This window comes from Schistocerca cancellata, chromosome 5 (genome assembly GCF_023864275.1).
Source record: "Schistocerca cancellata isolate TAMUIC-IGC-003103 chromosome 5, iqSchCanc2.1, whole genome shotgun sequence".
Classification (NCBI taxonomy): Eukaryota; Metazoa; Arthropoda; class Insecta; order Orthoptera; family Acrididae; genus Schistocerca; species Schistocerca cancellata.
In genome coordinates this window covers 679748160-679892338 of record NC_064630.1, presented here as the reverse complement: position 1 = coordinate 679892338, position 144179 = coordinate 679748160, and the positions used below count along the sequence as shown (strand labels likewise).

The 144179-nt window shown below is 41.5% G+C and overlaps 1 protein-coding gene and 1 non-coding gene across 2 annotated transcripts; both read left to right on the top strand.

Annotated features, from left to right (window-relative positions):
* The first annotated feature begins 41535 nt into the window (after nucleotides 1–41535).
* On the top strand, nucleotides 41536–143391 carry LOC126187577 (neural cell adhesion molecule 1-like). Its single transcript, XM_049928744.1, has 9 exons — nucleotides 41536–41640; nucleotides 41823–41944; nucleotides 51631–51788; nucleotides 67332–67467; nucleotides 70230–70360; nucleotides 77072–77231; nucleotides 87484–87807; nucleotides 112550–112827; nucleotides 143010–143391. The coding sequence occupies exons 2-9, from the start codon at nucleotides 41860–41862 to the stop codon at nucleotides 143010–143012; spliced, it is 1275 nt and encodes a 424-aa protein (XP_049784701.1). The 5' UTR covers nucleotides 41536–41640; nucleotides 41823–41859; the 3' UTR covers nucleotides 143013–143391.
* Nucleotides 63903–63977, top strand: Trnap-cgg (transfer RNA proline (anticodon CGG)). Its single transcript has one exon. It is a non-coding gene; the product is annotated as a tRNA-Pro (tRNA).
* Nucleotides 143392–144179: the final 788 nt, after the last annotated feature.

Below are 144179 nucleotides of genomic sequence, written 5' to 3'. Positions count from 1 at the left end.
ATCTTTTCACTTTGTCAATGTCAATGAGATTCACCAACTTAGGTGTAACTTCAAATGTTTTATTTTATTTTATTTTGAAGGCTACCAGTTTCTGCATTTCACTGTGCCACCTTCAGGCCCATGCGCAGTAATAGAGTAAACATACTCGCAATTCTGAATATTTTTCCTGTATTAATTTTATTTTAATATATGCGTAGTCGACATATTACGTATATTCAGAATGCAGGCCAAAGTGTTGTCATTTTTTCCTTTCATTCTCAGCGAAAATACGTCTAATATTTGTTCAGCATAGTGACTTCGTTCATTATTTACTTTGTAGCGTCTTTCTCAATAGTAACAACAATAACGAAAATTCATTTTTCTGTAGTACATGTGAAACCAATAACTCTCCTTCATCTCAGCTCTGTTCGTCATTACTTATTTAATTAATGTGCTTTGAGTTTTTGTGTGCTCATGGCATTTATTCTGTTCTGCCAGTTAGTTCTGCCCGAAAACTGAAACGTCGTCGTACTGAACCCCAATCAAATCACAGAAATTTTCAGTCTCCTTGTAATCTAAAACTCACCTCTCAACGATATGAGATGTCGCCACGAACAATAAGTGATTCAGATTCCACGTTAAGCTGCACGTCCTCTTTCACAGATTGGCTTACTGGGTTAGGTTAGGGGCTTACAAGTCGCCGCAGTGCTCCTCTGTCGAAAGACATGCACCAGGACTTTCAGCCATTTTAGGCATCTATTTCCTAATTATATAAGTTTTCTTACGTTGTACACACACATACACACACACACACACACACACACACACACACACACACGCACACTCACACTCACACTCACTCACAGACAGCAGCGGTCGATGAGTAAGGAAAACATGTTTATTATTTAAAACGTTTTTATTTTCTAAAAATATGTACAATTTATTAATTCTCAATTTGACACTCCCATATCTGCCCCAGGAGAAATGCAGCCCATTCACTGACATCCTCAAACGCTGAAGGCGGCCCTCTGATTCAGTATTACTCATAACACTGTTGACATACATCTCATTTGTGTGATACTGCTGTTTTACGCTCATTTTCGTAGGGCTGTCCTCGATATTTATAGTACAGTGTGCAAACATATTGAAATAATACCTAGAAAGAATACCTAAATAGTGTATACATATGACAAAAAATATAAAAAAGCAATAGGCCCTACATACATGTGTAAACATCAGTTTCATGTTGTAAAATCTCCTCATTCCATAATGACATTTTATCTCTAATATACATGAATTCTATCATTACATAACGAATGAACACATACACACATACACACACACACACACACACAATATAAGGAAAGAAAGGCAATGTTTGCTCACCCTAATGTATAACTTTAATGGGAGGGAGAAGATTAGTTTGATTATCATCCACCTCATCATCATCAATATTATAGCTCTAAGATAACGAAGAGGTTGGTCGAACAATCAACATTTGAAACGAGAGATTTGGTGCTTACACACAATGGAGCTTTCATTGTTTTCTGATTAAGATGCTTCCAGTGGTACAATACTTGTAAATGCTTCTGCAAATGATGGCCAATAAAACTAGTCACTGCCAATAGACAAATCAACTGCAATGTACAAGAAAAGGAATTAATAGGCATTTAACAAAAAAAATTGGCATGCACATATAATGTGTTGTATACATCTTTTTTGGCTGCACTGGCTCAGAAGCAAATTTTTTACCCACATATGCAAGGGAGTGCAGTTGTTAGTATCTGACATAAAATTTAAGTTTATATCAATATACATTTCCGGAAAAAGGGTCTTACAAAAAATGTCAATACAGTGATATTGTAATGGAGTTAAGTATTTTGTATTATCAAAGATATTTTCTTTGAAGTTGCTAACATTATCTGTATGGTTGTAGGTGGTGGCGACCTTTGTGATGGGTCTGATGACAGTCCACTTGTGGGGCAGTGGGTGGAATAATTGTTAATTTTACTATTATTTATTTAATGCTGTTGTTTGCCATTCTCAACACTGGCTCTCTAACTACAAGATTGGCAACCAGAAAGTGATTAGCAAAACGTGAAGCCTGTAATTAGAATTCCTAGTGCCCACTTCATCAGAGAAATACATTTATAGCTACAGCCTATAGCTCTGAGGAATTAGGAGATTGTCTGGGATTCATAATCAAAAACCATTCTCTCTAAAATGTTCACTATATTCTGAAAGTCACAGACCAAAAAGAATCCACAGAATCCAACTATCAGAGCAGTACAGAGTCTAATGCGCTGATGCAACTATAACTGTTCAAATTAAGTGTTTAAGTGAATGCTCGCCATAGTTTGATGATAAACGCCACGCTAATAATGGTAGAATGTCTGTCCTGCGATGGCACGTGAAAATACGACATACGCAAACTAAAGATAGATCATTAACGTCATCCTAAAATTAACACTTCACTCGAAAACGATTTCATGGTTACGCGTATCCCGAGTAACATATTGCTGCATCCGAGGCTGCTTATATCAACGATACCGACGCGACGCGACTCCCGGCACAGGTGGTGCGCTAATCAGCGTGTGGAGAGAACTGGAGCTTTCCTTTTCTCGCGCCGCGATCTTACATATAAAGCCGCGGTAAGGACGGTTAAGGGAACGCCTGATCAAATCTGCTCTCCCGACTAGCCGCTAGGCTAGTAATGCACCACTTTAAGTTATCGAATAAATCATTGCTTCCTTTGCTGATGGCTGATGAAGCTTTCAATTTAATTGTGCAATCAGCACACAAGTAAGTAATCCTAATAAAAGTCTGACGTGGCTAAGTCAAATATTTTGGGCGAGAGAATTAATTTAATTACACTACATGTAGTAGACGAGCTCTGAACTTGCTCTTTGGAGATACGTTATAGCTGTAGTTTTATAGTTATTCTGTTGAAACTTCTTACATTTTTATGATTATAGCGGATCCCCCTTCTACTTAAATTTAAACATCCTAGCTTTATTTATTCGCCTACTTAATCTATCTTGCTTCCTTAATTTCTAAGACAAAAACCAGAAAATCACGAATTTCAACTAAAATTTTAATTTGTGAGATCCAGAATACTGTTTCTACTAAATTATTATGCAAAAGGAATCTAAATATAAATTTTTAAGTTTCTAGCTCTTTTCTGTTGCGCCAATGATTTTTACAGAAAAACGTCCAAATTTCGAAAATGGTTCAAGTTATTGAACTGATATTCAACACATATTGATTTAGTATTACTCCTGACATGCTAGAAACGTCTCAGGTTCTTCACTTGATTTTTAAAGTATTGCGCAATATTGATGACGTCAGAGCTAGTTACAGCGGACTAGGCTGGCACACAATGGAAAGACTGATGTGAATTTTATAAGGCGTGAGTAGGCTGCTTCCCTACACGCTTCTAATGTCATGGTTTTGACAAAAGCAAACGATTTTGTAGGATTTACTACCATTTTATTATATACATGAACTTAGGTCTACTCTTAGTACGATAACTATGTTTACTCTATGATTTTACCACTTCCTTTGAAATGTTTAACATGTGTGAGCTCTAACTGTAAGGATGTATAACAAATTTTATTTTTCTGCTCACTGGCTTCAGAGTAATTCAGGTAATCGTTAGCCATTTTATAACATGCCCTGTTACAAATAAGTCAGAAGCACGTATATCTTCCTTTACTAAAAAAAACATATTTGTAAGCTGTGATATATAACTGTGGAATGGGATGTTAAAGTCTAACCCTGTGGAGGGGTGCCTAAACATATGTTTTTTGTTATATTACATTATATTATACCTTCAAATAGATATTAACGGATTAAGAGTAAGCAACCAGTGTGTACGATACAGTTGTACCACTCCCTATTACAGATGTCTACAATCACTGTGTATGATAGAGTTAAACTACTCTCTATTAACGATTTCTAGCATGAAAACATATGTAGCGAATTCACATGTAGCACTACTGCTGTAACTGTTCTAAAGGAGTACAGAAACAGTACATATTTGCACCACAGGGGTAGAGAGTGACAGTATGCAAACTATGACAAGTTCAGTGCTTGCACTTAATCTTTAACAGATTTATTATAATTTATTCTGTTTCAGTTGTACTGTGACAGATGGCAGTATACACTAGCTTATATCGTACATAAGACTTTGGAGAGATTTGGAGGTTAGATAGTCATCTCATAAAATAGAAACATATCCTGAGACACATGCTCCTGAGTAAAGAGTACAGTATGAAGCTCTGTTACACCACATCTGTTGCCAGGAAAAGATAATACTAATAAAATAATAACAATTGTGATGGAACTGAACACATATTGCTAATTAAGAACAATATCGATTCATTATATTTTTTACTTTCATCTCATGTGTTACACACACAGACACACACACATACACACACAGACATACAACCACACACACACACACACATACACACACACACACAGAATACCTGACATAGCTTATTACAGTTTAAAATACGGTCATTCTGCTTCACTTCACGTCAAGCCTGAATCATGTAAACCACATATGTTCACAACACTTGAGAATGTAGAAATACACTTTGCAGTGACTTTTGTGCTGTTTATTTCAAAGCAGTACTAACAAACACATCACTGGTGATACAATGACACTGCTGTTGCCATACATGTGTGTGTTGAAAGGGAATCTGCTGTACCTGGATTTCATCTGACCTTCGATATATGCCAGACTGCTGCACTCTGTTTGAATGTGCCTCACTTTGGTACACTGCAAGGTGGAGCAATTAAATTGGAGTAAATATGTACAAAATTCGATATCGAACATGAATCACTTGCCTTCGTAAGAAAGAGGTATCATACACATTGCATGCGTGTTCCATAAACCATAATTTTCGAAGACCTAAGTTGGGGTCATCTTTATTGGGACGAACGGTTGTGACAGAGACAGTGACTCTGTGAGAAATATGGCCAGGGTCTCAGTGTGCTTGTGCACATACTTTCTGCCGTCTCCAGTCATTCAGACAGAAGACTTGTTAAAAATTAGTTACTTATGTTTAAATTTACAAAAAATATCCAGCGAGTTTTGTGTGCCTGAAGAAGAACAAGAATTCTGAGAAAATCTACGTACTACTCTCACAATTTTTAGTACTAGTGTGTTGCGATAAAATAAACACTTAGAAATGTAAGAAATTTTTGTCATTACGTTTCTATATATGTTGTACTAATGAAGGAGTAAGTTCATATTAAGAAATAATAATGTTTATAAATTTATCATTACACAGAAAGGAGAAATGTTAAGTTACAGTCTCAGATTCAATGATAAGAAGAAGTCTAGTGTCACTGGAGAATTTATTCGTTATTCACCTCACATGATTCACTAACATTACGTTTTCCATCGTTAAAATAGACAACCGATGATGAAAAAGAAGATGGTGTACCACTTGAACAACTGTTGGATATTGTGGTCTAGCGGCAAATCTCGAGCTTCGAAAGAGAGAGGTAGCGGGACCGCCTTTTAATCTAGCATCACATCTCCGAAATTTAGCAGAAGCGATACATAATTCGGATTCCACATTAAACTGTAGGTCTCATTTTGGCGGGTGAATGAATTCGCTTGTGTAGGGACATGTAAGTTTCCGAAGTGGCATCCAATTGAAAGATTTTTACCAGGTCACTGAACCGTGCGAAATCATGATTAGTGCCAAACTTTTCAGTCATGTGTATTACTGCGGGTGTTCCTTCATGTCCATCCGGAAAATTTAAGGAGTGTTGTGTGAATAAGGTTTGGACATGAATACACTGGATATGACATTCAATGCGAGAAGTCGCCTCTACTATCGAAACTTCAGCTTCTTGGTTAACCTTACACAAAAATTTTAAACATTTATCGAATCTGGAGGAGACTTCATTAAAAACAATAAATATTTTTTAAAGTTTCTAGATATAACTTACCTGACTGGTTAGCAACATTCCCAAAAGATGGGCATAAAGTACGCCTGCACCTGGTACTGCAGTGGTTACTCGGTTATTTGTTGTGTCACGGAGTATTGTAAGGTGCGCCTTCTGAACACGTTATTGGGGTAAAGAAATGTAAACATGACGTCAGATGCCAATTGCGCCTGACGAGCAGGATGGCTAACTAATCGCTAACCCCCCGCAGCAACGGCAGCAGCTACAAGTACTGAGCTGCGCAGAGTCAGGTGCCTGGCGGTAACCTCGTTAAGGTTTCACAGTGCGGCCGGAACTCGTTTCGCGGGCCCCACACGCCTGCAACACTGCTATACGCCTGGTAGCCAATGCGCGTCTGGTTCTGTACCCCAACACACCGTTCAATACTGGTACGTGCACACAGCCTGAAGCGGCTGGAGAACCACTGGGAGGAAGTTGCTATGATCCTTCCAAGTCTGCGAGCACCTAACATTATGGTTTACCTTTTCGTGGTTTCTCGACTCTGACTCATAAGGGTCAGGCTTATGGAATACATTTGTATGAATGAGTGGTGTCTGAAATCTTGTTTCGCAGGAGAGAGCGGATAAGGTTGTGGAAAGGGGCCAAGATCAGTTACTGTTAGTTACACAAGAACACAGAACTTAATTCCTCGAAAACACAATGCACAGTTTTCTCTTTAAAACAACAAGGATCAATTCACAGCTAGGGCCCAAGTAACGTCTCAATAATAAATTTTAAATAATTCCTTTTAAAGCACAAGGATTTACGGAAGTGGCTGAGGGTCTTACTTAAATAAAATTAAAATATATTCTCAGACAAAAGGCCCAAATAATATTTCAGATAAGCAAAGGAAATTCTTAAAAGTCAAGCATTTACAAATTCACGTTAAAAGCCATATTAAGGCAAATTTAAATTCATTCCTCGGCTGAAAGAGCTATAATATTTCAACATAATAAAAGGGAACCTTTAAAGACAAGCATTTACACAGTATAACAGAAAAACATCTTAAGAAAATTTGAAATATCTTGACGGCTGAAGGCCCAAACAATTATTCAAAATAATTAAAGACAAACCTTAAGATAAGCATTTATACAGTACGGCTGAAAGCCATTTTTAGATTTCAAGATAATTAAAGAGAAACCTTCCAGACAGCAATTTTCACATTACGGGCTGAAAGCCACAGATTTTAAAACAAATGCGGCTGAAGGTCTAAATACAGAACAAATAAGAATATTAAATAAAACACGGCTGAAAGCCTAATCTTAAAATACTTCACATAAGGTTTGGCTCAATCTCAATCACAAACAGCAGAACAGTGGTGCACGTAAGTGTTCCTAGGGTCGGCCTGGGGAGGACTCTCTAACAACAGTTTAGGTGAGACAGGCAGCCAAGCGTAACACTAAATAATAGGGAGGCAGCGCGACCTAGGGATGGCTGAAGAACCAACCAACAACCCAATCAGTTCCCTCCCACCTGACCAACAGGACGACAACCAAAAATATCAGCGAGGATCGCAGCAGGACTATGTCTTAATAATTGGCGTCTAAACACAGCCAAGGCACAATAACCACTCAAAGAAAAAGGAACAACAACATCAAGCTGTCGAACTACACGCTGTGCTGGACAGCATCAACATGGCGAGGAAAACACACTGCCAGAAAACTACACTAATGACCAGGAAAGGTAACCAGAACATTCACGGCCACAAGGCAGAAGATACCGCTGGTGCCCTTCACTAATAAATTATAATCATTTCAAAAGTTACACACTATACAGGAAGACAGCTGCAAAATTTTGCCGACTCCAGCACACCATCACGTTGCTGCTTGCAGTAACAGCTCAGGAAGCAACAACCAGTAATCAATGAAGAGATGTCACAGCAGTTGCAGTTTCATAAGAGGTTCACTGATCGCTCAACCCCAGTATGGAGGTTCTGTGGGCGGCGAACTTTACAGCTCTCGCAGCTAGTGCCACACTACTCTGACTACGCGTGCATGCCGCCAGTGGCCTGCTCTCATGCTGTGGAGATTTCCTTGCTGCTCCGTCGCAACCGACCAACGGCCTACTCCAGTACACGAACAGCATTCATCTAATCAGCGGAAATCACAGAAACAGCACACAGTTCCACGTAGCCGGCCGGTGTGGCCGTGCGGTTCTAGGTGCTTCAGTCTGGGACCGCGTGACCGCTACGGTGGCAGGTTCGAATTCTGCCTCGGGCATGGATGTGGGTGATGTACTTAGGTTAGTTAGGTTTAATTAGTTCTAAGTTCTAGGCGACTGATGACCTCAGAAGTTAGGTCGCATAGTGCTCAGAGCCATTTGAACCACTTTTGAACAGTTCCACGTAAACACTTGCACCAAGGCCTATGACAATTCCAAAACCAATCAGCATGGAACAACAAGCAGAAATGACAAGTCACACACACACAGTGTTTCCATAAGCGGTCCGCGAGCAAATACACGTTTTCCAATGAGACGCCCGACCGAACGACCAACCAAGGTCGTCCCCACTAAGGTTATGAACGTCGGCAAAGGTCAGACGAGTCTTGGCTGTCCAGAGATCACTGTAGCTCCAACCCGACTCAACTCCATGTCCGTTCAGAACTTGGAGACACGGCGACCCGGGCACACTGGCGCGGACCCAGCCATGTAAAGGTAACTCTTGCCCATCGGGGACACCATCTCTGCACGAGGAAGGAACCGATCCACGTCCGGCAAGATCACCAACTCATGAAGCCCAGAAAAGGTCAGATGACTAAATACACGTCGCCCAATGGAGACGACCGACCGAACGACCAACCAAGGATTGTTCCCGCTCCAGTCTCCTTCCGTCGGACAGTTCACGTGTGCGGCCAGCGGTCAGCAAGTACTGGCGGTCCGCGCCTCAGTGGCGCTCCGTCCCCGACTGAACTCCAGTCGCAAGACGACACGGAAATACTAGCTGTCGCTCCAGAGATAGTAAGACAGTGGACTTGTCGATAAGCTGTGATGCTGCCACTCACGGGCAAGCAACCCAGCAACCTAGTGACGCCAGTAAATGAAACTAAGAGACAAACGTGACGACAGAACCGCAAAACAAGATGACGGGCAATAAACGGCATGACCTCGAGGCGAGCTCAGCTCGGTGTCTGCTCTTTCTGAGATGTCCGAAGAACAGATACCATACATTCATATGACTGATACGCCTAGATCGGAAATCGATCCGCCCTCTTCAGAGTGGATGCACAAGTACGTCCGACCTCCTGCGGTTATCTCCGAGTAGCGAGCACGGAGGAAATGGGCAGGGACTGAAGATAGGTGGCTCTCAGTGGGAGTCTGGGTCCGCCGTTAGGCTAGCAGAGGTATTCCGCACAGTTGTGATAATCACTGTATCCCGGATGGCGCAGTGATTAACGCATCTTCCAAGTGAGCAGGAGATCCCAGGTTCGAATCCCGGGCCAGTACACATTTCCACTCATCGCCGCTCTTTCCACAAAATTTCGAAAATCGGTTCATGGACAGTGTACCACACAAGCGGCTTGCAGTGAAATTCCGTGCTTATGGAATATCGTCTCAGATATGTGACTGGATTTGTGAGTGAGGTCACAGTTCGTAGTAATTGACGGAAAGTTATATAGTAAAACAGAAGTGACTTCTGGCGTTCCCCAAGGTAATGTTGTAGGCCATTTGCTGTTCGTTATCAATATAAACGATTTGGGAGACAATCTGAGCAGCCGTCTGAGGTTGTTTGCAGAGGACGCTGTCGTTTATCGACTTATAAAGCCAAAAACGTAATAAAGATCAAAATAATAAAGATCAAAACAAATTGCCAAACTATATAGATATGATATCAGAATGGTGCGAAAAATGTCAGTTTACCGCCGGCCGGAGTGGCCGAGCGGTTAAAGGCGCTACAGTCTGGAACCGCACGACAGCTACGGTCGCAGGTTCGAATCCTGCCTCGGGCATGGATGTGTGTGCTGTCCTTAGGTTAGTTAGGTTGAAGCAGTTCTAAGTTCTAGGGGACTTATGACCACAGCAGTTGAGTCCCATAGTGTTCAGAGCCATTTGAACCATTTGGCAGTTTACCCTAAATAACGAAAAGTGTGAGGTCAGCCAATTGAGTGCTAAAAGGAATTCATTAAACGTCTGTTATACGATAAATCAGTGTAATCTAAAAGCCGTATAATCAACTAAATACCTAGGTATTACAATTAGGAACAAACTAAACTCGAAGGAACACGTGGAAAATGTTGTGGGAAAGGCTAACCAAAGACTGCGTTTTATTGGCCGGACACTTAGAAGAAAATGTAACAAATCTACTAAGGAGACTGCCTACACCACGCTTGTCAGTCCTCTTTTAGAATACTGCTACACGGTGTGGGATCCTTACCAGATAGAAATGACGTAGTACATTAAAAATGTTCAAAGAAGGGCAGCACGTTTTTTATTATGGCGAAATTGGGTGGGAGAGAGTGTTACAGAAATCATACAGGATGTGGGCTGGGAATCATTAAAAGAAAGGCGTTGTTCGTTGCGACGGAATCTTCTCACGAAATTCCAATCACCACCTTTCTCCTCAGAATGCGAAAATATTTTATCGACACCGATCTACCTAGGGCGAAACGATCAGCGCCATAAAATAAGGGAAATCAAAGCTCATACGGAAAGATATGTTCGTTCTTTCCGCGCGCTATACGAGATTGGAATAACGGAGAATTTTGAAGGTGGTTTGATGAACTCTCTGCCAGGCATTTAAATGTCACTGCAGAATATCCATGTAGATGTAGATGTAGATGGAATGAATAAAGAAATATTTCAAAAAAGTGACTGACTGCTGTTTTATATAGGCCGTACCTACATTGAATAAACAGTCACGGGTTCTTAAACATTCGTAATTTATAAGCTTAATTTATCTGTTGTGTACCCAACGCTCAATTTAGTCATAAGGTCCAGAAATTTACACGGAACGGCGCATAGATTAATGGAATTTTCCATGAAAAGCTATCGGGTTTCGAACGGGGGGGGGGGGGGGGGGAGAGGGGAAGCAGCGTGACGTTTGGAAGACTGTCTGACTTCACCAGAAGGCAGTGAGTAGGACTTCAGCCATGTGGCTCGCCACTGAGTGTGTCGAGTCGGCTTCGTGGTATCTCTCCGTTGCGCACATTGGTGGGTCTGCAGCGCCGTCTGCCAGCCAAAAGGCCAAGATGTGGTCGGGAGTCGGCGAGTTGATTTGGAAACTGACGCCTGTGATGAGCAGACCTCTCTTTCTTGAGAGTGCAGCTTGGTGTTTTCCTTCCCTGCTGTTCTGCGATGGAAGGGCTGTAGTGCGAGCAGCTCTTCTGCGTTTCTTCAGTGGGCCGAGCCGCTCAAGTAGCAGGCGTGCCGCGTCCCAGAGTTCTCAGTGGAGTGCTTACAAGGGAACCTCCCCATCGCGCCCCCCTCAGATTTAGTTATAAGTTGGCACAGTGGATACGCCTTGAAAAACTGAACACAGATCAATTGAGAAAACAGGAAGAAGTTGTGTGTAACTATGAAAAAAAAAGCAAAATACACAAACCTCCCCATCGCACCCACCTCAGACTTAGTTATAAGTTGGCACAGTGGATAGGCCATGAAAAACTGAACACAGATCAATCGAGAAAACAGGAAGAAGTTGTGTGGAACTATGAAAAAAATAAGCAAAATATACAAACTGAGTCGTCCATGTGCAACATAGGCAACATCAAGGACAAATGTGAGCACAGGAGCGCTTTTGGTCCCGTTGTTAGCGTGAGCAGCTGCGGAGTGAAGGGTCCTGAGTTCAAGTCTTCCCTCGAGTGAAAGTTTAATTTTTTATTTTCAGACAATTATCAAAGTTCAGGCACTCACACATAATCAACTTCGCTCTCCAAAATTCCACGACATGTTCAGATTTGCTTGGACATATGCAGGATTTGACAGTCTACACAAGGAAAAATTTGAAAACGTTAAAAATCGTGAAAAACATGTTTTGACAGAGCACAGGGAAAACTGTGCGACTGTGAAACTGTTGCATTCATTTGTTGCAGTTTATGTGACACAATCTTATGTTTTCATCACTTTTTTGGGAGTGATTATCACATCCACAAGAAAACCTAAATCGGGGGAAGGTAAAACCCATTCGCCAAGTGTACAAGTTAGGTGGGTCGACAACTTATTCCTGTTATGTGACGCACATGCCGTCACCAGTGTCGTGTAGAATATATCAGACGTGTTTTCCTGTGGAGGAATCGGTCGATCTATGACCTTGCGATCAAATGTTTTAGATTCCCACTGGAGAGGCACGTCCTTTCGTCTACTAATCGCACGGTTTTGCGGTGCCGTCGCAAAACACAGACACTAAACTTATTACAGTGAACAGAAACGTCAATGAACGAACGAACAGATCATAACTTTGCGAAAATAAACTTTTCACTCGAGGGAAGACTTGAACCAAGGACTTCTCGTTCCGCAGCTGCTCACGTTAACCACGGGATCACGGCGCTCCTGAGCTCACAGTGTCCTTGATGTTGCCTATGTTGCACATGGACTACTCAGTTTGTATATTTTGCTTATTTTTTTCATAGTTCCACACAACTTCTTCCTGTTTTCTCGATTGATCTGTGTTCAGTTTTTCATGGCCTATCCACTGTGCAAACTTATAACTAAGTCTGAGGGGGGTGCGATGGGGAGGTTTTCTTGTTAGAGTGATCCGCTGGAAGGAGAGAGTTCCGGTTCCCCCGGTATTGCGGGATGTTGGATCTGTCAACTGAGTGCGGTTAAGAAAGTTATACTGCAACCGATCGAGGTTTCTTAAGTGCAGCAAAGTGAATTTTCTGCGGTGGCGGAAGTATTCTGGCCGTAGAATTGAGAGCCGTTGTATGAATATCTGTTGTCTTGTAGGCCGTTCCTTTTGATCCTAAATTGATTATGTCTTTCTCTGACAGTGCCTTGTACGTAAAGTACGATTACGTGGTGCCGTAAGAACGAGGTTTAGAAGTCCATTGATTCCTTAAAAGACCCTGGTAACAGTAAATAGCAGTAAATATCTAGCTGGCCTGTGTCGGTTTGGAACGTTTACCTCTGATCGATTCAATCATGCCAAGCAAGGGAAAATTACAATGGCTTATGTAATCTCTTTAAATCAGTTGTCATAGTATTTTCCTGTTATTTAATATTGTTTGAATGGGTTATTTCTACTTGACCCTCTTTAAATTTGGACAGGACTGTTTTCAAAATACTCTTAGATTCCTAGCCGCTATGCCGTTTAGGCGGGCCTCTCTGTTTGCAACTAACGAGGATCGGTCTGTCTAAGGGTCGCACCAGCTGTGTTGTGGTTCCGAGTCACGCCGCCACCGTAACTAACACTTGCGTGCAATTCATTCCCGGGCTTTTTGATTCCTATTTCGTATCTTAAAACTGCTCATGTGATAACTTGTTCTTGCACGGAATTGTATCGGTGTAATTAGCTACGGTATCCTGGCTATTATTGGTCGTTAATGCAAAATCTTGGCGTGTTGTAAATGTAGTCCTCATCTGTTTGGCGTTTCTGACAGTGGGGAAGCGATATCACATCGTCATGCTGTCAAAGTGTTTCGCTGCATCTTAAGGGTGGACGTCCGTCCAGTTGCCTGGTTTCTTTCTCCTTTTTAAAACTCTTGTTTGCTGAATGCCAAAAATTTTACATGATTAACTAGTACTGTTTAAAGGATGATTTTCTCGTCTTACTATTATCTTCCTCTGGGCTTAATATTTTGTAGCTCTTAACGTTGATTATTTTGGAATTGAAATCTGATTTTTAATACTGCGCGGTCTACCCGATGGAAGGCCCTAGTCACACGACAATTACATTTATTTAATACTGAAGATATTTTATTTTGGTGTTACTATGCTTTATTATTTACTGATTTATATGAGAGTTTCTTGCCTTAGCCAATTTTCGTAACTGAAGTTGATTTAAAATTTTCGCTGAATTAAATTCTTAGTCTGATTGAAAATTTCTTATCATTACTATGAACGCCACTTCGGGAAAATTGTTAATCATTTTGGTATTTAAATGTGACGGTATTTTTATGTTTCATTATTTACTGCTTCAATTGAGATTTTCTTGTCTTAGTTTCTTAACTTGAGTTACTTTCAAATTTTTAGTCATTTAACTTTTATGATTTGTTACCTTAAAAGAGATTTTCTTGCCTTGGTCAATTTTTAACCGAAGTTGGTTTCAAATTTTCAGTCATTCAAATTCTTAGTATGATTGGCAATTGTCACTACTATTAACGCCGCTTTGGGCGCAAGGTGTTAATTATTTTTGAAATGAAATTTCTTTTCTAATAATGGAGTTACGCTTTTTGCTTCTGTATTTTATCATTTACTGCTTTAAATGAGGTTTTCTTATAATCCTACGAACCCCATTTGGGCACATACACACTATTAGTATCAGACTCAGTCTTTGGAAATGTAATTCCCTGGCTGTGATTATTGTTGTCATTCTGGGCGAACGGGACGAACTTAAGTGATAATGTGATTTTGTACCACAACTTACTCATTCGTTGGAATTTGTATTCTGGTGGAAATGATATTTAGTTTGGACACTAAAGAACTGTGTGTGAGAGACTGTGAATGCTGCTGCCCTTGTAGTCTTACTTCGCTCAGCCCTCCATTCCACAGCCGCGTGTGCTGCTCCTTGCGTCACTCCTTTCTGTTATTTAAGCTCACGTGTGCCTCTTCACTTACCGAAACGCCGCGGTATTTTAAAGCTGCCTCCCGGCAGGAAACCCGAGAGCTATTCATATATAGCATAAGCCAGGGAAATTTACATTCATAGTGGAATAACTCCTTTCAAAAAGAAAATAGCTTTGCAATAAAAACCAAACGAATTAAACAGGTCATGGTGCCACATGTGCCATCCAGGACAAACGATTACTCCGAATTTCATCACCAGCGGGTATGGAGACGTATGTAAAAACGCAATCAACATTAGTGTACGAGATATTTAAGAAGTTTTGAATCATCTGTTACAGACTGTAAAAGAATCTCACCATTGATAAGCCAGGCCTGTAAGGATGTAAATGTCAGTATATATGGTGTAACAAAAATGTACAGCACACACTGCAGGATACATTCCTGACACTTAGACAGAGAAATTATGTTATAAGAACATGGGTCTGAAAACGCTTTGTTTCCACGTTATAGCTCATTTTCCCCAACTAACTCATCCTGGGAAATACACACAAACAGAACGCACCAGCATATCACACGTAACTCTTTCTCACACAAGAAGTTCAACATGCCCTCCGCGTGCACTGATATATACACCAACCCATCATCGAAGCGAATCTCGGATGCGCTGATGTATCCCTGGAATTTTGCGTATTATTTCGCTGCCTTCCATCATATTGGCACCGAGACTCTGAACATCCTGTACTTGGGATCCATACACAAGAGCTCTCAAATGCCCCACCAATAAGAGACCAGTTGGTTTAGATCCGGAGAGCGTGAAGGCGAGGCAATTGGTCCACCTCGACTCATCCCTCTGTTATTTGCCGACGGACATTAGCTCTAACACGATGAGGTACCCCACCGTGCACGAAGTACATGTTTTGTCGCACAGCTAAAGGCAAAACTGCTGACGTATCAGCTAGGATATTCTCTACGAAATTATGATAGCTTTGTGCGTTGAACACCAGTGGAAGAAAGTGAGGCCCTGCCAAACAGTAACCAAAAATGCCAGCCCAAAAATGGACAGGCAATCTTTGTTGATGACTTGCTTCAACAACTGTCTGAAACTGACGTCTGCCCATACACGTCGGTTGTGAAAATTTACAATCTTAACTCGTTGAAACGACGCTTCATCTGTAAATAACAGCGTTACACTAAAATTAGGGTTTACCCTTTGTTGAATAAACCATTCGTAGAAGACTACCCGTGCAGGAAAATCAGCTGCTTATAGTGACTGCAAACGCTGCAAATGGTATGGATACATCTGGTCCTCGTGTAGCACTCGCAGACAGTTACGTGGTCAACATGAAGTTTTGTAGATAAATGTCTTCTACTGACATTAGGGTCGTCAACAGCACGAAGAACTGCCGCCTTCCTTTGCGATGTCTTCGTCCTTTAGACCTCCCACGGTTGGCAGTATTAGGCTTAAAAGTTCTATGATCCCCAAGACGACGATCAATCGCTTCAAACTTTTTCTGCCGGGGCACCTTCGTCCTGGAAATCTCTCCCAGTAGAAACACTGAGCGCGAACGCTATTGCCCCCAGTAATCGATACATCAAATGGGCATGTGCAATCTCCACATTTGTGTACACTGCCATTGCACGAACCAAGCTTATGATCAACTCTAGGTAGTAACCAGTGGTCTTGCATCAGTCGCATTGATCGCTGGAACAGTTAAAGTTACGCGTAAACAAGCAATGACGTACGTCGTATGGCAACAGGAACATGTAAAACAAATCACTTGCGGTGCACAACGTAACGAGACGTCACCAACAGTGCATGTTCCTCATGGTTCTAGGGTTCTGTTTTTCTGTGTTTCCCTTGATTAATGAGTTTTGAAAACAGTGGTAACAGTGGTAACACCGAAACAAAGCGTTACCAGAAACATGTTCACACAACACAATTTCTCCGTCTACACGTGAGGGATGTGTCCTGAAATTTATACCGCACATTTTTGATATACTTTCTATTTGAATTATTTTTTTTTCATAATTTGAAGTTCCTCGACATGTTCAGAGTCCTTGTAACGGTGATCTAGGTATGAATCAAACGAATACTACTACTGTTATTATTACCATCACTACTACTACTACTACTTTGACCATAAACGATCACGTGGACATTATACTGTTGCGTCGTGGAGTGGAGATGAAGCGTCAGACAGCGATGTGCGATCCTGCGATAGAGTGCGTCCACACCTAAATGGTAACAATATTTACATAATCGTGTGTGTGTTTGTGTTTGTGTCGTTTCAGATTTAGAGCAACTGAATGTGAGTGGGTGGTCACGGAGTGAAATGTTCGAATTGGCCGAAATCAGCTGGAACATTTTGGTAAGCCAAGTTGAGGTCTCGGGTGTAAGCTTCCGATGTGCGTAAAACTGAATGTTTACAATCATTGTGTATTACTAACAAAAATAAGTATTGGTTTAATACATGGGAGATCAGTTCCATAGAAATGGTGAGAGACTAATGATATGCACTGGTATGCACATGCACAAGCCCATTAGAGATTAAAGGATGGTGTAATTCCGTACGCTCAAACGAAAACCTACCAAACAATAATAATGCCACAACTATCATAATGTACGTCAGTGTGAGTAAACTTCTTTCTGTATGACAGCAAAACCATGGACATATTACAGAAAACACCAAAAGCATAAGGAAATAAGAAGGAAGCAGGAGTAGATGAAGTAAATGTGGAGTTAATCAAGTATCCAGGAATTTGGTTTCATCTCAGATTCCCACGATTCATCAACGTATGCTGGCAAAAGTATGACATTACGAAGCCACGGTACAAAAGGAAAGAAGAAGCGAATAAGAAAACGTGGTGTAGGAGTAGCGTCTTTGATTGCTAAACAAAATATTCTGCGTCCAAGATTCGAACCCGCCCACTACTTACATTCCGAGTAAAAGCTATCAGAAATGTCCTTGGCAAAGAGGGCAGAAGAGCGACAGGCATTCTTGCCCTCTGGACAGGAAAATGAACCTAAAATATGAAAGAATCAACTATGATATACAACTTGCGAGTGCAGCAGGTAATGGGGCCACACCATTAAGGGCACGTGTCGTGAATTCATAGGACAGGTGGCCTGTACTTGAAAAAGGGTCATGATGGTATATCTCCATTGCTGAAAGGTTATCTTCCAAGGCGGAGACTACCAAGAGGAAAACATTAACCGTCGGAAAGACTCAGCCACAGTGGAGGTCGGTGAAATGAAGGCAACAACATTTGGAAGATGAATATAGTGTAACTTCGACAGCAGCAGATATTTGAGTAACGTAAGGAGGATTCACTTAGAATAACAAGTATAGCAAACAGTTAGCTAAAGTGATCAATTTAGAGGTAATACTGAGGCTGTCTGTGGTGCATGCAGTGTGACCGTCTGTCCCTGTTGTCCGACACGCTGGTTACGCACCAGAGCTGACAAGTGATTCTTACCAAAAACTTTACATTGGTCACTGAGAAGTGGAGTGTGGAGATATGACAGGCAGCGTTTTTATCACAATATACAACTTATACTGAGGGAGATACAACGCAGCACGAAGGCCACAAGCGTTGACAGTGAAAACTGAAACAGTGCAGTTCGAAACAGTAAGAAGTCAGCTGGAAACTATCCCTCTATCTTTTCCATAGAAGAAATAGCAGAAAGCATTCGACCACGTTGGCAAATACAACAGGTGGGGTACTGTGATGTGTTCAGGAATTTACAGCAACCGTAATGCTAAACTGCTCAGGATCCTGCGATTGTAGTTATTTATCTACTCCGCGATCGACTATCTCAATATTTTCCATTTCGAAATTCCTACGATAGTTGAAATCTTCCGCCGTGAAACAATTTCGGAAGATCGATTACAGTATTTCGGCCTTCTCTCTGTTATCCTACGTTTCGGTACCAAAATTGTCATGGAGTGAATGGATAGAGGACTTCGAACACCTTGCTAACTTTACATAAAACCGAAACGCGTTGGGGCATAAACTCGGATCGAATAACAAAATTTTAGTTTAAAAGCAACTGAAAACTTCTTTCACTATTCTCTTTACGACCGGTTTCGTTTTCTTCAGGTTTTGTTTGGTCATCTCGGTTTTGGCTTCTGAATCTGTGGTAAAACTCTCTTAGTTTACGTAGCAGTTTTCTAACACGGCTATTAAAAAATCTTAGGTCTTTCACATCCCTTAAGACCTTACCAGGAATGCAATTGTCTAAAGCACGCTGAATGATGCTTTTCGATTTTTCCCATTTTAAAAGACGGTACCTTCACCCTTTATTTCTCTATGTGCTCGAAGTAATTTTCGGGCTAGACATTCAGGATAATGTCACAGTCATTGGCATGGCTCTCCCAATCTATACCTGGCAAACTCCCCCCCCCCCCCCCACCATCACAACAAAATTTTCAGAAAAAGTATTAATGATGTTTAGCACTACTACAGCTCCTGACCCAGGCGGTCTGTGAAAGCATCCCTATACCATTTTTGATCGACCTTTGATGTTTAACATTACCCAGGTGAATTTACGATAGGAATCCGTTGTAAAGGTACTAGAAATTATTCAGGTGTTTAATGTACCAAATGGTCTGCTACCATTGGCGACTAACTAATCGTTGTGATAAATATTCCAGTCTGAAGTTACGATTTCGTTGCTATTCACTTCCAGTTTCAGCCAACATTCTGTTCCTAAAACTGTCTAAGGATTATTTTTCTTTTGAGGCACCAGTGTTCTGACTGGTTTGATGGGGCCAGCCACGAATTCCTCTCCATGCCAACTTCTTTATCTTACAGTATCTCTTGCAGCCTACGTCCTCAAGTATTTGCTGGATGTGATGCAATCACTATCTTCCTCTACAAATTTTACCCTCTGTAGTTCCCTCAAACAATAGAAGTTATTCCGAGATGTCTTCTGTCATTTTTTTATACATTCTTTTCATTGCCGTTTATACGGAGAACCTCCTCGTTCTTTATCTTAACGGTCTACCTAATTTTCAACTTTCGTCTGTAGCACGTCTCAAATTCTTCGATTCTCTTCTGCCCCGGTTTTCCCACAGCCTACGTTTCACTATCGTAAAATGCTGTGCTACAATCTTACTTTCTCAGAAATGTCTTCCTCAAATGAAGGTCTGTGTTTGATACCAGTAGACTTCTTATGCACAGGAGTGCCCTTTTAGCCAGTTTTAGTCTGCTTTTTATATCCTCCTTACTCCGCGCGTCATTGGTTATTTTGCTGCCTAGGTAGCAAAGTTCCGTAACTTCATCTAATTCGTGATCATCAATCCTGATGTTAAAGTTTCACGCTGTTCTCACCTCTGCTACTTCTCATAACTTTCGTCTTTCTTCGATTTACTCTCATTCTATATTCTGTACTCATTAGACTGTTGAATCCGTTCAGCAGATCCCGTAGTTCTTCACTTTCACCGAGGATAGCTATGCCAACAGCGAATCACTGACATCCTTCCACGTTGAATTTTGTTTCTACATTTGAACCTTTCTTTTTTTCTGACATTGCTTCTTCAACGTCTAGGTTGAACAGTAAGGGTAAAAGGCTTTATACCTGTCTTACACCCTTCTTAAACGGTGCACATCCTTCTTGGTCTTCCAGTCTTATTACTCCATTGTAATTCTTATAAATATCGTATGTTAATCGTTTTTCCCTAAATCTTATCCCCGTCTTTCTCAGAATTCCAAACATCTGACAACATTTGACAGAAAGGAACACCTTTTCCACGTTGAGAAATCCAATGAACATGTCTTGATTTACTTTAATATTGCTTCGATCATCAACTGCAATGTGCCTTTATCCGCACTTTGCTCTGCATTTGACACATGAATTTCCATTTCAGCCTTAATTTGGCCACCATTACATTTAATTTCACCCAAAGTTGTGTTGATATTTCTATATGATGTGTCAGTCCTTCTGACCACCATTTCTTTTTCGAGTTCATATTTTTCAGGTAGCCATTTAGCCTAACCTTCTCTGCACTTCACTTCTTTCCAAAGTAACTTTTATTTCAGTATTCCTGAACTTCCCTGAATATTACTGTGCTGCCTACTTTCATCGAGCAATTGAAGTTTTCCTTCTGTTATCAATGGATTGTTTGCGGATAGCTCCCTTGTACCTATGTTTCCCTTTCCAGCTTCTATGGTTGCCCTTTTTAGAGATGTTCATCCCTTTTCAACTGAACTGCTTACCGAGCTATTCATTATCGCAGTATGTATAGCCTTAGAGAACTGAAGTGTATCTTTTCATTCCTTCGTATTTCCTTATCCAACTTCTTAGCTTATTGAGTATCCCTGACCAGTCAGCTAAACTTCCGCTCAATCTTCATCACTACTTCATTGTGAGCTCAGTCTATATCTCCTATGTACGTCTTACAGTTCAGTAACTGATTTCGGAATCTCTGTCTGACCATGATGCAATTTAACTGAAATCTTCCTACAGCCGACCTTTTCCAAGTACACCTCCTCCTTTTATAGTTTTTTAATATAGTGTTCGCTATGAAATTTATTGCAGAATTCAGTTAGTGTTTCTCCTCTCTCATTCTTAGAGCAAGCCCCTACTTTCCCGTAACCTTTTCATCTCCTCCTTCGTCTACAATCCTCAATGACCATTAGATTTTCATTTTCCTTTACATACTTAACTATTCGCTCAGTATCGTCATGTGCATCCTCTGTTTCGTCATCTCCTGCTTGCGACGCCGGCATCTATACCCGAACTATCGTCGTCGATGATGATTTGCTACCGATTCTGATGAGAACAACCCTGTTATTGACCTCTTTACAGTAACTCATCTTCTGCCCTACGTTCCTTATCACAACGAATCCTACTCCAGTTACAACGCTTTCTGCTGCTGTTGGTACTGCTGTATACGCATCTGACCGAAATCCTTGTCTTCTTTCCTTCACACTTCACTGACCCCGACTATATTTAGACTGACCCTTATCATTTCTATTTTCAGGTTTTCTAGCTTTCAAACTTCCGACGTTCCACGCCGCGGCTCGCGGGGAGATCACTTGGTGCAGCTGGCGGCAAATAGCGACAGATGTCGGCACGAAGGATTCCTACTACTTGGGTTCTCAGGCTGTCTTCGATTGCCTTCGGCTGATGGCTGATTCAAAGACGGCAACTAGCATCGTAAGCGGAGTGATGGTTAAGCCGTCTCTTTGTAGGTTCTTTCCCAGGGTCGATTGCGGTCTTGTGGATACGCATTATACGAGGGTTGGAACTTATGTTGGGGCATCTATTTATTCACAACAGATAAGAAAGAGTTACATGTTTGCACCTGTTACTGTCCTTCAAAGTAGTCACCAGCGTTGTGCAGAGCCCGTTGCCATCGATGTGGAAGGGGTAGTATACCGTTAGCCTGTTCTGTTGAGGGTCTACTGCCTGTCGAATCTCTGGAAGTTATAAAGCGAATGCCATGAAGTGGTTCCTTCATCTTCGGAACCAAATCAAAGTCACAAGAACTTAAATCCGAGGAGTATGCTGGATGGTACACTACTTGCCAGTCCCATCGACCGAACAGAACAGCCACAGATGGTGCTATATGTTCCCGCGCATTCTCGTGAAAAATGATGGGTGGATTGCGCAGAAAGTGTCGCCGCTTCTTTCGCTGGTCGCAGGTTATGGTCCGAAAACGAAAAGTAATACTGTGAATTCACGGTCTGCCGTGGAGGAACGTAATGCGTTAAGATAACACCATCACAGTCTACTCGAGAATCACCGTAACATTCACCATACTGGGGCTCTGGCGCTCTTTTGGCTCGCACGATGTGTTACGATACGGCGTTTAAGAAGCTTCTACTTCGCGCTCATAGCGTACCAACTGCGTCTGAGCAGCGTCGTAACGCGTCCATATCTGCATTTCCGTCATATCATGCGGAACCCATCGTGATGCAATTTCCAGCTTGCCTACCACATCGATCAGGATGCGAAGCACAGTCGTATGCGCTAATCAACTTTCCTGGACGAGCTCATGAATCGTATGGCGTCGAGCACTGTCCAATAACTCGGCAACAGCAATGCACTTCTTCTTCAGAGACGCTAGGACGACCTGCCCGATGCATGTCTGTCACAGTTTTCCGACTTCGTTGAAGGCTTTTACCCAACGAGCCACTGTTCTGTACGGCAATGCCGATGCCCCGCACGCCTCTTGAAGACCTTGATGACACTGTCGTGCTGTACGACCTCTGGCACATTCACCTTCATCCATCTCCGTTGTTCCTGTTTCGAAAACATAGTGACACTGTTAAGTGCTCATTAGTGACTGTGTTTCCCCCGACTGCGCACGCCGGTGACGTGGGACGGGCGAGTCCATTTGCTAGGAGGTGAGGTAGGTATGTCAACAATGTGTGCTGTCAGCGACAATAGTATATTACATTGTATGGTGTCTCCGCACCAGTGTTACCACTATTTAAGTTGCTATCTACGTATGTCTTTAATGCAGTGGTTTCCGTTCCCTTCCGCTGTTTCCACCCCAAGGGCAAGAGAGTGCGCCGAAACTCTGTCTTCTCGTTTGCCCTCTTTCACAACGTCGTAGGTTGAATGACGGTGATTTCTTATGCCGGAAGTCTGGGCATTAGAACCATCAATATGCGGTACTAATTCTGAGATCTTTCCTTGGATGCTCTTGCAGTTTGCTTGGATCATATTAACCTTTCCTATATCCGATCTGCGAGAAAGTTCATTGTGTGGGAAGGTTTTGGCGGTTGTAACTCCGATTTTGGCTGTGAGTTCGTCTCTTATCCTAACAGGGTTTTCTCTAATGTGAAAAACAACTGCGTTCACGCCGTACGTATTTCTCTACCTTAGTAGCTGCTTCCTACGTGTAGGGCACACCTGTTCTACTAAGGGGAACCCTGCTGTTCTCCGCCTGACAGCAGAGGGTGAGATATTTAGATTCGATACCGTCGCAGAGTCGTCTTAGCCCCTGATTAGCACTCTTCTCTAAACCAGAGAATCGCTATCAAACATGGGTATGATGCTACACAGAGTCGGCTTCGGCTTCACTTCGCATTCGAAGCTAGTTGATTTCTTCGAATCAGTCATCAGCCGAAAGGAACCGAAGATAGGCTCGGAACCAAAGTGGGCGGCATCATTTGTGGCGTCATTCGTGCTACTATTCGCAGTCAGCTGCTCCAGTGCGGTCGACATCCGTCAGCTTAGCCTCCTCCACGTCATCAACGAGACCTGCAAACACCTGCAGACACTCCGAGCCCACAAAGGAATTCTTCACAAGCAGTATGCTATTATCTGAAGGGCACCGTTACCAGTCTAACGTAGGAGCTCAGAATGTCTAACATACCAGTCCTCAGCACTTGTCTAGATTGGGTAGGAAAATCGGCTGCTGGACCATAGGCTTTAAGCACTATGGGACTTAATATCTGAGGTTATCAGTCCCCTACACTTAGAAGTACTTAAACCTAACAAACCTAAAGCCCCACACACATCCATGCCCGAGGCCGGTTTCGAACCTGCGACCGTAGCAACAGTGCGGAGCCGGACTGAAGCGCCTAGAACCTCTCTGCCACAACGGCCGGAGCTGCTGGACCACCAGGAGAGGCATCCTATGCTGTCTCAGAAGTATTATCAGCACTGGGTAGCACTTCGTGCCATTCGCTAAGGCGTAAGAACCCAGGTGTGCAGCATGTTCCCTCTTTCGCCTTTCGTCCAGTGGCATGCGAACCCAACACTGTCCTTCACTGAATCTCGAGTGAGGATGGAACGGTAAATGTTGCGTATCGGAAGACGCAGTGACATTCAGGTCACGAACGGATTCTGACGCCACCAGATGTGTCGCAGGCCTTGTCACCAGCACCCCACTTTCGCTATTATTGGCCTCCACTACACTTTGACTATGCACCTATGGATTGATACCACCACATTGTAATATGAGGCCCACAGTTCAGTCGTCACCCCAATGTACAGTAACTAGGAAGTGCAGGAAGACTAAGACAAAACGGCTGCAAGAATTATCTGAAGAAATCGAAAAATAAATGATTGTCAGAAGGGCTGACTCAGCATATAGAAAAGGCAAAACAACCTTCGGGGAAATTAAAAACAGCTCGGTAATATTAAAAGTGCAGTGGGAATTCAACTGTTAAATGCAGAGGAGAGACCAGACAAGTGGATAGAGTACATTGAGAACTCTACGAAGGGGTCGCCTTATTTGATGACGTGATAGAAGGAGAAACAGAGGATTCGATATAGAAGAGATAGTGCATCCAGTATAGGATCAGAACTGAAAAGAGCTATGGACGACTTAGGATCAAATAAGGTAGATAGGATAGATAATGTGCCATCGGCATTTCTAAAATAATTGGGGGAAGTGATAACAAATATTATTCGCGTTGTGAGTCGAATTATGACATTTGCGGTACTCCATTACACTTTCGGATAAACATCATCCACACAATTCCCAAAACAAAAAGAGCCAACAAGTGAGATAAAACCAACTTAACACGTCATGCATTCAAGTTGCTGACAAGAATAATGTACAGACGAATGGAAAAGAAAACCGAGGATTTATAAGCTGACTATCAGATTGGCTTTAGGAAAGGTAAAGGCACCAGAGAGGCACTTCTGACGTTGCAACTGATAATGGAAGCAATATTGAAGAAAAATCAGGACACATTCATGGGATTTTCCTACCTGGAATAAGCGTTCCATCATATACGAGTAATAAGATGCAAGATGTTCGAATTCCTGAGAAAATGTTGGGGTATGCTACAGGAAAAGATATTGTAACGTACAATATGTACAACAACCACAAGGGAACAATAAGACTGGAAGATCAAGAACGAAGTGCTCTTATTAAGTATGGTGTAAGGTAGAAATGTAGTCCTTCGCCCCCGCCGTTCAATCTATACATCGAATGAGCAATGAGGGACATAAAAGAAAGGTTCAACTGTGGGATTAAAGTTCAGGGTGAAGGACTATCAATATTAAGATTCGCTGATGAGGTTACTGTCCTCAATGAAAGTAAAGAAGATCTGAATGACGTCTTGAATGGAATGAACAGTACAGTGAGTTCAGAACAGGGACTGAAAGTGGAAGAAAAACCAAAGTAATGAGAAGTAGCAGAAATAAGAACAGCGAGACACTTAACACCAGAATTGGGGATAGATAAAGTTAAGGAATTCCAATGATTCTGCTACCTAGGCAGCAAAATAGCCAGTGAGGGAAGGGCGTTATCAAGATATAAAAAGGGGTTTAGCTTTGGTAAGTGAGTATTCCTGGCCAAGAGAAGTATCTAGCGTAGGTATTTGTTTGAGCAAGAAATTTCTGAGAATGTCCATTTGGAGAGCAGCATTGTATGGCAGTGATGCATGGACGGTAGGAAAAAAATCGGAACAGAAGATAAACCTAGAAATTGAGACGAGTTGCTACATAATAACACTGAAAATTAGGTGGACTAACAGCATAAGGAGGTTCTCCGCAGAATCAGCGAGGAAAACAACATATATAAAACATTGTCAAGAAGAAGGGTGATTAGACGTCTGTTAAGATATCGGAGAATAGCTTCCATAGTTCTAGAGGGAGCTGTAGAGTGTAGAAACTGTTGAGAAAGACAGAGATTGGAATACATCCAGCAAATAACTGAAGACGTAGTTGATAAATCTCGACTCTGAGATAAAAAAATTGGTACAGAAGAGCAATTCGTGGGGGGCCACATCAAACCTGTCAGAAGACCGATGAATCAAAAATACAAAAACTAGTGTCATCGTAAAGGAGACAGCAACGAAGCCATAATTTAAGACAATGACACACTTTGATAGGCCACTTTGCGCTTCAGATGTGAAGAGCTGGAACTTGCAAGAAAATTCTGTAAGGTGATGTGGCCGTTTGGACGAACTTGTGAAGAGGTTGAAAGAAGATACTAAAAAGTATAAGAGACTGTTCACGTAATTATGGCAGACAAAAATTTGATTATGGTTGTGGACTGAAGATGTGATGGGATACTGAAATTCGATAGTAGGAAAAGGAAGACAAGGAAAACCAGTAGCACTATCGCTGGGAGATAGGAATGAAACTGAAAGCTGTCCGGCAGAACTCTGCACATACTATAATTTATCTTTGTTAGATGCTCAATTATATAATGGTTAAACAGAGATTTCGAAACTCGATTTTCATGTGCAAGACATTTCCGTGTCAGTGGTAAGTCGTACCATAATTTATTGATTATGAACATCTAATACCGAAAATATAGCAGAAAAATAGGAGCTTGTGGCGTTGGGACCTGCATCAATTTACAGAATTCAAGGTTTTGAGATGTTGGAAGCAAACATTAGGCAAGGGGGTAGAGACATCTAAAAACAATAACCGACAGAAAATGTAAAGTCTCCGTAGAGAAGTAATACAAGGCCAAAGAAACAGAAATAACTATGAGAAAAATGGATTTTACACATAAGAAATTTAAATAGACTTTGCAAGGAATGAGAAACATATGTATGAATATTGAGCGCTCATGTGGCGTACCAGTACCAAGGAAAAAAGAGAAAGCTGAAAGGCCGAACAAGCTGTTAGATGGGTTGTACAAGGGAAATAAGCTTAAAGGAAATATAACTTAAAGAGTAAAGTAAGTGGGTCGCGGTGAGTTGGGAGATATGACATTTCGAGAAGGTTTTCACGCAGCGCTGGAAGACGACATTCGAAACAACACAAATTAACTGATGCAGCTGCTGACAGTTGGGAATGTTCCTGAACCGTCACTTTACTGTGTCACGGCTTGCCAAATTCTGACATGAATTATTTAACTCAGCCATTCTGCTGCGTCTTTATGACCCGAAATAGTTATAGATTTCGTTTTTCCCATTATATACATATCACGAAAGCCTTATGAAACTTGAGGAATTTGCCTAGAAGTGCATGAGCAATATGTGTATAAAATATTTGAAAATACTTTAATTAGTTTGGTCATAAGTTTTAACAGTCAATATGTAACATTCAGATCATAATAACCTGACACAGATATTATTACTCTAATGTGAAACACTTTATTTGGTTTTCTGTCATACTTTTTAGTAATAGTGATTTCTATCATTCATACTTATTCTAAACAATCAACAAAGCCTCTGCATTTGCAACAACGTTCTTGTGTGCCAAAAACTGTTTAATATTTCTCAGCTATTTGCATCTTTATTATTTATGGCAAGTTTGAACAGAATTTTGACATGGTGGCAGTTAGACCCTTTAGTGATATTGAGTTTAAAGAATCACTCAATTCCTCAACACATTAAGGAACATTTCCCCAGTTTGAAGATCACGCAAGTAATGTATCTGAAAGCAAGTGTTCTGATGACATTACGATAGTCCACATCCTGTACAGAGTAGTGTACAGCATTTTTCTTTCTAAAAACGGGAATACAGATTGGCAGTGAAACATACCAGCATAACATGGTCACCTGTCAGCTTCGAATACCATCAAAAGTACTCCAGCAGTTTCAAGGTGTGTAAGTAGCAAATAAATGATGTGAAAAGTTCATTAGGAGTAGTAATTTATACAGTGCCTCAGAATGAAATAACAGAGCTTTCAAAGATTGAGAGGCAGAATATTCTTGGAGAAATTTGGAAAGTCACTGTTAGAGAGTACGTTGCATCAAGGAAACATTTACCAAGAACAGAAGCTTCTCTGAGAATGGTCAGAAGAATCCAAAACCCTAAAGCATGTCTGGACCCATGAAAACAAGGAAAGCTACTAAAAGTGCATGTAATAAGCTTTGACCAGACGACGATGACAACAAAAAAGCAATATATGGAAAATAAAATAAACATGTTTCCAAAACACAGGACAGCTACTTGTGTGAAAACTGCAATGAGTAAAATAACGTTAGAAATAAGAAGAAAGAATGATTGAATTTGTTCCAAATTTATCCTGTGTGAATATTAAAATAAGAAATTTCGTAATGAAACTTTTTTATTGTATTAATAATAATAATAAGAACACACACACACACACACGTTTGTACGTATTTTTTTTAAATACACGAACGTTTTAATTACATATTATGAGTACTGTTTTACTATTTTCTGAAACATTTTGTTATATAACATGTGTGAAAAATGTCGTTTAGCAGAAGTTTTTTGCAGTATTTCGATGTTGGGTGACTTCACCTAAACAGTACATTTAATAGTAAAAGTTAGTATCATCTTCCACAGATCATTTTGTACGATAAAACGTAGTGATAATTAACAACTCATATTACGTTCATGTCCCAAATTAATTTGTAAACATGTAAACATGTTACACAGTTATAAGATTTTTTAAATATACAGATGTGTGTAGGAATTACTGCACACCACGTTGTGCATTATAACAGAAATTATCCTATGGAATAGAAGGAGCAGTCAACTAGAAACTTTTTAGTTGGTTTTCAGTTTTTAATTTAGTGCCTTTAAGGATGAGTTGTGCACCCTTTTTTGTGCTGAAGACAACCTTAATGTAGAGTATCGAAGGCCAGTTTTCTTTCTGACATTGTAATTATGTACATCATGGTTCCTTTTGACCTTTACAGTATTATTTACAACAAATTTCAAGAGGGAATAAATATTTTACTGTGAAGCAGTAATCAGAATGCTTAACTCCTTAAACAGATGTCTACAAGATGAACAAAGGTGAGTGACACATAGTAGACTTACAGCACGATTTGGACCAAAGAAGCCTTTCTTTCTTAATAATGAGCTACCCCAGATCATTATTTCATATTACATTATTGAATGAAAATGTAATAAATAAGTCATCTGATTGATCTGTCTCTACCCAAGATTAGCCATGACTCTAAGTGCAAATGTGGCTGAATTAAGTGGTTTTAGGAGTTCAAATATGAGCTTTATCTAGTTTAGTATGCACACCTAAGCATTTAGAACTTTCCAGTCAATTTATTATTTTCTCACCATGTGTTACATTTGTCGCTGATGTAGCACACCTAGATATGCAGAACTGATTATGTTGTATATTTTTGAAGTTGAATGTGGAACTATTCACAGAAATCCAGTCAATTATACTTTTAAAAACATTATTTTCGATTTCTTATATTTCTGCATGTATGCTTGAATAGATTATATTAGTAGTGTAATCTGCCAAACTTCTGCATGATACATATTACATGGAAGATCTTTTATGTTGATAATGAACAATACTGGATGTAACAGTCTTGGAGAACCCTGTACTGGACTTCTCACCAGCCAAAATTACGTCCCTGGACTGTATTGGTTGAATTTTTAAATACAAATTTCCATAATTTTTTCGTCAGATATGATTTCATCCATTGGTCCGCTACACCAACAGTCCCATAAGATTTCAATTTATCTCAGATAATACTGTGATTCAAGTAGTCAAATGCCTTAGATAGGTCGCAGAAAATACCAACTGGTGCTAGTTTATCATTTAATGCTTGTAAAATACAGTGAGTGAACATGTAAATGTTCTGAAATGCGAACTGTGATTTCCTGAGGATGTTATTGTTACTAATGTGAGATAGTATTCTAGAACACATAACCTTCTCAAAGATTGTGGAAAACGATTTCGACAGTGAAACAGGTTGGTATTTACTAATACCTCTCTTATTTCTTTTCTTAGAAGACTGCAACAATGGCATGCTTCAGTTTTTTTGGAAAAATACTTTGAGTGAATGATGCATTAGATATTTCAAATAAGATGAGGCCTGTTATATGGGAACAAATATTTAGTATTCTGTTGAAAATATTATGAAAACTAGGCATTATTTTATGTTTAAGTGAATGTATAGTTTCTTAGTTTCAGAAGGTGAAGTTGGTTGTACATTCATATGACTCAATTTACGAGAGCTCCTTTTTCAAATTTACTACTGTGTTTTTATCTTGATCTATTTGTCCCATACTTCCTACTATATTTATGAAATTATTACAATCTATCTTTGCTACCTGTCACTTGTGACTCATCATTTGTAGCCCTTCCTTCAGCTTAATAGTAGTGTTATCCTCTTCTGTAGCTGGTTGACCTGTCTCTCATTTTACTACATTCTGTACAGTCTTATGCCTGCTGTAGGAATCACTGATTTCTGACTTTACATGCATGTCCCTGGACATTTTAATGACGTTTCTTAGTAATTTCGAGTAGCTTTTGTGGTGTGACAGTACCACAAGATCTCTACTTGTTCTAGCCAACAAACAGTTTTACCTTTTCCTTTTACAAGGTACATTAATCTCCACTGTAGTCCATTATATTTTACATGGCTGTTTAATGCCCTTTCTGATTAGGTTATGTGAAAAGATATTTTCAAACAATTACATGCATATGTCACAGGACACATTGAATTTAGTGTTATCATATGGTTCATTATAATTTACAGCCTGCGTAATCTGCCGTAAACTATTCTAGAAACATTTCTTCTGGAGTCATTACTTATTCTAACTCATTTCCCCTGAGGAGTATCCATACTATATGGCTCTCTGTTGTTGATCATAACTAACTGTACATCATGATGAGGGAGAGCATTTGTTACTGGGTAGAAACTTATTTTCTAGTTTTGAGCTTCACCTAAGAAAAGATTATAAATTATGTTTCAACTCTTTTATCCACCTGTGTTGGGAAGTGAATTACTGAGATCAAGTTGTAGGAACCAAATAAGGTCTCCAGGCAATTTTTTACTATCAGAATCCTTTAGAAAATCCACACTTAAGTCATCACAGACTATTAACTGCTTGCTGCTGTCTAACTGACCGCACAATAGGAAATCTATTTCTTATAAAGAATTCTAAATCTCCTATTGGGGATCTATATACAGGTACGATTAAATGTGAGCTATTTTCAGTATTAGTTCAGAAGCACACACTTCTGTGTGCTGATTATTACAAAATTTACTTGTCTCAATATTTATGAACTTGTGTTCTTAATATATGTAACAACTCTTTCGTTTCACATATTAGTTCTGCTACAGTAACATGCCAGAGTGTAATCTTTAATATGTAACTTGTGTAATTCACTCGTTATGTGGTGATCAGATAGGCAAAGGAGTTCTGTCTTTTCAGAGTTCTCTAATTTTTCCAGACGAAAAGCTCTTCTACCCCTTATTACTCAGTTCTTTACTATTTTTGATTTAACAAGCTAATCTCACTTTCATGTGCATTCTTATGCATTTTGCGGTGCTCTTCGATAGTTTTGACTTCTTTCAAAACAATGTACTTGAATCTGACCTAAGAAGGTGCCTCTCTGACGCCAGAAACCAAAGGGGTACGTGCTTTATGTGATGGTGCCACACCCTCAATATATTATCTATAAGATGATCAGCCAACCTATCTTTCCTGCTGAGGTGTAGGCCATGGCTACACAATACATGTGATCTGGTACCCTGCTCCTAATTTGTCCTGCACCATCTGGTGTACACCCTTCCCATGGCTACTACCTAGCAGCAAGACTCGTAGCTTCCTACTCTCTTTTATTACCGACCTATACTGAGTTTCTCTGCTGGAAGTCTGCTGCACCCTTCTGTGACTTACAGCTGGATGAGGTTCTTCCCCTTCTACTATAGGTAACAAGTAAAATCTATTCGATACTGTAATAGTAATTTGAAGAGCAGAACAGCGGGGTACCTATACAGAAAGAGTGGTAGAAGCCGACATTGGGTACGATGAGGTACAGGTCCTGTAGAAATGGAGGAAGATGCGAGGCAATAATGACCCTGTGAGAATGTTAGGAGATAGGTTGAAGAAACTCAACCCTACATTCACAGCATTTCCACTGCAGGAAAGACTTTTGCAATGTTGTCTGGAGTTCACGTATAAAACTCTGATGGTAGCAGAGATAAACTACAAATAGTTATCTACAGCTTTTACAAATATCAGCATGCAGTTCTAAGAGCTGACACACTTGAAAGGGAACAGTAACTATGAACAGAGTAACACTAGGTTGCAGCCTGTCTCTGATGGTATTCAGTCTGCACGTTACGCATCCAGGAAAGGAAACCTTGGAGACATTTCTATAGAAAATTGAAGTTGAGGGAGCAGAAAGAAAAATTTTGAGGTTTGTAGATAATTTTGCATTTCTTCCAGAGACGAGGAAAGGCCTTGGAAGACCTCTTGAACGAAGTGACAGAGTCTAAAGGAGATTTCAAAACAAATGGAAAATTGTGGTAAGGACTTATGGGACAAAACTGCAGAGGTCATCGGTCCCTAAGCTTGCACACTATTTAATCTGACTTAAACTAACTTACGCTAAGGATAACACACACACCTATGCCCGAGGGAGGACTCGAACCTCCGACGGGGGAAGTCGATCGGACCGTGCCAAGACCGCGCGGCTACCCTTCGCTACACCGAGGTTTCAAGAAGAATATCTGAAAAGTACAACAATTTTATTGGAATTTTTTCCAATTAAACCCTGAAGAAATTACATCAAGAAATGAGACACTACAAGTAAGAGATTAGTTTAGCTACTATGGGAGCAAAATAATTGATGATGGCCGAAGTGAGGAGGACAAAAAATAGAGCAAGAACAGAAAGACTAACATTTCTCACAAATAGGTAATGTTAAACATTCCTCTCAACAGCGAGTAGTTCGCCTTCCGTAATGTTCACACATGCATTGACAATGAGCTGTCGTTACTGTATTTGTGTTCTATTAGGGCCTGGGGGGGAGTATCCTTCCCCTTGGGGTTTTATCTGCTCCGCGCCTTAATGTCTCGCCTGTTTTTGGAATGGGGGACTGATGACCTTAGCTGTTTAGTCCCCCTTAAACATCCTAACAACCACCACCACCACCACCACCACCACAATGAGCTGACGCATGTTGTCAGGCGTTGTCGGTGGATCACGATAGCAAGTATCTTTCAAGTTTCCCCACAGAAAGAAATGCGGTGACGTCAGATCCCGTGAACATGCGGGCCATGGTATGGTGCTCCGACGACCAATCCTCCTGTCAAGAAATATGCTATTCAGTACCGCTTCAACCACACGCGAGCTATGTGCCGGAAATCCATCATGTTGGAAGTACATCGTCATTCTGTCATGTAGTGAAACATCTTGTAGTAACATTGGTAGAACATTACGTACGAAATCAATATACATTGCACCACTTATATTGCCATCGATATAATGGGGGCCAATTATCCTTCCTCCCATAATGCCACAGCATACATTAAAACGCCAAGGCCGCTGATGTTCCACTTGTCGCAGCCATCGTGGATTTTCTGTTGCCCAATAGTGCATATTATGCCGGTTTACGTTACCGCTGTTGGTGAATGACGCTTCGTCGCTAAACAGAACGCGTGCAAAAAATCTGTCATCGTCGCGTAATTTCTCTTGCGTCCAGTGGCAGAACTGTACACGACGTTCAAAGTCGTTACCGTGCAATTCCTGGTGCATAGAAATATGGTACGGATGCAATCGATGTTGATGTAGGTAGCATTCTCGACACCGACGTTTTTGAGATTCCCGATTTTCGCGCAATTTGTCTGCTACTGATGAGCGAATTAGCCGCGACAGCAGGTAAAACACCTACTTTGGCATCATCATTTGTTGCACGTCGTGGCTGACGTTTCATATGTGGCTGAACACTTCCTGTTTCCTTAAATAATGTAACTATCCGGCGACCGGCCGGAAACTAGGATGATGTCGTCCAGGATACCGAGCAGCAAACATAGCACACGCCTGTTGGGCATTTTGATCACAACAGCCATACATCAACACGATATCGACCTTTTCCGCAATTGGTAAACGGGCCATTTTAAACGGGTAATGTATCACGAAGCAAATACCGTCCTCACTGGCGGAATGCTACGTGATATCACTTACTTATGCCTTTGTGACTATTACAGCGCCATCTATAGCAAAGCAAAAAAAAGTGTTCCAACTATTTCTTTACGTACCACACGAATATGAATAAAAAAAATGCGGTTCCTACTTAACTAAAGGCAGTTGATATCCGTTTGACCTATGGCAGCGCCATGTAGCTGGCCAACCACAGCGCCATCGGGTTTCCCCCTCAAGCTAGACAAGTTTCGTTTTTGTAGTTTTTTCGTTTGACACTTATTTCGTGAGATATTTGTCCCGGTCACGATCAATGGACCACCCTGTATATTACTGTTATCTTTAGTTGAAAACATATATTACATTAAATATAGAATGTTAAATGCAGAGAAATAAACTGGATTTAGTGAATTACAGCATTACAAATTTGTTTTACTAAGTGACACTGAAATTAACATAAACAAGACAGTATGCTGTATTATTCTCATGCAATTTTGAAGAGTGCTAAAGACGGTGTATTAAAATTTCTTCATATCTATTGCTGTGAACCTTGCTGACTGGGTCACTTTATTCATGTGGGGTACCACTGCTCTGCCGTTCTTGGAGGACATTGTAATTGTTCCGCCTCAGCTGTGATTCACATGCCCTAACATCGTTAAATTTCGCTCGGTTTGCCTACATCCAGGTAAAGATCATTCTGAAGTACTGTAGGTGACAACACGTTGTAGTAACTACGATTATTTAGTAGCGGATATGGCAACTCTGAAAGCGAACACGTACACGTGCAAGTGTCAAAGTGAAAATAAATGATTTACAGAATACAGTAAGGGTGATTGTGGCGACTATTATCACATTCATAGACATTGTTTGGGATCTCTTTAGTAGTTAAAAACCAGTAGTCAAATAATACATTCGGGTTTGTCTTCTGTGGGAGAGGGAATTGTTCTGGAATGGATGTTACATGAATTGCTATTCTGTGAATTAGTGGCTTTTGTTTTAATTTTGTTCTCGAGTTTGTCCATTAACACGGGTCCATACGCAATTTATATGTAACCGTTTTTAATTACATTCATTTGATTCCCTTAATCTGTGGTACTCATGGGAACTGTTTACATTCAGTGTAACATGGTTCAGAAATATCCCTTTTTGTGTTGGCTGGAATGACATGATGAGTTGTCAGTGCTGACATCTGGGGGGGGGGGGGGGTAAGCTTTACGAAGACATTGAACTCATGGTTGTGACTACCTTTATAATTTTTAACTCTAACACCACTGATGCTCTTTTTCTTTTCATTTCAAATCTGAATTTAATATTGTTATGTAGTTTGCTTCCAATGCATTAATTTCACTGTTTTCATCCTGGAAATACGTATTTGTACCATCACAAATAAGATATTCTATTTGTGATTTGTTGAATAGTTGATAAGTATTTTTGTTCTACATGGTGTATGTAAATATCAGTCAATATCTTAGACGAGCTGCATCCCAATGCCAATCTACTTCCTAGTATCCCTTTTTGTGTTGGCTGGAATGACATGATGAGTTGTCAGTGCTGACATCTGGGGGGGGGGGTAAGCTTTACGAAGACATTGAACTCATGGTTGTGACTACCTTTATAATTTTTAACTCTAACACCACTAATGCTCTTATTCTTTTCATTTCAAATCTGAATTTAATATTGTTATGTAGTTTGTTTCCAATGCATTAATTTCACTGTTTTCATCCTGGAAATACATATTTGTACCATCACAAATAAGATATTCTATTTGTGATTTGTTGAATAGTTGATAAGTATTTTTGTTCTACATGGTGTATGTAAATATCAGTCAATATCTTAGACAAGCTGCATCCCAATGCCAATTTACTTCCTAATGCCAAGCCGTTGTGTTGTTGGTAGAGCTTACTGCTGAAACTAAATTAATTAAGCTCCAGAACAAGTGTGAGTGCTTTGAATTTACAGGTACCTGTTGTACTAATTTCCTTACAATTAAGCAAACTCTTTTTATAGTGTTACTAGTATCTTCAAAAGACATGTAATAAAACGTATGCTATATCCAGTGGCTATATCCTTGTTGGTGGAGTGTTGACGTCTCCAACGACATATATGGAAATAGCTTTTGAAAATAGTTTACGAACTTAGTTAGTCTACGAACCTACTTTTATTAAAAATAATACACATGACCTCTTAGGTTTTACTGACGACATGTATGCATATTTGAGTGTGGAGAAGACAAATGCCACATAAAGTAATTTCAAATAAACCTTTTGGGCAAAGGAAATCAGCTGTACGCATATCAAGTGCTCAGATCATAACGTCATAGTAATCAAGATAATGAGGGGGAAGAAATTTATAGAAGTGTGGCACAAAAGATATAAATTTGAAGACTGTATTACGGAAGCAGAAGAGGAAGGAGATAAATTTGAGAAAAGAGAAGCCGACATCAGGGAAGGTCAGTTTGGGTTTTAAAGTACTACTGGCAAAACTAACCCTGTGAGTGATTTTCGAAAGTAGACAGAAGAACGTCGTAATTTCGATTGTAGCGTTTGTAGTTTTAAAGCAAGCTTTCGACAGTGTGACTGAAAAACATTACTTGAAATTATGAAGATGGAATGGATACAGAAGAGTGAGGAAAGGTTATCTACAACATGTAGAAAAAGCAGTCAAAGAACTTGAATGGAAAAGTATTTTTGAGGAGGGACTGAGATAGAGCTATAGTTTATCGTGTATCGTATTCCCCACTGTACATTAAACAAGCAACAAAGGAAGGCAAGTAGTATTTTAAAAGGTAATTAAGAAAAGAGAAGATCAACAGTTTTAAAGGTATATGTCTCCTGTTAAGCGTTGTACAAAGTGAAACGTGGGCTATAATCAGTTAGACTGGAAGAGAACATAAACTTTTTTTTTGTTTTGGTCATCAGTCTACTGACTGGTTTGATGCGGCCCGCCACGAATTCCTTTCCTGTGCTAACCTCTTCATCTCAGAGTAGCACTTGGAACCTATGTCCTCAATTATTTGCTTGACGTATTCCAATCTCTGTCTTCCTCTACAGTTTTTGCCCTCTACAGCTCCCTCTAGTACCATGGAAGTCATTCCCTCATGTCCTAGCAGATGTCCTATCATCCTATCCCCTCTCCTTATCAGTGTTTTCCACATATTCCTTTCCTCTCCGATTCTGCGTAGAACCTCCTCATTCCTTACCTTATCAGTCCACCTAATTTTCGACATTCGTCTATAGCACCACATCTCAAATGCTTCGATTCTCTTCTGTTCCGGTTTTCCCACAGTCCATGTTTCACTACCATACAATGCTGTACTCCAGACGTACATCCTCAGAAATTTCTTCCTCAAATTAAGGCCGGTATTTGATATTAGTAGACTTCTCTTGGCCAGAAATGCCTTTTTTGCCATAGCGAGTCTGCTTATGATGTCCTCCTTGCTCCGTCCGTCATTGGTTATTTTACCGCCTAGGTAGCAGAATTCCTTAACTTCATTGACTTCGTGACCATCCATCCTGATGTTAAGTTTCTCGCTGTTCTCATTTCTACTACTTCTCACTACCTTCGTCTTTCTCCGATTTACTCTCAAACCATACTGTGTACTCATTAGACTGTTCATTCTGTTCAGCAGATCATTTAATTCTTCTTCACTTTCATTCAGGATAGCAATGTCATCAGCGAATCGTATCACTGATATCCTTTCACCTTGTATTTTAATTCCACTCCTGAACCTTTCTTTTATTTCCATCATTGCTTCCTCGATGTACAGATTGAAGAGTAGGGGCGAAAGGCTACAACCTTGTCTTACACCCTTCTTAATACGAGCACTTCGTCCTTGATCGTCCACTCTTATTATTCCTTCTTGGTTGTTGTACATATTGTATATGACCCGTCTCTCCCTATTGCTTACCCCTACTTTTTTCAGAATCTCGAACAGCTTGCACCATTTTATATTGTCGAACGCTTTTTCCAGGTCGACAAATCCTATGAAAGTGTCTTGATTTTTCTTTAGCCTTGCTTCCATTACTAGCCGTAACGTCAGAATTGCCTCTCTCGTCCCGTTACTTTTCCTAAAGCCAAACTGATCGTCACCTAGCGCATTCTCAATTTTCTTCTGTATATTATTCTTGTAACCAGCTTCGATGCATGAACTGTTAAGCTGATTGTGCGATAATTCTCGCACTTGTCAGTTCTTGCCGTCTTCGGAATTGTGTGGATGATGCTTTTCCGAAAGTCAGATGGTATATCGCCTGCCTCATATATTCTACACACCAACGTGAATAGTCGTTTTGTTGCCACTTCCCCCAATGATTTTAGAAATTGTGATGGAATGTTATCTATCCCTTCTGCCTTATTTGACCGTAAGTCCTCCAAAGCTCTTTTAAATTCCGATTCTAATACTGGATCCCCTATTTCTTCTAAATCGACTCCTGTTTCTTCTTCTATCACATCAGACAAATCTTCACCCTCATAGAGGCTTTCAATATATTCTTTCCACCTATCTGCTCTCTCCTCTGCATTTAACAGTGGAATTCCCGTTGCACTCTTTATGTTACCACCGTTGCTTTTAATGTCACCAAAGGTTGTTTTGACTTTCCTGTATGCTGAGTCTGTCCTTCCGACAATCATATCTTTTTCGATGTCTTCACATTGTTCCTGCAGCCATTGCGTCCTAGCTTCCCTGCACTTCCTATTTATTTCATTCCTCATGGACTTGTATTTCTGTATTCCAGATTTCGCGGAACACGTTTGCACTTCCTCCTTTCATCAATCAACTGAAGTATTTCTTCTGTTACCCATGGTTTCTTCGCAGCTACCTTTTTTGTACCTATGTTTTCCTTACCAACTTTTGTGATGGCCCTTTTTAGGTATCTAGAGCGTTAGAGAACTTCAAACGTATCTCGTCATTCCTTAGTACTTCCGTATCCCACTTCTTTGCGTATTGATTCTTCCTCACTAATGTCTTGAACTTCAGCCTACTCTTCATCACTACTATATTGTGATCTGAGTCTATATCTGGTCCTGGGTACGCCTTACAATCCAGTATCTGATTTCGGAATCTCTGTGTGACCATGATGTAATCTAATTGAAATCTTCCCGTATCTCCCGACGTTTTCCAAGTATACCACCTCCTCTTGTGATTCTTGAACAAGGTATTCGCTATTACTAGCTGTAACTTGTTACAGAACTCAATTAGTCTTTCTCCTCTTTCATTACTTGTCCCAAGCCCATATTCTCCTGTAACCTTTTCTACTACTCCTTCCCCTACAACTGCAGTCCAGTCGCCCATGACTATTACATTTTCGTCCCCCTGTACATACTCTATTACCCTTCCAATATCCTCATACACTTTCTCTATCTGTTCATCTCCAGCTTGCGACGTCAGCATGTATACGTGAACTATCGTTGTCGGTGTTGGTCTGCTGTCGATTCTGATTAGAACAACCCGGTCACTGAACTGTTCACAGCAACACACCCTCTGCCCTACCTTCCTATTCATAACGAATCCTACACCTGTTATATCATTTTCTGCTGCTGTTGATATTACCCGATACTCATCTGACCAGAAATCCTTGTCTTCCTTCCACTTCACTTCACTGACCCCTACTATATCTAGATTGAGCCTTTGCATTTCCCTTTTCAGATTTTGTAGTTTCCCTACCACGTTCAAGCTTCTGACATTCCACGCCCCGACTCGTAGAACGTTATCCTTTCGTTGATTATTCAATCTTTTTCTCATGGTAACCTCCCCCTTGGGAGTCCCCGCCCGGAGATTCGAATGGGGGACTATTCCGGAATCTTTTGCGAATGGAGAGATCATCATGACACTTCTTCAATTACAGGCCACATGTCCTGTGGATACACGTTACGTGTCTTTAATACAGTGGTTTTGATTGCCTTCTGCATCCTCATGTCGTTGATCATTGCTGATTCTTCCGCCTTTAGGGGCAATTTCCCACCCCTAAGACAAGAGAGTGCCCTGAACCTCTATCCGCTCCTCCGCCCTCTTTGACAAGGCCGTTGGCAGAATGAGGGTGACTTCTTATGCCTGAAGTCTTCGGCCGCCAATGCTGATTATTTATCAAAATTTAGGCAGTGGCGGGGATCGCACCCGGGATCGAAGACGTTTTGATTATGAATCAAAGACGCTACGCCTACACCACGCGTGCATCTGTGAACTTAATTTACGGAAATACAATTCTACAGAATAATGCTAATGATTAGATGGGTAGATCGAATAGTTAATGACGAGATACTGAATAGAACTGAGTTGAATAGTAATTTATGGCACAGCTTGGATAAACCATGGGATTCATTGTGCACATGGTGCGGGGACCCTTCACTTTGCCAATGGAGAAAAATGCATGGAGTAAACGATGTGGAGGGAACGCAAGGTTGGACTATTGTAGGATACACTCGTATATTCTTCGTGTTATATACAGATGAAGACGGCTGTACAGGATAGACTAGCGTGGACACTGCATCAATCATATCCTCGAACTGAGCACCAAAATAATTATATATTGAAAGACAAGTACACAGACATGAAGCGGAAAGATGAGAATAATTGTAAACGTAAGGTACTGTGCTGTTTCATTGATGGTTAACTAATGTATCGGTTCCGGATCGTCACTGCACAACATTGTTTGTACCTTTCACTCGGGATATGCTGACGCGATTTGTCTAATTACTCTGTTACTATTTAGAGAAACAGCCGCGCTCCAAATCAGACATAATTTGCTATTTTATTCATATCACACGACATGTTATGAAATGTTTGCAGGCTTTGGCAGTGAGCCAGAATAAAAGTATATCATGCATCTTCCCAAAAGTGACGTCAGTCAACAAATTGGTTTACTTAATCAAAGAATAAAATTTTTACCCCGTAGCGATCTCACCTGATCATAATAGAGTGAATATGCGTTAACGTCTGTGTTATTCTTAATAAGGCTACGTCGTTTTCCACGGAAATTCCACGTATAATATCCGTTGTATCTCTCTTATTAAAAGCATACATGCGTTGGTACTTCGGTATATAGGAAGAAATACGTCATCTACACAACGACCCTTGTCAAAACAGCACTGATGCGCCACTCTTCACGTAAGTGATAGCTTAACGCATGCGCAGTTGGTATGATTGCTGACAATTGCCCTAATCGGCCAGCCTGGCGAGCTCTGCCGCCGAGCGGACCAGTCTCACTCAGGAAGGGCACAGCGACAGGTCGCTGGGAATGAGCTCCGTCTAATATTGAGAAATTTTGCGATTAGCTGTTTCACCCGACGTAAGAACTACATAATTCACACATTTCTCCTCTAACTACACAGTTTAATACGACGTGTTCGTCAAATTTTCTCCCAATTACGTACTTCTTCACTGTCGAGACTGCTGACATATGTATCGATGTTTATATTTGAAAGTTTTAAGATAAATAACAACCAACAAAACATTTTTCGTCCTTTGCAGGTTGCAGCCTGAAATAGTGGTAGTGTACCATAATACAATGGTACTGCGGGCAGGAGCAACCGCTCGGCCCATTACGGTCATCCTGATGGTAATGATATCTCTACAAAGTGCCGCTGCAGAGGGTGAGCTCATGCTTAAAGTTTTCACAAACTAATGTATGTCAGTATATTGTCAAATACAGAAGCCACCATCAGCGGCTACTGACGTAAAGTTAGATACAAAGTGTTCCAGATGCAACTGTCATTTCTTGTGCGTAATATCTACTTTAGCTAAAATTTCATTGTGTGAATATGCTTGCATTTCAAATACTTCAGCTGCATCCGGTAGGAGCTTTCCAGGAAAAGCACTTCCACATTGGAGAACAGTGACAGTACTTTATATTTTTATTAGTTATGTTCATAAATTTGTGACACTTCTTATATACAAGTGCGTGACTTTGCGGTGAATGTTAAGAACAACAGAAGTAGGATCAGTACGTTTAAAGTGAGAGGCCTTCCTGTTGCAGCTAATGAGTTTATTAAAACAGGAACTATGTAATGTTAACGTTTTGAAATGGTACTGGTGGACATACTACTACGTTGAATTCCAAATGAAGTATCACAATCCTTGGCTACGTCCCTCCATCCTTATTTAGCCTACGAGAGACCTGCACTACGTGCTTAATGCGAGCAACCAAAGCGTAAATGAAAACTTGGTCGATAGAGAGATACAAAGGGAATTTATAATAGGCAGAACCTACCATTTGACGACAGAAAGACTAAAATCCGTTACATATTTATAATCAATAGGAGATTCACAAGAAGTATATCTTCAAAAAGAAAGTGGAAAACACTGGAAACCTTTAATGACTAGAAGATACGCGCTCTGATCTTCCAATAAAAAAGAAAATAGATTCTGCGAAGAATCAGTTAATGTCTTAGTTTTGTCATTTAAGTTGCTTGTTATCGAGCTGGAAAAATGTGTTGATTCGCCGTTTGAACTAGGTTTGAACTTCTTATAATCTTTTTTTTTTTTACGGAAAGAGAAAAGAACGCAAATACACATGTGAATCCACGCATCAGTGGTGCATTACTGTCTTCCCCAAATATTGTTAATATTAGCCAACAGTCAATTTGTTTGGAAGGAAATCATTGGCGATATTAATCCAATAGAAGCAAGACGTCGTACGCAACATTTTCTGATGCTTCCTTATGAGACCAGTAAGGACATTTATTGGGTACAGGATAGATAATATTGTGGCCCATTGTTTTTTATGCAAGTGTTTAGTGTATCGGTGTACTTTTCTCTAGGGACCAGAATGATTTTCTCATTCTAGAAATGGAATAAGGAGATGATAACAAGTAATTCTGACTTAGCGTAACAACTCTTCACTATAGTGGAGGAAGCACGCTTTTATCCTGACACCCGTTATATCCTTGGGGAAGTGTTCGTGATACTTTCATTACTTTTATGCGTGTAATTTTGAACTGCAGCTCAATGATAAGAAGTGAAAGATCAGGCTACAGTGTGGTTTCCGTTCCTCAGTTTTAAATTATCTCAGCAAGAGATATTGAACATGAAACGCCACCAGTTGTGAAATGTATAATAGTATTTTATTTTTACTACAATTTGTTTCGCGACTGCGCCGCCCTGTTATCAAGTGCTATGAAAATCTATGCAGCACTTGATAACGGACTAACGTAATCGCGTAACATGTTCTGCTAAAAACAAAATCACACATTTCATTACTGATGTTGTAACACTCTCAGTACCGATTTATGAGACAGTTGCATGATGACTTCGTAACAGATAATATGACCATCTGAAGTTTAGTGTTTTATCTTTTTTTACAAATAGTAAATTATTGGAGAGAGCGTTATCTAAATGGGCATTTATGACACGTCTGTCTTGTATTATACAATAGCTGAACCACTGGAAATCATAATTTCATCCGTATGGTATAGGTTCTTGTGGTACGATAACCTACTTTTTGTATGTGTGTCGTCTCATCATCCATCGAAACAGGCATTACACATGTGATGCGATCTAGTCGTCTGTTTAAACTCGGAGCTTATAATACATCTACAAACAACCTTACGGTGCGTGGCGGAGGGTATGTCTTGTATGACTACGCTCTGTTACGTTCTATGTTTAAATCACGATTGATGGAAGAGAAGGACGACTGCACGAGCTACAGTTTCTTTGACTTTCCCGTCGAGGTCATTTCGTGAGACATGTACGGAACTAGTATATTGCCACGCTCGCTTCCTGAATTTCAATCATATATCTCTACGTAATATACAAAGCCACAGAAACGATGAGTTCTGTATGCAAGGAAGCCCTGGATGCTCTCGTGAATTTTTCTGATTTCATTACACCACAGAGCGGAAAACAATTACCACTGGGAATCATTGAGATCATCAGTAACGATCTCGCACCTACTGAACGATCACGTGACGAAATTCGATACTCTTCATTGGATTTTTCCCCTCGCTTGTGTTAATCCAACCCTGTAGGGAACCTAGACTGATGGGCAATTTCAAGAAACGTACGAACGAATGTTTTGCAAGCTACTTCCTTCGGGGATGAACAATTCCTTAAAATTCTCTCGATAAATCTATAAGCTACATGTATTATTTCATTATTCCATTTTTGGTCCGCTGAGATACCTGCAGGTATTTTACAGTAGTCATTTCATCCAGTGATGTGCCGCAGATATTTTACCGCACTAAAGTGCATCTCTTCGCCTCGTTATGTGCATTGATTTACATTTACACTGAGTGTAATTGCCAGTCCCTACACCACATCCAGATCCTCTACAGGACATTCTACACTTCGCGAGATTCTTCTGGCGACGCATTCTTCCCTTATTCGACAGCGTTTCTGTGAATATCCTCACAGAACCTCCAGCGTTATCCACTAAATAATTGAAATGTATCGTAAACAGTAACGGCCCTATCAATAAAATTCTTCTGGGCTGTTGACAGCATTTTCAATATGTACTAGGTCAGCAGAAAGCCCTGGGGAAAGCCGTTTGCAATAGTGGCTGAAATGTCGGACAGTTTTATGTATTGACAATGCGGTTCAACAACCCAGAAGAGTTTTATTGACAGTGACAACGGCTGAGGAAGCCTACGCTTACAAGTAACGACCCGATCACACTCTTTTGTTCTTCTCCTGAAATTGCCTGCACACCTGTCGATCTTGTTCCTCTGAGAAGGACGTCTTAACACATATCTGCCAGGAAGTCTTAAAACTGCAGTCACAGATTTCTCCGATACTAGATAAGCTCGTTCTGAAGTGCTTTAAAAGACAGTGAAGAGCTGCATCGAATGCTTTTCGGAAGTCTGGGAATAAAACATGAAGTTACGCCCCATTGTCTACTGAGCTTTGACGTTCAGGGAAGAACACAGTGAGATGAGTTTCGTAAAACTCAGTTTACGAAATCCACGTTTGTTATTTACTAATTTATTAGTCTTGTCTGCCTTATATTCAAAACATGTTCTCTATCTACGTAGGATTCACATAGTAACAGTGCATTTAAATATCAGACACATGTCCAATGCGTGATTCTAACTTTACTTTTTAAAGACGCTTTGCTGCACCGGGACAGAAGAGTCCAGAATAGGAGTTTTCTAGGGAAACAATACTGTCTTTGATAACGTTCAGAAAGCTTTAAAACTCAACTTATTTTGATATATCTACAGAACCACACGGATTCTCTCGGAATAGAACACGTTCCAATAATGGTTGTCGTCACAATGGCCGTTGTTTAATATTGAAAATACAGCGAAATTAAGTAATTTTTGCTGATGCAGTTGTCTAAGGGTTTTGATGTAATATCTGTCGGTAATACAGAGAAATTTCTTTTTGCTAATTCATTTCCATTTCCTTTGGGACTTGGTCCTGCTTCAACGGGGGGTGGCCTTGTTATTTTAGATTTGGCAGTGTTAGAGTCAGAGGGTGGCGGGATGCCCTTCCTGTCGCCACCCCGTCCTCTCCCCCCGCTCCCCCCCCCTCCCCTGGATGGAAATAGTGTACCCCAGCTTTCTGCGTCTAGTGTAAGCCATGGAAGAGAGCAGTCGTGTAACTGAGGCGCAACGTGGGGACCAGCCCGTTATTCACCTAGCGAGATGTGGAAAACCGCCTAAAAACCACATCCAGGCTGGCATACATACCGGCCTGCGTAGTTAATCCGTCAGGCGGATTCGATCCGGGGCCGGGGCTCGTACCCGAGTCCAGGAAGCAACGCATTAACGCTCTAGGCTACCATGGCGGGTAAATTGTCTCTTCTTTTTGTTAATTCTTTCGACCTAAATTGGCACTTAGCACTATGGCGATCATAGAAAGACATAGATTTGTGGTGCTAAATAAACAGATAAATAGATACATTCACATACCTTTCTTTGTACGGATCCGCTATCTTTAAGCCGAAAATTAGGTATACGTGAAAAATTTACCTTAAACAGGCAGTAGTTAAACCAAATTTCCGTACTATTCGCCAGTGAATCAGTTTAATATGATCTCGTTTACAGTAAAACTCAGTAATGTGAATTAGAAAATGAACGTGCATCAATAACGTTAAGGTTCGCTAACAATATATAGCCTGTAGCGCATATATGGTATTAAATATTCAAGAGTGATCTATAATATATCAAAATGCGATGTGTAAATACCCACTGAATACACACTACAAAAAATAGAAATAAAAAATAAAAACAGACACATTACGAAGGAATTATCTGTAGAGGAGGAAAATCAATGAATGTGAGAGAAAGAGCAAGACAGTAACGCTCCAGTCCACCTCTGGCTCTTATGCAAGCACTTATTCAGCTTATTCAACTTTGGATCGTCAAAAATCCACAGCTCGTTAGAGGGCTTTGCTCACAATGCACCAAACGTTCTCAATTAGAGAAATCCGGTGACATTGATGGCCAAGGCAGGGTTTGGCAAGCACGCTGAAAACCAGAAAAAACTCTCTCTATATGCGGGCGGGCATTATATTGCTGAAATGTAAGCCCAGGATTGCTTGCCATGAAACGGGGCGTAGGATATCGTCGACGTATCGCTGTGCCGTAATGCAGCCGCGGAGGGCAAACAAAGGGGTTCAGCTGTGAAAAGAAAAGACGCCATAGACCACCACTCCTGGCTGTCGGTCATATGGCTAGCGAAACTCAGGCTGGTAACCTAACGCCATGTGGGGCGCCTCGAGACATGTTTTCGCTGCTCATTGGGGTTCAATTCGAAGCGGGACTCACCACTGAAGACTTTTTTTGTGTTGGTGTGTATTATAGTCGCCAATAACGTATGTTTACTTTCTATGATAGGTTTATCTACTAGCGCTGAATATCAGTCAACTGTTGAGACCAGATGGTATTCTTACGAGTATTTAATATTATATTTCTTCCGCTGTGGAAATTCTGTATCTTCTAGTTCATATTTATCGAGAACGCTTTGTGCAGGGAATCGTCCAAGCGACTACAGGCTAGCACATTTCTGCCCTCCCAATAATTAGGGTGAATACATAATTACAGACGGTTTATCAATGAAATCCGTGGTTTGCAGTAACTTAGAGCATATTCTACGCTCGAATATTGTAACGTTTTTAGGGAGAAGGAAGCTTCGATCAAAGCATCAGCATGCTCCACAGGAAATCAGTCGGATGGGAAAAGACATGTTGTATATAATTGGACGCACGTGAAAAGAACAAATGCCGCTGTCCTAAATTTTGGAAATGTGTTCGAAATTGCACAGCACTATCGTTTAAGAAGCGCTATATGAACATACGAGGTATCTTCACATATAACCGACTGTCTTGAACAGTCAATAGAAGCCATCGCAGTTTAAAATACGGCGAAACTTTGCTAGGATGGAGAAAAAGTCTTAATAATAAACAAATGGTTTCACAGATAGTCAAATGTACTATTAGGTTGTATGCTGATATATGCCTTTGTCTACAACAAATAATTGTTATTGGTGATCGTAAGGAAATTCAGAAAGGCCATGGTAAAATTCACGCTTAGCATAATCAGTGCCAGTTCTCCTTAAAATTAATAATGTTCTCATCAACGACAAAAAAAGACCAGTAGTGTCCTATTATACGTTTAGGTTGTAACTTCGTCTAGAAATTTAGGGGGTGACACTAAGAAGCGGTATTAAAGACGTAGAATGTATAAAGTCAGTAATAGAAATGATGACAGAGATATTTAGATTTTTACGAGGCATTCTTGGAAAACATAGTGAATCGATCAGAGAAGACTCACACAAGACGTTACTGCGATGAATTCTCCATTGTTGCTCTCAGGCCTGAAGTATTTATCAAGTAGATATGGGGGAACACGTCGAAAATATTTAGAGATTCGCTTTAAGGGCTGCAACTATTCATCGAAGTGTAACAGATTCTCAGGGATAGCAAACAATAGGCATCTGAAGAAAGGTAAAGTTGTTCTCACGATAACTTGACGTTTGAACTTTACCTTCATGTGGAACCATGGAGGTGTTTTAGATACCAATGGAACTGCAAAACTCTGCCATTTCCTCTGTAGGTCATTCTGTTGTTGGCGGTTCAACTTAGCTTGTTGGCAGTTGGTAACCGACCTTCAGACACACTAGAAGCATTGTCATCGACTTTCTTAGTGGAAAACTGTGAAGTTTGGGTGATTCCATAAGTGATCGTAAGTGTTTCTGTTTATTCAACGGTCAAAATTTACTTATCAACTAAAAATAATTTCGTATTAAGGTTTCATTATTGTTTTCAATTATTATCATTTTTGCTATGGCTTCGAGTTCTCATTCTCGCGTATCAGTGCTGATCCAAATCTTTTCAGGCTTTGTGAGGAAAATGTTAGAAGACGTTGAAGGAACCGACGAAAATGATCTCTAAGCTGAAAGTGAAGCCTTCTTACGGTAGCGAACATGAAACTGCCTCGTGTTGCCGAGACAGCGACAGAAAGACCAACTAGTATTGTACCTCCTGCAGTCGTCCAGTTTGTCGAACCTGACGGTCACTGATGTGGGGTGAAGAACTTGGATGAATATTGAACATTTGAAAAAAAAAAAAAAAACTGTGTACCAGTACATTTGCGAAGTTGGTTATACACTGACGTGGGAAAAAGTCATGGGATATCTCGTGTTATCATGTAGGACCTCCATTTGCCCGACAAAGTGAAGCTCCTCGGCGTGACATGGACTCAAAAAGACGTTGGAAGTCCGCTGCAGAAACACTGAGCCGTGCTGCCTCTATTGACGTCGATAATTGCGGAACTGGTGCCGGCGCAGGATTTTGTGCACCAATTGACCCCGCGGTTACGTCCCTAAATGTTCCATGGAATTCATGTCTGGCGCTTTGGGTGGCCGAATCATCCGCTCGAATTGTCCAGAATGTTCTTCAAACCAGTCGCGAATAATTGTGCCCGGTGATACGACGCTTTGTCATTCACTACGTGAAGTTCATGTAGCGGCAAATGGTCTCCAAGTAGCCGAAAATAATCATTTGTAATTAATGATCGGTTCATTTGGACCAGGGGATCCATTCCATTACATGTAGAAGCAGGCCACACTGTTATGAAGACGCTACCAGCTTGCACAGTTGCCTCCGTTGATTCGTGTGATATGCGCCACATCCTAACCCTACCATCAACTCTTACCAACAGTAATCGGGACTCAGACGACCACGCTACGGCTTTCCAGTAGGCTAGGGTCACGGCCATTTTGTTGTCCGTGCTGAGAGGTAATGTCGAAATTTTGTATGCTCGGTGCACTCTTGACGATGTCGATCCCGGAATATAGAATTCCTCAGTAATATCCACAATGGAATGTCCCATGCATGTTAATTCCCGCTTGCGGCCATAATCACATCTGACACTTTTGCACGTGGATTCCTTGAGTACAAACGACTGCTCCACCGATGCACTGACCTTCTACAGGGTGAAAAGTATTTAAACCGACAAATTCTGGGAGGTTGTAGGGGGCATCAAGACAAATATTTTTCCCTAATGTCATTTTTTCCTATGAGAAGTATATAAACGGGTAGAGGATGATATCTCTGGCGGCAAATTAATGAAACCAACAAACACTTTTCCATTTTTTTATGAACAAGAAACAACACATTAACACAACCCAATTTCAATTCCAGTAGATCTTCAAAAATGCCTCCACTGACACATAAACAAAGATTACACCGTCGGATCATGTTGTGTCTGACATGGGCAAAAGCACGCAGAAGTATCCTCAATTGTTCCTGCTGCTCCTACTACTATCCAGGCAATCAGATCCTCTTCTGATGCAACAGGAGTAGCGTTAACAAGGTTGGGCATCTCTCCCCACCCAAAGTCCAGAGAGGACATGTCTGTGGCCATGGTACAGGACCACCTCCGCCAATCCACGTTTCTGGGAACCGTCGGTTCAGGAATCGACGCATACGACGATTGAAATGTGCTTGGCACCACATGCGTTGTCTCGTAGGGAGCGGGACGTCTTCCAGAAATTCTGGCAATGCTCTGGCGAGAAAATTGTAGTAGTGCCTGCCATTTAATAGCCTAGGTAGCAGATACGGGCAACTTAAACAGCCCCCAACAACCATCGACTCACACGCTAACGAAGAACCGCAATTGATGAGGGCTAGTAACTGTGGCATGTGGGTTATCCTCACTCCAAACGTGCTAATTGTGCATGTTGAAGACTCCGTCACTCCCGAATGTTGCCTCATCGGTAAACAACACAGAGGATGGAAATGTAGGATGCATTTCACACTGTTCCAGGTACCACTGTGAAAACTGTGCTCTGGGTGAATAATTAACTGGTTCCAGGTTATGGACACGCTGTAAGTGAAATGGACGTAACAGTTGCTGTCGAAGAACTGTTCTTACATTCGTCTGATTCGTCCCCATGTTACGTGCAATTGTACGGGTGCTGATTGAAGGATCCCGCTCCACATCCTGCAAGACTGCTTCCTCAAATTTCAGCGTTCTTACCGTGCGACGGCATCTATGTCCAGGTATTCTGCTAAATGACCCGGTCTCACGCAGACGTTGGTACACAGCAGCAAGGGTCGTATGATGCGGGATACGGCGATTAGTATATTGTTGTTGATAAACCCGCTGTGCAGTTCGTCCGTTGTGGTGCGCTACGTAGTACGCACCAACCATCTCAGTGTACTCGCTCCAGGTGTATCGCTCCATTAGCAAACAGAGACAATGCACTGGTGGACAGCAGTTGCCTACAACTGAAGAGCGTAATACGGCCTCCACTGGTTTAAATAATCCTCATAGGAAAAAATGACATTAGAGAAAAATATTTGTTTAGATGTCCCCTAAAACCTCCCAAAGTTTGTCGGTTCAAATACTTTTCACCCTGTATACCTCGTGTACACTATTGTACCGCCATCAGCATATGTGCTTATCGCTATCCCAAGGCTTTCGTATCGCAGTGTATACAGCTAATTTATCACATACCAAGTCCACCCTACATCAGTGTAGTACTGTTTCATGTTATTTGTAACACATTAAATTTCACTTTTACCCAGGGTTACACAAACGTATTTTCTTTTGAGATTTATTTTGAATTCTTCCGCAATATTGATGTTCCGTATTCTGATATACGCAAATATGAAACGTATGAAAGAATGTTTGCGCTAAACGTAATTTACTCCTAGTTAAAAATGTTAAGCTGTAGCCTTTTGGATCTCGGGGCACCTTTTATAATACAGAGATGTTACCGCGGCATTTTGTGAGTCAATTGGAGAACGGTACCGTAGATAATAAGATAATAGAGAGCAGGATATTCCTCGAGGAATATTGCCTGTCAGATTCAATCTTATGTGGTGTCGCAGAAAGGTCGCCGTCCAGCATCCTGATTAACGTCGAACTGCCACTGACTGCGGGCCGCAACTGCGAGATCACGTGCCGCATTGTGGGGTGGGAGACGTCGCCGAACGTCTCCTGGTGGTTGGGCGATCAGCGGTTGATGGACACTATGGAGGAGAAACTGGTACGTGCTACTTCTTTCTACGTATGAACGCTTACCGTGACTCCTATTCAATAATTTGTCAAGCTGTATGTTCAGAAAAACGTAATCATAAGTGTTACTGCAATATTGTCACTAAATATACGGAAGGTAACATCTAACGCAAGTAACTTCTTACCGCTAGAGATAATAAGAATTTTTCGTAACACGCAAATATGTTCCGCTGATACCTTAAGGGGGGTAGGACGTCAAACGGGCCGACTTGGAGCAGGAGAGGCACCACAGGACGTTTTAATTTCCACTGTCTACACTTTTACAAATAAATTCCTAAAACTTCATCAGCATGACCAGGAAGGATTCGGGATTCACACTCATAGGAGTGGAAGTTGAAAAACATAACAAAATAAAATTTTTTACACGTGAAACTTCATAATTGTTTCGCTTACTATTGGCTGCATTTGTTGCTATAGGTACATTTTTCTTCACAAGTAAGAGAGATTCTTTGATGAATTTTGCACAGCATGCAAACCATACTTACAGGTGTATGGTACTCTATAATTTTCCAAATCTATTAAAACTGTGGTAAAAAAATAACATAATTAACTACAAAATAAGTTTTTTTCTAAACGTAAAGTTTAAAACGTAACAGCTCATTCATTTTTTCATAAATTAAATAGATTCTTGAGTTTTAGACACCTGTAAGTATGGTTTTTATGCTGTGCAAAATTCATCGGACAGTCTCTTTTACTTATGAAGAAAAGTGTATCTATAGCAACAAATGCAGCCATTAGTAAGTGAAAAAAATGATGAAATTTCACATGTAAAGAAATTATTTTGTTATGTTTTTGAACTTCCACTGCTACGAGTGTGAATCCTATTTCACATGTAAAGAAATTATTTTGTTATGTTTTTGAACTTCCACTGTTACGAGTGTGAATCCTGAATCTTTCCTGGTCATGATGACAACGTTTTATGAATTTACTTGTAAAAGTATAGACAGTGGAAATTAAAACGTCCTGAGGTGCCTCTCCTGCTCCAAGTCGGCCCGTTTGGCGTCCTAACCCCCTTAACGGTGAACACATTCAGCGGAATCATTACAAGGTACACCGTCATACGAGTATGCTGGGTGCCATGCAACAAATTCAAAAATTCAGGTATGAATCTTCAACCGGCAGAAGGATTTATCCGAGACACATAAGGTTTCTTTAAACTTCATGACTGCCTTATTCAATGTTGCCTGAGTGTTCAATGTTGTATACTGGTTCAGAGTCCTTGATAAGCCGCACGACCACTTAACGACGAGCCAGGTTATTCAGTTCAAAAGTCGTTGGAAGACATGGATATCTCACAACAAACAGGTTCTGCAATTTAAAACAGGCTTAAAGCCAACTTCATCTTGAAGACCAATTTACTACACTTTTGAAATTGCTTTTATGAGTTTAAGTAATCATAATATTACATGAATGGTTGTAATAGATTTGTAATCAGACCACATTTCCTGAGGCCTAGCAAAAACATTCGTTTGTGTTACATGAGCCGTGATTGGTACGAAACTCATTGTAAATGCCGGCCGGTGAGGCCGAGCGGCTCTAGCCGGTACAGTCTGGAACCACGCGACCGCTACGGTCGCAGGTTCGAGTCTTGCCTCGGGCATGGATATGTGTGATGTCCTTACGTTAGTTAGGTGTAAGTAGTTCTAAGTTCTAGGGGACTGATGACCTCAGAAGTTAAGTCCCATAGTGCTCAGAGCCATTTTTTTTTCACTGTAGATCTGCGTAAACATTCAGAAATAGCGGTGGTGGTGGTTAGTGTTTAACGTCCCGTCGACAACGAGGTCATTAGAGACGGAGCGCAAGCTCGGGTTAGGGAAGGATTGGGAAGGAAATCGGCCTTGCCCTTTCAAAGGAACCATCCCGGCATTTGCCTGAAACGATTTAGGGAAATCACGGAAAACCTAAATCAGGATGGCCGGAGACGGGACTGAACCGTCGTCCTCCCGAATGCGAGTCCAGTGTGCTAACCACTGCGCCACCTCGCTCGGTCAGAAATAGCGCAAAATGGCTCTGAGCACTATGGGACTTAACTTCTAAGGTCATCAGTCCCCTATAAATTAGAACTACTTAAACCTGAGTAACCTAAGGACATCACAGACATCCATGCCCGAGGCAGGATTCGAACCTGCGACTGTAGCGGCCACGCAGTTCCAGACTGTAGCGCCTTTAACCGCTTGGCCACAACGGCCGGCAGAAATAGCGCAGTTTACATCACTACTGTCTGGATATTTGGTTGCTGTAGTTTAATAATACAGTGTTGGGTGATTTCGTTAACACAGTATTTTTAATTTACATTTGCAAAACAGATCTAAGGAGCCTTACTGCAGCCGTTGGTGTCATCTCAAAGATGTTAGAGTGCCTTCGAGAACGAATGTTTCAACACTGTAAATAAATGACGCTTACACATGTTTTTCTTTTCTTTTATGTTTTTTTTTCTTCATCATATAATTTTGGTATTACCGCTATAACGGTTTCCCACCAAAAATTTCAGTGTCCCTTTTCCAACTTCTACAGCTCGTAAGCACAACCATATTAACCTTAAGCTGAACAGTTTACTAACTGGGCATAACTTTTTGTTGAACAGTTCAGAGGTTTCTTTACGTTTCGTCGTGAGCTTTTTACCTTCTGCAGTCACTGCCATCGATAGTTTATCTATTTTTGAATTCCTTCCACGTCGCGCATTCCGTCTTAGACATAGCGGTACATAATAGCTAGCAGCTACAGATCGATCTTTCACGGTTTTACAATAATAAGTGCATTTTCGTTTGTCTGGTTAACTAATCCCACTTGGTTCATGGAGTTACTGTTGGTAAATGATGTGTCTCGGTACAACATTCTCCATGTTCCCAGGGTTTCGTAAAGCTGATTCCATCTTTATTTGTTGAAGTACTATTTGAAGATTTATAAAAGTCTCAGAGGTTCCACATTGTTTTTTTCTATTTTTACCACCATTTTGAAGTGATATTATTATACGAATCAGAACTGATCTCCAGCTTTCGTCCAAAAATACGATAAAAGATTTTTTCCCAACTTCGCAACATCTCCCTACCACTCAGCAACAATTTAGGATTAATAGTTTTCCTCACATTTATTTTTAATTAGTGATTTATCTGGGAATATAGATGTACTTAACGTGGCCATTACGATATATATGTCTTTCTCCAGGTGTTCATACTTTAGCCCATTTAAACGAACCGACGATGTACACAGTTATTTTCGATTAGCCTTTTGCTGTCTTCTAGAATCATCTTCTGTTCACAGAGAACACTTGAAAAAGCAGTTCATTCCAGATTTTTGTTCCGTATTTTCTTGTTGCTGGGGTTTTCAATTGGAAGACGTTTTGGATGTAACTTTCCATGCTGTTATATGCCGTACAAGTCTATCAATCTCTGTAAAATATATTACCTATACAAGTTATGTAGTAAATAAGCCAGTTTCCAAAATCTGAACAAAATGAACGTTCCTTTTATCGATGTCCCTGGAGCAGAAAAAGAGTATTCGGCCGGTGGACTAAGCGCAGTGCAATGTGTCCCAATATGGGGGTTATGGTTCTCGTAGCGCCATGGAAAAATACAATAGCCCATGCGCTGTAAGACTGTCAGTTGAATTGCCGTCTACGTATCACGTCCGTGCCCTCAACTTGAAACCTTTATTATGAGTTAAGGATGAATATGCGTAGAATTTAAGGTATTAATCACCAGCAATGGGTAATTTATTGGTCTTTCAGTTCTTGAACACAAATAACTCATTAATCAACATTGGTGTAGTTCTTCACTCGCTTTCTTCTAACAGATTTTCCCACACTTCTAGGTACGACTTAGTACAGAAATCAATATTTTTTTCATACAGAACTGAAAGGGCCAGGGTTCCATTCCCGGTAGGGTCGGAGATTTTCTCCGCTGAGGGAATGGGTGTTGTGTTGTCCTAATCATCATCATTTCAACCCCATCGACGCACAAGTCGCCGAGGTGGCGTCAAATCGTAAGACTTCTGCCCGGCGAACGATCTACCCGACGGGAGGCACTAGTCACACGACATTTACAATTATACAGAACTGAATTCAAACATACATCCATTAGAAACAAAATCAATCTGGTATTCATATGTGGAGAGTTTATCTCAGAATAATAGCAAAAATTAAATATCACAACGAGTGTGTATACCAACTTCATTATACAGGATGAGTCGCGTAAGTCGTGTAAGTAGGCTGTTTATATTTTCTTATTGGCAACGTTACGTAGCGCTCTGTATGAAAATCACTGGCTGTGCTGTGTGCAGTCTGTGGCTAGTTAGCATTGTTGTCTGCCATTGTAGTTTTGGGCAGCGGCAGCTGGATGTGAACAGCGCGTAGTGTTGCGCAGTTGGAGGTGAGCCGCCAGCAGTGGTGGATGTGAGGAGAGAGATGGCGGAGTTTTGAAATTTGCAATACTGGATATCATGAACTGCTATATACATGATGACTTTTGAACACTATTGAGGTAAATACATTGTTCTCTATTAAAATCTTTCATTTGCTAACTATGCCTATCAGTAGTTAGTGCCTTCCGTAGTTTGAATCTTTTATTTAGCTGGCAGTAGTGGCGCTCGCTGTATTGCAGTAGTTCGAGTAACGAAGATTTTTGGTGAGGTAAGTGATTTGTGAAACGTATAGGTTAATGTTAGTCAGGGCCATTATTTTGTAGGGATTTTTGAAAGTCAGATTGCGTTGAGCTAAAAATATTGTGTGTCACTTTAGTGAATGTTTGAGTACGTTCAGTTTTGCCCAGCTGTTTGAAAAGCAAATAGTGTAACAGGTTAATCAGCACAGTAATTCAGAAATTGTTCTAAGGGGACGTTTCAGTCGTAACACCCCCTTTATTCCGGGGGCGATTGCACGTATCGGCGTGCGGTTTTCTTCGAATCATGAACTATGGGACACATACGTTGGTACATGCACAATAATCACGTTTATATTGACCGAGATAATGAGGCAAGTACATGTTTTTTAAATGTGACGCTATACTTTTTTTACCATCATTCGAACACTCTGCAAAAGACGCGTATAATGATGTAACGCATGTTGCTATTGTGATTCAAACTTTTCTTAATAGAGGGCGGATGAGGATTTACCTACGTAGCGTAGACCGTACATGCTGCATAGAACACGGCAACTAGGCCTGCTGGTCGCGCGAGGCGTGTTTACAGTCTGCAGCCGCTTCCGACCGCCTCGACCTTCATTCGTGCAGTATTTCCCAGCGTCTTTTAAGCAAAGTTTGAATCACAATAGCAACAAGCGTTACATCACTATACGCGTCTTGTCCAGAGCGTTCGAATGATGGTAAAAAAAGTAGAGCGTCCCATGTAAAAATCATGTACTTGCCTCATTATCTCGGTCAATATAAACGTTGTGATTATTGTGCATGTACCAAAGTATGTGCCCCGTAGTCGGCTATGATTCGCCAAACACCGCTTTTCGATACGTACAATCTCCAGCGGAATAATGGGGGTGTTACGTCTTACGCGACTCACCCTGTATACCTGCTGAGCAAATACCTTAACATTAGCACTTAATTACTATGAATGTTCTTTTTATATGAATCTTTATAACAGTAGAGCTTGGTCACAAATGGAGATAAGGGAGTCACAACACGAATAGGGAGTTCTGCGACATAAAAGAAATTTGGCAGTTGCGTTTCTATGAAATATGATGTCTATCCCAAACGGTGAGGATAAAAAATTAGGTTTGTTTTAAGGACACGTTGTAACGGTAGTGAGCGATAGTTGGCGTTGAGACAGAACGTAGTGAGTTGATGTGCCTTTAAGATGACAAAGACGACATTATTAACACCTCACTGAGTTTGAGCGAGGCCACGTGAAGCCGGGTGCTCCTTCCGCGATATTGTAGAAAGACTTGACAAGATCGTAGCCACCGTTCATGACTGCTGGAAAAGGTTGTTACGGCAACGCAGGACCGCAAGAAGATCGGTTTCTGGATGATCACGTGGCACCACCAAACGGAAAGAACATCGTGGTCGATGTTTGGCTCTGGTGCATCGTACTGCATCTGCAGTAGCAATTTGAGCAGCGGTTGGCACCATAGTGCCGTAAAGAACTGTTACAAATAGGTTACTTCAACGACAGCTTCGTGCCAGTCGCTCTGTTGCGAGCATTCGAATGACCTCAAACCACCGACATCTGCGCCGTCTGTGACGTCTAGCGAGAGCTCATTGTAGGGAAGGGTGGACGTCTGTTGTGTTTCCTGATGAAGTTAGTTCTGCCTCGGTGCCACTGATGGTCGTATGTTGGTTACAAAGAGACCAATTGAGGGCCTGTAAGTAACCTGTCTTCGTGCTAGACGCACTGGAGCTATAATCTGGCACCTGAACAACAGAATGCACACCGGCGGTTACGCCGGTTACTAATGTACGAGGATTTTACATTTGCATTGGCTCATCTCGCATTTACATTAACCTGCAATCTTGCAATGTGAATTACTTAGATACTAAAGTGCGCATCATTGACGATGGCGGCCGAGTTTAGGTTCATTCTGCGTATCTGACGTCACAAAACACAGTCAGCCAATGAACAGAGAACGACATTGCCAGAGCACGACTGCAGTGCAGAGCACGGACGAGTGTCTTCGGTTTTAGAAACGTTCAGTCATAAATAAAGAAGCTGAACAAAATCAATGTCTTGATAGCAGACTTTCTTTTATAGAAAGTTTGGAAAAAGCATTCTTTATACCAATTGTTTCATATTCTATTAATTAATTAAACCAAACAAGCAATAAGCCTCCTAATTGAGGCGATAGCAAGGAAAGGTGTTTGTATCATTCTCACTAACCGCTTTTTCGCAATAAAGAACAGCGGTAGTTGTTTATTTCCTATTGTACTTCGACGAAACGTGAATAATTCATAGTCATATCAACAGTGTTTGTCGGTATTTTGCGTGATATTTTGAAGTCCTCCGGAAGATCTATTGAAAAAATGGTTAAAATGGCTCTGAGCACTATGGGACTCAACATCTTAGGTCATAAGTCCCCTAGGACTTAGAACTACTTAAACCTAACTAACCTAAGGACATCACACACACCCATGCCCGAGGCAGGATTCGAACCTGCGACCGTAGTAGTCCCGCGGTTCCGGACTGCAGCGCCAGAACCGCACGGCCACCGCGGCCGGCAGATCTATTGAAGACGAGCTGTTTAGCGTAATGGTTAAAGTGTATGGCTGCTAAGCGAAAGGTTCTGAGCTCAAACCTTCTTTGGTGTTTAATATTTTCTTTATTTAAAAACAATACCAAAGTGTCTTAGATCATGTTCGTTTGAATGTAATTTTCTGAAATTTCTAGTGGCATCTAAAATCGACCATACGGAAAGTATACACTATGGACTTTTACCTCTGCAAGCTCTTCAAAATGTCGTGCAATTGTTTACTACATCTAATGCTGCACAATAACTGCCTTGAACACCGAAACAAAATTAAGTCACTTGGTTGGATGGTTGGTTTGGGGAAAGAGACCAGACAGCGTGGTCATCGGTCTCATCGGATTAGGGAAGGATTGGGAAGGAAGTCGGCCGTCCCCTTTCAGAGGAACCATCCCGACATTTGCCTGGAGTGATTTAGGGAAATCACGGAAAACCTAAATCAGGATGTCCGGACGCGGGATTGAACCGTCGTCCCCCCGAATGCGAGTCCAGTGTCTAACCACTGCGCCACCCCGCTCGGTTTTAAGTCATTTATGGGGGGGGGGGGAAGGTATCAGCCAAGAAGATATGTAAAAATCAAATTTTTGGGCCAAATAGTTTTTGTGAAATCGAATGATAAAGTGTGTCAAAGCAGTCGAAACACCATGTGTCTGCACAGGCGAGCAGTGCAGTGATGACAAAATCGCGCACAGCGCGGAATGCGGGGAGCACGTCTCTGTAGCAGCGAAAGGGTTAATGCGGCCGTGGTGGCTTTTCCTCATAAACTGCGCGCTCCCCCCTAAACGTAAGTTTGCGAACTATACTGTGGCGCAGCTTGTCTTGTCCCGTACAACTGGCAACGCAGCAATCTCCCGCGTCTGGGCGGGCATTCGCGAACCGCCAAGATAAAAGAATTGAACTATAATGTATATTACCTAAACATATCTGTAAGCGAAACATAAATTACTGTACATTAATTATTTTTTGGCGCTCCAACTTTTCCCCCATCGGTTGATATCTGTGAAACCAGTGCCACGTGCATCGATGTGATTCTGATTGCTGTTGTTAATCATCGGTCTCTCTCTTCAAGTTTCATCTCCCACATTTCCACGCACTACACGGTTAATTATTCCTTGACGCCTCTGGCTGTCTCCTATTACCCTATGCCTTCTTTTAGTAAAATTGTCCTATAAATCCTTTTTATCGCCAGTTATGTGCAGTACCTCTATATTAACTGTTCGATCTACCCATTAACCGTTAGCATATTTCTGTAGAATCACATTTGAAAAGCTAATATTATTTTCTAGTATTTCCCATTGACCAGTTCCCTGATATGTTGTACTCAAGTTACCTTCAGACAACAATTTCTGACAACAATGGTTAAATTAAATATAAGTTCTCTTATTACATATGAGTTCTTTTTTTATCAGGTATGTTTTACTTGTTTTTGATAGTCAGTTCTTTTGCTGTCCAAATAGAAAGCCTCATCTGCTCTATGATATGCGTAACATGCTGAGTATCCATGCGTATATGATACAGTACAAAGCTATGGAGCAAACTGATCTGACGGTGACTAATAACGACAAAATCGCTAAGCAATAAAAACTCGAACATTTTAGACCGGTCATTGTTTCATAAACGGATTCAGAAAATCATTATTATCATTTGCAATTACACTCCTTTTGCGACTTATTTATATATTTACTTTTTCTGTTAGTCACTATTTGTGCCTTAATTCCCCGTATACGCACGTAAACGACAAGCAATTGCAGACACATAACGGTTAAAGGCTGCGTTCACAGTGCCGGCCGGGCCGGGCCTGGATGACGCGTACTGGCTCGGCTCGTGCCGACACCCCCGGGATAACAAGGCCACCCAGCAGTGTTAGTGACGTCACACTAAGCGGCCCATAGCCGACGCAGCAGTCCACGGACACCTCCGTACAGACGCGCCTGATGCTAACGATCTTCTGTCCGTCATACAGAAAGGAGCGAACTATAATTCGAACCAAAGACCAAATTATATATATTCGTGTAAACAGCATAAAGGTTCATAACGAAATACCGATTACATATAAGGGCGGGAATAAGTTGAATCGATTGAGGAACTTCGCCACTATTTTATAATTGTCAGAACACTATATAGCTTTAAAACTCGCATACAGGTGGTGACAAATGCCAACTGACAGCAGGACTTAACATTTTCAAGCTATTACACTGAAAGTAAATTATCTTAAACACTGTCATACATAGCAAAACCCTCACAACTTTCGTTTACAATAAGGTAACAAGAGTTCGCTTTATATCATAAAACTCATGACTATTGTGAATTTACTCATATGTTCATGGTGACAGCTCTTTACAAGAATTTTTACAAGTGTATCCCTAGTAATAAAGAATGGAAACAAAAGATAGATATCAAATATTCTCCTTTTAACATAGACATCACTGAACACAAGATTCTGTCTTGCACTGTGGTACTAAGGGACTGCTCTTTCCTTTAAGAAAAGCCTGACAATTTGAAGTTCACTCTGCTATTGAAGATACTCTTCTTTAAACAATATTAAAAATGTTATGAAAGGTAAGGAAATGAAAAACAACCAAGTGCATTACAGGTAAGAATGTGAGCAAAAGGCTGAGGCTCTCTTTACTTACCATTTTCAATCTCTCTACAGCTTATTTCCTTTTCCACATAGAAATCACCAACTGCAAGTCTCATTATTGCTGTATGTTACTAACAAAGTGCTTTTCTATTTAGAAAACCTGACGATTTGATGTTCATTCTGGAACTGAAGATAAACACTTTTCAGAGGAGTTCTAGAGCCTATCCCTGCCCGTATATGTAATCGGTATTTCGTTATGAACCTTTATGCCGTTTTATAAGAATATATATAATTTGGTATTTGGTTCGAATTATAGTTCGCTCCTTTCTGTATGACGGACAGAAGATCGTTACCATCCGGCGCGTCTGTACGGAGGAGTCCGTGGACTGCTGCGTCGGCTATGGGCCGCTTAGTGTGACGTCACTAACACTGCTGGGCGGCCTTGTTATCCCGGGGTTGTCGCTCGTGCCTAGCCAGCTCAGGCCGACGTGTAGTGCATTCACATTGCGCGCCGCGCCGAGCCGGGACGGCGAAATGGGGGAATATCCACTTCTCCGATTTTCATGTTTTAAAAATTCTTAGCGGTATATAAGACTTCGCCACATCGTTTTATGAGCTTGTTTTTTCCTTAAAAGCATTACTTACGTCGTGAAAAAAGAAAAAGTCTACTTTTCGTTTCGCGTGATTTCTTAGTTTCGTAACGCTTCCCAACCGATTTTGAAGAAAGTATGCGGCTAAAAAAACTGATTTTTGTACACGTGGTAGTGTAACATCTTAGCTTCGTATTGAATCATTTATCTTTCCATATTTCTTAACAATCATTGTGAAATGATGGTATTTTTTCGACGTTGTGCACTTGATTTACAAATCTTGTAGTGAAAAAGTTATGTAGCGGGTAGCTTACTGTTAGATCCGTTTTAGACCATACATTGTTGGGAATGAAATGTAGCTAAAAGTACCAAAAAGTTTTTGAAATGATAATGATTCTGATATCTGTCTCTGGTCACAAGTAATGCGAGCTATTCAGTGGCGTCAGAGCCGCGTTCGCAAGGTTCGGAGTTCGCGCGGTTACGGCTTGGTTTAGTGTAGTCATATAATGCAGGACAGAAAAAAACTAATTACTAGTGATGAGCACAGACCTAGTGTCGGTCCCTCGTATTATTTTAATGTTCTCATTGTCTAGATAAATCCAAATGTATAAGAATTTTTCCCTCGGCTACTGGACAATCATCTGCTATGCTTTTATAATTGGCCACACGTCGCATCACAAAAGACAAACAATTGTTTGTCATCAACATCCTACAATTAGTATAATGTACATTTCGTATTTCGAACTAAAAGATAAGAGTATACTAATTTAATTAATTTAATTAATTTTTCTTCCTTGGCGGGCAGCGCTGCACTGTCAAGGTAATCCCACTCTTTGGCTAAATGGCTGTAAGCTGCCGGAGGCCAAATAAATAAATTTAAAAAAATCCCCACCCTTTGACAGCTGACAAGCAAGTCAGTAGAAAACGCAGCTGAAGTCAACAGTTGCTCACCTTTAGCTAGTTTGTGATGTCGTGTAGAACAATGTCTTCACTCTCTTATTGGTATTGTTTGACTCTGCAGTAAGTCGTCGACTTTTGAAGTACGGAAGAACTAGGAGGTTATGGATTCATCCCATAAATAACGACAGACGTTTAGGAGAGTTTTTTTCTTTACATGAAAAACTTAAAAACTATCCTGAAAAATCATATTCATATTACAGAATGAATCATAATACATTTCAGTACGTGCTGCAGAACATTCAAGACAATATTTCGAAACAGAACACAAATTTTCGCAGAAGTATAACAGCAGAAGAAAAATTGTGTATAACGATAAGGTAAGATTCGTTAGTACACACTTTTTGGTTTGCAGTACAACTTTGTACAGCATTCACTACCTCCAATTAATTGTAGTCATGCTTTTGTAGTTTAAATTTCACAAACGCTTACCTCTGAGGAAGAGATTATGGGAATTCCTGAATTAGGAAGTAATTAGCTTCGCATTTTTGGTAATGTCTTGCTGTGCCTTCAACGAAGAATCGCAGAAATACTCCTTCAGGATTTTCCTTCTTTTTTCTTCATGATGCAGCGCTTGGCAGTGGTGATGGTTCATCATGTGGAGCCACTGATGACCTCACATAATTCTTTTCATTGCCTTGTAAGATAGACAGATTGATAGGAGAAGAAACTTCCTGGCAGATTAAAACTGTGTGCCCGACCGAGACTCGAACTCGGGACCTTTGCCTTTCGCGGGCAAGAAGTAAAGCTGTGAGTACCGGTTCTGAGTCGTGCTTCGGTAGCTCAGTTGGTAGAGCACTTGCCCGCGGAAGGCAAAGGTCCCGAGTTCGAGTCTCGGTCGGGCACACAGTTTTAATCTGCCAGGAAGTTTCATATCAGCGCACACTCCGCTGCAGAGTGAAAATCTCATTCTGATAGGAGAAGAGTTTTGAGATAATGCACTTTGACTCAGTGGTTCTATTTCCACTGATAAGGAACTGTGCATAGCTCTTGGAATTTAGGAAAATCATATGACAGAACAAAGCCCGAGTGGAATTGCGTTTTAATATACTATTCCCTGGATCACATGACCTTATTTTGCCAAGTTATACAAGTTATTCTCTGTAACTGTCTCTCAGGTCTTTGCATTTCGATTTCATTATTTTAATTGAAAGAATATAGAAGGGTGCCAGAACATGTCTCTTTAATTATTTATTGTTGTAAAACTGTGAAATGACATGGACTAAGTAAATATCTACTGTGCAAACAAAACTGTAAAAACTTCCCCCAACACCACACTTGAGTTACACATTTTACAATTTTTTTTCTCAGGTATCTGTCCACAGGCATCTCCTTTCATGCACTAGCATCGTCATTCCGATTGGGAGTGTCCACCGTATCAGTGGTGGTGAAAGACTCCCATATGGGAGTCACTTGCTCCCATTCATTTACCAACGCCAACTGTTTCTCGATTTAAAGAAATTGCCAGTGAAATGCATACGATATGGGGATTTCCCAACTGTATTGAATTTATAGACGGGAAGCACATACGTGTCAGATGTCCTAAACTTTCAGTTTCACAATTACAAACAGTATTATTCGATTGTACTTCAAGCAGTTGCTGATGCAAATTACAAATTTATAGCTGTAGATGTTGGTGCCTACGGTAAACAGTCTGAAGCAGGCGTGTTTAATGAAAGAATGTTAAACTTACAAATGGGGAGCTGTTATTACCGCCACCAACAAGACTTGAAGGAATGCGTCAGGAACTACCGTACGTCATTTTGGGAGATGAAGCTTACCCCTTATTAGAGAATTTGATGAGACCTTTTCCGCCGGCTGGAGTGGCCGAGCGGTTAAAGGCGCTACAGTCTGGAACCGCACGACCGCTACGGTCGCAGTCGAATCCTGCCTCGGGCATGGGTGTGTGTGATGTCCTTAGGTTAGTTTGGTTTAAGTAGTTCTAAGTTCTAGGGGACTTATGACCACAGCAGTTGAGTCCCATAGTGCTCAGAGCCATTTGAACCATTTTGAGACCTTTTCCTCGCAGAAATTTGGACAACGAGAAGATTCTATACAATAATATGCATTCAATGCAAGATAGTTGTTGAACGTGCATATCGTATAATGACCAATAAACGGAGTTGTCTACTTCATAATATTGTCATTGACAGAGAAGGATGCAAAGTTGAAGGTGAAAAGTTTTGTAACAATGCTGATATGCAATCAGCTGGTGCCACATTCAACAGAACTTCCACATTACGTTCTAAAACTGTCAGGAACACTTTTGTTGAATATTTCGTTAAAAATGCAACTTAAAATAATTAAAAAACCTTTCAAAAATAAATTTTCTAATTGAAAGTACTTAGCTATTTACTGTATATTTGTGTATCTCAATTAGCCGGCCTTAGTGGCCGTGCGGTTCTAGGCGCTACAGTCTGGAGTTGAGCGACCGCTCCGGTCGCCGGTTCGAATCCTGCCTCGGGCATGGATGTGTGTGATGTCCTTAGGTTAGTTAGGTTTAATTAGTTCTAAGTTCTAGGCGACTGATGACCTCAGAAGTTAAGTCGCATAGTGCTCAGAGCCATTTGAACCATTTTTTGTGTATCTCATTTCATTGTATACAAAACAAATAAAATTATACAGGAAAATAATTTATATTTGTGTGTACTATCTGAAACACACTCATTGGTCACTTCGTTCCATAATCTGGAAACAGCATCATTACTGTCATACTAGCCGAATTTCTGATACCAAATTGATGGACACAAGTTAATGTCATGTATATGTTATTCTGCATTCATTAAAGTAAGAACATAGCAAAAAGATGTCACAGACAACAGCGTATAGTAACGTGCCACAGCATGACTTTACAATGCATTGTCATCTGGTAGGGATACATTTCCAAAAAATGGAGCACTATGGGACTTAACATCTATGGTCATCAGTCCCCTAGAACTTAGAACTACTTAAACCTAACTAACCTAAAGACATCACACACATCCAAGCCAGAGGCAGGAATCGAACCTGCGACCGTAGCAGTTGTGCGGCTCCGGACTGAGCGCCTAGAACCGCTAGACCACCGCGGCCGGCTGACACATTTCCGTCCCTCAGTGACACTCATCTGTCTCCGTTTGCAAGTAAATGCGAACTATTCAGTGGCGGCAATGCCGCGATCGCTGGCAAGCTATTGTTGCAAATGCATGTAAATACGGTAGATTAAATAAATGAAATAAACGTAATTCCGCTTGTATCATTATAATAAATATAATTTTTCCTCACTGACTGTGAAGTGTGAGGTAACATCTTGAAATAAAAGACGTGTGCAGTCACACTTGTGATGAAAGCAGAAGGGAGACGTGTGATGCGTGTACTGCAGAAGCCGTAGTGCCGCACAACAGGCTCGCGCCTGCGGTCGGCTCGCGCCGGCAACATGAAACACTCGGGATGTCGCCGGTTCGGCTCCGGGAGGCGCACGCCGTGTCGGCGCCGCCCAGCCGCCAGTGTGAACACCACAATTCAAAACACTGTGTTTGATATCAAGGCGGCCGGCAGCCCGGCCAGGCTCGGCTCGGCCCGACCGGCAGTGTGAACGCAGGCTTTGTCGCGGACGGACATTACGTTGCATCCGAACGAACATCGGTATCCGCTGTATTAAGTACAATCCGTAGGAAACAGTTTACTCCCCACATGCTCATGAGTTTAAATTTACAGTAGCAACTATAGTATTTGAAAATGGTTTAATTTTAACTGCTACTGCGTAATTCCCTAGTGCTACTCGCTTTTCATTACAACTTATTAGGTCAAGAACAGTATAACATTTTAATATATTTGAGAAGATTGTCAGAGAGATAGATGTGTAATTACTTTTTGTTTGTGCATAACAGGTGATGAAATATAACACATTTATTTCAAGTTGTAAAGTGGAAGTGTGTTGCATTTCCAGTGAGAATATACCTCGCTATATTTCGTTCTTGCAGTGCGCCCTACAGTACCTCAGCAGTGACCAGATAAAAAAAAAATATTCGCTCTTTATATTGTTAACTGGCCAGAGACTTCTGTTTGTTGGTTATTTTCTGGATTTAAGCATAAACTGCTAGTCTAACCTCAAAATGAATTAGTTCAAATTTAGGTACGAAAAGTAATTATTTTAAATATACCACGATTTATCACCTTAAATATTTGGGTGTTTCTGATTCAAAACGCATTTTTTTGCCCAAGGTGTCCGAAGAAGGTAACGAGACCATGTCAATACTGTTGTTCACGCCACTTCCGGCTGACGATGGGGAAACCCTAAAGTGCCAAGCTGAGGGCGCAGACGGCATACTGGAGAAATCAGTGAAACTTCTCGTCTACTGTAAGTTACGCCTTCATCGTTTTCCTTCTTTTTGTTTCTTTTTACTTACTTTACTTTAGAAGTAAAATTACATTCGTTGGTGTGTATGTAGTTTCGTTCTTTTTATATTGAAAAACCAATGGCAATGGAGTTCAGATGCTTTCCTATTAACATATTTGCCCTACTTTCTCTTTGCGAGCATTGAGAAGCCGCCGACAGTTGACGGTCGCGTGTATCGAGCCGCTGCCCCGCCCACCAGGCAGTTACAGCGAAGGCTCACCATTCGTTTGAGTGCGCTTTCCACTACACACGTCCGTCCCGCAAACTTAACATAGCTGAAGCGTAATCGTCATTTCCCATATATTAAGATATAAAACTAAATTACTTGTTGTAACAGATCGTGTAGTATGAATGCGAGCTTAAAACGTTAATTTTGTGTTTTAGAGTGGAAATCCCTGACTTCCTCTTTCCGAAGTCGTGTCTGGCATTGATGTAGGGTACACTTGCAAGGCTTATACATGCAACAGCCTTGCGTCAGCCGAATTCTCGGGCTTCGAACTTATCATCTACTAATCCAGCCAACTGTCAAACAGTCGTTTATTGGGACGGCCATGGGGTCCACTTCCTCTTAACGGAGGACAGTTTTAGAAATGGAGTACTCAAGTCTTCACTTTTTGTGAGGCATCCACTCTGCATAAGGCATGTTTCAAGTAATGTGTTGATGATTCCTTACTTTCATGGCTTCTCTTACGTGGTAGTTTACATAACATTCAGGCCTGCAGTTAAAAGGATACACTTTGGGATACGGACAACATCAGGAAGAATTTTTAAGTGACACTGCTCGCAGTACAATAGGAACGAAGTAAAACGTAAACATGCTGATAAACGGACGTTAATAGAAATGATGACGGACACAACAGTGTTAATGTGTGAATCCTTCAGTCACAACCGCAGCAAAATATTATCCGAGGATGTGCATGAGAAACCCAAATTCGTTCATGTAAATTCGTGGGCTTCCGTGGTGAGTGTCAATCGGAATAAAATCTGTTTGGGTGTTGGGGCGCGTTGTTCTGAAGCAATGAAGCAACTAAAATGTCAATATTTCGACCGAATTTGCAGTGCGTCTCTTCAGGGCAGATATTCCGAAATCAGATATTGCATTGTAATGCTTATCCGGGAGCAGAAACAGACCCATATCATAATTTAGTAATGATGAAGAGTAGACTGAAGTTCAAGAGACTAGTCAGGATGAATCAGTGCGTAAAGAAGTGGGATACAGAATCTTTAAGGAGGAGACAGGCTTCAAGTTCTCTTATGCAATAGATACTGCCGTAATGAATAGCTCAGCAGGCAGTCGAGTTGCAGACCAATGGACATCTCTAAAAAGGGCAATCACAGAAGATCGAAAGAGAAACTTCGGTACAAGGAGCGCAATTGTGAAGAAACCATGAGAAATACATGAAATCCGTTGATCGACTAAAGAAGGAAATACAGAATTGTTCATGGATATCAGGAGTACAAAAATACAAGACACTTATAAATGCATGGAATAGAAGGTGAAATGGTTGCATGAAACATGGAAGGAAAGGAAAAAGAAACAATTGCTGAAGAACAGACTCAGTAAAGAGAAAAGTGAAAACAATCCTTGGTGAAATTAGAATAAAGTGCGGTAACATGAAGAGTGCAATTTCAGTTGCACTGTTAAATACAGAGGAGAGAGCGGATAGGTGGAAAGGGTACTTTGAAGCATCTATGAGGGGATGAATGTCTCATGATGTCATAGCTAAAGAGACAGGAGTCGACAGGGATCTAATATTATAATCAGAATTAAAAAGGGGTTTGAAAGACTTAAGATCAAATGAGGCAGCACAGGGGCAATTCTGACTTCGGAGGTGATAGTGGAATTGTATATTTTCACAATCAGCATGTGTGGGCTGACGAGAATCCGCACGCAATTGTGCAATCACGTCATCAACACAGATTTTCTGTGAACGTTTGGGCAGGCATTGTTGGTGATATCTTGATTGGGCCCTATGTTTTCCACCTACGCTCAATGGAGCATGGTAGCATGGTTTCATACGGGATACTCTACCTGTGCTGCTAGAACATGTGCCTTTACAAGTACGACACAACATGTGGTTCATGCACGATGGAGCTCCTGCACATTTCAGTCGAAGTGTTCGTACGCTTCTCAACAACAGATTCGGTGACCGATGGATTGGTAGAGGCGGACCAATTCCATGGCCTCCACGCTCTCCTGACCTCAACCCTCTTGACTTTCATTTATGGGGGCATTTGAAAGCTCTTGTCTACGCAACCCCGGTACCAAATGTAGACAATCTTCGTGCTCGTATTGTGGACGGCTGTGATACAATACGCCATTCTCCAGGGCTGCATCAGCGCACCGGGGATTCCATGCGACGGAGGGTGGATGCATGTATCCTCGCTAACGGAGGACATTTTGAACATTTCCTGTAACAAAGTGAAGTCACGCTGGTACGTTCTGTTGCTGTGTGTTTCCATTCCATGATTAATGTGATTTGAAGAGAAGTAATAATATGAGTTCTAACATGGAGAGTAAGCGTTTCCGGACACATGTCCACATAACATATTTTCTTTCTTTGTGTGTGAGGAATGTTTCCTGAAAGTTTGGCCGTACCTTTTTGTAACACCCTGTATATATGTAGTTAAGTAAGTCTGAAGGCTTGAATGTCAGTATCTCTGTGCGTGTCAGGCAAAAATCCCCCACATACTTAAATATGGCGTGTACCGTCTGTTTTCAGATGTTCCCATAGTGTCTATACATTTGGAACGTCCCGTGCGAGCCGATGACATACGAGAGGGTGATAACGTCGCCTTGACGTGTAAATTACGGTCAAATCCACCCTCATGGAGAGTGAAATGGATGTTGCAGGTAAGTGTGCAACTGAAACACTTAGATTTACTCGTATTTGTCACATTAAGTAGTTCTGGTTTATTCTAACCAGGAATCCGTTCATGTATAAGTGTCGACGAACACAAGAAAGAAAGTCTTCCATACCTATATCGCGAACAAACGGAAACTTGGCTTCAGACGTACGCATGATATCGATGCTCACCTATCTCACAGAAAAATGAAATTACACGTATTTGCAAAAACAGACATAATGTCAGCAGGGACACCGCAATCTTTTTTTCTACAATGTCACTTACAATCCGTCTTGACTGCAAAATGTTTATTCACATGACCGGTTTCGGTTCATCTAGAACCATCTTCAGATCTGCAATTTCGGTTACAGGAGTAACTCGTCCCCACTCACCAATCTTCACATGCTGCGTTATGTGAATAAACATTTTGCAACCAAGAGGGAATATAAGTAAAATTACAAGTAGCCAAACGACTCAAAAACTTTGTTTTTAAATACGTCTAGATCACTCTTAGGCCGTGACTGTTAGTACTGAAGTGTCCTTTCACCACCCTCTACGGTGCTCATGTGCAACATACTTATGATAGAAAGAAATCGTTTTACGGTTCAATGTTATGTGTGATAGACTGAACCTTTGTCAGGTACGTTAATTTATTGAAATTTCATCTTAAATTTTCGAAGTAGAACTTACAGCATTTTTATATGTATATATTTGTATTGTATTGTATTAATGAGATGTTTAGGAAAACATTTTATTTCCGATAATTTCCACAATAGAGGTTTATTTACCATACCAAAGGCTTAATCAAGAGCAATAAATGCTAAATGCGTTTCAAAGCCAAATTCCCGAGGTTTTTCAATAATTTGTCTAATAAATCTATCATCACTATGCGAACTCCCTTTCTAAAACCTGATTGTTTTCCTGAGATTATTGCATCAGTGGTGCATTGACGACCGTGTTATGAAGTAATTAAAAACTCTGTTATACGCTGATGACTAGATAATGATACAGGAAAGATAATTAATTCACAAATAGCATTATACAGATTGAGCCAAAACACAATATATAACCGTTTAATTGTATTTGCATATAAGACAATATTTTACAGTTTAACTGTATCTGGAAATAAGAGAAAGCTAATGGCTTTGAAAGGAAAAAAATCCAGTCGGATCAAAAGTAATAATAAATGAGAAAACTGTAGAATAAGTATCTCACTTCAGTTATCTAGGAAGTGATATTAGTTTTAACTACGACAAAGACATTGAAAAAAGGGTTACTAAATATGAAGCTATCTGCGGAACAATTGGAAGAACTTTTGGAAGGAAAACAAGAAAAGAAACACAACGTAATTCTATAAAGTTGTGGCTGTACCTACTCTCCTATATGGTTCCGAATCACGGAGGTTAAAGCCGGACGTGGTGGCCGAGCGGTTCTAGGCGCTAAATTTCTTGTTGAATTTCTTACATCAGTACCAATTGTCATAGTGAAAACCATACACATGAGCATTGTAAATAACTAGCCTACGCTACACTACTAAAGGATCACGTTTTCGAAGCACCGTAAGTGTCTCCTATCGGGCCGCAGAAGTTTGGTTCAACAGTGCTAAGTGCTACTGGTGTTGATGCAAAGCAGGGCAATGGCAACGATAAACCAAGCAAACCCTGCATCTTATCCACAACTACAGTCGCCGAAGTTGACTACTCGTCAGAAAGAAACCTAAGATATTTCTTAGAGGGAGGAAAAAAGGTTACAGATAAAATATTATCGTTTCTGCAAGATGAGTCAGTGGAGTGCGTGGCGTAATGTATGCTCGACTGTGCGGAGAATGTACATGAGGAATACACTGTTGGCGATACGTGTTTAACAAGTGAAAATGCCATTGAAACCATGTAGTTCATCATCATGGTCGGACAGGAAGCCACAAATCTCGTCTCTAGTGAAACCTAGTGAAGGACAATCGTTGTCAAAGGAGCGAGTACTATACATAATTTCGTACATGGAAGATCATCCGCAGCATAAGGAGTTGGGACCAGGATAAACTGACAGAACCAGAGGTTTTACAGAGTTTCTGGGAGAGCATAAGGGAACAACTGACAGGAATGGGGGAAAGAAATACTGTATAAGAAGAATGGGTAGCTCTGAGGATTAAAGTAGTGAAGTCAGCAGAAGATCAAGTACGTAAAAAGACGAGGGCTAGTAGAAATCCTTGGGTAACAGAAGAAATACTGAATTTAATTGATGAAAGGAGAAAATATAAAAATGCAGTAAATGAAGCAGGCAAAAAGGAATACAAACATCTCAAAAATGAGATCGACAGGAAGTGCAAAATGACTAAGCAGGGATGGCTAGAGGACAAATGTAAGGATGAAGAGGCTTATCTCACTAGGATAAGATATATATGGCCTACAGGAAAATTCAAGAGACTTTGGAGAAAAGAGAACCACATGTATGAATATCAAGAGCTCAGATGAAAACCCAGTTCTAAGCAAAGAAGGAAAAGCAGAATGTTGGAAGGAGTATATAAAGGGTCTATACAAGGGCGATGTACTTGGGGACAATGTTATAGAAATGGAAGAGGATGTAGATGAAGATGAAATGGGAGATACGATACTGCGTGAAGAGTTTGACAGAGCACTGAAAGACCTGGGTCGAAACAAGGCCCCGGGAATAGACAACATTCCATTAAAACTACTGACGGCCTTAGGAGAGCCAGTCCTGACAAAACTCTACCCCCTGGTGAGCAAGATGTATGAGACAGGCAAAATACCCTCAGACTTCAAGAAGAATATACTAATTCCAATCCCAAAGAAAGCAGGTGTTGACAGATGTGAAAATTACCAAACTATTAGTTTAATAAGTCACAGCTGCAAAATACTAACGCGAATTCCTTACAGACGAATGGAAAAACTGGTAGAAGCCGATCTCGGTGAAGATCAGTTTGGATTCTGTAGAAATATTGGAACAAGTGAGGCAGTACTGACCATACGACTTATCTTAGAAGAAATATTAAGGAAAGACAAACCTACGTTTGTAGAATTTGTAGACTTAGAGAAAGCTTTTGACAATGTTGACTGGATTACCCTCTTTCAAATTGTAAAGGTGTCAGGGGTAAAATACAGGGAGGGAAAGGCTATTTACAATTTCTACAGAAACCAGATGGCAGTTATAAGAGCTGAGGGGCATGAAAGGGAAGCAGTGGTTGGGAAGGTAGTGAGACAGGGTTGTACCCTCTCCCCTATGTTATTCAATCTGTACATTGAGCAAGCAGTAAAGGAAACAAAAGAAAAATTCGGAGTAGGTATTAAAATCAATGGAGAAGAAATATAATCTTTGAGTTTCGACAACGACATTGTAATTCTGGCAGAGACAGCAAAGGACTTGGAAGAGCAGTTGAACGGAATGGACAGTGTCTTGAAAGGAGTATATAAGATGAACATCAACAAAAGCAAAACGAGGATAATGGAATGTAGTCGAATTAAGTCGGCTGATGCGGATGGAATTAGATTAGGAAATGAGACACTTAAAGTAGTAAAGGAGTTATGCTACTTGGGGAGCAAAATAACAGATGATGGTCGAAGTAGAGAGGATATAAAATGTAGACTGGCAATGGCAAGAAAAGCGTTTCTTAAGAAGACAAATTTGTTAACATCGAGTATAGATTTAAGTGTCAGGAAGTCGTTTCTGAAAGTATTTGTATGGAGTCTAGTCATGTATGGAAGTGAAACATGGAATTGGAGAGAAGAGGAGTTTGTGGCACTACTTTACAAGAAGAAGGGACTGGTGGGTAGGACATGTTCTAAGGCATCAAGGGGTCACAAATTTAGCATTGGAGGGCAGAGTGGAGGGTAAAAATCGTAGAGGGACACCAATAATTGAATACACTAGGCAGATAGAGAAGGATGTAGCTTGCGGAAAGTACTGAAAGATGAAGAAGCTTGCACAGGATAGAGTAGCATGGAGAGCTGCATCAAACCAGTCTCAGGACTGAAGACCAGAACAACAACAACAACAACAAGAACAATGCTGATTAACTCAATAACGCGGCAACGTATCGACTTTTTTGTGAGTAGTTATTTCGCAACACGAGCTAGTGTGCGATGCCCTTACAACTTTTCAAATAGTTTCTGACGACCCTCTACATACTGTGTACCAGAAGGAAAGTAGATACGAAACTCTGCTACCCTTTTCCCTCCTCATTAAGTTAGAAATGTAGTTGGCGGGGTTCCGCAAACCTTCATCTACTGCTTGTTACAGTAATAGCGTTCTGCAGGAAAACGATTGCAGCACTATGTTTACGAAATATCCCTCACTGACGGACGAGTAAAACTGCTTTTTGTGATTTCAGTCCGTACTGCAGAAGGTGAAACACCCATTTGCACCTTAGGTTAGCTGAAGAAAGTAGATAAATATGCTACAGTGGCCGTCAGCACCGTTAGACAATTGATTCGTTGCGGTAGCGAAGCTGAAGCGGAAACACCGTTGGCTGATGAAACACGCAACGGTCAGCCAGTGACTGCATTCACCTCAGACAACATCCAACGTGTCCATGATATCATCCATCGGACCCATCAGTTCGGCCCACTCAAAGAAAGTCATCGGGGACATCGTTTTGAAGAACTGCAGCCTTTGAAGCGTTCTTTGCGTCAGTGGGTGATGGAGCATGACTGTAGGTGTATGAATGACCTTGTGTCAAGGTGGAGAAAACCTACGAACAAAGATAAAGACTATATTGAAAAGTGATAAATTAATCGTCAGTGTTGTAAATGTTATCTCACATATTGTGCTCATATCAATGACCACTTACTTTAGTTGTAATATAAAAATAAAGACACGTCTTAGGATACAAACTATTTCTCTCTTAAGTAGCGAAAAGAATCCAAAGAAGCAAGGAGTTTAAACTTTGCCATTAATAGCAGTTGTAGGCTAAAACTTTATTTCAGTTTCACGGAGACGCAAATAAACTTCAAATGGTGCTGAACGAAAGGACTACTGCGGAACGTTAGTGAATTCGTGGCGGTTCTATATAGCTATTAGATTCTGTCGTGCTGTATAGACTTCCGTGATTAATTTGTCTGTGCAGACCACGTGCTTGATAGTAAATGTGAGCGTTTTCTCTTGGTCGATGCAGCGCAAATATACACACTGCCTGATTTCCATTGTGAGTATCATTAGATGATGGCCGTGTTTTACTTGCGTACATTCAGTATAGTAACATTTAAAGTAAGTTCCACTTTCTAACAATCCTACCACAACAAAGATCAGCATTTAATAACGATTGTGGTGTTGCTCACGCTGCTAAATACTGCATTTTCGGGCAACAACAGTCATATTATGTGGCAGGTGTCATTAGAGCATAGTTAATAAAGTCATTTCATGTAATAATCAAAAAACTAGGCACTCATCTTTTCGTGTTTCCCACGCTGGTCTCGTCGTAAAATCATGGCTCAATTGTCGATAATCTAGGTCGTTATGATTCCAAGCTCGGATGCAAAGAGGCCTAGGTTTTATTCTACTATATTCAAAAGTTTTGTAGATGCGCTTCACAAATCATTCTTGGAGATTAAACCTTTCAAAGGTAGCACAATAGTGATGTAAAAAAAATAATCAGCACTCCGAAATTAAGTTACACTTCCTTTTAATTGCTTTTATTGCAATACCACGTAAACACAAAACATCACTTCACAATACAAAACATACTTGAAAACATCTCTCTCACAGTCACTGTTAAAGTTCACATTTTATAAGCGGACTACGTAATGCGTCTTTCCTTCATGACGTCCAACACTTGACTTTTTCAAGGTCTGACTCTCTAACAACTCAACAACCAACTAATAATCGCTTACGCACCCAAAAATCAGAGTTACAAGTACGTCAAAGATCATAGTGACAAAAGAAAGAATACACATAAGAATAACATCATTGCAATATGTTGTCTCAGAAATATGTTAAGTAGTTAACAGAAATACAGTAGAATATTACTGCTGTCGAGAGGTTCGGGTGAGGTACCATAATGGTTAAGTAATTCAAGTACCATTACGACTTGTATCTCCGATCATTGTTTTAATACGGAACTACAGACACAAATAGAATGAAGACATCCTGATAGACACTACGTCTTTTCCATTATGTGAATCATCAGATGTTGGTTGTGCTTTATTTGGGTACATTCAATACAGAAATATTTAAGGTGTGGTCCACGAGCCTAATCTTTTTTTCTTTATCATGAAAATAGAGACCTAAATAGAATGAAGACATCCAGGTAGCTGCAGGGAGCAGCTGATTCAACGGCACACAATACCGAGGAATGAGGGTGCTCCTAGTTGGCGAGTAAGTCATTTGTCCAGGCACTGTCTCGCTCACGGTGACCAGTCATGAACTACAAACTCCGTGGTAACGGTATACGGGAATCTATACAAAGGTTCCAATATTGTCTGACCCCTTATCGTTCGTTAATATTGATACTCCCTGCTGTAATGTTCATGTAACATAGTGATACTTTTCAAAAATCTAAGCTCTCTTGAGTGTGTTGAATGCTGCTAACCTGTAAGAGTTAAAACTGAAGCGCTGGAGAGAACGGCGCTATTCAGTAACACAACTGACACTTTCAATCGATAACGGCAGCTGAGAAGGACTCTAAAATGTATTGTTTTGTCCGAACGCCCAGAAGTACATTAAGCTGAAGCTAACGTATCGGTTTGCTGCTCGTTTCCTTTTGCAGGGTCGCCTGCTGGAGGAAATTCATTCCAGGGGACCGCTCAGCCAGACGTTCACTCTGCGTCTGAACGCCATCAACCGCACAATGGCTGGCAATTACTCCTGCGTCTCATCCAATGCAGTTGGAGACACTGAGAGTCCTCCACTGCCGCTGACCATTATGCGTAAGTTACCTCACAACTGGGCACTGAAATTTTTGTTTAAAGTATTGGCACAAAATTCAGGTCTATAACTGCAAGTATGTACTTGTATTTTGTTTCTTTTTTAGTGATCAGTCTTTTGACAGGTTTGATGCGGTACTACACGAATTCCTCTCCTGTGCCAACCTCTTCATCTCAGAATATCACTTGCAGCCTGCGTCCACAATTATTTACTGGATGTATTCCAATCTCTGTCTTCCTCTACAGCTCCCTCTAGTACCATGGAAGTCATTCCCTGATGTCTTAACAGATGTCCTATCGTCCTATCCCTTCTACTTCTCAGGAGTACGTTGTCAACAGGACACCGCACCATTTCTCTCTATAATGGCTAGATATTTGTTATCAATGCTTACCATACTGATAACAATTGTCCAGTCCTTATTGAGATAAATGGTGCTGTCTCTGGATAACGACGTACTCCTGGGAAAGTTGGTTTTGGTTGGGGAACGCCAATAAAATTTCAGAAATGAATTTCATTATTCTTGATCTGTATCATCACCAACTTACAGACAGCTTACGTAACACATACGACGACTTTTACCAAAATTCAGCATCAACAGTGCATTTTGACAATAAGATTGCACGTTCAAGTCCTGTCACAGTCGCCACGTAATAATGTTGCTTCTAAATTCGATAGTAGCTTCCCTTACGTTGTGATGGGTAAGGCCGCCTTCATTCTGTGTCCAGCATCATGTCACCAGAAACCAGCGCCGCAAACTTCGTGAATATGCCGTTTCGCTTTTCTCTTTCTAATTCGTATATTTGAATGATTATATTTCTAGTAACGTTCATCACGAAGCAGATTCATTATATTGCTCATCAAAAAAATTGATAAATAATGAATAAGTCAAGATTTTGTGTAAGTTTAAGACTTATGACCTCAGAGGCTCCTATTAATTAAACGAAACTTGTCAAAGTCAGCACATTCCTATGCCAGAGGTATTGAGTCTTAGAACTACTTGTGATATTTTCTGACTTAATATTAATACATTTCAATCATTTCCTTCTCAAGTAATGTCTTTGAGCAGAGATATTATTAGTTCACATATTATATGGTATATGTTTTTTGAATGATTAGTGCATTTCAAACCTTTCTTTTCCTGTTTCTAGAAACTGCAGATTAATATGATCTTTAATCTTGACTAATTTAGCGAGTATTTAGTATATAAACCACAACTTCAACTCCAAAATGTTCGTAATTGATTTATAACTCTGTGTAATCACATTAACGTGCATGAGTTTAATAACATTAGTGCTTTGATTCAGCATTGACTCAATCCAGGCACGGTTAGAATTTGTCAGAAACTCATACAGAAATCCTTCAGAACTGCTAATTGAGTTACAAAATTAAAATTCATTTCAATATAATAATATGCAGTGGTTTTCTTGACGAAGTGATTGCAAACTTCTCTCGGCCATCGACTGATTCGTTGATATCCACGGGCCACATATTCATGAGCTGGTGCACTTGTCATGTCAGAAACAGAAAACAGACATTTCTGTTATACATTGATAAACGTTTAGTAATATACGTTCAAATAACTAATTGTTAAGTCGTTCAGGCCGTAAAAGAACAGCGGTTACTCAATTACCGTTAACACAAGAAAGATTACTGTCCTCAATAGCCTTGGCTGGGCGACCAAGCCAGGCAAATGCTGAGATGAAACTGTGTATTGTGGGACCTACAGAAAAAGCTTATTCGTTTCTGCTGTTGTCCGCGTAAGTTTGCAGATCTGATTTCACCTCTCGCTCTCGTTCCCGCTAACACTGGCGGCTATTATCGCAGATCACGACCGCATTACACCTTATGTGCCTTTAAATCGTTCTACAGAAATAGTAGAACTCACAGATGCCCTTTCCAGAAACTGACCTTTGCGTGGTGGACCGGGAATGTCAAAGAGAATCCATTGAGACCCTATTGTACTACAACTTAATGCTTTGCTAGCATCCTGGGACTCTATACGGGGCGTCATTCACATGTCTGGGTCACAGTCTCTCACCTCGTGAAACGTATCTTTCAACGCTTTAAGAGACCTTTTCTGCGTTTGTAAGGGCACTGCCCATGTGAGGGAACCATAATCTATTCAGATAAACACCATGTGTCTCCGCGTTAAACTTTTCATTTACATACTCGCAGTTTTGATGCTAAAACTAAACTACACCTCGCCTGAACAGGCCACGAAGGCCCAACGGTATCTGACCGGCCGCCGTGTCGTCCTCAGCCAAAGGCGTCACTAGATATGGAGCGCGTGTGGTCAGCACACTGCTCTCCCGGCCGTTTTTCAGTTCACGAGACCGGAGTTTTGAATGTAGTGTGTATTATTGTTATCGATTTCCCTTTACTTTCTGCTCAAGGAAGCGGATTATGAAAAATGATTTTGCTTTGAGAAAACACCACTTTCTTACTATCGACTGACACTGCTATCGGTGAACTTCCACCATGGTGAAAGAGAACATTATATTGAGGGCAGGCATTGCAACGGCTGTGGGCTCATACTTACAAAATAATATTTAGAATGTCCTTTATTTTAATACAATAATTACTTACTACCATATACAGATGTTTAAGAAGATGTCTGTCATCTTCTGTTGGCTCATATTTAGGCAGTGTGTCACTTGGAAGTAATGAGGATATTTATGTAGCTGGGGAAAAGAGAATGTTAGGACTAAAATGAAAATACTTGTGATTATTAATGTAAATTCTCTTAAGGGAGCATTGTATGTCCTATGCCGCAAATGTGAAATTATCGAATTTTGTGACCCATTATCTCGGGAACTTTTTAAAACATTAACTTACAATTTTCCAAAATTATTGAATGCACCTTTCTAGATACATTTAATTAGAATTATTACTAAAACTGTATTGTGGGGCATGTTATCTTGTTTTCAAACACTCAATTTTTTTACAGAATTTTGTAAATAAATAAACAAAACAACTCAGAATATTGTAATTAATCTAGTTCCATATGTGATCTCACACCTGGCATGCTGTGAAAATTTCATGTCTGTACCATCGGTACTTTTTCAGAAAACTGGTCATTTATGGAAAAAAATGTAGTTAATAGATAATGAGGTTTGCAACATTTTTTGTTACAAATTCTTATACAGACTTACACTTCTGCATATTTTATGCACTAGAATTGCCCTGGCCCATAGTCTGTGTCGTCTTCAATATCACAACAGCCCAGTGCTTGCCTCCTCCTTTTGTTTCTTGCTTCTTTTCTCATTTGCGGAGCAACTAACTCTGCTTCATGTACACGAAGCTCATCCAGTTCTCGCAGTACTTTAGCTGTGTTCCGTCCAAATCTTACCCCTAACTTCTCCAGAAACTTATGTCTTTTATACTTCCCACCATTAAAAGTTACTACAGGGTAAGACACTGCTAACTTTAGTCATAAGGCCAACAAATAGATTTTTAAGCACACGGGACAACACATTATTGGAGATCTCATTTACATTCTGGATTTTCCCATGTAAACACTTCATTAGTAACTCAGGATATGCCAAATCTCTGTAAACAGCTTGATTCCCTCCATTACTGACAAACGAAGAGAATGTCTATGTGTAAATTCTGGCAGGGTGGTAGAAAATTCAGCTTGCCTACTTTTACACCAAGTGTTTGGTGGAGGTGGACACAAAACATTACATGGCTTTTCATCGGTTGATGTTCGATGAAAGAAAGTGCTCCACAAATATCTTTTCGTCTTCTCTAAATTGTCACAGTTATTTCTAATGGCTTTCCCATAATATTCCTGTAATTCATCAGTTACTTTGTCCGTTAGTCTTACAGCCGATAATCACACTACTTTCAACGAAAACTAGTATCAGAAACAAAGGACTGATTTGTTTATTCGTAATTCCAGCTTCTGAGATGTATCAGTAGGCACAAAACCAATTCACAGCCTTCTAGACTGTTTAGCTCCCATGATATGACTGCTCAACTGCGGCAGTATATCCGTAACCACGAAATTTGACAGTTAAATGTCAACATTCAAAATATTATTAGAAGGTCTCACAGTTGTCTGATTTTAATGTACCAAAATGTTCAGGAAATTCCAAAGTACATTACGGAGTAGAAATCAGAAAATGTCACATTTCAACGAATTTAACGTACAATGACCCCTTAATAGCAAAGCTGTCCGTCCCTGGTAGGTGAGTGGTCGGCGCGACGGAATGTCGTACCTAACGGCCTGGGTTCGATTCCCGGCTGGGTCGGAGATTTTCTCCGCTCAGGTACTGGGTGTTGTCCTTATCATCATCATTTCCTCCCCATCGACACGCAAGTCGCCGAAGTGGCGTCAGCTCGAAAGATTTGCACCAGGCGAAAGGTCTATCCGACGGCAGGCCCTAGCCACACGTTATTTCCAACAGCAAAGCTGTCGTTACCTGAAGGCTGGTTTCCACAGCATGGTCATTTACTAAGCTGTGCTCCTGTCGGAGGTGGTAAGCCGTTGCCTTCTTCCAAACTTTGAATTGAATTACCCAGCCCGTTGTACTGGGGCTTACAGTTTAACGTCAACACGGCATCACAGATCAACTCGCTAGTTTTCAGTTCAGCCAACATTTGAAAAAATGAAACAAGTGATGAGTGCCAGTTTAAACCCTAGAAGGGGCTGAGGAACGATCTACGTACTTTTGGATTTGTAGCCTGGTATTTACCACCCACTGCGTACCTTACTGCGTTTCTTTCATATGCTATGTTCTTCTGTCACCAGTGTTGTGTTAAATGCCTCTTAACGTCTTTATGCAAGGATACCATACTTCGTTTCGGAATGTGCTAATTGAGGAGGTGCAGTAATGTACTGTAACATTAAAAGATGAGTCGCTGTTGGCACACTCAACATCGGTCGTTGTCCCCCTATTTTTAACTGCTCGCTATTCTGCTCCTCTCATGAGGTAGAGTCGCTTCCGACCTGGGAAGTGGGCGTTGGCTGTTCCTTCAGGAGTGAACAGCGGTGCGCTGGCTGTGGTGAGAGGAGGTGTTTCTGGCCGGAGTAGCAGCGGCTTAGTGGTGGGCGGTTCTCTTGGTCAGAGCAGAGTCAACAGCCACGATGCTGTGGGTGAATAGAGCGTGCTTTGGGTCCCCACGGGGACGGGCGTGGGAAGCGCATGTCAGAAGTTCCTGGCCCGAACAGCGCATTTGGCCCTTCAGACCTCCGTTGCTTGAATGGGCGTTTGTGAAAAACGTGTGATTGTAAGAGAATGAAACTTTGTGGAAACATTTGTAAGAACACTAGGAAGAGAAATAACGACATAATCGCCAAATGAAAGGCGGTCTGACTTCACAAGAGAGGATAAAATATTGTTGATGGCGCACTATATTTACCTTCCAGGTTACAAACTTTGTCCGAAGTGCATCCACGACAGCATGGAACAGTACTAGAGATAACATTTCAGTATTGTTCGCTGCCATCTTCGAACGTTGGACGATTGGATGTTCACCTGTCTTTACACAGATGATGCTCTGCTGTAAGATCGCACATCACGTACAGCATTTTCAGCCAACAGTAACTGCTTCAACAGCTTGTGGCGAAGTTGGCCGTCGGCCTCTCTCAGGACCAGTTCCCAAATCGTAAGTTAATTCAAATATCTGGATATTGCTCTTCAGCCTCGGCGTGGAAAGTGGACCTCTCCATACCCCAAAGAGCGGCCGCACTACTGATCATTCGAGAAACCAGCTTCAGGTGTAAAGCCCTGCTCACCTTCTCCAGATACACGTTGAATGTCCACAACTATAATGAGCGCTGATGCTTGTGTTTCACTCTACGTCGCCATACCATTACCGGTGTCTGACGGCAAGTCGTGACACTAACACTAGTAACAAGGCAAATCCTACAGCATATAGTTTGAGATTGCTACACCAAAAAATTCTTAATGTACAGAAATGAAATTTAAGGAATACTTTTCTACAAGTAACATGTTTAAGGGATAACATTGCAAGATTAATGAAAGCGCGAGATTAGCTATTGCACATTTGAAATGCTAGTACCTTAATAACTGGTATAACTGCTATAATGTTGCACGCAAGCATGAAAACGTGCATGCATTGTGTTGTATAGAGCCACATGTGTGGCTGTTGGAGTTCCATGCCTGTTACACTTGTTCAATACAGGGATGGTTAATGTTGTTTGTGGATGACGCTTGAGTTATCATCCAATGATGTTACATATGTGCTCGACATCTGGCCATCGAGCAGACCAAGGCCCTCTACAGGGCTCCTAACCAACACACTGTCAACATTGGAACCGAGACAGAACCAGCTTTCATCGGAAAATACAACAGACCTTCACCCCGCCCTCAAATAAGCTCTCGCTTGACACCACTAAAGTCGCAAATGGCCGTGATTTGGGGTCAGTGGAATGCACGCTACAGTACTTCTGGCTCGGAGATATTATTGAAATAACCGATTTGTAACAGCCGTTGCGTCACTCTCATGCCAGCTGCTGCTCTAATTGCTGCTGCAGAAGCACTAAGAAGCGCCAGAGGCATACGTCGAACGCGACCACCTTCTCTCTCTCCGCAGTACTATGTGGCTGTTCGGAGCCCTGTCTTCTTGTGGCTCGTGACTACCGCTACCAGCGTTCATCTACAGCGGTTACATTACTGCCACGTCTTTCTGCCATATTGCTTAAGGAACGTAGAGCATCTTGTAGCCCTAGTAGACGTCCTCGTTCCAACTCAGTGTGGTGTTGATAAGGTGTCTATATCGCCTTATGGGCAGTCTTGACTAACATCAACTCACCACGTCCAGTCTCAAAGGCAGCTAACGCCTGTGACCATTAGAACCTGTATTTAAAGCAAATCTGATTTTCATCTTCATAGTGGCGCTATTAACGCTCCTCTTATGCGACGCGCACGAAATTGGAACATCAACGACCATTCAGATGTAGAAAAACAATTCCAACTTTCGTTTACGTCGCAGGGCTCCTTCGTGTTGCGTGGTTTCTTCCATACGCATATACAGTGATTCAAAAGTAACTGTACACACTTCGAGGGTGTAATGTGTGTGTCAAAATAACGGTAAAATAAAGTTTTGGCTTTAAACTCCTTTATTTCAGAGTAATACAGTAGAGTAGGGATGACAAATGTAACACTAACTATGCAACAATGAGACGAAGGGCGACCACTACGGTCGCAGATTCGAATCCTTCCTCGGGTATGGTTGTGTGTGCTGTCCTTAGGTTAGTTAGGTTTAAGTAATTCTAAGAGACTCATGACGTCAGATGTTAAGGCTACGGACGACACGAAGTTTTTCAACGACTGGATTCCTCGCCGAATTGAACTGAAAACCGCTGTCTCGAATGGTAAGAGCCTTACTATCAGACAGTCGTATTTCCACGGATTCGGTAATACTAGAACTCAAAAAGATGGACGTATGGCCCAGAATTCTTGTCTCTTTGTAATTCATTACATTACCAGTGGAAATAGAGTAAAGGAGGCCAATATGACACTGTCGCTCTACAATGCTGTCCAGTACAGTACGCGTTGTTAGCCCTACACAAGATTTGCCACATTCGCACAGAATCCTGTAAACACCTGCCTTGCGTGGGTCTAGGTCGTCTTTGACAGATCCAAACGGCGACGAAATTTTTGCAGCAGTGAGAAAGATTGCTGTTTACTTCATATTTTCTTATTATTCTGCCTATCTGCGCTGAAATGTTACCAATATGTGGCAAACAGGCAGTCGCTTTAATGGCCTCTTCCTCTTCTATGCTCTGTCGCTTATAGGTCTGCAGTTCTCTCTCCACTTTCTGGGACTAATACCCATTCTTCCGGAATACAATCTGCAGTTGCTCCGGTTCCGTTTGCAAACTATCGGCGTCAGAGATGACTTGCGCTCGGTGAATCCAGGTCTTCAAAACGCCCATCGTTTGTGCCTGATGGTGGCAACTAGCGGCTTCCAAGTACAGGTCTATGTGAGTGAGCTTCCTGTATACTGAATGACAAAGTGCGCCATCTTCCTTACGTGGCACCAAAGCCTCTGGAAACAGCAACCAACCCTCCAACTCCAAAGCAAATTTTTCGTTTTCTTGTAAGGAGTTCAGATGTTGCAGGAAGTCTCCCAGACGATCCAAACCATGAGGCCAAACTATAAAAGTATAGTCAAAATATCGCCAAAATACTGTTGGTTTAAAAGAGGCTGAGGCGAGGGGTCGCTCCTCAAAATTTTCCATAAAAAGAGTGGCCACCAAAGGAGATAAAGGACGCCTCGTGGCGACATTGCCTGACTGTTCACCAAACGCGTTGTTAAATGAAGAATATGTAGAGGAGAGGGTGTGCTCGAACAGCGCTGTAATGCCGGCTCCAAAGCTATTGCCATTGAGATGTAGTGAGTCCGTAAGCGGTACATTTGTAAAGAGTGAACCACATCACAACTGCTCAAAAAGTCATTACTTTGCAGTTGCAGTTACATAGGTTGGCTGATGAAATCAATAGAATTCTGTATGTGATGTGGACATTTTTCTACCATTGGTTTGAGCAAAAACGCCCTTTTCAAAGTCGGATGTGGCTGCTCCAGTATTACTCAGAACTGAACGTAATGGCACGTTATCCTTGTGGATCTTAGGCAATCCATCCAGCATAGGTGGAACAGCACTATTTGGTTTCAGTCTCTTAATTTTCACCAAGGAGGGTGCGTGGCGCAGCAGAATCGGACGCTGTCAAGGAGCGCATGTGCAACGCCAAGTGGATACACCACGCACTTGCCGGCGGGGCCTTATATACCAGAGCTCAATGCGTTTCCGCCAGTATCACCTGAAGACGGCGAGAAGATTCTGCGCCGAAATACTGTGGCAGGATGTTACAGACATCCGGAAGTTCTGTCGAAATTTTGTGGAACAATATGTACCCCGGGAAAGTTTGAAATCTCTCATAAGGCTTCATGTTGTGGTGGGTCATTAGCTACAATTCGCGGGGACATGTGGTGCTGCAGTTGGGTACAGTAACCAATGTCGGCTACATTCATATGCGGCTGATGAGACCTAACGTGCTCTTCGTCGTCTAGAACGATTGCCCTTTCCAGCAAAATCACTAGATCTGCCGCCAAATGAAGTCGTATGTTGAACCGGGAACTTACTCGTTCTCTAGAGCCTGCAAAAACCACTGCTGAATTGCAGAAAAAGGTGACTAATACTTGTCAAAAGGGCCGGCCGCGGTGGCTGAGTGGTTCTAAACGCTTCAGTCCGGAACCGCGCGACTGCTGCGGTAGCAGGTTCGAATCCTGCCTTAGGTTAGTTAGGTGTAAGTAGTACTAAGTTCTAGGGAACTAATGACCTCAGATGTTAAGTCCCATAGTGCTCAGAGCCATTTGGACCACTTTGAACTTGGCAAAATCTATCGCAGAACCCCATTCAGTAGCTTTATAATAGTTTGCTTGTGGAAACACACGCCTGCGGTGCTGGCAGGGGGGGGGGGTACACTCTGTATTGATTCGACAGTATGGACACCCTCTATTGCGACAAGTGTGTTTCATTTGGGCTGACACTGTTATCATACATTACTGAAATGACTAAGTGTCATATAACACAACAGGCAGAGTCAATTGAATTGAAAGTTTTCTGAGTATGCTACCGTGTGATACTGTAAATAATCATTACTGAAGAAATCACTGTATCGGCCAAGGTTGCAATGGGCTTCTTATTCCCTGAAGAACTGCTTTGTAAATGAGGCTGAAACATTAGTGATAGTTATTTACAATATGATTCTGTACTATACTGGGAAATCTTTTACGTTTAGTCACCATCAGAGTTTCAGATGGACCATGTTGCCTTTCACCCATAATTTACCATTTAAGTTTTTCAGATTTCTGTTGCAGTTTGTAACAGACTACATGGACCTGTTACAACGCTAGCCACACGTCACAGAATTCGTTCAATGTCCATTGACTTATTTATTTCATAAGATCTCGAAACAGAGTTACCTATAATTGGTCATATCGGCATCTTGTAATGCGATTTCCGTCACACATTCGATGCTACCTATGTCTTACATTCACCCTCCCTTACAGTAATTGTATATGTTCGTCTCTATATCATTTCTTGGTATCACCTCTAAAAATGTATAATGCTCACTACCTAATTTCTTGTTTGCATTAATTGGCGTTTGTTACCCAATACACAATTTTCAGTATATTGAACAGCATAGATAGGATGCTCAGAACTCACAAGTGTACATTTAGGAATGTTGCGACTAATAAGACAGCTTTCTTGTTGTACAGACGAACCAGTCTGCCGATGGCAGCATTCTGTGATGTACACCGTACCCCTTGGTAAACAGTTGGACTTGAACTGTGACGGGGCCGCCGTCCCACCACCAGACAGCTACCGCTGGATCTTCAGCCGATCGATGGAGACGGCGCCGTTCCTGACGCCTACGAGGGACCCCAGTGCGGAGAACATACCATCTATAAAGTGGAAGGGTGGCCCCACATGGCGAAACTACGAGCTCAAGGAGGACGCGGACTACGGTACCTTCTATTGCTCGGCTATAAACGCCTTGGGACAGCAGCAGCAGCCTTGCGTATTCCATGTTGTTCCACCAGGTGAGTGTTGCTCTGAAAACATGTAGTTCGTAAGTCTTTCTTGACTTACATGTAACTGGGCAACACACATAAATAGAAAAAAAAAATTTCGTGAGGTGACGGTACTGGATTTTGCACTTGTTAGATGAGTGAAAGAAACTGACATTTTAACTGTACTGCAATAACTGAAACTCGTTGTCTATTACAATCATCATATAAAAATCTGTTATTAGAAATATTTCTCTGCCATAAAACTAATTATTAAAATGGTTAACCAGTGATAAATTCAGTAACGTCTGAGTGCAAGCTTGGTGAACTGAGAAATTTACATTTCTCCTCCCTCGAAAATTCACTGATTAACCCAAACCAGTAAAAAATATCACTACAACTTTACTTGTTTCAAAAGCATCAAAACTATGCGCAAAGAAGCAGTGCAGCAACACATAACTCAAAAATCTTCACTTGTCCAATTACTCTTTACAAAAATCGTAATTCACTATTCATCATTCTCTGCATCTTCGTTTATGTGATCCATATGCCATGTCCATCCACTCAGTAACAATAGCCAATACATAACTCTCTCACAATCTGCTCTTAGAATGCTCAATGCAGCGACAGTATTATTAACAACTAAAGACCACACTCCTTGTACTCAGAACCTGTGGGTGTAACATATCAACCATGGAAAGCCTCTGTTTGGAAATATCCAGTGTATGTATGTGAAATACACATCGAATGAAAACAGCGCTTACATCACTTTACTTGAGTATCAAAAATTGAACCAGAAACGTTACATACCCTGTCTCCCTCTTTTACGGGTTAGATTTTGTCAGCTTGCTACTTACAGTTTTTTGAAGCAGCAGACAGCAAATTCTAACGCAGAGCAGAAACAAAAGAAAAATACACATTGAAATCCTCAACGAAAGTATGAGTACAATGAGTGACATGCAATAAAAAGTTATTAAATTTTCAATACATAATGCAGTAGATTATTATATGAGTTATGTGTAAATGGATGACTTAACCAACAAATATTTAAGTAAAAATAGAAATAGAATAACGTGAAATCGATTTAACAAGAGAAATGAAGGATAGTATTCTCCTCAGGGAGGAAAGTGAAAGTGAGTCACACAGTTGTAATACTCATGTCACATCACAACAAATCAAGATTCTCCAACGCTGAGTGTCGAGGAAGAAATCCGCAGAAAGTGTTCAAACAATCCATATGTGGGAACTAGAGGAACTCTGTTAAGTGACATGTCCTCCACCGACACTCTCTCTAGCGTCTTCTCTTACATGAGAGTGTAATGTAGTTGACTCACATGGTGGACACTCAGCAAGAGAGGTGGAATGTGTTCAGTAGTATATAATTAATACCTGTTCATTTCTTTCATCTCAGGCATGCATGTGCTTTGGTGGTGATAGTAATCTCCCTAGAAAGTCCACTAGGCTAACGTGAAACGTAATAGAACATATTTTACAATATTTAACTAGCCATACAAGGCAAAATAAAAACTAGTGCCTTGTTTGACAACATATGCCTGAAATGATGAAAGTCAATTTTTCATAAAATCCTAGCACAAAAGTCTTAGCAATCATCAATAAGGGTTAATGTAAAACTTGACATGTAGTGTAATCGTAGCAGTAGAAATACGCAAAAATAATATTCCTAGCAAGTAAAACGTCTCAAACCTTATAAAACAAACGGAAAAAGGAAATAAACGTAATAGTAAAAGTCAAATTATAACCTATTAAAATAACTTAAAGCAAGAACGATTTGAAAATGAATATTATTTCTGCACCCCCCCCCCCTACTATAACATTTTTACTAATTTATCCAACTACACAGAAGACAAACCACTACTAACCCACTACAGACACATATAAGGACAGGAAATAAGTCATTCACGACACATGTAGGGACAGGGAACGAATTAACTATAGACCAATAAGGATAGGGAACAATCATGGGTCGACAAATCCATTAGAAGATTGACTCTGATTATTGCCATTACGTTTCACATTTTCATAATCACTACTTCTCACCATCTTTCTCCTCACTTCTCTTATTATCATAGCCTCACTACATCGTCATAAATTCTGAACGGTTTGCGTTAGGACATTCAAACTGCACGATTGGTCGCAGGGCACGATCGGGAATTAGTATGGATCGGTATAGAAGAAGCCCACATTTTGATAGGTTCTTCAATCAATAAGCAAAATTGGCCGTTTTGGAGAACTAAGAAACCGCATTTCTCGATCGAGGAGTGTCTTCACCCTGAACGGTTGACAGTGTGGTGTGTAATGTCCAGTCATGGAATAGTCGGTGCGATATTCCTTGATAGCACGGTGACTATCGAATGGTACGGCTTCACCCTCAACGGGTGCTGTGTGGTGTGTTATGTCCAGTCACGGAATAATTGGTGCGTTATATCATAATGGCACGGTGATTACCGAATGGTACGTGAAGGTCTTGGAAGATGATTCCATCCCCATTATCCAAAGCTACCCTGACTTCGACACAATGTGGTTCTTGCACTTTTTCGCGTACTCCGTCAATTCTACCTGGTAAGGAACCCACACCGCGCAGCTATATTCCAGCAGAGGACGGACAAGTGTAATGTATGCTGTCTCTTTAGTGGGTTTGTCACATCTTCTAAGTGTTCTGCCAACAAAGCGTAGTCCTTGTTTCGCCTTCTCCACAATATTACCTATGTGGTCTTTCCAATTTATGTGGCTCGTAATTGTAATTCCTAGGTATTTAGTCGAATTAACAGCCCTTAGATTTTTGTGATTCATCGTATACCCAAAATTTATTGGATATCTTTTAGTACCCATGTGGATGACCTCGCACTTTTCTTTGTTTAGTGCCAATTGCCACTTTTCGCATCATACAGAAACTCTCTCTAGATCACTTTGTAATTGGAATTCATCGTCTGATGATTTTACTAGACGGTAAATTACAGCGTCATCTTCATCAATCCAAGGGGCCGCTCAGATTGTCACTTAGATCATTTATGTAAATCAGGAACAGCAGAAGGCCTATGACACTACCTTGCAGAACGCCAGATATCACTTCTACTCGATGATTATCACTACGAACTGTGATCTCTCTGAGAGGAAACCGAATATAGTCACACAACTGAGACGATACTCCATATTCACGCAATTTGATTAATAGTCGCTTGTGAGGAACGGTATCAAAAGCCTTCTGGAAGTCCAGGAATAGATCAGAGATCCCTTATCGACAGCAGTCATTTCTTGCACAAGAACGATATTTTCTGAATCCATGTTGATTATGTAACAATAAGTCATTTCATGAAGGTGACTGAAAATGTTCGAGTACAGTATGTACTCAAAAATCCTACTGCAAATTGAGGTCATTGATATGGGTCTGTAATTCAATGGGTTATTCCTATTTCCCTTCTTGAATATTAGTGACACCTGTGCTACTTTCCAGACTTTAGGAACAGATTTTTCGTCGAGTGAGCGGTTGTATATGATTGCTAAGAAAGGCGCTATTGTGTCTGCATACTCTGAAAGGAACCTGATTGTTATACCATCTGGACCGAAAGACTTGACTTTCTTAAGTGATTTGAGTTGTTTCGCAACTGTTTATGTCACTCATGCTAACAATAGTTCTAGTTTCGAATTCTGGAATGTTTACTTCGTCTTCTTTCGTGAAGGAATTACGGGAATCTGTATTAGTAACTCCGCTTCAGTGTCACCATCATCGGTAACATTTTCATCACTACAGCACAGTGACTGTATGGACTGTTTTTTGCCACAGGTCTACTTTATATACGACCAGAATCTCTTTTGGTTTTCAACCATATTTTGAGACAAAATTTCATTGTGGAAACTATTAAAAGCATCTCGCATTGACGTCCGCATTAAATTTCGAGCTTCAGTGAAACTTACCCAGTCTTGGGGATTTTGCGTTCTTCTGAATTTGTAAGTACATCTTACCACATTACAAGTTAATCTATTGTATGGCAGAAAAAATTAAATTGAAAAGAGAGAAGAAAAATGTATTGCTTACGTTACAAGAAAAAAAGGAAAGGATTTTCTTTAGTTTCATTTCAGTTTTCCTCATTTCTGCATCTCTGCCAAACTTTCTCATGAGCTACTTTCATTTCAACAGCAGCTAAATACTGGCCATCACCTTTTGGGTAACCTTCTTTAAATTAAATTTTCATTGTAACTTTCCCTGTGGTTATTAGTTCCTTAAACACACAAAAGGCATTTCAATAGATAGTAAGTCCAATTTATATATCAGAAAATACAGGAGTAAAAATTATAGCACTGCACATTATATATAGAAATATATGGACAAATGTTAGCAAATATGTGTTTAAGTCAAATATACAAAAATGAGGAACATTTACCAACTACTCAGCAAATCATATTAAGTTCTATTTAGCAAACTGTTCACATAAGTGGTGTGTTACACTCCACTATTCTTGTGTGTGCATGAAGTTTGAAAGCCAGCCCCGATGGTCTAGCGGTTCTAGGCGCTCAGTCCGGAGCCGCGCGACTGCTACGGTCGCAGGTTCGAATCCTGCCTCGGGCATGGATGTGCGTGATGTCCTTAGGTTAGTTAGGTTTAAGTAGTTCTCAGTTCTAGGGGACTGATGACAATAGATGTTAAGTCCCATAGTGCTCAGAGCCATTTGAATCATTTTGAAGTTTGAAAACTGGCAAAAACATCTCTTTATGGAAAAATTTGCAAAAATACTGTCTTATTTACATAACCAGATGTTATGCTAATGAAATTTATGATTCCTGTTTATTGTATGTTTTATTTTAAATATGCTTCTTAAAATTTTATGATCTACACCATTACAGTACTCATAACTTGCCGCATTAATTTCTGATTCCAAAAACATAATGTCAGATTACTCACTTCTTGTTGTTGTTGTTGTTGTTGTGGTCTTCAGTCCTGAGACTGGTTTGATGCAGCTCTCCATGCTACTCTATCCTGTGCAAGCTTCTTCATCTCCCAGTACCTACTGCAACCTACATCCTTCTGAATCTGCTTAGTGTATTCATCTCTTTGTCTCCCTCTACGATTTTTACCCTCCAAGCTGCCCTCCAATACTAAATTGGTGATCCCTTGATGCCTCAACACATGTCCTACCAACCGATCCCTTCTTCTCGTCAAGTTGTGCCAGAAACTTCTCTTCTCCCAAATCCTATTCAGTACTTCTTCATTAGTTATGTGATCTACCCATCTAATCTTCAGCATTCTTCTGTAGCACCAGATTTCAAAAGCTTCTATTCTCTTCTTGACCAAACTATTTATCGTCCATGTTTCACATCCATACATGACTAGACTCCATACAAATACTTTCAGAAATGACGTCCTGATACTTACTTCTTATTTTACCGAATTCCAATCAGTCCTCTGGATTACATAATGACACGATCTCTAGTAGCATCTAATTGCAATATTCTCTACTTTTCCTCACATCCTATTTCCTTTCTCTGTATTCCTCTTTATCTCATAATACTCACATTATCATTTCTGATCTTACTTCACATATTTCATCATCAGCTATTGCTCTAACCTATTGCTTTTACATATAACTAGTTACCTAATACTGTTCCTTACCTTTTCTATTCGTAATTCATAACTTGTCCGGCAATCACTTCTCACTGTCAAATACATACAACAGCAAACGATCCTCACTTACTAGATAGTCTTCCACACATTCATATTATGCGTTGCGAAATCTTTCCTATATTCAATCAGTATATCTACGCTGCAACAAATTTCTCATTTTACTATACAAGTCACATAGTTCAAAAATAATGTTAATACATTGCCACACTACCATACTATTTTTGCTTCTTATCAGCACTCTCAAATTTCCCATATAAAGCTGTTCACAAAAAATTTTGTCATCGTGAGAAATTATGTCACTTTTGGGTAATATAGTCAGATTGGTCTGTAACTGCCCTCTCTTCTCCCTGGGTGGTTCGATGACTGAAAAATTGTTTATGACAGATACAAAGATTTGTAGAAGAATAGGAAGCAGTACAGAAAACTAAAGACAGTAACTGCACAACATCATCTTGGGACCCTATGCACACCACTGCACACATTCACAAAAGAGTATTGAAGCCGCGGCTAGAGGGGGGGTTAACAACCTAAATTTTTGCAAAGATTCCGAAACTTTAAACCTTCCAACTATCGGAAAACGCTTGAAACTGAAGTTGTCATTATTCCATTCTTCGGTGTATTCGTATGCTCTTTGTTCTGCCGTATTGCCCGTCCACTAATTTGCCTGTGAGAGAAATTTTGTTTCTGAGAGTGTCCGCTTAGCCTCCCTACGTTTATTTTTTCATTTACATTGTATGCATAGGAATAACAAATTATTTGCACCGCTACCTCGTTTACATTTTCTTTCGATTTGTGTCAGATATCTTGTTTATTTTTCGTTCCTGTTATTGGTTAAGTTTCTTCTTACCATCTGCAAACTGTCTTGTGAATGTTTATCTGTACTATTCGACAAATTTATCATTTTCGTAGTACGTTAGTCATCTTTCTATGGAACGGTACACAATTGTTCTTCTTCTGTTTCCGACTGTAATTTTAGTGCTCAATTTTGTTCATGTGTTAAGCAAATAGTAACACCGGGTTGCATATTCTGTTCATTTACTGTCACTTCATTCGGCACTACGCTCTCTGTTGTAACTAGCCGGTCGCGTAGCCGAGTGATTCTAGGCGCTTCAATCCGAAACCGCGCGACAGCTAGGGTCGCAGGTTCGAATCCCGCCTCGCGCATGGATGTGTGTGATGTCCTTAGGTTAGTTAGGTTTAAGTAGTTCTAAGTTATAGGGGACTGACGACCTCCAATGGTAAGTCCCATAGTGCTCGGAGCCATTTGAACCATTTTCTTAACTAAAAGCTGCTCTTTTTTCTGAAGTTATTTCTGACAATATTTGATATCGTCTAATCTGCCGATTTACGTTTTCGGCTGTGTTTCACTTTGCTGGTGTTGTTCTGTTTCGTTATTATTGCATCTGTTCATGGTACTATTCCTTATTGGCTCAAAGTCATGATGAACCCCTATCCTAGTTTGAACTGGCAAATTCTGTGATGACTTAATGCCCTCCTACCTTCCCTGTTACTTCTCCCATCGAATACTCGTGCTCTTAGTGACCTAATAAATTATTTCTATTAATTAATACATTCATCCAGATTACTGATTAACTACATCACAACTTCTAAAACAATGCCATTATCAGATTCTACAGAAGTGCCGAGAGATAGTACACAGATACAATTCTGGTAGTCATGATCCCAGTTGGTACCAAAAATGAAATGCAACCGAAAAGCTTTCAGTCACACACTATCCAGAAAACGCTAACTCACACTGAATTACCTAAAAGTAGAACTTCAGACTATACAACTGCCTTTCACCAAAACCGTAATCACACAAAGACAATACAAATTCTCAAAAATGGCACAAATTATGAAACACAAATGGCATTACACACAGAAACGTGTAAGCTAAGTAAGCTGTACTGTATTGTGCGATACAGTGAGCAGCGCTACAGTACGTGACGTCACAATACCTGGCTTGCAATTCCTACTCACAAAGTTCACAGGATAAAACGCTGCATTAATTAGTAGAAAAATTATGAAAGAATAAACTACCAAAATGTTTCTGTAAAACTGCCCTGTGATACTACTTACGCAGTCTGACTAAACTAACTTCCAACTACCGAATGATACCTATGCAAGTGTAACACTGCAGTAAGAAAATAAAACTGTCTGCATAAGAAATGTGATCTGAACTGAACCTTATCTAAATTGAACCCGATAATAATTTTGAGAAGAAATGCTTAACGCTGAAAGGTCTCCTGTATTCTGCCTATAATGTAACTGGCTTGTACGATATTTCTCTTTAAAAAGGCTTCCAAATACTGAAACTGACTATCTATTACAATCCTTATCACAAAAATTATCTATTGTAAAAATATATATCTCTGCCACAAAGTTAATTACTAACAATGGTAAAGGAATAGTTCAATCTATAACCTCTGAGTGCAGGCCATGTCAACCGATAACATTACTTAGTTTCGTCTGAACAATGAACTATCTAACAAAAAACAATTGCAAAAATATTCAGTAAAACTTTCCATCTTGGAGGCACATCAAGCAGTGCAGCTACACTTTATTCGAAAATCTTCACTTGCCCAATTAATCTTTACAAAATCATGATGCACAGTTTATCCTCCTTTACATCTTTATCTCTGTGCTCTGTAAGCCATTTCCATCCCGTCAGTGGCATGGAAAACACCTGAATCTCTCAGAAGCTTCTCATAGAATACTTACTGTAGTGACAATACTATTAACAATCTAAGATCACAATGCTTACACACATAACCTCTGTGGTGTAACACATCGACCATCGGAAACCTCTGTCAGTAAAATATTTATTATACACATGTGAAATATGACACATCGAATGAAGATAGAGCTTACAACACTTTTTCAAATACCAAAAGTAAACAAAAAACCGTCTAATCTATTTAAACATGTAAAACATATTCCAAAATCGGTGAAATTAAAAATAAAGCACTTCATTTCTCTGAGCCGAGCACGGGCCTAGGAAGAAACAGTCTGTTGCTGAAAGAGATAAAGGTGAAGTGTTTCAGAGAATAGGAAGGGTGGACTGTAAGAACGGAGGAGTGATGGGCAGTATTGATGGAGCAGGCATAATCGTTGGGACGATAGGAAGTGAGAAATAGTTTATGGATTGAGAAGATCAATAAAAAGAAACGGAAAGAGACAAGGAAATGATAAGTTGGGGAAAATGTGAGAGGTGGAAGGGAAAAAGTAATAGGAGAAACCTGCCCATATGGGAATGGAATTATAATCGTTAGGATGGGTAAATGTTGGAGCATATTTCATTTTGTGAGGAAAGCAGATTGTTGAGATTTCGTTGGGAGAGAGTGTGGAAAATGTAAAGGTGTTGCCTGCTCATGTTTGTAAAGGAGTGGCAGCATAGCAGGATTGGTGATCAAAAAGGGAAACATTGGGTTTATTGTAATCTGATTTACGGATGGCATAGGATATGCAGAGATGGAGAGGGAATGTGATAATATGTTAGAGGATCCATGTCGAAGAAGGTAAACAGATGCAGAAAGCAAGGCAGAACGCACGAATTTCAATGGTTTGGAGGGAATGATAGAGCTTGTGTGGAGACGATATCTAAGTATCATTTTCATAGGAGAGGATGGGTCAGATCAAGTCTGGTAGTTGTGGAAGGTAACAGAGGGGTGTATTATTCAATTTAGTCCACTGTGTGCTTGTGCTGGATGGTTAGTGGTTGTCGGTCGTGGGTCAGTCCTACGTATTGAAGTGTTCACTGGATAGGATGACTGTAAAAGCTGAGGTACAAATCATAGCGGCCCAAGCTGTCGGGCGTTATTCATTTAATTATTTCCCGGATTTTGGAAGGGTTGACCTTGAGCTAAAATAAGGGCGAACTGGACGAATCGTTACTTTCGAACTAGGAAAACAGGTTCAACAGCGTACTGGAGGAGGCGAACTAGTGGAATTCGTTTGGGCATATCGGATGTAGAGGTCAGAAGACGGAGCTTTGGACTATGTGTGCAGTGGGTTGAAATGTAGGGGAACAGATAGATGGGTACTTGGATAAATATGAAACAATTATGCGGACATAGTTAACTGGAGGTGTATATGAATGGTGTCTGAAAAGGAGATTGTGCGTCCTACACAGTCAAAGGTTCAAATATAACAGGCAAAAAAATTGCTGAATTTGGGTGTGAAACTGAAGGTATGGCGGCAGGATGACGTAGAGGAGTTGATCATCATAGCAGGAAGATGCGACAGAATCCACGCTGGTTAACAGGCACGTGTTGATGGACGCGTCAGGAAACGATGGATTAAAAGATATTGCTACGCCCAGAAGTGAGGCTGATAGGGTGCTACTGGAGGGTATCAGTAGGCCGCTGCAGTCTGATGGATAGTATGATTTTGGAGATTGTCAGCAGTTCAGGATGGTAACATAGATTTTGAAGGGTAACTTAAAATGAGACGGACATTCGTTTTGATGTTGTTACGTACTGCAATCGTCATGAGTAGTCATCTAGCAGTACTTATTATTGGGCACTATTACTTTAGAATTCTTCGACCTACTAACATGTCTGGGCACATATTCCACATGCTCGGACCTTCGTCGACCGTCTGAAGCGTGACACTGTGTCCAAGACTTTTCGGAAATCTAGGAATATGACATCTGTCTGTTGCGCTTCATCTGTGGGTCGGAGGATATCGTAAGAGGAAAGCACAAGATGAGATCCGCACAAGCGAAGCTTTCTAAATCCTTGCTGATTTATAGACAAGCATTTACACCTCAAGGAAATTTATTGTTTTCGAACTTAGAACATGTTCTAGAATTCCGCAGTAAACCAATGGTAAACGATATTGGTATGTAATTCTGTGGGTTAGTTCTTTTATCCTTCCCATGTATAGAAGTCGCTTACGCCTTTTTCGAGACACTTGAGACTTTGCGTTGGACGAGGTATTCACTATAAGTGCTACCTAAGTTATGGCGTCAGTGCCGAAGATTCTGTAAAACCGGATTGGGATTCCGTCCGGAGTTGGCTTCTTATTTGTCTTCAAGTCTTTGAGTTACTTCTCGATGCTACCATGCAATTTTCTATCTCCTCTATACGGGGATGTGTGTGACGGTGAATCGATCCCCCTACGTGACTGATTTTTTAAACTTTGAATTTAAAACCTCAGCTTTCGTTTTGCCAAACCAGACTGGTCAACGAGTGACTGGACAGAAGTCGTCGACCCATTACACAGGACCAGAATTTCACCGGATTTCGGCAACAGCTTTCTCTAAGATATGATGGTGGAATCAGCAGTAGGCTGCTCTTAGCTGCCTTTTAATAGATGCACATATATCGGTTTAGTTTTGTCTGGCGACATTTCCGCGTTTTTTTTCTGTGCTGCTGAAGTCATATCTGAAACGCCCTGCTAAACCCGCAGGACAGGACAGGTAGTTGGAATTGAGGAAAGGGGCCAAAATGAGCGGCTTTCAGTTACACTCGAACACATATAGCTTTATTTATAGGACCAAATATCACAGTACAAATTCTTGAACTTAGTAATTTGCTGAATACGTCAAACTATCTTATGCCTTAATTTTAAAAAAAAGTAACTCAAAATTTGGACCCCCAAGAGAATATTTCGAAGGCAGAAGGCCTCACGTTAAGTAAGTTCTATAATTTGGCTGAAGGCCCAAAAATCTAACACTTGAAAAGCAACCACCTTAATTTAATGACGGCTGAACGCCCATGATTTAAGACCCAAGGGAAAATTAAATAAAAAAACACAAGGCAGAAGGCCTTATCTTGAATTAGGCTGAAAGTCCCAAACAGTTTGATACTCGAAAGACAAAGATCCTTAATTTAAAAATGGGTGAAGGCCCCGTGGCTTAAAACTCAAGGTAAAATAAATCTCAACAACAAGGCCTTATCTTAAATTAGGCTGAAAGCCCCAAACAATCTAACACTTGACAAGCAAGGAACTTTAATTTTTAAAGCAGCTGAAGGCCCATGACTTAAAACACCACTAAAGTAAATTTTAGTAGGCAGAAGGCCCAAGGCTTTATCTTTAAGCAATATATTAATCAGGCTGAAGACCCAAACAATCTAACACATGATAAGCAAGAAACTATAATATTAAAGTGGCTGAAGGCCTGTGACTTAAAACGCCACCAAAAACATTTCAACTTTCATTCAAAACCATCGGCTATGAGCCATGCAAATACACACAATAGAAAATAAGAAAAAGCAGTGCAGCTAATGGCGCTCAGAAGTTTCGGGGTGTTGGCCAGTACTTTAAATACTAACGTTCACTTAGGTGAGACAGGCAGTCAGCCCAACCATTCTCGATCCGACCACAACCCAACCAATAGACAGTCAACGTACTGCGCTCCACTTGATTAGCGCACAACCGGGAGTTCAGTGTAAAGGCGTGGACACCCACAACCAAGCATAATTAAACTGTCAAAGTACACACTGTGCTGGACAGTGACAACACAGTTAGGGAAGGACACTGCCTGAATTTGCGTCAATGGCCAGGGCAGGTAACCGGAACGTTAAGAGCCACAAGGCAGGAAATTCCGCCGGTTCACTTCAGTTGCAAATAACCAAATACATTTAGACTCCACCGGACGGTGGCTAAACCTTCGCCAACTCGAACACACATGTTGTTGCTCGCGGGAATGTCCCAACGAGAACCAGACGGCACATGTGAACAGTCTTCACTTTCTGATAAATTCAATCCAAACTTTCTCGTCAAGGTTTGGTGAGCCCAAGACCTCATAACAATGGGAACAGCCCCACTCACTCTGACACTGCGTAGAGACCACCTGCAGGCCCGCCCAAACCACGCGCCGCGGAGATTTCCCCACTGCTCTACGCTAACCGACCGACTGTCACACATCAGCACGGAGACAACAGGTAGTGACAGTGCAATAACAAGGACGAATCACGAGTCGGCACACGTAGGCAACACATAAGCAATCGCCGGCCAACATACACGTCGTCCAACAAGACGACCGACCGACGACAAACGTAGGTGGTCCGCACTCAAGTGGCTACCGTCGGGCAAGTCATGGCTGCCCGGACCTCACTGCAGCCGCACCCCAATTGAACTTCTGCAGCGTCCTAAGTCACACGCTGCCAGCTCCGAACTGCACTGTTAGAGCCTCCCAAATCACTGGCAGTTCCGAACTAACTCCGAACACACGACAGCCGGGAAGTAATAGCAGTCAGCAAAGATAATACACCAGGGCTTATAACGATAAGCGCTGCTGCTGCCATTTACGGGTAGTCGAGGCGGCAACTCAGTGACGCCACTAATTGAAATTAACATATCGAGGTGGTAGTACAGTAAAAACAGGTTGTCAAATGACATATGGCACGAACACGAGGCACGCACGGCTCAGTATCTCTGTTACCTCATCACTCTCCGAGTCCTGTTATTAAACCTCGATAGGTATTTGCTCGGCATCCATGTCTCCAGATCGGGATTTAAAATGTTTGGTATTTGCACATAATTCTTTTCAGTTCATCTTATTTGAACTAAATGATGTCCGGTCATTGTCTAAGACGGACAGTTACAATTGCTCCTCATCTCTTTCTAGTATAAAATCTCTTCTAGTCTTATTGATGCCTCTATCAACTTTAGTAATCATGGTCGATATGACATCACTAACCCCTGTCACTATACCGATACATTTGATAACATCCGTTTGCTGTTTGTCTCTGTGTTTATTGGTCGCGTGTGAGTGCATCCGATATACGATCCGTGGAGAGGAACAGTATAAGTTGCTAGACTCTTGGAGGAGGAGTATGACTTGTGTGTGTGTGTGTGTGTGTGTGTGGAGGGAGCGGGAGAGATGGGGAAGCACGTTGACTGAGCGACGTGGGTATTTGGTATTGGCAACAACATGAACAATTGTAACATCTGACAAAGTCTCCTGTATGAAAAATGATGGGATGGTAGCATGTTAATGGAAGGTCAGTGAGTGGCTACCAATCTGGGTACCCATGATTTTTTCTTGGTAGGAATTTAAGTTAGTGTGGGAGTAGTTTTGCGTATGTTTTGGACGAATATTTTGATTCAGAGGGGAGGGGGGGGGGGGTAGGCTGGGAACGATGTTGTGTGTAGGGAATGATGAATAGAAACCAGCAGGTGCCACTTCCTATTAGATCGATGACTGCTGCAGTGATGCGTCGAAGGATTGTGGGAGACTCTGATACGTGCATTTGTGTTACTTCAGGATGGGTGTGCTGTGAGACTAGAACCGTGTCACATTGGAGAGAGTGGTAAACTAATGCTGCGCCTCAATTCTGCAGAGGATGTGCAGCGTCTGTTAAGACCAGCGGAAATAATGTCTGGAAAAATACATGTGAGGAGAAGAAAATCGTAGGGGATGACATTTTGGGGTCGGATACATTTTCTCAAGCAGGCTATAGTTAGCGTTTTGAAGAAGCGGCTGAAATGAGGTGTATGGTGCAGGTGTTGTACAGGGGTTGTGGCCTAACAGTGATATTTTTCTAGTCACTAACAGCAATTACATTTACGGCCGTGGAACAGGAATTATATGTACTATATAGGATATATGATTGTAACAGTTGGCTGATTACAATAGTTTGATTTTGAAATACATCTGGTCGCATATAGCGAAACATATCATTGAGCTGACAACTGGTTGCAAAATGTATAATTGTAATCTCTCATGCAAATTATATTAAAATAACAAACTCAGGCGTAAATATATGATTAAGGCACAATGACTCAGAGAAGGAGATAACAAATTGAGTTCAAATGACCAATGTTAAATGTATTTCAGAAATATTTCAGTTTACAGTAACAGCAAACTCGCAACGAATGGTAACTTTTCATTGTGAATAGTGAAACACCTTTAAAAATAATCAGAAAATTCTTTACAGTAAATATTCTGGTCCGACCTCTGCAGAAGAGAACATACATGGGATGTGCACCAGTTAACTTGACATATAGAAATCTTTACACACAGTTGACGAAACTGGCGCACTAAACTTTACAGAACAACGTGGTGGCACTCTGAGATCAACATGATACTCCTCTGCACCACTTAAAACAGATAGATAAAGACCTAGGCAAGCAGTCGACAACCCACAATTACCAGTAATTTTAACAATCGGAAATGAACAAGAATGGAGCTTGACGTGGCATAAGAAGCATAAAAGGAAACGCCATAACAGCTACACTGATCGACAGAACAACATTGCTCACACAAATGATACACATCTTGAAGCCTCAGTTAAGCCCGAATTTAACAGCCCTGGGTCCGGTACTGCACACACAACAACGAGAAAATGACAAGTGACTCAACAGTGATCGACCGCGCTGAAGTGGAGCAGGCATCAGATTGGAAGGAACTTTGGCTAGAGGCTGTGTGGTCGTTGGAAGGGGTTAATATTTTCGAGGACGATGGTTAGGAATCTGAGGATATCTCAAGTAGTGTGCGGCAGGTAGAGAGATTTATTCGGATGAAATGGACTGTCAGTGGTACGAACTGTCACAGTTAATACAGGATCGATAAGTGAGGATTTGGCTTTGGGTTTGGTGGAAAAGGCAGGGTGGAAATAAATGATTTTTGCTTTGTGGTGTCGCAAGGTCACGCAGTATGTTTTTAACGAAATTTCCGTCAACTGTTTCTAAATTATTTCTCATTTATTTTACAAAAACTGTGATTTCGGCTTTATAGCCAGTCTCAAGTGCAAGTTGGATTGCAAAATTAATAAATCGTACAAATCTTACAATGCAGGGTACAACATGAGGTACTAACGTTATTGAATTTGTGTTGATTTTTGATTCCTCATATTAAGCCTGACACTGTATGCTCAATACATTTTATTAATTTTAAGATCAAATTGCTCTTGAGAGTGGCATTGAAGTCGAAATTGTGTGAAATAAATGACCAGTAATTTACAGCAAAATAGCGGAAAATGGCGACAAAATGGGAGTCGTTGCAGGTTGAAAGGAAAGCGAATTTGCGACACTATTTCAGAAAATGTGAGGCTTTGCAGGAGACACAAAACGGTGAATTTCTGCAGTCAGTAATGAGATAGCGACTATAGAGAGGCATTTTGGGACTGGTGGAGGGAATCTGAAGTTTCAGCTTTGTGAAGGCACTCTTTCCGTAAGTCAGATGCCCCTCGATTACAACGTGATCAGTAGCGAAAACTGGCTCAGTGAAAACAGGTATAACGAAGAGGGTCCTCGACATTTGTCTCTTGTTTCTTTCTTCATTGTTACTTCGTCCCCATTGCCCCACATGGGCAGTGCTGGCTGGCAGTGGTAGAACATTCCTTTCTTCAGCCAAGAGCTTTAAAAACATAAACAAAGTCGAAAGGAATATTATTGAAAGGTTAAAAGTATACAGATGGTTTTAAAAAATGCATAAAGCAAAACTATTTTTGGCATTTACATAAACCATTGAGATTGATGATTTTATTTTTAATGGGAATTAATATCGAAAGACGAAAAGATAAAGAGCGAAATTACATCCATCCGAGTCACATTACAGCAGTCGTGACGTTGTTCTGAAAGACAACACTGTAGTTTCACTTAAAAGATGAAGGACTTGTAATGGGAGAAAAGGATTTGAGGAGGGGAAAGGGCGTTCTATAAGGATGAAGGGTGCAGGTAGAAAAACATTGGGGTGTTTCAGGTAGCAACTACGTAGATGAAGGTAATGCTTCTGTGGATGGTGGGAACTGTAAAGGAAGACGGAATAAAAAGTGGTTCAAATGGCTCCGAGCACTATGGGATTTAACTTCTGAGATCATCAGTCCCCTAGACCTTAGAACTACTTAAACGTAACTAACCTAAGGACATCACACACATCCATGCCCGAGGCAGACTTCGAACCAGCGACCGTAGCGGTAGCGCGGTTCCAGACTGTAGCGCCTAGAACCGCTCGGCCACTCGGGCCGGTGAAGACGGAATACTTCCCGCTTATAGTTGAGTACGTAAGTTGAAAATTTCTTCTTTCAAGTGAAAAGGCTCGCCCGGGAGAGGAAATTATGGCAGCCCACATCAGACCAGTAAGAAGCCTCTCACTAAAAGAAGGAAAAAAGTGGGAACACAGGATGTGTGGAGTAGTCTAGGATGTGAGCAGGACTTTCATTGTCAGCAAGAAGCGTGTGTAGGACTAAGGACGGTGGGATATGTTTGTAAAGGGCCAGCAACCTACTGGGACTGGAAACAACTGAGCTGAGAGGAATGGGAGTATTCTTTTAGGAGCTGAACAGGACAAGTGTTGCGTTTTTCGTGAAGTACTTCTGTTTGTGGTATGTTGTCAAAGTGGAGAAAGCTAGGAATTCGGGTTAGGGGACTGATATTTATGCATTCATGATTTTTGGGGAATAGGGCGTACTTAAAATGAAGGTCATCACGAATGAAGAAGATGTCAGACAGATACGATCCAAACTAGTGATCTTTGTTCGAGTTGTCACGTAAGGGATGGTTGTTATGGCGGAGTGGGTACTCAGGCACGAGGTTACAGACAGAGGGGCGACGCAATGCATTCAGAAATTTGGAAGAGGTTATGGGGAGTGTAGCACTGGCTCGGGTGCATATTGGGCGGCAGTCGCAGTACTGGAGGCAGTTTTTTGTATTTAATAATTTCTTGATCTGACTCTGTATTTGCCAGTGGAGTATGAACGGTTTCTGGCCATACAACAATGGGTAGGATCGGTACAACGGACGGAATGCACGAAGGAGAAGTGTGGGGTGACATGGCATATGATCTCGGTAGAAATGTGGGCTATTATAATATCTGGAAAGGTCTGCTAAAGGAAGGATGCGGCATGAGGGATACAATCAAATTTCTGGGATGTTTGAGGGTAGCTTCCAGTCTGGGTATCTATGGATTCCCATCAGGCAATCCAATCGCTGTGGGAGTAGGTTTGGCTGACCTATCAGAAGTTTGGGATAGGTGCATGAGGAACAGGTAGTGTTCAGGGAGGGGGTGGGGGGGAAGGTGCAAATGGATCGAGAAGTGCTGCAGTAAGGCGTTCAAGGAGGTTGGGAGAAACTAAGGTGAAGTATGGAAAGGTGTGGTTTTTAAGGTCAGCGCCAATAACGTCGATGGAAAAGGTATGGTCGATGTGGACGAGAACAGTGGTGAACGAGTGACGATTCAGCAGGCATATTGCGGCTTTGGTACCGGTTTACGTTTTGAAGAAGAAAAAAATGGAAATGAGCTTTTGGCGTCATTGGTCGGGAGGCCCCTTACGAGGCAGGTTCGGCCGCCTTGGTGCAGGTCTTATTACATTCGACGCCACACTGGACGACCTGCGTGCCGGATGGGGATGAAGTGATGATGAAGACAACACAAACCCAGTCCCTGAGCGTAGGAAATCCCCGACCAAGCCCGGAATCGAACCCGGGCCTGTAGGGCGGCAATCCGTTCCGTCACGCTGACCACTCAGCTATAGGGGTGGACTTTGAAGAACAGGGTAACGTTAAGTTGTTTAGTGTGAGTCTCAGAAGGCTGGTGTAGGATAGAAAGAGATTCGGATAGTTTACACTGTTGGAGGAAGGTCTTATTCAAAAGGAAGTGATACAATGAAGAGTCAAAGAAACTGGTACACCTGCCTAATACCATGTATGGTTCGCACGAGCAGGCAGAACTGATGCAACATGAAGTGGCATGGACACGACTAATATCTGATGTAGTCCTGGAGGGAACTGACATCATGACTCCTGCAAGGCTGTCGATAAATCCGTAAGAGTACTAGGGGGTGGAGATCTCTTCTGAACAGCACGTTGCAAGGCATCCCATATATGCTCAATAATGCTCATGTCTGGGGTGACTGGTGGGCAGCGGAAGTGTTTAAACTCAAAAGAGTGTTCCTGGAGCCACTCTGTAGCAATTCTGGGCGTGTGGGGTGTCACAAGGTACTGCTGGAATTGCTCGGAATGCACAATGGACATAAATGACTGCAGTTGATCACACAGGATGTTTACGTACGTGTCACTGTCATAATCGTGTCTAGACGTATCAGGGGTCCAACAGCACACGCCCCACCAACTTGAAGAGTCCGCTGGTGACATGGAGTGTCCATAGATTCATTAAACTGTTTCCATACCCATACACGTCCGCCCGGTCGATACAGTTTGAAACGAGACTCGTCCGATCAGGCAACGTGTTTCCAGTCATCAACAGTCCAATGTGAGTGTTGAAGGCACAGGCGAGGCTTATCGTTTTTTATCGTGCTGCCATCAAAGGTACACGAGTGGGCCTTCGGCTCAGAAAACTCATATCGATGAAGTTTCCAATGGTTCGCACGCTGACACTTGTTGTGGCCCAGCACTGAAATCTGCAGCAGTTTGCGGAAGAGTTGCACTTCTGTCACGTTGAACGATTCTATTCAGTTTTCGATGGCTCTGTTCTTGCAGCATCTTTTTCCGGCCGCAGCGATGACGGAGATTTGATGTTTTACCGGATTACGATATTCGTTATAAACTCGTGTAATGATCGTACGGGAAAAATCCCCACGTCATCGTTACCTCGGAGATGCTGTTTCCCATCGTTCGTGCGCGACTATAACACCACGTTCAAATTCGCTTACATCTTGATAACCTGCAGTTGTAGCACCAGTAACCGATCTAACAACTGCGTCAGAGACTTGCTGTCTTATAGAGGCGTTGCCGACCGCAACGGCGTATTCTGCATGTTTACATATCTGTATTTGAATACGCATGCCTACGCCAGTTTCTTTCGCGCTTCAGTGTAGATTTTGTGTTGGGAGAGAGTAAGTATAAACTTTTGTTTATTTGTTGGGTACGACCCGACGTTCATGGTCCTCGCAAAACAAATCCTTCGGATTCACAAACTGTATATGTGTAGCGTCGTTATTACAGTATACATTCATGGAGATAATAAAGATGATATCTGCTAGAAATAGTAGGAACATGCTGAATAATAAAAATTCATGGATATAGCTACAATCACATTGGTGCGTCACGTGTACAGGAAACGACATATATAGCCAACATTGTTCGTGCCATCCACCGGCACCAGATGTACCCACTGTTAACGTTCCACCCCTTAGTGTACCGAGCGAGAGAGAGCGATAGAGTCTATATGAAACCTACAAACATAACGAACGTATCAGCCATTCCAAATCTTCAGTAAAATCTTACCTCAATAAAATACCACATTATACGCTGAGTTTCCAAAAGTTGTAGGATAGCGATAAACACCGATACAATTGGTGGTAGTATTGCGCAAACAGGGTATAAAAGGGCACTGCATTGGCGGAGCTATCATTTGTACTCACGTGATTTATGTGAAAAGTTTCCCACGTAATTGCGACCGCACGACAGGAATTAACAGACTTCGAACTCGGAATGGTAGTTAGAGCTAGATACGTAGGTCATTCCATTTCGAAAATCATTATCGAATTTAGTATTAAGACATCCACAGTGTCAAGAGAGTGCCGAGAATGCCAAATATTTAGGCATTACCTTCCACTACTGTCAATGCCTCTATTAACGACCAAGAGCAATGACGTTTGCGCAGAGCTGTCAGTGCTAACAGGCAAGAAACACTGCCTGAAATAACCGCTAAAATCAATGTGGGAAGTACGACAAACGCATCCGTTTCGGCAGTGCGGAGAAATTTTGCGCAAAAGGGGTATGGCAACTGACGACCGACGCTAGTGCCTTTGCTAACAGCGCCCACATCGCCTTCAGCGCCTCTCCTGGACTCCCGACGATATCGGTTGGCCCCTGGGCTAGTCGAAAACCGTGGTTTGGTCATATTAGTCCCCATTCCATTTGGTAAGAGCTAATGGTACGGTTCGAGTGCGGTGCAGACAACACGATGGAAGTAAGTTGTCAACAATTCAATGTGCAAGCTGGTGGTGGCTCCATAGCGGTGTGGGCTGTGTTTACATGTGACTGACTGGGACCTCTGGTCCATCAGTGCCCATCATTGAGTGGAAATGATTATTTTCAGTTATTTGGAGACCATTTGCGTCAATTCATGGACATCGTGTTCCCAGTCTATGAAGGAATTTTTGTGGACAACAATGTGGCATGTGACGGGCCACAATTCTTTGCGACTGGTTTGAAGAACATTCTGGACAATTCGAGTGAATGATTTGGCCACCCAGAACGCCTGACACTAGTCCAGTCGAACATTTATGGGACATAATCGAAAGGTCAGTTCGTGCACGAAATTCTGCACCGGCATTACTTCCGCTATTAGGGACTTCCATGGAGGCATGGCTCAGTATTTCTGCATGGAAGTTCCAACGACTCGAGACCATGCCTTGAGGTGTTGCTGCACAGTACGACTGGTAAAATGAAGTAAGACTAGATATTAAGAAGTGTCCCATGACTTTTGTCTCCTCAGTGTATTGAACCTAAATAACTAAGGTACCACCTAAAAAAAGTAAACAGAATATCTACTTATACAGTAAACTGTTTGGTCACTCATACAGTAACATAAAGGCGGTCCTACAGAACATATAAATGCAGATAATTAAGATAGTAACCAGAACTGACATAAAATGTATTTCGGTTTAATATCGATAGATTAATTAATATTTCAACTCTACTTACATTCTACAGAAATGATTATATGTACCCAATAATGATGGCACAATAATAGACTGACCTGAAGTTTCATAACTAATACATCTGTCTTGTATATTTTACAGTATATATCTCTTTTGAACATTATTCCAAATCTTCTAGGGATTGTGAACATCTTACACTGTTGGAGCCTTCCTATAGGTCTACAACTTCTGTTACTATTGTTCTCTGGTATTTACCCTTCGCACTCCCCCCCCCCCCTGCCCGCATCTCGTGGTCGTGCGGTAGCGTTCTCGCTTCCCACGCCCGGGTTCACGGGTTCGATTCCCGGCTGGGTCAGGGATTTTCTCTGCCTCGTGATGGCTGGGTGTTGTGTGCTGTCCTTAGGTTAGTTAGGTATAAGTAGTTCTGAGTTCTAGGGGACTTCTGACCACAGCAGTTGAGTCCCATAGTGCTCAGAGCCATTTGAACCATTTTGAACTCCCACCCCCCCCAAAAAAAAAAATCCTCTGAAGCAAATTGATAGTTGCTCAGCATGCAACAATTCACAATCGTGACATATGCAGACGATTCGGCCGCTAGTCTGAATCTTTATCTGCACGTGTCATCTTTGGCTGCACGATGATAATGTTAATCAGGAAAACTTACGACATGTCACGCTTTAGATAGACTGCTGACACTAACTTAAACACCGTTTCAGTTCATACACTTCCCAAAGCCACACGTCGACTCCTGCTCACTTGGTAGAGCTCACTGCTCTGTCATACTTAGACAGCATAACCGGTTAACTGTATGTACTTTGTTAACAAACTTACCCTCCCTGTCATTAATCTGGGAATGATTATTCTGTTAGGGATTGTATTCATTAAATTTCCTGATGTGTAGTTGCGTTGTTTCGTGTTTATAAGGACGGCTATAGTCCTATAAATATAACAGTGTAAATAAAGTGGTTCATGATTCAGTGTCGAGTACATCTTAATAATTATTTGGTCTGTTATCTCTCCCAGTAACTGTAAAAGTTTTATTTAATTGGTAATTACAGAAATACAGGTTTCTCTACAACCAACTAGAATACCTCATTTGCCGTTCAGAGGCAGAGAGGAGGCATACCGCACTCAACAGGACCTGGTCTACGTAAACACTGTGGTCTTCACAGCAAGTAACTTGGCGTATTCATTAAGTTCAGACTAATTCAACTTTTGTAATAACATCTGTCGATAAATAAATCTATTCATTTTCCATTCATCTTACTTTCCGCATTGCATTCTTCACACATTACGTTGTAGCAATTCCACATAGCTTCTGCCTCACATTACTGCTGTACTTACTAAGATTGTGGACGTGTAACCTCCAGCAGAATCTGTATAAATGTGATGATCCAAGAGACTGACACAAACTTCGGCCGAACTAAGAGGTTTAGTTTCACTAATTATCAAAATTTTATAGCATACATGCTACTGTCGCTTCTGCTCGAGTCCAGTAGGCTCGACTTTGAAAATTGTCCCCCTCCCCCCCTTTCCCGTTGTCCCACTTCTGTAGGACAAAATTAATATACTCGACGGGACCGAACTCAGGTCGTTCTAACTGACCCACCACTTACCTGGCTGGAAACTTGATCTTCTTCCCTTAGTGCTGCCTTTGTGAAAGCCGGGAGAGTGACATCCGTTTAATATATAATAGTTTAACTTTGAGGTATTTTTAATGATCCTCTCTGATAAATTAATTTCCTGTTTTACTGTACAGTTGTGTGATGCGCGAGAAGTTTTCCATACCTCACCGTGTATCAGATGAACAAAAAACGCGTGTAGCTATAGACGTCATAGACGCTTGTTTTGTAAACGTATGTTTCCAATAATGCTCGTTAGTACTTTAGATCCTGATAATTGTTGGTTCATTACAGACAGTTTACTTTGTATTCGAAAGCACATGCCGTAACAGAGCCCTGAAAGGGGCTGTATCTTAATCTGACGTAAGTTACCACAGGTGTGTGTAAAAAAAAGAAGGATAAGAGAGAAAAATTGTAAGAATATTATTTACTTTGCTAAGTTATCAAGTGACATTTCCACTCTTACATCACAAGGAAGCGACAGGATGTAGTACACTAATGGCCATTAAAATTGCTACACCAAGAAGAAATGCAGATGATAAATGGGTATTCATCGGACAAATATATTTTATTAGAACTGACATGTGATTACATTTTCACGCAATTTGGGTGCATATATCCTGAGAAATCAGTACCCAGAACAATCATCTCTGGCCGTAATAATGACCTTGATACGCCTGGGCATTGAGTCAGGCAGAGCTTGGATGGCGTGTAAATGTACAGCTGCCCATGCAGCTTCAACACGATACCATAGTTCATCAAGAGTAGTGACTGGCGTATTGTGACGAGCCTGTTGCTCGGCCACGATTGACCAGACGTTTTCAATTGGTGAGAGATCTGGAGAATGTGCTGGCCAGGGCAACAGTCGAACATTTTCTGTATCCAGAAAGGCCCGTACAGGACGTGCTACATGCGGTCGTGCATTATCCTTCTGAAATGTAGGGTTTCGTAGGTATCGAATGAAGGGTAGAGCCACGGGTCGTAACACATCTGAAATGTAATGTCACTGTTCAAAGTGCCGTCAGTGCGAACAAGAGGTGACCGAGACGTGTAACCAATGTCACCCCATACCATCACGCCGGGTGATACGCCAGTATGGTGATGACGAATACACCCTTCCAGTGTGTGTTCACTGCGATGTCACCAAACACGGATGTGACCATCATGATGCTGGAAACAGAACCTGGATTCATCCGAAAAATGACGTTTTGCCATTCGTACGCCCAGGTTCGTCATTGAGTACACTATCGCAGGCGATCCTGTCTGTGATGCAGCATCAAGGGTAACAGCAGCCATGGTCTCCGAGCTGATAGTCCATGCTGCTGCAAACGTCATCGAACTGTTCGTGGAGATGGTTGTTGTCTTGCAAACGTCGCCCTCTGTTGACTCAGGGATCGAAACGTGGCTGCACGATCCGTTACAGCCATGCGTATAAGATACCTGTCATCTCGACTGCTAGTGATACGAGAGCGTTGGGATCCAGCACGGCGTTCCGTATTACCCTCCTGAACCCACGGATTCCATACTCTGTCACAGTCATTGGATCTCGACCAACGCGAGCAGCAATGTCGCGATATGATAAACCGCAATCGCGATAGACTACAATTCGACCTTTATCAAAGTCGGAAACGTGATGGTACCCACTTCTCCTCCTTACACGAGGCATCACAACAACGTTTCACCAGGCAGCGCCGGTCAACTGGTGTTTGTGTATGAGAAATCGGTTGGAAACTTTCCTCATGTCAGCACGTTGTAGGTGTCGCCACCGGCGCCAACCTTTTGTGAATGCTCTGAAAAGCTAATCATTTGCATATCAAAGCATCTTCTTCCTGTCGGTTAAATTTCGCGTCTGTAGCATGTCTTCTTCGTGGTGTAGCAATTTTAATGGCGAGTAGTGTAGTAAGGTATAACCTGTAGACTATAATCAGTTATTTTCATGAACTGACGCGATCTGGCGTAAACAATGCCGTTGTGATAAGTCAATTTTGTTCTCACAGGAGGGCCGAAAGCTCCGTCCAACTGCTCCGTTGTGAACGAGAAGAGGGACGTTTTCGCGGTGCGGTGCCCAACCGAAACTGACCGTGGATTCCTCCAGAGCTACCAGATCGAGATCTACGACCTCTACACAGGCTACTTGCTGCTCAACAAGACGCAGCTGTCGCCGGTCTTCCTGCTGGGCGGCATCGACCAGAATCGACAAGTCACGATCCGCATTGCAGCTGTCAGCCCCAGGGGTCGGAGTGAATGGACCAGGATAAACATCGTCGGAGGCTCGGTAAGTGGCCGAAGCTTTTAGAGTCATGCTCTAAGTGGTAAGGCCCATACGTACGATTCTCTTGGAGGTAGTATCGAACGTCCGACAGTTTACACATTGATGTTTCACTGTAGGAATGTCCATTATAATTATCCGGGCTGTTATGCCGTGGTCGGTTGATGAATTCTGTGGGAATCACCACAGAATTCATCAACCGACCACGGCATAACATCCCGGATAATTATAATGGACATGATATTTCCGGCCGTGAAAGTCTACATTTTAGTATCACTGTAGGAATGTCATTTCATTGCGTGAAGTAAATCAGGCCGTAATACCACAAGAATTTCTTGTTCCCGCGCCGATGACGATATAGCACTATCGTAATTCTTTCTTACACCACGTCGAAAATGCCTAGATTAAATACGTTTTTTTTTATATGAAGGTGAACTAATATCATGTTCTTTTACTAGTTTGCAAACAAATCTTTCAGTAGGTACATACTCCAGAGTAAGATGTCGTAACTTCAGTACATGACGAGGCAGATAAGACAGGCCACACAAATGCACGGTCCACTTATCTTAACCCTTTCAGACCCATGGTCTACAACTGTGTACAATAAAACTTAGCGTGTATTACTTGCATCAGAAATATGTTTCCTCAGTGGAAACGTCATGTAAAATCTGTGAATGTTCAAACTTTTCATCGTCCACAAGTGCTCCCACGTGTTATTCATCACTCTAATACTAATACACTCCTGGAAATTGAAATAAGAACACCGTGAATTCATTGTCCCAGGAAGGGGAAACTTTATTGACACATTCCTGGGGTCAGATACATCACATGATCACACTGACAGAACCACAGGCACATAGACACAGGCAACAGAGCATGCACAATGTCGGCACAAGTACAGTGTATATCCACCTTTCGCAGCAATGCAGGCTATTCTCCCATGGAGTCGATCGTAGAGATGCTGGATGTAGTCCTGTGGAACGGCTTGCCATGCCATTTCCATCTGGCGCCTCAGTTGCACCAGCGTTCGTGCTGGACGTGTAGACCGCGTGAGACGACGCTTCATCCAGTTCCAAACATGCTCAATGGGGGACAGATCCGGAGATCTTGCTGGCCAGGGTAGTTGATTTACACCTTCTAGAGCACGTTGGGTGGCACGGGATACATGCGGACGTGCATTGTCCTGTTGGAACAGCAAGTTCCCTTGCCGGTCTAGGAATGGTAGAACGATAGGTTCGATGACGGTTTGGATGTACCGTGCACTATTCAGTGTCCCCTCGACGATCACTGTAGGAGATCCCTCCCCACACCATGATGCCGGGTGTTGGCCCTGTGTGCCTCGGTCGTATGCAGTCCTGATTGTGGCGCTCACCTGCACGGCGCCAAACACTCATACGACCATCATTGGCACCAAGGCAGAAGCGACTCTCATCGCTGAAGACGACACGTCTCCATTCGTCCCTCCATTCACGCCTGTCGCGACACCACTGGAGGCGGGCTGCACGATGTTGGGGCGTGAGCGGAAGACGGCCTAACGGTGTGCCGGACCGTAGCCCAGCTTCATGGAGACGGTTGCGAATGGTCCTCGCCGATACCCCAGGAGCAACAGTGTCCCTAATTTGCTGGGAAGTGGCGGTGCGGCCCCCTACGGCACTGCGTAGGATCCTACGGTCTTGGCGTGCATTCGTGCGTCGCTGCGGTCCGGTCCCAGGTCGACGGGCACGTGCACCTTCCGCCGACCACTGGCGACAACATCGGTGTACTGTGGAGACCTCACGCCCCACGTGTTGAGCAATTCGGCGGTACGTCCACCCGGCCTCCCGCATGCCCACTATACGCCCTCGCTCAAAGTCCGTCAACTGCACATACGGTTCACGTCCACGCTGTCGCGGCATGCTACCAGTGTTAAAGACTGCGATGGAGCTCCGTATGCCACGGCAAACTGGCTGACACTGACGGCGGCGGTGCACAAATGCTGCGCAGCTAGCGCCATTCGACGGCCAACACCGCGGTTCCTGGTATGTCCGCTGTGCCGTGCGTGTGATCATTGCTTGTACAGCCCTCTCGCAGTGTCCGGAGCAAGTATGGTGGGTCTGACACACCGGTGTCAATGTGTTCTTTTTTCCATTTCGAGGAGTGTAATTGAATGTAACAGTGCACAGCGGTCCGTGACCGCCAGAATGCTCGGTAACTGTTGGTTAGTTATATTTCACTGTGTAGCTAAACATTATTATTGTTATGTTACACGGTAATCATTGAATGATTAGTTTATTTATTACAACAGTCAACGTTTCAAGATTATTTATCGTAGTCCATAAAAACAGGTCAAACGTACAAAGTATGTACTGAAAACGGGAGCATATATGTGTATAAATCGTGCATCTAAATCCAATAAAAATCGTCCAAGAACATTAAAAAATTTATGCTTCCGTATGAAAACATTCAGGTCCAAAAGGGCTAATGTGACCACCGGCTGCGTTTGACGTCAACATGCAATAACCACCCACAGACAGCAGATAGCAGCACTAGGATGTGGGCACGATTCAGGAAACAGTTAAGTCGTTGCCGTAATGGGAATACTGAATGACGTATCAGGCGTGCAGAAGGGCATGTTTGTTGCGTTTTAGGCCAAGGGTTAAAGCATTTTCGAAACGGATAGGTCAATAGACTTTTCGTCTGCAGCCATGGTTAAAGTATACCGTGCATGGCAAAATGGCGCTATCCAAAACCGGCGTATAGGGAAAAGTGGAACAACAAGGGCCATATATGAAGAGGGTGAAAAATGGCTTCGGAGATGTGTACGAGCGAATAGATACGCAACTGATGGGCAGTTAAACTCCCAGATGAACCAAGGGGCTACCAACAGTATCTCCTCAACGACCGTTGAGCGAACGTTGCTGCTTATTGGTGTCCACAGCAGGCGCCTGGTTAATGCATCGATGCTGATCACTAATGAGGCTGGACTTTGCACGTCAGAAACTCAAGTGGACGACCACTGAATGGTGACAGATGGCCTTTTTGGATGTTTTCAGGTGAGTCACGTTGTTTGCTATAGCGCACAGAAGGTCTTTGACGTTAACGGCCATGCAACATTCTTTGGACTGATGCAGGTCTGCCGGTCGGAGTGGCCGAGTGGTTCTAGGCGCTACAGTCTGGAACCGCGCGACCGCTACGGTCGCAGGTTAGAATCCTGCCGCGGGCATGGATGTATGTGTTGTCCTTAGGTTAGTTAGGTTTATGTAGTTCTATGTTCTAGTGGACTGAAGACCTCAGAAGTTAAGTCCCATAGTACTCAGGGCCATTTGAACCATGATGCAGGTCGGAGGAGAAAGCGTTGTGGTCTGCAGAATGTTTCCGTAGTATTCACTGCGAGATGTCGTCATTCTAAAGGCACATTGGATGAACAAAAGTATGCATCTATCTTTGGGGAGCATGTGCAAACTTACATACATTCTGTTGTTACTCGACACGATGGCAGCTACCAGCAAGACCGTGCAACGTGTGACATAGCTCGCAAGCACGTGCGTCGTTCGAATAGCACCAGTATGAGTTTGCCGTAATTGTACGGCGAATAAATTCCCTGTATTAAAACCCAATGCAGAATCCTTGGGACCATCTCGATCTGTCTATTCAACTGAGAAGCCTAACGTAGCTGGCCATGGCACTAGTGTCATCATGACCTATCTCGGCTTCCCCCAGGACCTTACTGACTCTCTTCCTGCACGTCGCGCAGAGGTCCCCGCTGTAAAAGGTCGTTATTAAGGCTTTTGACATGTAGTCGTGTAATGTGACTGGATACTGTATACAGGGTGGTCCACTGATAATGACCAGGCCAAATATCTCACGAAATATGCATCAAACGAAAAAACTACAAATCACGAACATCATCTAGCTTGAAGGGGGAAACCAGATGGCGCTATGGTTGCCCTCTAGATGGCACTGCAATAGGTCAAACGGATGTCAACTGCGTTTTTTTAAAATATAGGAACCCACATTTTTTATTACATACTCGCGTAGTACGTAAAGAAATATGAATGTTTCAGTTGGACCACTTTATTCACCTTGTGATAGATGGCGCTGTAATAGTCACAAACGTATAAGTACGTGGTATCACGTAACATTCCGTCAGTTCGGACGTATTTGCTTCGTGATACATCACCCTGGTTAAAATGGACCGTTTACCAATTGCGGAAAAGGCCGATATCGTGTTGATGTATGGCTATTGTGATCAAAATGCCCAACGGTTGTGTGCTACGTATGCTGTTCGGTATCCTGGACGACATCCTCCAAGTGTCCACACCGTTCGCCGGATATTTATGTTATTTAAGGAAACAGGAAGTGTGCAGCCACATGTGAAACGTCAACCACGAACTGCAACAAATGATGATGCCCAAGTAGGTGTTTTAGCTGCTGTCGCAACTAATCCTCACATCAGTAGCAGAAAAATTGCGCGAGAATCGGGAATCTCTAAAACGTCGGTGTCGAGAATGCTACATCAACATCGACTGCACCCGTACCCCATTTCTATGCAGCAGGAATTGCCTGGCGACAACTTTAAACGTCGTGAACAGTTCTGTCACTAGGCACAAGAGAAATTACGGGACGATGACAGATTTTTTGCACATGTTCTATTTAGCGACAAAGCGACATTCACCATCAGCGGTAACGTAAACCGGCATAATATGCACTACTGGCAACGTAAAATGCACGATGGCTGCGACAAGTGGAACATCAGCGACCTTGGCGGGTTAATATATGGTACGGTATTATGGAAGGAAGGATAATTGGCCCCTATTTTGTCGATGGCAATCTAAATGGTTCAGTGCATGCTGATTTCCTACGTAATGTTATACCGATGTTACCAAATGATGTTTCACTGCATGATGTACTTTCAACGCGATGGATGTCCGGCACATAGCTCGCGTGCGGTTGAAGCGGTTTTGAATAGCATATTGCATGACGGATGGATTGGTCGTCGAACACCATACTGTGGCCCGCACGTTCACCGGATATGACTTCCCCGGATTTCTTTCTGTGGTGAAAGTTGAAGTATATTTGCTATCGTGATCCACCGACAACGCCTGACATCATGCGTCAGAGCATTGTCAATGCGCGTGCTAACATTACGGAAGGCGAACTACTCGCTGTTGAGAGGAATGTCGTTACGCGTATTGCCAAATGCATTGAGGTTGATGGACATCATTTTGAGCATTTATTGCATTAATGTGGTATTTACAGGTAATCACGCTGTAACAGCATGCATTCTCACAAATAATAAGTTCAGAAAGGTACATGTATCACATTGGAACAACCGAAATTAAATGTTCAAACGTACCTACAATCTGTTCGTCTAAAATTGTGAGCCATACGCTTGTGATTATTGCAGTGCCATCTATCGCAAAGCGAAAAAAGTGGTACAACTAAAACATTCATATTTCTTTACGTATTACACGAATATGTAAAAAAAGTGGGGGTTCCTATTTAAAGAGACGCAGTTGATATCCGTTTAGCCTATGGCAGCGCCATCTAGCGGGCTAACCATAGCGCAATCTGGTTTTCCCCTTCAAGCTAGACAAGTTTCGTTCTTTGTAGTTTTTGCGTTTGACGCTTATTTCGTGAGATATTTGGCCCGGTCACGATCAATGGACCACCCTGCACATACTATGTGTAAATGCATCAACGTGTTGTTGGAGCGGACACGCGAATTTTCTGTGGGACAGACAGAGAGACTACTGTACAATTTATGAACAGCGTCGGAAAGAGCCTTCGAAAAGACTTCGAAGACATCAGAAAAACATGATCAATTAGTTGCAAGTTAACAGCGCCGCAACCCATTTTCAAGAAGACCGGTCCCACACGTCTGCCTTACTATAAAGAAAAGTTGTAAAAATGTATGTGATTGTACATCCCCTTGGTAAAAGGTGGCGATGGTACTGAATGTTGTCATGTTCTCCGCCTCACTGTTCGCTGGTATGCTTTTCACCTACAGTCGGAAGTGGTGGGCGGCCATATAGAGCTTCTACTCGATACTTAGTAGTCGTCCAGCTTCTTATTTTATCGGAGACTGGGGGCACTTCATGAGTCATCTGACTGATCTGATACAATCCGCCATGATATCCCACTGAAGTACACAATTATTTGTTAGATATATTCCAGTATCTGTCTTCCCCTACAGATTTTACCCTATCGATCTCCTCTAGTACCACGATATTAAATTCTTGACGTCGTAACACGTGTCCTATCATCATGTACCTTCCTCTTGTCACTGCTCTACAGGTATTCCTCCCCTTGCTGACTCTTCTGAAGACATCCAAATTTCTTGTCTTGTTCATACACCCAATTTTCAAGTTCCATTTATATCGACACACTGAGACACACCAATTCCATTACTTTCTGGTTTCCCCACTGTCCATGATTCATTTTCATACATTGCTGAGCTCCGAGTGTACATTCTCAAAAATCTCTTCGTCAATGTAAGGCCTACGTTTGGTACTAGTAAAATCCTTTTGGCCAGAAAGGTCCTCTTTACCTCAGCGAATATGGTTGTTATATCCGCCTTGCTTCGTCCGTGAAGGGTCACTTCGATACTAAGGTAGCAGAATTGTTTAATTTTGTCTCTTCGTTACATTTCTCGCAGTTTGCGTTTCTACTACTTCTGATTACTTCCCTCTTCCTTCGATTTACACTCGGTCCACATTATTTACTCATCAGGTCGTTCATTCCACGCAGCTGACCCTGTGGTTCTTCGTCACTTTCACTGAGGACATCAATTACTTAGTAAAAATAGTCACTGATATTCTTTCAGATTAAATCTGAATCCCACTTTTGAATCTTTCTTTTATTACCTTCATCGGTGCTTAGTTGTACACACTGAACACTAGAGGCGAAAGGGTGGATCCCTGCCTTACATTTTTCTTGAATTTAGCACTTCGTTCTTTGTCTTATAATCTTATTATCCCCCTTTTTTTCTTGCAAATATTTTATATTTGAACACCTTGCACCATCTTACATTGTCGAAAGCTTTCTCAGTTTCTAAAATCCAAAGAACGAGTCTTGGTTTTCGTTCAGCCTTGGTTCCATTATAGGTGCAAAATCAGGACTGCCTCTCTGGTGCCTTTATCTAACAGATCCTCCGTTTTCTTTTCCGTTGTTTTGTAAATTTTTCTTGTCAGTAACTGTGTTCACAAATAGTTAAGCTTACTGTGTGATAGTTGTCACAATTTTATGCCCTAGCTGTCTTCCGAATTGTGTGGACGTTATTTTTCCGAAAGCCTGATGGTATGTCGCCAGTCTCATAGATTATACATATCGACATGATAGTCTGTTTGCCACATCTCTAAAATGATTTAAGACGTTCAGAGAGAATGTTGTCAGTCCCTTGTAAGAGGTATGCGCTGTCTGCGATATGAGAAACGCTGACCAGAGATCAGTGTTCACTGCAGTACGAACTGTGTAACTGTAGCAGTTAGTTATTGCTAGTTGCTTGTCTGAGGTTGTCCGCGCTTGTCTGCAGTCTCCTCTGGTCGGGAATCTGGAGATGGAGTATTATTGTATAAGGTAAAGAAACAGCGTCGCGCATATCTAGTAATGTATCTGAACTGTCATCCAAACGTTTTTAAAAACATTTGGATGACAGTTCACTTACATTACTAGATATGCGCGACGCTGTTTCTTTACCTTATACAATAATACTCCATCTCCAGATTCCCGACCAGAGGAGACTGCAGACAAGCGCAGACAACCTCAGACAAGCAACTAGCAATAACTAACTGCTACAGTTACACAGTTCGTACTGCAGTCAACACTGCTCTCTGGTCAGCGATTCTCATATCGCAGACAGCGCATACCTCTTACACCCTTCTGCCTTATTTCATCTCAAATGCTCTACATTTCCTCTATACTCTGACTCTGATACTGGATCTTCAATACGGCCTCCGATTTCTTCTTCTATGACATCAGACAATTCCTCCCCTCAAACGGCCCTTCACCGTACCGGTTCCACCTATCCACGATGTGATCTGCGTCTGACAGTGGAATTTCCCCTGCAGTCTTACTTTTCAATCTCACCGAAGGTTGTTGATTGTTTTGAATTTACTGCATACTGAGCCACTCCTTGTGACGATTATTAATTTTCAATTACCTCATATTTTTCCTGTAGCCATTCCCATCTGGCTTCCCTGCAGTTCTTAACTTTTCGTTTCTGACCACAAATAGTCTGAAAGGCTTGTTAGAATATTGTGGGGTAGGGTGTACTGAGGAATCATTGTTAGGAAACTTATTCGATATGTTGCACCGTTTCCGAGATAGCTGTTATTCAAGTTAGGCAACGCGAGCGTTGGGGGCGCAATTTCAAATGGCAAGAAGGGACGTCGAATGGATGTGCAGAACTATAGACCTATATCCCTAACGTCGATCAGTTGTAGAATTTTGGAACACGTATTATGTTCGAGTATAATGACTTATCTGGAGATTAGAAATCTACTCTGCAGGAATGAGCATGGGTTTCGAAAAAGACGATCGTGTGAAGCCCAGCTCGCGCTATTCGTCCACGAGACTCAGAGGGCCATAGACACGGGTTCACAGGTAGATGCCGTGTTTCTTGACTTCCGCAACGCGTTCGACACAGTTCCCCACAGTCGTTTAATTAACAAAGTAAGAGCATATGGATTATCAGGCCAATTGTGTGATTGGATTGAGGAGTTCCTAGAAAACAGAACGCAGCATGTCATTCTCAATGGAGAGAAGTCTTCCGAAGTAAGTGTGATTTCAGGTGTTCCACAGGGGAGTGTCATGGGACCGATGCTGTTCACAATATACATAAATGACCTCGTGGATGACATCGGAAGTTCACTGAGGCTTTTTGCAGATGATGCTGTGGTGTATCGAGAGATTGTAACAATGGAAAATTGTACTGATATACAGGAGGATCTGAAACGAATTGATGCATGGTGCAGGGAATTGAAATTGAATCTCAATGCAGACAAGTGTAATGTGCTGCGAATGCATAGAAAGAAAGTTCCTTTATCATTTATTACTTTTGAATACATTATGGGAGAGGCAGTGATAAATCTCTTACAAATATTTACTATCGTGATCAAGACTGTTTTTAATAGTAAATAAAAAAATCTCTATCATTTAGCTACAATACAGCAGGGCAGCAACTGGAAGCAATACCATAAATTATCTGGGAGTAGTTATTAGGAGTGATTGAAAATGAAATGACTATATAAAATTAATCGTCGGTAAAGCAGATGCCAAACTGAGATTCATTTGAAGAATCCTCAGGAAATGCAGTCCGAAAAGAATAGGTAACAGTACACGTGTTCGCCCACTGCTTGAATACTGCTCACGGGATTGGGATCCGTACCATATAGGGTTGATAGAGGAGAAAGACAAGATCCAACGGACAGCAGCGCGCTTCGTTACAGAATCATTTGGTACTTGAGAAAGCGTTACGGAGATGACAGATAAACTCCAGTGGAAGACTCAGCCAGAGAGACTCACAATAACTCGATACGGGCTTTTGTTGAAGTTTCGAGGACATACCTTCACCAAGAATTCAAGCAGTATATTGCTCCCTCCTACGTATATCTCGCGGAGAGACCATGAGGATAAAATGAGAGAGATTAGAGCCCACACTGAGGCATACCGACAATCTTTATTTCCACGAACAATGCGAGACTGGGATAGAAGAGAGAACCGATAGAGGTACTCAAAGGACCCTTAGCCATACACCGTCAGATGGGTTGCGGAATATGGATGTAGATGTAGAAGCGAGAGATCACGTCGCCAAACGTGTTATTCGTTTGGTTTCCTGAACCTGAACAACAGAGCGATACAAAAATTGTACATGGTGCGGTAGTAAATATCTAACCCGAGCCAAAGGCTGAGCAGTTCCGTGTGCTATCATCCACTCTATGAGAATAATTGACATCAATTGTATCTTATTGGCAGCTTGAGTTTGTGTGCACAACGGCCTGATTGGCTTCATTGCTAAGTAAGTCCGAAACGGCTCAACGTATCGAATTTTTATCCTTACAGTTATTTCTCATCCATTCCTACCCTACAATACGTTTACAAGTTTTTCAGACAGTTTTTAACCAACCTGCATTGTTGTATTGCCGTCTTTTTCTGAACATTTTTGCACCTTCTTTTTTCGTTCATGAGTTGAAATATTACTGCTGTTACCCACGCTTCCTCCCAGTTACCTCTTCTTGTGATTCTTGAACAATGTTTTCACTAATTATAGCTGAAATAAACTGCACAACTCCAATAGTGTTTCATCTCTCTCTTTCCTACTGCCAAGACTATACTTTCCCGCAATCGTTTGTCTTTCTGGTTCCGCTACAACCGGATTCCAATCTCCAGTGGTTACTAGATTTTCATTTACCTTTAAGTAAATTCTGTATCTCTTCACCGTCTCTTGCGACGTAGGCATGTCTAGTCGGCTTTGGTTTGCTGTCGAATCTGGTGAGAACAAACCTATCACTGAAATGTTCGAAGTAGCCCGCTCTCAGCAGTACCTTCCTCATCGTAACGCATCCTGTACCTGATATAGCATTTTCGGCTGCTGCTGATTTTGCTCTGTATTCGTCTGATCAGAAACCCTTGTCTTCTTTCCATTTCACTTCACTGACATCCATTACACGAGAGCATTTCCAGTATCTAGCTTCTCTACTGCGTTCATACTTCTGACACTTCACCCTTCGTCTTGTTGAGTCTTACTATTTCGTTGCTCATTCCATAATTTTCCTCTTTGTAACTGTCCCCTTGAGGCGCCATGTCACGGATTGCGCGTTCCTCCCCCTCCTCCCCCCTCCCCCCGCCGGAGGTTCGAGTCCTCCTTCGGGCATGTGTGTGATGTGTGCGTGTGTTGTTCGTAGCATAAGTTCGTTTAATTAGTGTGTAACTCTAGGAACCGATGACCTCAGCAGTTTGGTTCCTTAGGCATTCACACACACACACACACACACACACTAAACTGGAATTTTTGGCAGTGGTGAGATTTTCATGACACCGTTTCAATTAAGAGCACATATCCTGCGGAAAACATTAGGTGTCTTTATTTCTGTGGTTTCCAGTCAATACGCCACTGACAGCGCTGGTTTCCAGCTTTTAGGGGCAGTTCCCCATCCCAAGTGTAAGAGAATGCCGCTAACCTCCGTCTGCTTCTCCGCCTTCTTTGACAACGCCGATATCATATCCGTGGCACTCTCTGCCCTGTTTCGGGATAAAACAAAACGAGTCGGCCTTCTTTGAACTTTTTCGATGTACGCTGTCAATCCTATCTGATGAGGATCCTACCTCGCACAGCAATACTCCAAAACAGGGCGGATAAGAGTAGTGTAAGTGGTCTTTTTAGTAGATCTGTTTCATTTTCTAAGTGGTGTGCCAATAAATCCCAGGCTTTGATTTGCCTTCCACACAACATTATCTATACGATGGTTCTAATTAAAGTTATGCGTAATTGTAATATGCAAGTGTTTAGTTGAGTTTTGTGTGATTTATCGTGTAACTTAAATTTGGTTTGTGAGGGTTCAAGGGGCCAGACTACAAAGGCCATCGGTCTAACTTAAATTTAGCCGTTTCATTTTAGTGCTCATGTGGATGACTTCACACTTTTCTTGATTTAGATTGCCACTTTTAGCACCATACAGGTATCAAATCAGTTTGCAATTCTTTTTGATCATCTGATGACATACATTACGGTAAATGACAGCATCATCTACGAACAGCCTAAGAGAACTGCTCAGATTATCTCCTAAATCGTTAGTGTGGATCGGGAATAACACAGGGTCTGTTACACTTGCCTGAGGAACGCCAGATATTACTTTTGTAGTATTCGATGAATTACTGTCAGTTACTACGAAATGTGACCTTTCTGAGAGAAAATCGCGACTCAAGTCACACAACTGAGGCGACACTCATCGACACGCGATTTAATTAGACGTCGCTTGTGAGGAACTGTGTTAAAAGCCTTCTGTAAATCTAAAAACATTGAATCAATCTGATGTCACCTGTCGCTAGCAGCCATTACTTCATGAGAGTAAAGAGCTAGTTGAGTTTCTGAAGAACGATGCTTTCTGAATCAGCGTGGCTATTGTTCAATGAATTGTTTTCTTCGAGGTGTTGCATATTATTCGAGCGCAGTGTATGTTGCAAAATCCTCCCGAAAATCGACGTTAGTTATATGGGTCTGTAATTCAGCGGATTACTCCTATTTCCTTTCTTGGGTATTGGCGGACTTGCACAAATTTTCCTGTCTTTAGATACGCATCTGTCGAATTGGGTGCTGTTGTATATGATTTCTATGAATGGAGCTACTGTATCCGAATAGTCTGAAAGAAACCTGACTGGTATACATACTCGACCGAAGACATTTCCATTATTAAGCGTTATAAGCTGCATCGCTACGCAAAGGGTACCCGGGAGTTGTTCTTGATTCGAATTTTGGAATATTTACTTCGTCTTCTTTTGTGAAGGACTTTCGGAAAACAGTGTTTAGTAACCCTGATTTATTGGCACTGTCATTAATATCATAAGCATAGTTATCGCACTGTGAAGGTATCGATTGCGTCTTGCCGTTAGTGTGGTTCACATATAGCCAGAAGCTGTTTGGATTTTCTGCGAGATTTCCAGAAAGAGTTTCATTGTAGAAACTATTAAGAGCATTTCACATTAAAGTTTACTCTACATTTCGAGCTTCTGTCAAACTTCACCAATTTGGGGATTTTTTTGGCTTTTAATTTTGGCTTACTTCTTTCGTTGCCTCTGTAATCATGTTATGACCTACTTTGTGCACCATGGGCGTTAAGTGCCAGCTCTTATTAATTTTTCTGCTAAATACCTCTCAATCGTCGTTAATATTATTTCTCTGAATTTAAACCCCATCCGGTCTAAGCTTGCATAGTCAGATTGAAAGCAGTGGAGACTGCCTCTCAGGAAGGTGTTAAAGGACTTTTATGTTTTCTTTTTCTTTTTTTTTAATAGATAAATGTTGTGTTCAACAGCGAAAGACAAAGAACACGAAAAGTTTGATTTATGGAGCAGTGAAGCACAAAGTAGGCAGATAGCGAGAGTAAATAGAATTCCTAGCGAATTAGAACAAAGCGTAAAATAGGCAGGGCTAGGGTAAGTAGAATCCCTGGGGAATTAGGACAATAACCCGTTGTCTGGCAAAGATTGAGTGTTATTCTATGTCACTAGCACGTACTGTACTTGAGTATTTCTTTCTGAGTGCCAGAGAATCTCTCTGCACATTATTTGCCCAAGAACACGAGGCGGTATTACCAAAGTATCTGAATAGATATTCAGAAAAGTTTGGAGGTACCGTGAAAACTTCACAGACCGCATACAGATAACAACTGCGGAAACTTAGCAGTCACACACTAGGTGGAGCAGTTAGAAACTGATGTTTTTCTGACGCCGGTACCAAATGAGGTTTCTGTTTTTGTGGTGTATATATAATACACTTTTTTTAACAACAGAAGAAATACAAGTCAACTGCTGATAAACTTACGGCAATAGTGGCAACAGCAAAGTAGCGTAGTCGTCGACCGAATGCATGGTTCAGCCACACTCATTCTCCAATTCGTAAACAGTTTCATAGTAATAATCGCGGTAGGATGGTGTCCTGTCTGGAGCAATCAGATAGAATTACTGTCTGGGATGGTCGACTAAATAGAGGGCTTTAGTTTTGAAAACCTGGTGACCAAACTGACATCGGTACTGGGAATTTGAGACCTAAGACATGTTCAGTTAATATTAATACTTACAAAATACTGGTGCAAAACAGAATATGGTGGTTTTGAAGCAAAAACGATGCTACGAGGGTTGCCCAGGAAGTCATGCACCTCTTTTTTTTTATCAGCGGAAAACAATACTACGAATGGGAAACGTTGTGTATGTATAGTACGGCAGGAAAAAAAGGGATAAAAGTGAGATAGTGTTAATACTTTCATTCTTCTTTATCTCCTCTGCATTACTGCAGATGACGTGTCACTGAGCACATTTGTACTGTGCCTGCAGTACACGTGAGGTGCCTAGTTGTTTCCGCTGCCCTGTGTGGAATACATAAGTTCTTGTACACTTCACTAACCTGCTGTCTTCATGATGATGATGTCCCCAGCGCAGAAAACAGCACGCAGGTCGTGGATTCTTTTTCTTGAGACTGAAACTAACTTCGCAAGGAACTGCTGCTACGAATAAACTCATTTGGGATGCCACTCGCGTTTTTATTGATATAGACACGAGAAACTATACTTGATCACAACATATTGAACATATCTTTCCACAGTCATTATATCTGGCTAAAATCATAGACAACATGTCTCTCTACTGGAACCGTCAGAACTGGAGAATAAAATTACATGAATCAAATACTACTATTACAGACAACATGTCTGTACCTAGCGACGGTCGGAACTGTAGTAAATAAAATTGCATGAAACAAATACTTCTATAACAGACGTCTTTCCACTGGATCGGTCAGAACTGGAGAGTCGGACTGCCCGAGACACTTCGAGCGCCAAGCCAGCGAGGCGTGACCCGAACGTCACCGAAGTGCATCGGCAGTAATTTGGATGACAGGTTTAATTAATAACAGCAACTAATGTTTAACGTTTTGGCGCCCTACCGCCGAACACAGCAGCCAGTCACAGAGCAGCAGCATCATGCAGGCGGCCTTTCTCACGGGAATGGTACCGGATCTAACATCTGTCACCGGTACCTCATACCACATTGCGTCATCTCTATGCTTCTTGCATCTCCACTACCCTGGGAATAGCTTCCTGGAGCCTAATATGATGGCTGAATAAGCCAGAAATATTACAATAGGTATAACTGGCAGTCTCTTGAGTGAGCGCGACAAGTTTCCGTCACTTCCAACAGATAGCGTAGCTGCAGGACAGTTTCAAAATGGCGTCTGTAGGTGATGTACGTTACAAGCACTGAATCTCTCACAGCAGAGAATGAAACTGTGGCGAATATTCACAAACGCTTGTGCAAAGTCTATGTAGCATCTTCTGTTGACAGAAGTACGGTTAGTCGCTGGGCAGGGAGGGTGAGGTCAACAGAAGGTGGTTCGGCGGAGCTCCACGATTTACAGCAGTCGGGGAGACCATCCACTGCTGTCATACCACACGCGTTGCAGCGACCCTATGTTGTCATTCACGAGACAGCCGCATTACGAGTCAGCAGTTGACGCTGCGTCTGTCATTCAGCAAAGGAAGTGTGGATGCAATTATCTGCACTCTTGAATATTCAAAAGTGTGTGCAAGATTGCTCCTACAGTGTCTAACGGTGGATCACAAATCACGCAGGAAAAACATTTGTCTTAATTTGTTGCAACAAAAAAAATGGTTCAAATGGCTCTGAGCACTATGGGACTTAACATCTATGGTCATCAATCCCCTAGAACTTAGAACTACTTAAACCTAACTAACCTAAGGACATCACACAACACCCAGCCATCACGAGGCAGAGAAAATCCCTGACCCCGCCGGGAATCGAACCCGGGAACCCGCGCGCGGGAAGCGAGAACGCTACCGCACGACCACGAGCTGTGGGCTGTTGCAACACTTTGAAGCTGAGTGGACCCCTTCTTGCCCAGGATTGTGACAGGTGATGGAACCTGGGTTCACCATCTTGACCCCAAAACAGAACTACAGTCGATGGAATGGCGCCATTCCCACTCCCCACAGAAGAAAAAATTCAATGCAACTACTTCCGCCGGTAAAATCATGATCACCGTGGTCTGGGACTGCGAAGGTGTGATTTTCACTCATGTGGTGCCAAGAGACGTTACCATTTATTAGGAAACATATGTCAACACATTAACAACACTCAAGACGCGCTTCCTGCGACTTCGGCACCACACCAATCAAGGAGACGTTTTGCTGCAACACGATAACGCTCGGCCCCGTACAAGTCTGAGGACTGCTGCGCACATCACAAATCAGGGTAGGAGAGCCTTATCCCATCCACCCTACAGTCCTGACGCAGCCCCATCCTGTCACCAGGAGAAGGGTTCGTACCGGAAGGGCATGCACGCCGTTGTTTCGCATTGCAGAAGGCCATAGAACGGGATGGAGATTAAGTGGAAAAATTTCGTGTGTATAATTCCCATTATGTTCAATAAAGAACTGTTGAAGAAAAAAATGCGGTGCATTAATTTCTGGGCAACCCTCGTACATAAGGGACAATGCGTAAATTCACCTATAAACAATATCGTGATGTTTAAGATCTTTTTAAGCTGAACTTTTTCACTACACTGCTGGGAATTAAAATAGTAACATTTGAAAGAACAGAAAATAATGATAGATTACTTATTAAGCGTATTGAGTACAAGGAGGAGAATACAGTGTTATGTTCGAAGGTAGTTTGGGACTATACAGGGTGATCAGAAATAGTCCTAAAAGCTTGCAAGGGTGTTGCAGAATATGTTGTCCTGAGAAATAAGTGTTAAGAAAAATATTCTGAATGTTTCGCCATTTCCTAGTTAACTAGCTCTTAGGTTAGCCAATTAGACCACTGCGAGCGTAAATTTAGGTGCCCTACCAGATACAGTTACTTTCAGTTGTTCTCATAGTGTAGATGGTAGTAAACGAGACTGCTCAGCCTATGAATGTGGTTCAGTCCTTACTGCCGTCCCATCCCCAAACATTGTAACGCTCTCTGTTCGGTTTTGGGAAACCAAATGACGAACGCGTTTTGCGATACCATCTATTGTGGGCCGATCGAATTTACGTGTGCAGCGTCCTGATTGGGTTACTTAAATGCTGGTTAACTCGGAAACGGGAGAACCTATAGATTTTTATCTGTTAACTATTATTTCTCAGCACAAAAAAAATGGTTCAAATGGCTCTGAGCACTATGGGACTCAACTGCTGTGGTCATCAGTCCCCTAGAACTTAGAACTACTTAAACCTAACTAACCTAAGGACATCACATACACCCACGCCCGAGGCAGGATTCGAACCTGCGACCGTAGCAGCAGCGCGGCTCCGGACTGGAGCGCCTAGAACCACACGGCCACCGCGGCCGGCCTATTTCTCAGCACAACCTACCCTATTACATCCTTATAAGCTTCCCAGATTGTTTCTGAATCCCCTATGTAGAGTGAGTTTTTATATAATGGACGATCGAAACGTTTCGGTTCGAAGGTCATACGGTCCAGAATCGTTATGTCAATCAGACAGTAACGCCGTGAGCATTGAGGCAATGTCCCACAAACAAACATAGCTGAAGATGCCCATTTTGTATAACACGGTGCCCTGTTACGTGATGAAGTCCGTAAGTGTCTTCTGCACGTCCACATCAGACAAGAATCGTCGATCTTTCAAGATATTTTTTTGGAGACTGTTAGGGATAGTTAGCAAATGAAAGATATTAATAGAGAACAAACAATAGTTTGCATTGTTGTCTGCCATTGTAGTGTTGGGCAGCGGCAGCTGGATGTGAACAGCGCGTAGCGTTGCGCAGTTGGAGGTGAGCCGCCAGCAGTGGTGGATGTGGGGAGAGAGATGGCGGAGTTTTGTAATTTGTCATGAACTGCTATATATATATATATATAGATATATATATATATATATATATATATATATATATATATATATATATATATATATATATATATTATGACTATTAAGGTAAATACATTGTTTGTTCTCTATTAATATCTTTCATTTGCTAACTATCCCTATCAGTAGTTAGTGCCTTCCGTAGTTTGAATCTTTTATTTAGCTGGCAGTAGTGGCGCTCGCTGTATTGCAGTAGTTCGAGTAACGAAGATATTTGTGAGGTAAGTGATTTCTGAAAGGTATAGTTTAATGTTACTCAGGGCCATTCTTTTGCAGGGATCTTTGATAGTCAGATTGCGTTGCGCTAAAAACATTGTGTGTCAGTTTAAGCACAGTCTTGTATAATTGTTCAAAGGGGACGTTTCAAAATCTGTCCAAAAAATGGTTCAAATGGCTCTGAGCACTATGGGACTCAACTTCTGAGGTCATTAGTCCCCTAGAACTTAGAACTGCTTAAACCTAACTAACCTAAGGACATCACACACATCCATGCCCGATGCAGGATTCGAACCTGCGACCGCAGCGGTCTCGCGGTTCCAGACTGCAGAGCCTAGAACCGCACGGCCACTTCGGCCGGCGAAATCTGCCCGATGGAACATGAACCGGGATTCGTTTGAAGCGGCCAAATTTCGCCATACAGTGGACGCCCAGTTGTGGTATTCACATACTGGAATGCCAATTCCAGTCTTTGTCGCCAATGAGCAGCATGCACCATGGGTGCATGAACCATGCGCCTCTTCGTTTTACCAAAGCATAGTTTCTTGATCGGGTTCTCCGTGATATGTGCCACTGATTCCTTGAGCGCTACCTGTTATTATGCATCATACACCCTCCCTTTCATATAATAATCACTTTCTTATATTTAGTTGTAGTGGTACGAGGTGAATCTCAATGGTCGCCTTGATAATTTTATATCAGCTCGTTCGTTGCGTCCAGAATGAGGTTCCCTCACAGGGTCCTCTATCTCCTGCGTCTCTTGTAGACTGCTTCCAGAATATAATAGGCCTCCCCTGATACCTTCTTACATCCGAACGTAAAGGAAGCGGTGACCTAGAGTGATTCGTAGTGAGCTCTCTATTTCCCCTCAACCATACACCCTGCGAATATTATGCCACATATTTTGTAAGCTGCCCTCTTACACTTTCTTGCTTGCAACTTGTACTGTGGGACTTCGTACAGAAAGTTACGCTGTCGTCCGAAGCTAAAACTATTGTGCCCTAAAAGTAGCGCATTGCCAGAAGAAGGCGCATGCTCCCATTATCCTGCAGACACAGTTCTGCCACAGTACGAATAACGGACGAACCACAGTGTACACAAATTGTCCATTGGTTCACCGGCAATTCTGGCGTTACATGGACCAAATCCAAAGTGGCGTGCATCTGCCGTGAGATGATACACGCAACTGATGAAGTGAAATCTGGATCAAGGAACACGTGATTTTCATCTTTTCGGCAAGATGAAAGAACGTGCGAGGGAAAGAAATTTTTCCACTCTGAGGACGTTCTCGAATTACTTCGTGACCAAGAAGGGCGTTTCTGTTGTCAAGGAACACAACAGTTGGTACAAAGTTCCGAACGTTGTTTACAGGGACTTGGTGGGTATGTTAAAAATAGTGTCATGTACCTACCTCACATTGTTGTCTATCACAGCATTCAGTAAAACTTACTTGGCTTGCTGTAATAATGAGACTTTTTGGAATGATCTAGTTTGCAGACTTCGAATTTCTGACCGAGATATTTTTAGGTATGTTGTGCTCCTTATTGCGTACAATTTATGTTGTACAAAGGATGAAAACTGGTGAACTGTAGATTCACGTGAACACTTTGCTTAACTCAGGAGTTTCATGTTTAATTCATTCTGGTGAGTTGTTACTTCGTTAATCTCACCTGCCACGAAGAGATGCACGTAAGTGAAGATGGTGGTTTTAGACATTCTGTTCTTGCTGCTCCTTCTGGAGGATTTTTAGACTGAAAGTACCACACACGTTCTTCTTCCTATCCGAGACGCGTTCTAATCCCCTTTCACTTCTGTTGGCAGTGATACCCGATGTCTCCCAATGTTTACATCTTGTCTTACCAAATAAAATTCTAATTCACATCGCGTAATCTCTTCACATAACTGTTTTAGTACCTCTTCTAACCCACTACTTCTTCTTCCGCCAATAAAGGGTTAAGCCCCATGCCACTTTCGCCCTCACGATCTCTTCCTCAGTATATCCATACCCCTTCTTCCAATAGGATTGTTTTCCATCGCTTGTCCAGGCGACATACGCAGTACATGCTTTTTCCGATGCTGCTTTCTTGGATTGCTTTTTCAGTTAACTAATATACCCCGAGGTCTTTCCTTATGTCTTCATTTGTTATTTTGTCTTCTCTTCTACATCTCTTAACTTACCTAAGGTACTTCATTTCTGGTTTTTCAAGGTATCTTACACCATTTGATGTTAATGTCCAACTCTCTTCACCGTATACTAAAGTGGATAGTGCCACGAATGCATAAAATTTCTATTTTGTTTCTGTTCTTGTTTTCCCCCTTTAGTGTTCTTCGTATCGGGGTTACATGTATGTTTACAGATGTTACTTTTCTTACTTATGTCTCTCTTCTTCAAAAGTTATGTCGCATCCTAGATACTGGAAATGGGATTCCTTTTCTATTAACTGGTTGCCGATGATTGTCTTGGCCCTTATCTGGTATTTTCGCAAAACGACCATTGTTATCAGTTTAGGTGTAGAAAGCTCCAGGTTGTAACTTAGGCAGATGTTATTTAACCCACGTACGAAATTTGTAGTTTATTTTCACTGTCCTTAGCTGATCGTTGGCAAAAAGCACTGTATTTGGAACTTTATTTGTCCTTCTTGTTTTGTCTTGAGCTGTTCGTCATTCATCCATTCCCTGGACCAGATCGTCGATGTAGTTGTTGAACTGTGTAGATTTTATATTTCACCCATGCGCTGCAGTTTATCTGTACTTGTGGTGTCAGCTCTTTGTCAGTGTATATTTTTATTTTGGTGCTTTTATACGAACCTAGGCATATTTTCATCACCGGCCTGGTGTAACCTGTTTTCTCAGTTATTGACCAGAGCGGCCCTGGTCAAATTGTCACCATTTCACTAAAGTTGTATACAGCATTCAGTGTTGCTACAAATACAGTTGGAATTTCGTGGTTAATATGTGTTTAATCTGTGTTCGGATTAGACGCTTTGACCACAAGAATCGGGTTTACTTTTTTAGTTGCCCTATCATTTTATCCGCACAATTTGAGGCACCTGTTAGCTGTAACGCAGCAGAACTGAGTTTGTAAGAAACCCACAATAATTAGTCACTTCTGAGAGTGCACTACTCCTGTTGCGCAAATGTCTTAGCGTTTCACGACAAGAGCAGTTTGTCTTTTGAAGTCCCCTCGTATAAAACACACACACACACACACACACACACACACACTCACACACACGCACACACACTCATATATATATACACCCTTACAGGCGTATATATACAGCGTGAGTCACCTAACACTACCGCTGGATATATTTCGTAAACCACATCAAATACTGACGAATCGATTCCACAGACCGAACGTGAGGAGAGGGGCTAGTGTAATTGGTTAATACAAACCATATAAAAATGCACGGATTTTCGTTTTTTTTTTTTTTTGGCCGACCGGAATAGCCGAGCGGTTAAAGGCGCTACAGTCTGGAACCGCACGACCGCTACGGTCGCAGGTTCGAATCCTGCCTCCGGAATGGATGTGTGTGATGTCCTTAGGTTAGTTAGGTTTAAGTAGTTAAGTTCTAGGGGACTTATGACCACAGTAGTTGAGTCCCATAGTGCTCAGAGCCATTTGAGCCAACTATGTTTTTTAACACAAACCTACGTTTTATTAAATGGAACTCCGTTAGTTTTGTTAGCACATCTGAACATATAGACAAATACGTAATCAGTGCCGTTTGTTGCATTGTAAAAGGTTAATTACACCCGGAGATATTGTAACCTAAAGTTGACGCTTGAGTACCACTCCTCCGCTGTTCGAACGTGTGTATCGGAGAGCACCGAATTACGTAAGGATCCAAAGGGAACGGTGATGGACCTTAGGTACAGAAGAGACTGGAACAGCACATTACGTCCACATGCCAACACCTTTTTATTGGTCTTTTTCACTGACGCACATGTACATTACCATGAGGGGTGAGGTACACGTACACACGTGGTTTCCGTTTTCAATTACGGAGTGGAATAGAGTGTGTCCCGTCATGTCAGGCCAACAGATGTTCAATGCGGTGGCCATCATTTGCTGCACACAATTGCAGTCTCTGGCGTAATGAATATCGTACACGCCGCAGTACATCTGGTGTAATGTCAGCGCAGGCTACCACAATACGTTGTTTTATATCCTCTGGGGTTGTAGGCACATCACGGTACACATTCTCCTTTAACGTACACCACAGAAAGAGGTCGAGAGGTGTAAGATCAAGAGAACGAGCTGGCCGATTTATGCGTCCTCCACGTCCTATGAAACGCATGTCGAACGTGTACCTCACCATCCAGCGGTAATGTTAGGTGACTCACCCTGTATACGTACCTGGGAAGTAGCTCCTACTCCCACCGAAAGTGATACATAAAACCACATGGATATAACCAATTGATAAGACGAAAAACCAGATTGATCATGCATTCCTGGATGGAAGACATTGTGGATTCATCAAGCAAGCATGAATGTACTGCGGTACTGATATGAACTCAGACAACTTTTTAGTAGTTTTGAATATCTGTCTAAAACTTTTGTCAACAGAGGCCATGGGTAATTTAGAAGGAATATGGACACAATTGAAGGAAGTGGTTATCCATAGTGCAAAGGAAGTGCTTGGGACGACAAGCTAAACCCAAAAATAAACCATAGTTTGGTGATGAATGGCAATCGGCTGGTCAAGATAGAATGGAGAAGAGATTAGAGTGGTAAATCACCCGTCAGAAGATACTCAGGCTACATACTCAGAAGTGAGACGACTGACAGACAGCCTCATTAGAAGGAAGAACAGAGAATGTAGAAAGACACTATTGGTCGCAGTTGAGGAATCGAAGAAAACACCGCACTTCTTTTTCAGGTTGGCAGGTTTTACTCGAGGCAATTATAAACAGCAAACATTTAATCCTAACAGATGAAGAAGGGAATGTGGTACTTTCATATAGAGCAAGTAGATCAGTTAGGAAAGCATTTCAGAAAATTGCTAAATGTAGAAACTCCTGAAGAAAGTGTAGAACAAGAATGAGAGTTAAATACAGAGGAAGAGGATGTACCTGAACCTTCAAAGGAGGAGATAAGAAAAACTGTAGAGACACTCAAAAACAATAAAGCGCTAGGTGGTAAAGCGCTGGGTTAGAAACGGAGGGGAAGTTTTACTGGAGACGTTAACACAGCTTATTGTCAAAATCGGGTCATCAGGGGAGATGTCGGTTGAATGGAAGAGAGCAATTGTAAGCCCAATTTTTAAAAAACGGGGTGCCACAAAAGTAGACAATTATCGAGGAATCTTGCTACTTGAGATAGGTTATAAAGTCGTAACGTCCCTGTTACTTAGTCACTTGAAACCTGCTCTACAAGAGATCGTAGGACCATATGAATGTGGATTCGTGGCAGGACGCTCAACCATAGATCACATCTTTACGCTACAACAGCTAATGGATAAGTACTATGAATTTGATAGAAAATTTCACCTCATATTCATAGATTTCCGACAGGCCTGCCAATCGGACGGCATTATGGAGGATAATGCAGGAGCTGGGCATCACAAGAAAATACATCTAAGTGATTGAAGCATGTTATACAGATACAAGCAGCCAAGTATGATTTGGAAACAAAATGTCAGAGGCCATCTCTGTTCAACACGGTTTGAGAAAGGTACGACCTGAAATTGGTAACAACAGGAAGATGGATATGATTGTAACTGACACAATCTTGACCTTTGCCGATGACGTGATGATTATGGGAGACTCGCTTAATCAGATAGTGTCTGACACCACTAAGTTCATGAAAGAGGCAAGCAAAGTGGGATTACTTGTCAACGACGAGAAAACCAAATGTATCATCATCTAACGCCGACAGGATTTCCCTACCACTATCAATATAGAGGGACTCAGTTTTCATTGAGTTGAGAAATAAAAGTACCTGGGATCGATTCTATCTAATGAAAGCGAGGTTGAGAAAGAGATTCAACTGAGAATAATTAATGCTCATCGTGCCTTCTTTAGCCTCAATAATTTACTAAAGTCACGCTTGGTCTCACAAAACAGCAGGATCAAACTTTACACGGCACTGGTAAAACCTGTTCTGTTGTATGGCTGCGAAACATGGGCGACTTCACAAGCACTTGAAAAGCGTATTTGAAAGGTAAGTGCTCAGAAAGATCTACATTCAACACAGAAAATGGAAGATGGGAAAGAAGGCAGAAAGACTTGTACCAAAATTTTGGGAAAGCTGACGTTGGTACGACCATTAGAGGACGACGACTCCCGTGGTTGGGTAATCTCTTAAGAGCTGTAGAATCTATCCCCAATCGAGTGTTCAATTCCCAGCTGATTGGAAGATGTCCAAGAGGTCGTCCAAGGACTAGGTGGAAATATAGAGTGATGAGGACGTTGCAGAAGGTTGTACCAACAGCATCCCTGGAAGATGCAATGGACAGAAGAAAGTAAACAACATCTGCCAGAAATTAATCTAAGTCTTTCTTCCTGTGTTATTGACTCGAGTGGTCTATTATTTGTGAGTGTGCTTGCGTCGATCGTCTAAGCCTCGAGCCTCAGTAGTGTGTTTATATTTTGCAGCGTGCATTGCTGCTGTAGCGGTTATAAAGCTAAGTACTGACAAAATTATTTGTGCTTTGTTATACAGTTATTAAATTTAATAGTTTTCAACGGTGTTGCGTGCCGTTTGTGTCGAAATAACGACTTAATAATCTTTTGTAATCGTTCGCTCGCTATGTTTTTTAGAGTTTTCTGTGCGTTGAAGTCATTGAGTAAATTTCGTGCTCTAGTTTTCAAATGATGTTTCTTATTGTTTCTAGTGAAATATTTCAGTAAAATTTTCATTCAGTGTTTTAACTTCGCTTAGTGTTCCAGTGGCCGTTTGAATTTTCTGGTTTTAGCTAATAGTTCCACTGGTGTAACTGAACTTTGGTGACGTAGACGTATAGTTTTTTTTCAGTAACTGTAAAATTATACCATGAGCGAGAAGTGTGGGCTCTGTCATAGGTTTGTGAATAGTGGGTTACAGTGTGGGATTTGTTCAAAGTATTTCAATTGGGGGGGGGGGGGGGAATGAAATGGGGAAGCCAGTGGTCATTGTGGTGAGGTCCTCTCCTGGGATAGCAGAATCTGTTGTAGAAATAAGTTGATAGAGGAGCAGGAGCGTAAGATCTGTGCCCTTCAGGTGCAGTTACAATGCGCAAAGGAGGAACTAGATAGGTTGAGGAGGGTGGAAGGTGGTGGGGAATGGGAACTGGCAGTTGGCCTCAAGTCAGCTAGGAAGAGGAGGTATTCAGACAGTTTTACTTTGCGTACATGCAATAGATATGAACAACTGTCAGAGCTGACTGGAGAGGAGCCTCGTGTAGCTGTAGATGCAGGGAACATGCAGCAGTCCTCAGCAATTAGGAGGCCTAGGTTAGTTGCAAAGTCTAGCAGAAAGGAGAAGGTTCTGCTGCTAGATAGTTCCCATATTGAGGTGTGGGCCAGCAGTTGCAGGAAGTGTTGGGGAGTGAGTACCAGGTCACCAGCATTGTGAAGCCTAGTGCGGGGTTGGCTCAGTTGACTGACAGCATAGAAGAGTTATGTAAGAATTTTACGAAGGAGGACAGTGGGTGAAGCAGGGAACAGTCTTGTAGGGACGGGGAATATGAAGTAGGTGGTGACCTCGTAAAGATAGCTACTCAAACTGGTGGATGTGCATTTCGAGCAACTGTTTCAGCGTCATGATCGGCCTCACCTTAATGCGGCTGTTAGGCGTGTTGACGTGGGGCTGGGGAGGGTGATAAAAAAAATGGTTCAAATGGCTCTGAGCACTATGGGACTCAACATCTTAGGTCATAAGTCCCCTAGAACTTAGAACTAATTAAACCTAACTAACCTAAGGACATCACACACACCCATGCCCGAGGCAGGATTCGAACCTGCGACCGTAGCAGTCCCGCGGTTCCGGACTGCAGCGCCAGAACCGCACGGCCACCGCGGCCGGCAGGAGGGTGATAATGGCAGAGGTCATGGGTCACATCTCAGTGGTGCCAGATGGGTCTATCAGTAGATCGGGTTTCAATAGGCATGTCCTGCAACTCAATAGGTATGGGAAGAGGAGGCTGGCTAAGCTTATATGTATAAGTATAGTGGGTGGTTGTGGTGTCACCTACGGAAAAATTCCTGTAGTAGTTGGCTTTAGAGCTGCACCTGTTTTAGAACGAAGTCAGCTGATAGGTATACCTGCTTAATGGAAGTCCGTCTAACTAAGGGCTCACCTTCCGAGGATGTAATGGTTCCAAGTAGAGAAGGAATTCGCATATTTCATTAAAATGTAGAGGTATTAGACATAAAGTAAGTGAACTGTTTATAGATGTTGACTCTGAAATTATTGGTATATCAGAGCACCACTTAAATAATTTGATAATTCAGAAGCTTCCCTTATCAGGCTACAGATTAGCTGGCCGTTTCTCAAAGAGTTCCTTGCGGGGTGGGGGAGTGGCTATGTACGTAAAAAGCAGTATTCCATTTGAGTCCATAGGCGTATCACGACACTGCACTGAACAGATATTTGAATGTTGTGCATCGGTAGTAGAATTTAGTGCAACTAAACTTCTAATTGTTGTTGTTTATAGGTCCCCTAACTCTGACTTCAGAGCATTTCTGCGGAAGCTAGAGACGGTTCTTGATTTACTTTGTAGGAAGTACCAGAAACTAGTTATATGTGGTGACTACAATTTAAACTTTGTGTATAATGTTGCAAGGAAAAGGAAGTTGGTAGATCTCCTAAATTCATATGATCTGATGCAGACTGTGTTTTTTCCAACTGGGATGCAGGAGAACAGTAGTACAGCCATAGACAATATTTTTATTCATTCTTCATTACTAGATAGGCATTCTGTTAGTAAAAGCTTGAATGGCCTTTCAGACCATGATGCACAAATTTTAACAGTAAAAGGCTTTTCTACTCAAACAAATGTCATATTTAATTACAAACTATGTAGGAAAGTTAATCCAACAGCAATAGAGAATTTTTTAAAACTTATCAAGGAACAAGAGTGGCAGTATGTATATAGTGCTGATAACATAGATGATAACTATAATGCTTTCCTTAACACATTTCTCATGCTCTTTGAGAGTTTCTTTCCATCAGAACATTCTAAACGGGTTACTAGAAGTAATGAGCAGCCCAGGTGGCTGACTAGTGGGATAAGGATATCATGTAGAACAAAGTGGGAATTATATGAAAATGTTAGAGATAGTCACAATCAAGTAGACCATTACAAACAGTATGGAAAGGTACTTAAAATGTTAAATTGGTTCAAATGGCTCTGAGCACTATGGGACTCAACATCTTAGGTCATAAGTCCCCTAGAACTTAGAACTACTTAAACCTAACTAACCTAAGGACATCACACACACCCATGCCCGAGGCAGGATTTGAACCTGCGACCGTAGCAGTCTCGCGGTTCCGGACTGCAGCGCCAGAACCGCACGGCCACCGCGGCCGGCCTTAAAAATGTTATTAGGAAGGAAAAGAGTATGTGGTATGCAAACAGAATAGCTAATTCACAGGATAAAATGAAAACCATGTGGTCAGTTGTGAAGGAAGTGTTTGGTCAGCAGCAAAAGCCCTACGATATAAAGTCAGTTTGCAGTAAAAATAATTCTGTCAATGATAAATCAGATATATGTACAGTATTTAACAATCATTTTCTAAGCATAGCTGGTGAATTAAATAAAAATTTAGTTTCTACAGGAAATCATACAATTTCCTTGGCAAATGCTCCCTCTTGTCTGTATTACAGACAAGAGGGGGATTGAGTCAATAATTAAATCAATGAGGACTAAGAACTCTCATGGTTATCATGAAGTGTCTAGCAGAATATTAAAGTACTGTGCTGTACATGTTAGCCCAGTGTTTACATGCTTGTAATTTTTCCTTCAGGATTGGTCAGTTTCCTGAGCGATTAAAGGACTCAGCAGTAAAGCTGCTTTATAAAAAGGGAGAAAAGGATAATGTACATAATTTTACACCTATTTCTATGTCATCAGTGTTTGCAAAAGTTATTGAAAAGGCTGTGTGTGTAAGGATAATTGATCATTTCACGTCATACGATTTGCTATCAAATGTACAGTTAGGCTTTAGAAGTCGTTTAACAACTCAAAATGCTGTATTCTCTTTTCTCTGTTAGGTACTGGATGGGCTAAACAAAAGGTTTCGAACGCTTGCTATAGTTTTTGATTTAACTAAGGCATTTGATTGTGTTGATCACAAAATGTTGCTCCAGACGTTGGACCATTACGGAATATAGGGAGTAGCTCACAATTGGATTACCTCTTACTTTAGCAACAGACAGCAAAAGGTCATTATTCACAATGTTGAGAATGATTGTGATGTGGGGTCTGAGTGGGGTACTGTTAAGTGGGGGTACCCCAGGGATCAGTGTTGGAGCCACTCCTGTTCCTTATTTATATAAATGATATGCCCTTTAGTATTATGGGTAACTATAAAATATTTCTGTTTGCTGATGACACTAGCTTGATAGTAAAACGTGTGGCGTGCAACATTGGCTCGGTTTCAAGTAGTGCAGTAGATGACCTAAGTTCATGGCTTGTAGAAAATAATCGCTGTAAGACTCAGTTTTTACAGTTTCCAACACACAGTTTAACAGAACCTGACGTTTTAATTTTACAGACCGGACATATGATTCGTCAAACTGAACAGTTCAAATTTCTAGGTGTTCAGGTAGATAGTAACCTTTCGTGGAAAGCCCACGCTCAGCATATTGTTCAAAGACTTAATACTGCCATTTTTACTATTCGTACGGTATCAGAAGTGAGTGATCGTTCGACACGAAAATTAGTCTACTTTGCTTATTTTCATTCACTTATGTCGTATGGTATTATATTTTGAGGTAAATCTTCCCATTCTAAAAGGATATTTTTGGATCAGAAACGGGAGCTTCGGGCAATAAGGGGTGTGAATTCACGAACCTTTTGTCGACCTCTGTTCACGACTGTGGGTATTTTGGCATTGGCCTCTCAATATGTATGTTCCTTATTGTTGTTTCTTGTTACCAATATTAGTTTATTCCCAAAAATAAGCAGCTTGTACTCGCTTAATACCCGGCAGAAATCAAACCTGTATTTGGATCGGACTTCCTTAACTCTCGTGCAAAAAAGTGTGCAGTATACTGCTGCATCCATTTTCAATAAGCTGCCACTCAAATTCAAAAATCTTTGCAGTAATTCACGCGCTTTCAAATCGAAACTGAAGAGTTTCTTCATGGGTCACTCCTTCTATTCTGTCGATGAGTTCCTTGAAAAATTAAGCTGATTCTTATTGTATTGCTGATAGGGTGTACTTAAACTTATGGACTGACTTTTTTCAGGTTTATGAACGTTTATTTTTATCTGTTATTATTTCTGTGTTGTAATATCATGTGCTGACACGTTCCATGACATTGGAGATTTTCTCCTCAGTTTGGTCCTACGGAACTTCAAGTGTAGATAAATAAATAAAATAAATACGAGTAACTGTGATTAGGACAATGCTAATTCCTGTGTCACTGATTGTGTCATTGATCTTTGTGTGGCGTGTTATTCTGGTTTATAATATTTCTTTTGGACTCTGTCTTGGGCCTTTATGGCCTGTTATGTACAATAAATGATGATAATAATAATACACACACACACACACACACACACACACACACGCACACACACACACACACACACACACACACCCTTAGAAGTGAGAAATTGTTTTAAAAGATTCTGTAAATGTGTTGCAGCGTAGATTTTGATGTGAAATACTGGTCAGAAAAACAAAATCGGTTCTGCGGGCCATATCCGACTTAATCAGCACTGAAGCTTGCCACTCGGGCCGTCGCCTGCGCAAATTCAAGCGGTCGGACCGTGACAGTTGTTCTCATCGCGATGATGATTGCGCAGCCTTTGGCTCCGGTTTGGTCCTTACTGCCGCCAATATCTAATTTTTGAGGCCCTGTGTTCTTGGGTTTTAGGAGACCAGAAGAACAACATGTTTGGCAACAACGACTCTGGTAGGCTGTTTGAACTTATTAGCTAACTTCAGTGCTAACCATCTCTAAAACGGGTGCATCGTATCGAATTTCTATCTATAGAGAATTTCTCAGCTTATCCGACCCTGCACCACCCTTACAAGCTTTTCAGACTTTTTGTGACCACATTGTCTATACCCAAAATATATCAACAATGAGTAAACATTTTCAACAGGAATTAAATACGTTAACCTAACTGTCTACATGTAATTATTGAAACTGTGGAAATATATTCTGGTAAATAACATGAGTATTGACCTTTCCTTTTGGAATATCTCATTGCAATTCTTTGTGTTTCCAGTGACACAAGAGATGCGGAAGTAAGAATAGCCTGTAGTCGTGGAAGCGGATGTCTTAGGACATGGAGTCGCACACCCGACCGACTGCTGTTGTATCCTGCACCTGCCTAGTTGTCTCCATCGTGAATCTACAACATTACTGTTGCTCTACCATTAGTATCAATGCGAAGTCCAATACATGATTCCTGGATAATAAGAAGACCCCATGCTGGATGAGGCGCTCTTATATTATAATAATAACTATATATGTAGTGAGTAAGAGATACACACAGATTTTATAAAAAATACTGTTTGAAACCATAATTATTTGAAATGGAAATATCTATTATTGTGATGCTAATTAAATAATTATAATTTCAATAAAGGGAACGATGGGAAAGTGAATGTGGATAATAGTTAAGAGAACCGAAGAACACAGACATAGAAGAATACAGCGTATTTACAGGCAATGCTATAGTGTACCTTATAATGTCTGATGGCTACTTTTAATACTTACTCTACAAATATTGGTGAGCAAATAAAGAGATATTGTTATGTTGCGTAATCAAAGCATGTAAACAATGAGTAGAGGGCGTATGAAAATACATGTGTAATGCACAGTAATTTAAGTAAAGGATAACGTAACCTACGGCAGAATAAATTGTTGATCATATTAGAGCACTGTCATCAAGAACAGTTAATTTCAAATCAAAGTGTAACACAGAGACTCATTGAGGCCATAAGAAATAGGACTATACAGAATAAATGAAATTATTTACCCAACAACAAATGAATTTATCACACGACGTGACTGTAGGATATTTTTCGCTGATGTTCACAATACATTTACCATGTCAGTGTCCATCAGGACGATGTAACAACAACTTTACTCATACGGGAAGCAAATCTGTAAACCAAATCAAGCAAAAAAAGATGTGACGATGAGACAGAACCCAAAAAAGCGAAAAATAATATCAGTAATGTCATTTGTGTCTCTCTGGAGGAATAGAAGATTTGAGATCCCAAACGTGATTTCCGACCTGTCTGATGCTCAATCATTTAAGATTTGTCTAGATCAATTCGTGCTGCTTCTCCAAAAGATTCCGTAAATAAAACGCTCTAATTATTTGGGCCAATAAAAGTGTTCCATGCTAAAATGTGGTTAATTAAGAACAAATTTCAAACAATTAGAA

Coding starts and splice junctions, on each gene's coding strand:
- LOC126187577 (XM_049928744.1), top strand. CDS start 41,860: ATGGTACTGCGGGCAGGAGCAACCGCTCGGCCCATTACGGTCATCCTG. Junction 51,789..67,331: donor ACACTATGGAGGAGAAACTG/GTACGTGCTACT, acceptor TTTTTGCCCAAG/GTGTCCGAAGAAGGTAACGA. Junction 87,808..112,549: donor ATTCCATGTTGTTCCACCAG/GTGAGTGTTGCT, acceptor TTGTTCTCACAG/GAGGGCCGAAAGCTCCGTCC.